Below are 144,179 nucleotides of genomic sequence, written 5' to 3'. Positions count from 1 at the left end.
GGAGTATTAAATATTTTTCTTTTGGGAACGCAGCGTTGACTGGCAACAGTGAACTGCAGATTCCACTTAGTTCTTTCAACTATCTGTCTAAAGGAATTACTTTATTTTGCCAGTGGCAGTAAAAAGAATCACTGGTGCCTCAAGGGGCCACCACTTTAATCTTAGAAGTGGTGCACCATAGCAATTTAAGTTATTCTGCTTACCTTGTTTGGTTTAAGATAATTTAAATCAGCAGTAAGGCAGGAAGAATTCTTTAGCATAACTTTATCTTAAGATGCCCTCAGCCATCAGATACTGCTGTGCAATTTGTTTGGATTGTGGCGTTTGGGCAGTAATGAGTTAAAGCATAACGCTGCATGATAGGCCACTGCACAAGGCATTAGTATTGTGTTGCATGTGTGTGGTTTGTAGTGATTGATGTCCAAAGTGTGTGTAAGTCTGTTGTATTTGGTGCAGGTGTATTGTGATTCTTGTCCACGAGGCCAAAGTAACTAAACCCAGATTTTTTTGATCAGTTTCATTAATGTTTTATTGAGTAAAATCTTCATTAATGAATGGATATACTTTAAAGATAGTAACTTCAATCAGTCTGTCAGGATAGATTTTTTAATTTTTTATCTATATTATTGAGAGCTCGAAGGAAATGAAATTGCTTTCATTATTTGACAATTTTAACTATTCACAGTACTTAGATAGTTTGTCTGTATAATTGTTGGATTAACTACTGTTCATTGTGGTGAAAGTCTCTGGGAACATTGTAAGTGGGCCATTACCTTATACCTGTCTTAGTTGCAGGTTCAGATCAGTGCTTATGACTGTAGAAACCGTTGTGTCTAGTGTGTCCCCCTGAGCTGATGATCCTGTAACCATGAGGTCAGCAGCTCTGCAGTTAGCCAAGAGTACTAGCTTCATCTAAGGAATGTTTTTGTTAAAAAATGACATTCAGCTCAGTCTCATCAGTTAATTACCCCAGCCCTCCACTCCCAACCATAAAAAAATCCTGCACAGTGGCCTGGGTGAAGTAGAGTGCATTTACCAGGCTTCTAAGAATACAAACAACCCTGATTTAATCTTCACAAAATGGTTCTGGTATAGACGGGTACAGTCGTGTATACCGGTTGTGGTTTCAAGGTCTGCATTGATCTGTCTAGGAGTGAGATGTCTGTTCCTTTTCACCACTAGGGCTACATGTCAATCCTTTGGTTGTGTGGTGCTCTGTCTATGACCAAATGCATAATTTCACGTACCATTTCCACATTTTGCCTCTTTTGTAATTGTGAGATTACAGTTTTGGTCACACCAATTACTATGGCTACAGTAGTGATACTGACCAGCTTTAAGCCACCCAACTGCTCATCCACAAATGTAAACATTCTAATGATGTCCTGCAGACATGTTGCTGTATCACATGGAATGTAGCACTAATCAGTTCCATAACAACATTTGTCAAACACTGTATTACATGAGCTATCAAATGCATGAAGAGCATTTGTACACCAGCTTTTCTGCAGTTAACAAGTCATGCCCTCTACATTTCCTTTTCCTATCAGTGATTGACTGTTCTGTAGCAACTGTCAGTTGTTCCATAGCAATTTGCAGTTGCTTCTTAGTAAGTTCAACTGTTTCTTAGCAGCTGTCAAGCAGTGTATTTCATTTAATTTGTTCTACAGAGAGTGCCTCAGTTGTTTGCAGAACATTTTTTTCTTTTAGTTCCTATGGAATATTCCTTTTATTCTGCCTATAATTATTTTATTTTATTAGGTACAGGAAAACTAAATGCCAAATTAAAATTTACTATAATATGCTCTGTGATGATAATGGTATAGCCCTATCCCTGTAATCAGAAGTGAAGATAAGAATAGGCATTAGAAGTACATTGAAGTGACATCATGTTGGACCTCCTTTTGCCTGGTGTAGTGAACCAACTTTAATGTGGCAAGGAGTCAACAAGTCTTTGAACTCCCCTGCAGAAATATTGAGCCATGCTGCCTCTATAGCCATTAATAATTGCGAAAGTGTTGATAGCACAGGATTTTGTGCACAAACTGACCTCTTGATTATGTCCCATAAATGTTCGATGGGATTCATGTTGGATGATCTAGGTGGCCAAATCATTTTCTCCAATTGTCCAGAATGTCCTCCAAACCAATTGCAAACAATTGTGACCTGGTGATATGGTGCATTGTCATCCATAAAAATTTCATTGTAGTACTCGAACATAAGCTTTCCAGTCAATGATCAGTACAGTTGGACCAGAGGACATAGTTCCATCCAAGTAAATACAGCCAATACCATCATGGAACAACCACCAGCTTCCAGTGCCTTGTTGACAATTTGTCCATGGTTTTGTGCCTTGTGCAGCACACTCAAACACTACCATCAGCTCTTACTAGCTGAAATCAGAATTCATGTGACCAGGTTATGGTTTTCCTTGTCTAAGGTCCAAAGGATACGGTCTCAAGCCCAGGAGAGGCATTGCAGATGATGTCACATTGTTAGCAAAGGCACTTGCATTGGTTTTCTACTGCTATAGCTCACTAATGCCAGATTTTGCTGCACTGTTGTAATGGGAACATTCGTCATACATCCCACATTGGTTTCTGCAGTTATTTCATATAGTGTTGCTTGTTTGTGACCACTGATAACTGTATGCAAATGCCTCTGCTCTCAGTCATTAAGTGAAAGTCATTGGCTACTGCTTTGGCCATGGTGGGAGGTAATGCCTGACATTTGGTGTTCTCAGCACACTCTTGAAAATGTGGAGGTCAGAATATTGAATTCTGTAATGATTTTCAAAATGGAATATCTCATGCAACTAGCCCCAACTGCCATTCCATGTCCAAAGCCTGTCAATTCCCTTCGTGCGGCTATAATCACATCAGAAACCTTTTCACGTGAATAACCTGAGTACAAGTGAGAGCTCTGCCAGCGCAATGCCATTTTGTACCTTGTGTATGTGATACTCCACCATCTGTGTAAGTGCATATTGATATCCAATAACTTTTGTCGCCTCAGTGTAACTAGCACCTATGAGAAGTGATGCACAGTTGCAGGATTGTCTTCAGGTAGGATTTTTGATATCACATCAAATGGGAGGTGTCTGAAAGCTGCCCATTGCAGACCTTGCCACAGCTGAGATGCCCTAGTGACACAAGATGGTGCTGTAGGACACAACCAAAGGCTTCTTGAATGCAACTAGCAAGAAGCAGAAAGTTACCTCCAATGGACGTTGGAACCAATATAGCATGGGATCAGTAAACTGTGTGAGTGGGAGAACTTGAAAAATTGATCATGGCATAATATTAGGTCTAAATTTATGATGATGATTTAGATGCTAGTTGTGTGATGATTGATTATGGATTGAATTGAAGAAGCACCACTTTGGTGTAGAGAGTATCTGTGACAGATAAAATGTGGCAGCCATTATTGCTAAGCCTGCACAGCATAATATGCTGCATGTTTCCACTTAAATTATGAGTATTGGTAAAAACACCTCAGGCAATGCAGTAATAGTGAGATGAAACCAATACCAACATGAAGATGTGGGAAAATATGAAGTAACTATGTTGAATTTGTTTAATGTGTGTATTTTAAGAAGATGAAGAGTTATGAGATTTTTTTGTTACATAAGGTAATCTGATGTAATCAAACAATGGAAAGTCCTGGATGAAATATTGACAATATTATAAAAAGGTAGATTGCTATATATGCTAAAGATGACACGCTGAGCTGCAGAAAGGCACAACAAAAAGGCTGTTACCCATTTGAACTTTTGGCCAAAGCCTTCTTGAGGAAAGAAAGCACACACACACATTTACACAAGCAAGCACATCTCACACACACATGACAACTATCATGCTGATGTAAAGGTGCTTGCAAAGTAAGATTTATCCAAGAATAAGATATCATTAACTGATTGTTAATTAAACTGGAACAACACGGAGTAAAACTGATAGAGTCACTACAGTATTAAATATGTTTCTTTCCATGTTCTATTCTGAGGTTCAAGCAGTACTCACATCACACCAGTCTTTTGAGGAACTGAAACTGACCTGTTCTCTCATTACCATGGGAGCAGTGTATAAGTCTTGTATCTAATATAGCATGTAGGTTATTCTATATATAATGTAAAAATTCTTGAAATATTTAATCTTCATGCACAGTGTTGTTATTGGAGAAATGTTGCATACCTACCTCACAATTACAGTTTGTAGGAGATATTTCCTGAATCCAGACTAGTTTGTGGGAGATATTTCCTGCATCCAGACTCAATGATTACCCTTATATCCATAAGCCTGTTCCGACACTGCTGTGTACAGCCACAGCGACTGTGACAGCATGGCAGAAATGCTGACTAGTGCCAACAGGTGATGTAGATCAATGTAACTGGTTCATGTAAATAAGTGTTAAAAGCATGGATAACAGTAGCACATATACAGTCATATACAGTTTAACAACCAACTTAGTCTCTGTTTCCAGCAGCCAGGTAAATAGTCTTCTTTGAACCAGCATGAAGAAAAATTCTAGGACCATTTTTTTTCCAAGAAGAGGGAGGAATGGCAGCATTGCAATAAGCTATCAAGTACTGACTATCAGCATTATGGCAATCATAGCTATTTGCCACCAGCAACAATGCCATCCTGACTGAAAGAAGAACAGCTTCTGATCCCTCCACTGACAGTCATTATAATTCTGACAGCTATGGCATGAAGAGAATGCTCCCTTACTCAGTAATATACCTGATATGGGCTTCAATTTCCTACCTGAAGTGCTCACAGTATTTATGGGATTTTATGTACACCCCTTTGTTGTCATCACAGACATAATTCAAGCATTTTTGCTGTTGGTTCTTCTGCCAAATGACAGGGATATGATGAGATTTTTCTATTATAGCATTATTGACAATGAAAAAATCTGTCACTCCTAGAGAGAGCACCATTGAATGGTTCCAGCAACTTCATTTCTCATGGTAGTTATTTCTGACTTTCTGTGATTCCCAGGGAAAAAGCATACACTTACCACTCACAGTTACGGAAAACTGCTGCTCTTGTGGATTTAAACATATACAGGGATGACTTCACCCCATGACATGAAGACAAGACTACTTTTTTTACTATTTAATATGAGCTCACAGTCCTTCTGAAGTAAATTAGGCTGTCAGTGTTGAAATGGGTTACATATTCTTCACCACTCATGGGACTGTGTAAGGCATAAAGATGATATTTTACAGTAGATATAAATGTTTTGGGAGTTTCGTGGCACATCAGCAGTGATGCATTCTTGCTAGACCATTTTATTATTATTATTATTATTATTATTATTCTGAGTCATCAGTCTTCTGACTCATTTGATGCGGCCTGCCATGAATTCCTCTCCTGTGCCAACCTTTTCATTCCACAGTAGCACTTGCAACCTTTGTCTTCAATTATTTACTGGACGTATTCCAATCTCTGTCTTCCTCTACTGTTTTTACCCTCTACAGCCTCCTCTAGTGCCATGGAAGTTATTCATTGGTGTTGTAGCAGATGTCCTATCATCCTGTCCCATCTGATTGTCAGTGATTTCCACATTTTACTTTCCTCTCCGATTCTGCACAGGGCCTCCTCATTCCTCACCTTATCATCCACCTAATTTTCGACCTTCATCTATAGCTCCACTTCTCAAATGCATCGATTCTCTTCTGTTCTAGTTTCCCCACATTCCATGTTTCACTGCCATACAATGCTGTGTTCCAAGTGTACATTATCAGAAAATTTCTTCCTCAAATTGAGTCCTATGTTTGATACTAGTAGACTTCTCTTGGCTAGGAATGCCCTTTTTGCCAGTGCTAATCTGCTTTTGATGTCCTCCTTGCTCCATCTGTCACTGGTTAATTTGCTACCTAGATAGTAGAATTCTTAACTTCACCTACTTTGTGACCATCCTGACATTAAGTGTCTTGCTGCTCTTATTTCTACTACTTCTCATTACTTTCATCTTTCTTCGATTTACTCTCAATCCATATTCTATATTCTTTAGAGTGTTCATTCCATTCAGCAGATCATGTAATTCTTCTTCTCTTTCACTTGAGATAGCAATGTCATCAGCGAATCATATCATTGATATCCTTTTGCCTTGTATTTTAGCCAGCCGTTATGGCCGAGTGGTTCTAGGCGCTTCGGTCCGGAACCACGCTGCTGCTACGGTCGCAGGTTTGAATCCTGCCTCGGGCATGGATGTGTGTGATGTCCTTAGGTGACTTAGGTTTAAGTAGTTCTGAGTCTAGGGGACTGATGACCTCACATGTTAAGTCCCATGGTGTTGTTGTTGTTGTTGTGGTCTTCAGTCCTGAGACTGGTTTGATGCAGCTCACCATGCTACTCTATCCTGTGCAAGCTTTTTCATCTCCCAGTACCTACTACAGCCTACATCCTTCTGAATCTGCTTAGTGTATTCATCTCTTGGTCTCCCTCTACAATTTTTACCCTCCACACTGCCCTCCAATACTAAATTGGTGATCCCTCGATGTCTCAGAACATGTCCTACCAATCGATCCCTTCTTCTAGTCAAGTTGTGCCACAAGCTCCTCTTCTCCCCAATTCTATTCAATACCTCCTCATTACTTATGTAATCTACCCATCTAATCTTCAACATTCTTCTGTAGCACCACATTTCGAAAGCTTCTATTCTCTTCTTGTCTAAACTTTCATAAACGACTTCCTGACGTTTAAATCTATAATCGATGTTAACAAATTTTTCTTCTTCAGAAACTCATTCCTTGCCATTGCCAGTCTACATTTTATATCCTCTCTACTTCGACCATCATCAGTTATTTTGCTCCCGAAATAGCAAAACTCCTTTACTACTTTAAGTGTCTCATTTCCTAATCTAATTCCCTCAGCATCACCTGACTTAATTCGTCTACGTTCCATTATCCTCATTTTGCTTTTGTTGATGTTCAACTTATATCCTCCTTTAAAGACACTGTCCATTTCGTTCAACTGCTCTTCCAAGTCCTTTGCTGTCTCTGACAGAATTACAATGTCATCGGCAAACCTCACGTTTATATTTCTTCTCAATGCATTTTAATACCTACTCCAAACTTTCCTTTTGTTTCCTTTATTGCTTGCTCAATATACAGATTGAATAACACCGGGGATAGGCTACAACCCTGTCTCACTCCCTCCCCAACCACTGCTTCCCTTTGATACCCCTCGACTCTTATAACTGCCATCTGCTTTCTGTACAAATTGTAAATAGCCTTTCACTCCCTGTATTTTACCCCTGCCACCTTCAGAATTTGAAAGAGAGTATTCCAATCAACATTGCCAAAAGTTTTCTCTAAGTCTCCAAATGCTAGAAATGTAGGTTTGCCTTTCCTTAATCTTTCTTCTAAGATAAGTCGTATGGTCACTATTGCCTCACGTGTTCCAACATTTCTACAGAATCCAAACTGATCTTCCCAGAGGTCAGCTTCTATCAGTTTTTCCGTTCGTCTGTAAAGAATTCGCGTTAGTATTTTGCATCTGTGACTTATTAAACTGACAGTTTGGTAATTTTCACATCTGTCAACACCGGCTTTCTTTGGGATTGGAATTATTATGTTCTTCTTGAAGTCTGAGGGTATTTCGCCTGTCTCATACATCTTGCTCACCAGATGGTAGAGTTTTGTCAGGACTGGCTCTCCCAAGGCTGTCAGTAGTTCTAATGGAATGTTGTCTACTCCGGGGGCCTTGTTTTGACTCAGGTCTTTCAGTGCTCTATCAAACTCTTCACGCAGTATCATATCTCCCATTTCATCTTCATCTACATCTTCTTCCATTTCGATAATATTGTCCTCAAGTACATCGCCCTTGTATAGGCCCTCTATATACTCCTTCCACCTTCCTGATTTCCCTTCTTTGCTTAGAACTGGATTTCCATCAAAGCTCTTGATATCCATGCAAGTGGTTCTCCTTTTTCCAAAGGTCTCTTTATTTTTCCTGTAGGCAGTATCTATCCTACCCCTAGTGAGATAAGCCTCTACATCCTTACATTTGTCCTCTAGCCATCCCTGCTTAGCCATTTTGCACTTCCTTTCGATATCATTTTTGAGACGTTTGTATTCCTTTTTGCCTGCTTCATTTACTGCATTTTTATATTTTCTCCTTTCATCAATTAAATTCAATATTTCTTCTGTTAATACTCATCATAATTCAATATTTCTTCTGTTACCCAAGGATTTCTACTAGCCCTCGTCTTTTTACCTATTTGATCCTCTGCTGCCTTCACTATTTCATCCCTCAAAGCTAGCCATTCTTCTTCTACTGTATTTCTTTCCCCCATTCCTGTCAATTGTTCCCTTATGCTCTCCCTGAAACTCTGTACAACCTCTGGTTCTTTCAGTTTATCCAGGTCCCATCTCCTTAAATTCCCACCTTTTTGCAGTTTCTTCAGTTTTAATCTACAGTTCATAACCAATAGATTGTGGTCAGATTCCACATCTGCCCCTGGAAATGTTTTGCAATTTAAAACCTGGCTCCTAAATCTCTGTCTTACCATTATACACTCCTGGAAATTGAAATAAGAACACCGTGAATTCATTGTCCCAGGAAGGGGAAACTTTATTGACACATTCCTGGGGTCAGATACATCACATGATCACACTGACAGAACCACAGGCACATAGACACAGGCAACAGAGTATGCACAATGTTGGCACTAGTACAGTGTATATCCACCTTTCGCAGCAATGCAGGCTGCTATTCTCCCATGGAGACGATCGTAGAGATGCTGGATGTAGTCCTGTGGAACGGCTTGCCATGCCATTTCCACCTGGCGCCTCAGTTGGACCAGCGTTCGTGCTGGACGTGCAGACCGCGTGAGACGACGCTTCATCCAGTCCCAAACATGCTCAATGGGGGACAGATCCGGAGATCTTGCTGGCCAGGGTAGTTGACTTACACCTTCTAGAGCACATTGGGTGGCACGGGATACATGCGGACGTGCATTGTCCTGTTGGAACAGCAAGTTCCCTTGCCGGTCTAGGAATGGTAGAACGATGGGTTCGATGACGGTTTGGATGTACCGTGCACTATTCAGTGTCCCCTCGACAATCACCAGTGGTGTACGGCCAGTGTAGGAGATCGCTCCCCACACCATGATGCATGATGCCGGGTGTTGGCCCTGTGTGCCTCGGTCGTATGCAGTCCTGATTGTGGCGCTCACCTGCACGGCGCCAAACACGCATACGACCATCATTGGCACCAAGGCAGAAGCGACTCTCATCGCTGAAGACGACACGTCTCTATTCGTCCCTCCATTCACGCCTGTCGCGACACCACTGGAGGCGGGCTGCACGATGTTGGGGCGTGAGCAGAAGACGGCCTAACGGTGTGCGGGACCATAGCCCAGCTTCATGGAGACGGTTGCGAATGGTCCTCGCCGATACCCCAGGAGCAACAGTGTCCCTAATTTGCTGGGAAGTGGCGGTGCGGTCCCCTACGGCACTGCGTAGGATCCTACGGTCTTGGCATGCATCCGTGCGTCGCTGCGGTCCGGTCCCAGGTCGACGGGCACGTGCACCTTCCGCCGACTACTGGCGACAACATCGATGTACTGTGGAGACCTCACGCCCCACGTGTTGAGCAATTCGGCGGTACGTCCACCCGGCCTCCCGCATGCCCACTATACGCCCTCGCTCAAAGTCTGTCAACTGCACATACGGTTCACGTCCACGCTGTCGCGGCATGCTACCAGTGTTAAAGACTGCGATGGAGCTCCGTATGCCACGGCAAACTGGCTGACACTGACGGCGGCGGTGCACAAATGCTGCGCAGCTAGCGCCATTCGACGGCCAACACCGCGATTCCTGGTGTGTCCGCTGTGCCGTGCGTGTGATCATTGCTTGTACAGCCCTCTCGCAGTGTCCGGAGCAAGTATGGTGGGTCTGACACACCGGTGTCAATGTGTTCTTTTTTCCATTTCCAGGAGTGTATAATCTGTCTGATACATTTTAGTATCTCCAGGGTTCTTCCATGTATACAACCTTCTTTCATGATTCCTGAACCAAGTGTTAGCTATGATTAAGTTATGCTCTGCGCAAAATTCTACCAGGCGGCTTCCTCTTTCATTTCTTAGCCCCCATCCATATTCACCTACTATGTTTCCTTCTCTCCCATTTCCTACTCTCGAATTCCAGTCACCCGTGACTTTTAAATTTTCATCTCCCTTCACTACCTGAATAATTTCTTTTACCTCATCATACATTTCATCAATTTCTTCGTCATCTGCAGAGCCAGTTGGCATATAAACTTGTAGTGCTGTAGTAGGCATGGGCCTCATGTCTATCTTGGCCACAATAATGCGTTCACTATGCTGTTTGTAGTAGTTTACCTGCACTCCTAATTTTATTCTTTATTAAACCTACTCGAGCATTACCCCTATTTAATTTTGTATTTATAACCCTGTATTCACCTGACCAAAAGTCTTGTTCCTCCTGCCACCGAACTTCACTAATTCCCACTATATCTAACTTTAACCTATCCATTTCCCTCTTTAAATTTTCTAACCTACCTGCTCGATTAAGGGATCTGACATTCCACGCTCCGATCCGTAGAACGCCAGTTTTCTTTCTCCTGATAACAACGTCCTCTTGAGTAGCCCCTGCCCGGAGATCCGAATGGGGGACTATTTTACCTCCAGAATATTTTACCCAAGAGGACGCCATCATCATTTAACCATACAGTAAAGCTGCATGCCCTCGGGAAAAATTACGGCTGTAGTTTCTCCTTGCTTTCAGCTGTTCGCAGCACCATAACAGCAAGGCCATTTTGGTTAGTGTTACAAGGCCAGATCAGTCAATCATCCAGACTGTTGCCCCTGCAACTACTGAAAAGGCTGCTGCCCCTCTTCAGGAACCACACGTTTGTCTGGCCTCTCAACAGATACCCCTCCGTTGTGGTTGCACACCTACGGTACAGCTATCTGTATCATTGAGGCACGCAAGCCTCCCCAGCAATGGCAAGGTCCATAGTTCATGGGGGGTGGGGGTATTCAGAGCAATTTTTTTAAATTTTAATTCCACACCTGAACCTTTTTTTAATTCCATAATTGCTTCTTTGATGTAAAGATTGAACAGTTGGGGTGAAAGACTACATCCCTGTCCTACACCATTTTTAATCTGAACACTTCACTCTTATTATTCCCTCTTGGCTCTTGTACACATTGTATATTACCTATCCCTTTCTACAGCTTACCCCTATTTTTCTCAGAATTTTGAACATCTTGCACCATTTTATGTTGTCGAACACTTTTTCCAGATCAGCAAATCCTATGACTGCGACTTGATTTTTCTTTAGTCTTGCTTCCATTATCAGCCGCAACATCAGAATTGCCTGTCTGGTGCCTTTAACTTTCCTAAAGCCAAACTGATCATCATCTAACACATCCTCTATTTTCTTTTCCATCATTCTTGTAAGCAGTTTGGATGCACGAGCCATTAAGCTTATTGTGTGATAATTCTTACACTTGTCGGGTTTTGCAGTCTTTGGAATGTTGTGGATGATATTTTTCTGAAAATCAGATGATATTTCATCAGACCCATACATTCAACACACCAACTTGAATAGTCAGTTTGTTCCCACTCCCACCAATGATTTTAGAAATTCTGATGGAATGTTATCTATCCCCTCTGCCTTATTTGGTTTGAAGTCCTCCAAAGCTCTCTTAAATTCTAATTCTAGTACTGGATCCCCTACCTCTTTTATATTGACTCCTGTTTCTTTTTGTATCACATCAGACAAACCTCCCTCACAGAGCCCTTCAATGTATTCTTTTCACCTGCCTGCTCCCTCCTCTGCATTTAACAGTGGAATTCCCATTGCACTCTTAATGTTACCACTCTTGCTTTTAATTTCAGTGAAGGTTATTTTGATTTTCCTGTATGCTGAGTTAGTCCTTCTGATAATCATTTTTTTTTTTCAATTTCTTCACAGTTTTTGTGCAGTCGTTTTGTCTTAGTTCCTTGCACTTACTATTTATTTCAGTCCTCAGCAACTTGTATTCCTGTATTCCTTTATTTCCCCAAACATTTTTGTACTTTCTTTTTTCATCAATCACATGAAATATTTGTTCTGTAACTCATGGCTTCTTCACAGTTACCTTCATTGTACCTATGTTTTTCTTTCCAACTTCTGTGATTTCCCTTTTTAGAGATGTCCATTCCTCTTCAACTGTACTGCCTAATAGGCTGTTCTTAATTTCTGTATCTAAAACCTTAGAGAACTTCAAGTGAATCTCATCATTCCTTAGTACTTCCATATCCCACTTCTTTCCATATTGATTCTTCCAGAATAATCTCTTAAACTTCAGCCTACTCTTCATCACTACCAAATTGTGAACTAAGTTTATATCTACTCTTGGGTATGTCTTACAATCCAGTATTTGATTTCAGAATCTCTGTTTGAGCATGATGTAATCTAACTGAAATCTTCCCGTATCACCCAGCCTTTTCCAAATATACCTCCACCTCTTGTGATTCTGGAACAGAATATTCACTGTTACTAGCTGAAATTTATTACTGAACTCAATTAGTCTTTCTTGTCTCTCATTCCTTGTCCCAAGCCCATAGTCTCCTGTACCCTTTGTTTCTACTCCTTCCCCTACAACTGCATTCCAGTCCCCCACGACTATTAGATTGTCATCTCCCTTTACACACTCTATTACTCTTTCAGTATCCTCATATACTTTCTGTATCTCTTCATCTTCAGCTTGTGATGCTGGCATGTATACCTGAACTCCCATTACTGATAAAATATACCAAGGTAACCATTATAGCAAATCTGCTGTGAACTGTTGCCAGTTTACATAACCCATTGATGCACCTGACTGTGGTAGCTTTCCTATTCACATATTCTGAGACGCTTTTGAATGGACTGCAATGCATGTCAGGTGCAATATGAGTGATCAAATAAATTTTCAATTCATACGTAGCATGAGTAGAATTGCACTTGCAGTGAAAGAGTTCCTTCTGTGGCTTAAACATTTAGCAACACTAATGGGAAAAAAACTCCTCAAATACTATTGAAAGGCAATACCCTTTGATATTACTAACACTATCCTCATGGTTGATTTGAACATGGTGCTTTGAATAATAAGAAATGACCATTACAGCTGGAAAATATTTTTATGCAATCAGGTCACTGAAATTCAAGGCTTCACTGCTCTCCAAAGGAACAAAATAATGGCTGCTGGAACACTATTGTTATAACTCCCCAGCTCAGTGCAACTGATTTGAATAAACTTCTCCTAGAATTATGGCTATGTTGGATACATGGTGCCATGGTCTGCCATGGCTGCCTCAACATCCCTCTCTGTGCCAAAAGGGTCTCATGTGCCAGCAGCACATCTTTCGTTTCCAAAAGTGTAAAGGTTGGGTTCACACACCCTAAATATTGATATCTCAGAGTATTTGACAGATGCCAAAAGATTTAGTTTGTACTAGAGACTGCATGAAGGATATGTTGCATGGAGAGACCCTGCCAGTGCAGTTTAGAAAAATTGATGTTAGTGTAAAAAGATCCAGATTTGGTGAGGGACTGTCCCTCATTGCATATGTGACGGCCACAGCTGGGTGGGCAGTATGAAAGCTGTCACAACTGAGGTATTTTTAATGGTTGGTACATATGAGGCAGCTGCAGCCACTGAAGAGGTGGAGGTCGACACTGAGGAAAGTGGCTTGGACCAAGGAAAAGTAGGTGAAGCAAATGTGAGAGAACATTTTGAGTTTCTTGAGGAATGTGAAAGCCCACTGGCATTAATATCTACATTGCTCATTTTGGCAGTCATGAAAGAATTACCCATGCTTGTTACAAGTACCTTGTGGTCACTGATAGTTTCAATGTGGACATTCTCAAAAAGGGTCAGATCTGTTTGTTGCCATTAGTTCTAATATATTTCCATCATTTTTTCTCATTTCAGTCAGTCTCAACTTAGATTTCAAGAGAGCCTCTTTACAGAAATGCCATTTTTCAATTCACAAATTAGTTTGTACAAAATCTGAACAACAAAATATTGATAACTGATATTTGCTGTGACTTGCCAAAAGTGTGTGATTGGGCAATTTGTAGTATTCTCTTAGAGAACCTCAAACAGAATGGCATCGTAGACATGCTGGTAGCTGGGTTCCAGCCAGTCTAACAAAAAAAGGTACAGTGTCACACATCAAGATGTCCAGGGAATGTACACTACAAAACAGCATCTTCAGAGATGATAGCAATCCAGTAGCCTACAATGTACCACTGTGAGCAATACTGTGTCTTCCTTTGTTCTTCTTATATATAAATGACCTTTCATCATTTCTGCAAGAAGCTGAAATAGCTTTTTTTACTAGTATTGCACATACTAAAATCAATCCTAAGGAAGCTGAAACAGTGATTCAAAATGTAAATGGAAATTTCTTGAGAAATGTCAATGGACTCTCAAGGAAATAGGCAGCCACTGAAGATAAATAAATGTAATCCCTGTAATTCTTTACAGCCAGAAACCTGGCAACGTCAACTGAAACTCTATAAACAAAATAAAATATTTTAATAATTGTGTGTTTATACTGATAAAAACTAGAACTGAATGTCAGATGTTATAGATCTTAAGCTCTGCGGTATTTGCATAATAACACACTTTGGAAAATAAAACCTCAAAAAATTGTGTTAATTTTCCTGTCACTTACTAATGTGTCATATCATCGTATGCTGGGGCAACTCATCATTGAGAAAGGAAGTGCTCATACACGGAATCATGTAAGAAGGAAGATATATGGTGTACATTTCTAACCCTCTTGTAGACTACTCTTTGATCAGTTCGACATACTAATACAACCCCCCAGTACATTCACTCCCTTATGAATTTTGTTGTTGTCAGTTAATCAATAATCAGAAGCAAGACAATTGTGAAAACAGTCAGCATGTTGCCACATTCTTCACTGAGAAAACATATTACAATTGTAAACTAAACTGGCTTTTCATGTCTTAGCTAGAGATTGCAGTTACAAATTATAGAACATGCAAATTACTAACTAAACTATCTAGAACAATTCAACCTGCTCCATGGCAAATAGCATTTTGTTAATATTGATCATATGATGCTAAACTTTCACTTTCCACATGTGATATCTTAAGAACTACGGATTAACGTTAACTAGTAGGTTTCGTGTATCTGGACGTCTGGAAACTATTTCAAATCAGCACACACATATGTCTACTAATGAACGTGTCTAGGCAAGTATGCAATAAGGTTGAAAACTTTTTGACAAGGACAACATAGCACTGCATAGTGGATGGAGATCTATTTTAACACAAAAATAATTGCAGGGGTGCCCCAGCAAATAATAATAGGGCCATTTCTTGTTCATATTGTATATTAATGACTTAATGATAGTATTAGTTGCAATCTCAGATTTTTCACAGATACCTCAGTTATTTATGACAGAATGTTATTCAATGAAAAAACCTGGAGTGATTTTTAACCTTTAATCAATACTAGACAAATTCGTCATGGGGAGAATCCATGATTGTCAGTTGTATAAAAGTGTCCAGATTCAGTCTCCAGATCCCTTTCCTTTCATCACAACCTGTTCTGGGCCAGCTGCCCATCTTAAAATCTATAAAATTAAATTACAATTGTATATATGCTGTGTCTGCTGCTTCACACATGTCCAAAAGAACAGATACAGTTTTTGATCCAGCACTATGAATTAAGGCACAAAGGAATTACAGACATTGGCTGCTTTTGGGCATTGAGTTAAATCAATGGGGAAAGTTGAATATTTGTGCCAGACTTTAATTCTAACCTGGCCCCCTCGTACTAGGCAGATGCTGTGACCACTAAGCCATCCAGACGCTGTGGTGATTGCAACTGCACCATGTACACTTTTGAAAGTTTTTTAAAAATGTTTTAATGCTATTACATTCCACTTCAGTGTTTCATATGCTGCACTTTATGAGTTGCTTGAGTCTACTTTCTACAGAAAGAGAGCACTGTTCATGCTGTAGGAGTTGCAGCAGTCAGGTTTCTTGAAAGAAATTCATAAAGCCACAACAAGTATGTGTACAAAAGTATGTGTATGACAGTGAACATTCAGTTTGATACTCAGTGGGTTGCTATGTAACTATTACAAATGGTATATTGCACAACTATTGAACTGTAACTAATTTCTTAAGAAATTTGAACCAATGTGTACATAAATCTTAAACCACTTGTAGTTTGAACCAATTGTAATTTAATTTTTTGAAATAGGTTTGAAGACAAAGGTACAGAAAGCTGGCTGAAGCCAGAGATAAATTCTGCCGAAATTTTTACAAAGGTACAGACAGTGTTTAGAAAAGATAGATTGCATGCAACCGGTGGTGGAGTGTTCATCGCTGTTAGTAGTAGTTTATCCTGTAGTGAAGTGGAAGTGGATAGTTCCTGTGAATTATTATGGGTGGAGGTTACACTCAACAACCGAGCTAGGTTAATAATTGGCTCCTTTTACCGACCCCCCAACTCAGCAGCATTAGTGGCAGAACAACTGAGAGAAAATTTGGAATACATTTCACATAAATTTTCTCAGCATGTTATAGTCTTAGGTGGAGATTTCAATTTACCAGATATAGGCTGGGACACTCAGATGTTTAGGACGGGTGGTAGGGACAGAGTATCGAGTGACATTATACTGAGTGCACTATCCGAAAATTACCTCGAGCAATTAAACAGAGAACCGACTCATGGAGATAACATCTTGGACCTACTGATAACAAACAGACCCGAACTTTTCGACTCTGTAAGTGCAGAACAGGGAATCAGTGATCATAAGGCCGTTGCAGCATCCCTGAATATGGAAGTTAATAGGAATATAAAAAAAGGGAGGAAGGTTTATCTGTTTAGCAAGAGTAATAGAAGGCAGATTTCAGACCACCTAACAGATCAAAACGAAAATTTCTGTTCCGACACTGACAATGTTGAGTGTTTATGGAAAAAGTTCAAGGCAATCGTAAAATGCGTTTTAGACAGGTACGTGCCGAGTAAAACTGTGAGGGACGGGAAAAACCCACCGTGGTACAACAACAAAGTTAGGAAACTACTGTGAAAGCAAAGAGAGCTTCACTCCAAGTTTAAACACAGCCAAAACCTCTCAGACAAACAGAAGCTAAACGATGTCAAAGTTAGCGTATGGAGGGCTATGCGTGAAGCGTTCAGTGAATTCGAAAGTAAAATTCTATGTACCGACTTGACAGAAAACCCTAGGAAGTTCTGGTCTTACGTTAAATCAGTAAGTGGATCGAAACAGCATATCCAGACACTCTGGGACGATGATGGCACTGAAACAGAGGATGACACGCATAAAGCTGAAATACTAAACACCTTTTTCCAAAGCTGTTTCACAGAGGAAGACCGCACTGCAGTTCCTTCTCTAAATCCTCGCACAAATGAAAAAATGGCTGACATCGAAATAAGTGTCCAAGGAATAGAAAAGCAACTGGAATCACTCAACAGAGGAAAGTCCACTGGACCTGACGGGATACCAATTCGATTCTACACAGAGTACGCGAAAGAACTTGCCCCCCTTCTAACAGCCGTGTACCGCAAGTCTCTAGAGGAACGGAAGGTTCCAAATGATTGGAAAAGAGCACAGGTAGTTCCAGTCTTCAAGAAGGGTCATCGAGCAGATGCGCAAAACTATAGACCTATATCTCTGACGTCGATCTGTTGTAGAATTTTAGAATATGTTTTTTGCTCGAGTATCATGTCATTTTTGGAAACTCAGAATCTACTATGTAGGAATCAACATGGATTCCAGAAACAGCGATTGTGTGAGAGCCAACTCGCTTTATTTGTTCATGAGACCCAGAAAATATTAGATACAGGCTCCCAGGTAGATGCTATTATTCTTGACTTCCGGAAGGCGTTCGATACAGTTCCACACTGTCGCCTGATAAACAAAGTAAGAGCCTACGGAATATCGGACCAGCTGTGTGGCTGAATTGAAGAGTTTTTAGCAAACAGAACACAGCATGTTGTTATCAACGGAGAGACGTCTACAGACGTTAAAGTAACCTCTGGCGTGCCACAGGGGAGTGTTATGGGACCATTGCTTTTCACAATATATATAATATAAATGACCTAGTAGATAGTGTCGGAAGTTCCATGCGGCTTTTCGCGGATGATGCTGTAGTATACAGAGAAGTTGCAGCATTAGAAAATTGTAGCGAAATGCAGGAAGATCTGCAGCGGATAGGCACTTGGTGCAGGGAGTGGCAACTGACCCTTAACATAGACAAATGTAATGTATTGCAAATACATAGAAAGAAGGATCCTTTATTGTATGATTATATGATAGCGGAACAAACACTGGTAGCAGTTACTTCTGTAAAATATCTGAGAGTATGTGTGCGGAACGATTTGAAGTGGAATGATCATATAAAATTAATTGTTGGTAAGGCGGGTACCAGGTTGAGATTCATTGGGAGAGTCCTTAGAAAATGTAGTCCATCAACAAAGGAGGCGGCTTACAAAACACTCGTTCGACCTATACTTGAGTATTGCTCATCAGTGTGGGATCCATACCAGATTGGGTTGACAGAGGAGATAGAGAAGATCCAAAGGAGAGTGGCGCGTTTCGTCGGTTTTGGTAACCGTGATAGCGTTACGGAGATGTTTAACAAACTCAAGTGGCAGACTCTGCAAGAGAGGCACTCTGCATCGTGGTGTAGCTTGCTCGCCAGGTTTCGAGAGGGTGTGTTTCTGGATGAGGTATCGAATATATTGCTTCCCCCTACTTATACCTCCCGAGGAGATCACGAATGTAAAATTAGAGAGATTAGAGCACGCACGGAGGCTTTCAGACAGTCGTTCTTCCCAGGAACCATACGCGACTGGAACAGGAAAGGGAGGTAATGACAGTGGCACATAAAGTGCCCTCCACCACACACCGTTGGGTGGCTTGCGGAGTATAAATGTAGATGTAGATGTAGAACTGGCTGGTCTGAAGTTGGTCATGTGGAAATGAAGGAAAGTTATCTGCAGACTGTATCTGGACAGTTTTATAATCTAAATACTTCATGAAAAATGTTGAACCACTTGGGTAAATGATGAGTGGGTCACAGCTGAAGTTATTTCAGTAAAACGATGGAGGTAATGATTCATCTCTGAAGATAAAGTGTAACAATAACATAGGATCAGTTACAGGTGAAGCAAATGATGGATTCAGTTTGTTGTTAGGATAGTGGGAAACTACAGTAAAAAGTATCCTCTACTACACATCATTTTTAGAGAGTAACTATTGTTGTCATCATACAGCTTGCTCCAGGGAAACAAAATAGAACCACACAATCTTTAAAATTTTACATATTGGCAAAGCTTGTGTTGTCAATAGTATTATGTAAGCTATATGACCCATATTCTGGTGCCAAAAAGCTAGCATGACTGAAAGCTTAATCACTGCTTGTTAATTTTGAGTATGTTGCTCCTGAAATACCCTACCTGGAATGTAATCAGCACTGCCAGTCCAACAAGGCTGTAGCCTTCGAGAGTACTTCAGTGGCCACTGCCAGCATGCTAGATATATGGATGGATCAATAGATAACACTTGTTAAGAAGCAGTAGCTATTTCAAATTTCCAGATCTAGTTATACTCAGTTTCTCAGGCATATAGAGGTGATACTGTATTTTACAGACTATAAGATGCCCTTTTTTCTTCAAAAAATTGCCACCTAAATTCAGGTGTGCCTTATACTCAAAATTAATATAAAAATGTCCAGTATTTGATTTAAAATCCCTGCCAGTCTTAAAAATGGCCATATAATTGATGCTGTGGGAAACCCTATCTGACAACATTGGAATTCAATTGGCAGCAGCAGTGCACCAATGTGACAAACATGAGTTACAGTGTAGGGATTCACAAGCTTGCTAAAACTATCTCCATCTTGCCCCACCATCACCTACCCAGAGCAATGTCTAATCTATGATGTGTCACTGCAGTCTACGGTGAACTTGAATTGTAAGTGATTTGTGTTATCAGTAACAGTACAATATTTTTGGTAGTAGCTAGTTTTGTAAAGGAAAAATGAAAGGTATTCATATGATGCAGGCTATAGATTGCAAGTAATAGCATATGCAAAAGAACATGGAAACAGAGCAGCTGAGTTGCATTTCAGCCCCTCACCAACAGAACAAACCATTTGCAATTGGCGGAGTAGTAAAAAACAAGTGAAAAAAATGAAAAAGACTAAATTTGCAAATAGAGGACTGAACGCAAAATGGCAAAAACTGGCAGATGACATATTGAAATGTATTCAAGGACACCATCAAAATGGCATTGGAATTAACACAAAAATTATTCAAATACATGCTGATAAGCTAGTGCTACGGTGGAACTTAATAAGCTTTAAGGGTGAAGTTGTTTGATACTACTGGTTTATAAAGACTCATGGACTTAGCATGTGAACCAAAACCAAAATACCTTAGAAAATGCCACAAGAACATAAAGAGGAAATATTATCTTTCCAACACTTTATTCTTCAACATAGAAAGAAAATCAATGTGGAACTAAGCCAAATAGCAAGTATGAATGAAACTCCTCTGACATTTGCTGTGCCAAGTAATAGAACTGTTGCCACTGAAGGTGCTATAACTATAATAACAAGTATACGTGAAAAATTGCACTGCACTGTTGTCCTTTCATGTTGTGCTCACAGTATTAAACTTAATCCAGCGATGATTTTCAAGCAGAAAACCATGCCAAAATCTTCTGAAATACCGGTAGGTGTTGTTCACATACATGACAAGGGTTGGATGAATGTGGCTGGTATGAAATTATTGATTAACAGAGTGTGGTGAGATCTCAGTGGACACACCAGGATACAACAACTTAACAGGCAGGAGGAAGGTTCAGGCTGAGTTTACAATAAGCCATTTGTTGCTTCACAATAGTTTGTGATACTTTATTTAATAAGATATACTTAAAACCCCCCCCATGAACCATGGACCTTGCCGTTGGTGGGGAGGCTTGCGTGCCTCAGCGATACAGATGGCCGTACCGTAGGTGCAACCACAATGGAGGGGTATCTGTTGAGAGGCCAGACAAACATGTGGTTCCTGAAGAGGGGCAGCAGCCTTTTCAGTAGTTGCAGGGGCAACAGTCTGGATGATTGTCTGATCTGGCCTTGTAACATTAACCAAAACGGCCTTGCTGTGCTGGTACTGCGAACGGCTGAAAGCAAGGGGAAACTACAGCCGTAATTTTTCCCGAGGACATGCAGCTCTACTGTATGATTAAATGATGATGGCGTCCTCTTGGGTAAAATATTCCGGAGGTAAAATAGTCCCCCATTCGGATCTCCGGGCGGGGACTACTCAAGAGGACGTCGTTATCAGGAGAAAGAAAACTGGCGTTCTACGGATCGGAGCGTGGAATGTCAGATCACTTAATCGGGCAAATAGGTTAGAAAATTTAAAAAGGGAGATGGATAGGTTAAAGTTAGATATAGTGGGAATTAGTGAAGTTCGGTGGCAGGAGGAACAAGACTTTTGGTCAGGTGATTACAGGGTTATAAATACAAAATCAAATAGGGGTAATGCAGGAGTAGGTTTAATAATGAATAAAAAAATAGGAGTGCGGGTTAGCTACTACAAACAGCATAGTGAACGCATTATTGTGGCCAAGATAGACACAAAGCCCATGCCTACTACAGTAGTACAAGTTTATATGCCAACTAGCTCTGCAGATGATGAAGAAATAGATGAAATGTATGACGAGATAAAAGAAATTATTCAGGTAGTGAAGGGAGACGAAAATTTAATAGTCATGGGTGACTGGAATTCGTCAGTAGGAAAAGGGAGAGAAGGAAACATAGTAGGTGAATATGGATTGGGGGGAAGGAATGAAAGAGGAAGCCGCCTTGTAGAATTTTGCACAGAGCATAACTTAATCATAGCTAACACTTGGTTCAAGAATCATGAAAGGAGGCTGTATACATGGAAGAAGCCTGGAGATACTGATAGGTTTCAGATAGATTATATAATGGTAAGACAGAGATTTAGGAACCAGGTATTAAATTGTAAGACATTTCCTGGGGCAGATGTAGATTCTGACCACAATCTATTGGTTATGAACTGCAGATTGAAACTGAAGAAACTGCAAAAAGGTGGGAATTTAAGGAGATGGGACCTGGATAAACTGAAAGAACCAGAGGTTGTACAGAGTTTCAGGGAGAGCATTAGGGAACAATTGACAGGAATGGGGGAAAGAAATACAGTAGAAGAAGAATGGGTAGCTCTGAGGGATGTAGTGGTGAAGGCAGCAGACGATCAAGTAGGTAAAAAGACGCGGGCTAATAGAAATCCTTGGGTAACAGAAGAAATATTGAATTTAATTGATGAAAGGAGAAAATATAAAAATGCAGTAAATGAAGCAGGCAAAAAGGAATATAAACGTCTCAAAAATGAAATCGACAGGAAGTGCAAAATGGCTAAGCAAGGATGGCTAGAGGACAAATGTAAGGATGTAGAGGCTTGTCTCACTAGGGGTAAGATAGATACTGCCTACAGGAAAATTAAAGAGACCTTTGGAGAGAAGAGAACCACTTGTATGAATATCAAGAGCTCAGATGGCAACCCAGTTCTAAGCAAAGAAGGGAAAGCAGAAAGGTGGAAGGAGTATATAGAGGGTTTATACAAGGGCGATGTACTTGAGGACAATATTATGGAAATGGAAGAGGATGTAGATGAAGATGAAATGGGAGATAAGATACTGCGTGAAGAGTTTGACAGAGCACTGAAAGACCTGAGTCAAAACAAGGCCCCGGGAGTAGACAACATTCCATTAGAACTACTGATGGCCTCAGGAGAGCCAGTCATGACAAAACTATACCATCTGGTGAGCAAGATGTATGAGACAGGCGAAATACCCTCAGACTTTAAGAAGAATATAATAATTCCAATCCCAAAGAAAGCAGGTGTTGACAGATGTGAAAGTTACCGAACTATCAGTTTAATAAGTCACAGCTGCAAAATACTAACGCGAATTCTTTACAGACGAATGGAAAAACTGGTAGAAGCCGACCTCGGGGAGGATCAGTTTGGATTCCGTAGAAATGTTGGAACACGTGAGGCAATACTGACCTTACGACTTATCTTGGAAGAAAGATTAAGAAAAGGCAAACCTACGTTTCTAGCATTTGTAGACTTAGAGAAAGCTTTTGACAATGTTGACTGGAATACTCTCTTTCAAATTCTGAAGGTGTCAGGGGTAAAATACAGGGAGCGAAAGGCTATTTACAATTTGTACAGAAACCAGATGGCAGTTATAAGAGTCGAGGGGCATGAAAGGGAAGCAGTGGTTGGGAAAGGAGTGAGACAGGGTTGTAGCCTCTCCCCGATGTTATTCAATCTGTATATTGAGCAAGCAGTAAAGGAAACAAAAGAAAAATTCGGAGTAGGTATTAAAATTCATGGAGAAGAAGTAAAAACTTTGAGGTTCGCCGATGACATTGTAATTCTGTCAGAGACAGCAAAGGACTTGGAAGAGCAGTTGAACGGAATGGACAGTGTCTTGAAAGGAGGATATAAGATGAACATCAACAAAAGCAAAACGAGGATAATGGAATGTAGTCAAATTAAGTCGGGTGATGCTGAGGGAATTAGATTAGGAAATGAGACACTTAAAGTAGTAAAGGAGTTTTGCTATTTAGGGAGTAAAATAACCGATGATGGTCGAAGTAGAGAGGATATAAAATGTAGACTGGCAATGGCAAGGAAAGCGTTTCTCAAGAAGAGAAATTTGTTAACATCGAATATAGATTTAGGTGTCAGGAAGTCGTTTCTGAAAGTATTTGTATGGAGTGTAGCCATGTATGGAAGTGAGACATGGACGATAACTAGTTTGGACAAGAAGAGAATAGAAGCTTTCGAAATGTGGTGCTACAGAAGAATGCTGAAGATAAGGTGGGTAGATCACGTAACTAATGAGGAGGTATTGAATAGGATTGGGGAGAAGAGAAACTTGTGGCACAACTTGACTAGAAGAAGGGATCGGTTGGTAGGACATGTTCTGAGGCATCGAGGGATCACAAATTTAGCATTGGAGGGCAGCGTGGAGGGTAAAAATCGTAGAGGGAGACCAAGAGATCAATACACTAAGCAGGTTCAGAAGGATGTAGGTTGCAGTAGGTACTGGGAGATGAAGAAGCTTGCACAGGATAGAGTGGCATGGAGAGCTGCATCAAACCAGTCTCAGGACTGAAGACCACAACAACAACATACTTAAAACATCAATAACATGTAAATAAATAATAACTGCTCGAGATATATTTCAGGAAGACAAGCCAGAAACACCAAACTTATAATAAATGTGTTTTTTCTTCTTCAGGGCAAAAAATGCCTCTTTAAAATAACAAGTCCAACATTCAAAATAATGCAATTCGAGGGTCCTTTAGGCAGTCGTAAAATTTCAACCAGGCAAATGTGACAATTAAGAATTGAAAGATCTTCAAATCAAACAAATATTAAGGCAGCAATAACAAGACAGGACCAAGCTGACAGAGGTTAAGTCTTTGCTAGGATGGCTTAGGTGGACACTTTGATCTAAACTTAAGTCCGAATACCATAAGGATTAAGAACTTAACTTACAGAGAGATGCCGTAGCAAGCAAGGGGGCCACACTACCTTAGTGGCTTCTACAATAAAGGAGGTGGAACTCCATGCTGTACACACCTTCTGATGTTGACTAGCCATTCCTGGTGAATTGGTGGGTAGTGGATAACCAGGGCCAACAACTCCAATGTTATGAGCAACTCGAGAAGCTGATGGAAAATGAACAGATGTATAATTGATGCAACACTGAGCATCAAAATAAGTAAATTCTCAAGGCCCAACAGAAGAATACAAAATGCAAAGCTCACCCAGACACTGACCAGAATCTAAGTGTTACGATGGTTGCATAATTAAAACAAAGGTGATTAACTGGTTAATCATTTAACAGTAATGACCAAACATAACAATTAATTTGATTAAATAGCCAAGTAAACTTAAAAGTAGTAAGAAATGCTTGAAGCACAGATACCTAAGTACGAGGTCACAGTAGTAAAAGAATATACAACAGTAAATAATAAATTCCTTCTTTTAAGAGAAGTGCTGGATCTTGCCAAGAGTATTTTTTTGTTCTTCATAATTACAGCTTTTTGTATAAAAAGCTAAAATAGGCCTTACGAATCACATTTCCTGGCATAGTTATAAGTTATGTATTAATTATTTATTTCTGGTACTTATTATTTTTTTAAATAGAAAGAAAACTACAACTACTTCTAGTACTAAAAAAACTACATTAAAACCTTTCACCAATTACCCAGCTACTAATCTACTACAAACACTAGAAATGGTTCTTTGTTTCTTCATTTATTTGGTGCATTTAACTTGTACATGGTTGTTTCTGCTACTGGATTGCCCCATGGTATCCTGCTGAACAGCCATAGTCTGCTGGATTCCTTGGACATTGGGCAGCATGTCAGCAGTTTTTCCACTATAACGAGTAATTCCACCCATCATTGTTACTTCATAAAACCCACACTTTCATGATCACTTGCACCAAAGCAGTATATATTCTTGGGACAGTATTTCACTTGGTGGTTGCCAACCCCAGTCATCTTCTCTCCATCTGCAGAGTGTGTTTCCTAGACTGGAAGGAAGAATGATGACTTATGGTAGAATGTGTCATGAAGTCTTCCTTGGCCCTCCTGGATACTGCAGCTGCAATATCGTCCAAGATGCACCAGGTCGACTCACTCCTTAGTGCTGCTTTGGGATCCAACATCCTTAATACCTGATGTCCATTTCCCAGTGAATCTTCATAGGGAGTGCAGTCCCATAATGTGTATTCTGGTGGGCTCACAGTGCTGCAGGTGCAGCTATCATTCATCTGTCTTCTAAATTTGTATACATATGTAGCATAAGAGCCATGGCCAGTCAGGTAATGTATTAATTCACTTTGTGGGTTAAGAAATCACATTTTTAATCTCTCCCTGATGTTAGGGAGTAATTTGTATGTTTTCCTGCCATTGCCTGAAGTGTCCCATTCATTTTGCCATAATTGTAATATGCAATCTCTTATTACCTTTTTCAAACTGGCCTCAGTTCCAAGCACCCTTCATACTTTCACTTGATTGCCTTTCTTTAATCAGTAAAAGGCTCCATTTTTTCATAATTTCCAAGACCAGTGGGCATATTCCTAGAATTACTAACAAAGCATTATTTGAGGTAGTGCTGTAGACCCCCATTAATCTTAGTAGCCTGTCTCGTTGAACTCTTCTCACTATTGGGGCTGGCTTCACTAGCTGTAGTCTATGGGCCCACATGTTCACACCGTATCCTATGACTGATGCTAATATAGATTGGTGGTATACTCTAATTGTCTTCAAGGCAAGCCGAAATTGCCTACTTGCAATGGTTATAATTTTATTCATTACATTGGTACCTTTCTTACCTGCTTCCTCCACGTGATGTGCAAAGTTACAACATTCATTGAGAAGTACCTCTAGATATCTCATATTTTAGGGCTTCTTTTTAGGTTCCATTTCAGAAGGAGGTGCATTGTTTTGTGAGGTGCTAGTGACAATTTAACACTTTGACACCAGCCCTCAAGTTCTTGGAGGGCAGCGTTACATTTGTCTTCCATAATTCTTCTGGAGTCACCACTTACAATGAACAGCATGTCATCTGCAATTGCCACCAGACTGCTTATGTTACCGCTGTCATGTAACTTCTGTAATATGGACTCCAGAACTACATCCCAAAACTCTGGACCCCACACTACTGATACCTGCAGACAGCTTTTTGTTATTATCTTTGTTATTTTCTTTCCTGGGCATGTTGAAGAAGAATGCTGCCCACAGCAATAACCTCTCGGGCAATTATACAGCACTTCTAGACACTCCAAATCCCTAAGGGGACCAAAGAAAGATGGCCGCCATAGGTTATCAAAAGTGCCAGCAAGATTAATCATCATCGCTAGAGCGTACGTAGAATGAGTATCTGTGACTAGCAAAATAGCCTTGTTAATTGCATCTTCAGTTGACTTTCCTCTTCTAAACCTGTACTTGTGATGGCTAATCCCTTGTAGCAGTCTGTGATCTTGTAATCTTTTGGAGAGAAGTTTTTCAAATATCTTACCAAGAACATTCAAAAGACATATTGGTGTGTAGGATTTGGGTATCACTGGATCTTTATCTTGTCCTTTACTAACTATTACCACTTCATCGTTTTTCCTTGCAAGAGACACTCATTGTACAGATGTCACAAGTAACTATCTAATTGGTCACATAAGGCTTGTATTACTTCAACAGGGGTCTCATCTGGTCCTGGAGATTTTTTTCTTTTCAGTCCTAAAATTATGTGACTAGTTTCTTCTTGTCGAAGGGTACACAAGTTTATTGTTCCTATATTCTTCTCATAACATGTCCCATAACCTACACTTATCATCTATCTTGCAGTCTCAGGCAGCTGACTGTTCCCAACTTTCTGTTATTGTCCCATCATTGGATAAGACTTATCAATGGATAAGACTGTTGGCAATCATATTTTCTCACAGATTATTTTATATGATGCACCTCAGGGATCAGTTCCTGCCTCTTATTGTTTCACAAACCTAAATTTCTGCAGTGCCTCAGTGCAGATGCAAGGTATTTCTTTAGAATGACCTCTGCTGATAGGTATCGATGCCTCCATTGCTCTGTGTATAGCCACTGTCAGTTCTTTCACTTTAACATCTACATTATCACCCAGCAATGGATTTCCTGGATACTGAAATACTCTTCTTAGTTCTTCCCAGTTAGCATCCTTGATCTTATGTTTGGGCCTTATGCACACATTTCCTGTGTCATCTTGGATTTCCCTTCCAGTGATGGTATAGTGTATGATGTTGTGGTCACTCAATGTCATTCCACTCACAACATTCCAGTCTTTCACTTGACTCGCCACTGCCATATTTGCTAAAGTGACTTCAATATTTGACATTGCTCCGGTCCTCCCTTCGTAAGTCGGTGGATTGTGAGGTGCATTCAACACCTGTAGGTTGAGTTCCATAATGGTTTCTTTTAGATGTCTTCCACGGTCATCAGTCAGGCGGCTATGTCACAATATTGGCTTTACATTTGCATCAGCAGAGAACACAAGAGGTTTAGTTCATCCTAGGTGACTAATATCAGATACTCATTGATCTCATCACTAAAATGAAAATACATGACAACCAGGATGCAACTGTCCCTTCTGGTTAACTTTTCCACACAGATTACATGCTCTGAACAGTATTGTGATATTTTTGTCGCTGTTATGGCCTTGTTAAGTACTATTATTGCTGCCATAGGATAGTCACCCTTGTGTGACTATCTGGGCAGTTATTGGCATACTTGGGATCTTTCCTGCCTTTATATACAGTTGTAGGAGGCACAATACATCTAACTGCAACTCCTCTGTCACTCTTCTAGCCTCATGCAATACGCTGCCACTACTCATGGTATCAAGTTGTGCTATCCTTTTCTCCATTAGGGGTGACAGGTATATATTCGACAGTCTTGGCCTACTCACCTGTAATTGAAAGCTATATGACCATGCGTCATCACAAAGTGCTTGTAAAAAGTAGCTAAACAGAATGATTCATTTCTTCTGGCAGAAACCTGCTTCAATAACTTTTCCAGTTTTTCCACTTCTGTTGGCAGATTGTTCATTCTGAGGTGGATTCTATCAATTAAATCAGGTACAGGAAAAGTAATATACTCCCCTTCTGGATGCTTATACCTTACTAGATGTCTTAGCACTGTAGTAAGTATCATCGGCTCTTCCAGTCTAGTGAGTTGCATAATGTTCTTTATGCTTTTGTAAATCTGTCGCAGATCAGTTCCAGTCTGTGTTTTACTCTTTGCCTCTTTCCTGCACAAGCTGGCTCTGACTCTTGCACTGTTTTTGTTGTAGAATCACTTCCTGCATTGGCAAATCTTCTTTTACTTTTTTAGGTAATGCAGTGTATTCCTCTGGATGTGTGCTGTCACATTCTACATACAACTGCCCAGTTTGTGTCACCAAATCCTCTTTGCTTATATCATATGTCACTCCCAAATCCGTCTCTGATCTTGCTTCTCTGTTATACCGCATAGTTCTAGTTCTGAATTTTCGCCAAAAACTTCTTTCCTGCTTTTTCATAGGTACATGATGCTCTGTTCTATGTCACTTACTACTCACTTTTTGCCAAAAATTCCTCACTCTTTCAGCATCACTCCTCATCCTTGATGGTGATTTATGTTTCTTACATAGACAGCACTTGATGGTGTCATTACAGTCCTCATTGCTTTCTACTGTTATGAGATGCCTACCCATAATCCAATCTTAAATTCTGCCTGGTTAGGAGCATTTTATACATGTGACATTCGTTTCTATTCCCTGTGCCTTTTTTACCCCTATATTTACATGGCACACACACTGCCACTTGTTTGATTTGTGAGTACAGAAAAACAAGCCAACTTTCATTTGGCTGCTGGCATTTGTTTATCATGACCATGCCCAATATTACAATTCATGCACAAGTTGGGTAAGCAAGAACTTGCCACCTTAAAGGTCACGCTCGATATTCGACTCCAGTGGTCACTAATATATGTGATGCCTTAGGATATACAACAACCAAATTAATTTCGCACCCAATCAATAATGACAAAGCTCACTGAAATTCTGAAAAAATTGCAGTGAGAAGGAAAAAGTTTAAATACACCTAATATATCATCCATAAGGGGAGTTCAAACAGAGAGGAGGTAAATTTAGTAGCTTGAGTATGGAGTGATGGAGAACAGCAGGCAAACCAGCCTAATGAGAGCACATCCAACACCAGAGCACATGTGCCAAAATCCATAAACTGAAGTACCTTCCCCAAAAATAATGTAGGATTGTGCCAGTAAGCAAAGATATAACAGCTTGGAAAATGAACCAATACAGCTCAACCTCCCCCACCAAAGGAAACATGCCTCTCTGTGGTGGGCAGAGGGGTGGGGGGCTCATGTGGGGCATGTTAATTAAGGCTCTTAACCTGGCAAATGTGTACCCTTAAGGTCTTTCTGGTCCACGGGTTATGCACCGGAAGATTTATTGGTCTCAGATGCCTCAAAACTGTGCAAGGACCTACAAATCATGGTGTGAGTTTATTAGAGCCAGATCCTGCCAAATCGCTGACAGGATTAAGGTTTTGCACAAAGTTCCTGTCTTCAGCCTTAAGTTGAAAGGGCCTCCTGCCCTGATTATAATGTTTCCTCAGCTGATTGTGGGCTAATTCAATGTTTCTCCAAGCCTGTCCCCAATTCTGCCAATGACATCTGAGTCAATGATCTCAGGTAAAATGTCATTAATATTCCAAAGGTTGGACAAGTGTGATTTAAGAGGGTAGATAAGCATTAGGGTAGCTGGGGCTGCTACAGAGGCTTTCTGCTGTGTGAAATTAAAAGGGAGATTGATCAAAAGAATGGAACTATAATCCTTGGTTTGAGACTTTGCATGGTAGATTATAAGGATGGCCTTAAGATTCCTATTTACCCTTCCCACAAAACAGGGCATTGGATAATAGAGGGTGGTGATGATATGCTTGATGTCATTGGCAAAAAAGAAATGCTTAAAATCCCTGGTGCGTCATCACTCGCCAGTGCCCTAGGAGACCCACACAGAGAAAATATCTTGATAAGGTGATGAATAGTTACAGATGTCATCACAGCCCAAGTAGGCACAAGCCAAAGGAAACAGCAGAAGGTGTTCATGACAACCAGGATGTAATTGTTGCTGACCTTAGTGTGAGGTAGGGGTTCCACGTAATCATAAACAACTTATCCTTTGGATGTTGCTCAAATTCAGAACAAAGAAGGCCCTTGTGTGAATTGGGGTTAGGCTTAGCTATTTTACAGAGCTCACACTTCCCCACTACGGACTGAACATCCTCGGAAGGGTTCAGCCAGGTTACACAGCGCTGAATCTCCACAATTGTTTTGTGGATGCCTAAGTGGCCTCCCACCAATGAACTATGAAAATAATGGAAAATCGATAGAATGAGCTCAGTCACCAAACAAATTCTAAGTTGTAGAGGCCCACCTACTTTTAGGCAAAGAATGCCTTTCTGCAAGGTGTAGCCTAGGGCCAAAACTCCCATCAAAAGCTGTTTATGAATAGGTACTAGGTCAGGGTCTTGATCCTATTTACCCTTTAAATAGCTAAACAGCTGGCGAACTTTGGTAAGAATACTGCCCACAAGAATGTCTGTCTGAGGAGAACACTGAGGAACTGGCTCACTATCCTCTCCAAACACCATGAGATTAGTTATAGTGGTTTTAATTGCATCAAAGGTGGCCTGCTGGCTGTCTCCCCACATGAAATCTTGCCCCTTCCTGCACAGATTGTTAAGGGGAGCAGCAATTTGTGCAAAATTAGGCATGAACTTACGAGAGTAATTTGCCATGCCAATAAACCTAGCAGTTCCCTTCTTATTTACTGCAGGGGGAAAGTTCCTTAGGCCAACCGCTTGTTCATGATCGACTGTAATTCTGTCACCAGACACAAAATGCCACAAAAAGGAAACATGACACCTGGCCAAAGTGACCTTCAATGACTAAACAGTCAGACCAGCCTTCTGCCATCCAACCAAAACCTGACAAAGATGTTCAAATTGTTTGCTGAATGACCGACTATAAATGACCACACCATTAAAGTAGTTATAGATGCAACAAAACTTTGATTCCCTAATGCACAATCGAGCAACTGGGACAAGACAAGCCAAACGAAACACTTTTGAATTTGTACAGGTTCCAATCGCTACAGAAGGTGGTGGCTGGCTTGAAATCTTCAGTAAGCAATATTTGATAATACACCTGATTTAAATTGAGCACCATGAAATAAGAGGCACTCAAAAACCACGTAAAGGCATTACAGAGATCGGGAAGTAGGACTGACTCTAAAATCAGTTTCTTATTAAGTGCATGATAATCAATAACTGGTGTGTAATCACTGTCTTGACCCTTAGGAACCAAAAAGATCAAGGAGGTGTAAGGCGAAGTGGATGGTCTAATGACACACTGGCAAAATCTATGATTTATCTTGTCCCAAAGGACAGCCATCCTGGGTGGGGAGGGGTGGTAAAGCACTTATCACACAGGGGCTTTGTCAGTAAGCAGAAAGTAACCTTGCACTGGATGAGATTAGTAGCCTTGAGTCCATCAGTTAAGACATCAGAAAATTCATGCAAAACGCTTAAAATCTCTAATCCTCATTGACTCCCAAATGACGGACATCAAATTCTGGGTCTTGCAGCTGGACAGAATTAATGTAATTATCAGAATGGCATGAACACAGTGCTTTCTCTTCTGAGGCCAGTCCGCAGTATAAAGTCACATCCAAGGATTAGTGTGACAGACAAACTCCTCACAGGAAAAAAGATAATCAGCCAAGAAACCCCACAAATAGTCAATTTCCCCTATATTTCTCCAACCAGAGCTAAACTCTTGCCCATTGGCAGTACAACACCTCTGAGAAAAAGAGCATATGGGAAGGAATTTACAAATGTTCCTGAACTCTAACTACCAACTGTAATTAAACAGGGAAACAGCAGTATTTGAATCTAACAAGGCACAAGCAGGTTCCTAATTCAGACAAGCACAAACAAAGGGGAGCGGAGAACCCTTAACAGCAATGTTATGGCCACAACCAGCCAGGTGCTTTCATGAACAGTGTCCCCCTTTTTCTGGTGGTGTCAGCTACTAGGTCTTGACAGATACTCAACAGGACATTCCCAAACCAAATGATCAGTGGATTCACTATGAAAGTATCGCCTCTGCAGGTGCTCCCCATATAGATAAGAATGAGTGTCATGAAGCTCTCCCCAGTCCAGACCAAGCTGTTCATCAGCGTACCTTAGGGCTTCAATTGAAGTGACTAACTGGTTTAATTCCAAACATTATGTGTATCTGGTCCTTTGGCCTCATCCCTTCTAAAATAGTAGAAATGACCTCCTGTTCCTCAATGGTCATCCGTAGTGTGTGTATGTGGTGACAGCATCTCTTTGATAATACGCCATCTCAAATCAGTTAGACTGTGCCAACTTTGGAGGACATTGGCCAGAAAATTACTTAAGATGCTGCAAGTTAACATGTACAATAAACTATGGATAATGATGTAAGATACCTGAAGAGCATTGGCGTGATGTTCAAAATGGACAATTAACCACAATACACATTCTGCCTGAACTAGTTGATTTATTGACAGCTCTGATATATTCTTCAGCAGATACATAATCAGGTTGAGCAATTTGGCAAAGGTGGAGGCAACATGAGCTTTCATATCCAATGGATGACCAGGTCAAGTTTCCTGATCTAAATTGGTCAGAGCAGAAACTGTCACCTGATTATCAAGGACTTCCTCTTTCAACCATAGGTACTAGGAAACCCCCCAAATCAGCCAAACAATTATTCCAGTCACATAGTTGAGCCTGTATTCTTAATAATTGTTTGTGGCTGTGTTTACTGTCTCTAAAGAAACTAAGATTTTAAGCTGGGTTCCTACAAATTAGAAGAATAGGTAGAAATTGTGACATGTACCTCACCAATGGTGCCCATGGTAATGTCGACCAGACTGGACCAGACGGTGCGTAACTGAACCACAAGTTCAGGGATCCTCCCCCCCCCCCCCCCCCTCCCCTCTCCTCTTGATGCCTAAGCAAGAGCTCATACTGAAGCTGCTCCCACTGGAGGTAAGCAAACCATCACAAGACTTGTTCTCCATCACGCCAACCCAGATATGAAACGATTATAACATAATACGAGGCCAAATATATGAGACAAACAGTGGCAAATGGATTCTAGGAGAATTTAGATCTCAGTGGACACCCCAGGATGCAACAGCAACTTAACAAGCAGGAGGAAGGTGCAGGCTGAATTTATGGAAAGCCATTTGTTGCTTCACAATAGTTGGTAAACTTTTATTTAACAAGCTATATTTAAAACAACAATAACATATAAATCAATACTAACAGTCTGAAATTTATTTCAGGCAGACAAACCAGAAAGACAAAGCTTACAATAAACATGTGTTTTTTTCTTTTTCAGGACAAATAATGGCTCTTCAAAATAGCAAGATCAACATTCATAAAAATGCAACTCAAGGGCACTTTAGGCACCCATAAAATTTCAACCAGGCAAATGACAACTTCTTTACATTTACAGGAAGATCATTACCATTACAATTTGAGAACCACTCAATAGATAGTATACTTAAAACAAGGAAGGTGGCCCTTGTTTGGAAAAACTTTAGAATTTCAGGATTATGATTAAAATAACTTGAGGGTGTTTTGGGCACAAGCAATTTAGAAACCAAAGGATAACCCCTTTATATTTAAAAACAAATACAGGTTCTGCATTTCACAAAACTGTAGGAGCTCTTTAACATTAGCATCTTTTAAACAGGAAGGTAACAATATTCAAAATTTCAGAAGTTCAGAATTTGACAACATTGTAAAATTTACAGGTCCAGGATCATGATAAAAGGTTTGCAGCACCCTTTGAGCACTAACAACTTTGGAACAGAAAGGTTACAATGATTTTAAAATTTACAGGAATCCACAATTAATTATTGAAAGATCTTCAAATCAAGCAAACATTAATACAGCAATTACAAGACAAGGCCAAGCTGGCAGAGGTAGGTATTGACTAGGATTGTTTAGGCAGACTCTTTGATTTAAACTTAAGTCTGTATTCCATAAGGGCTAAGAATTTAACTTACAGAGAGATGCCATAGCAAGCAAGGAGGCTGCACTGCCTCAGTGGCTGTCTCAAGACAGGAGGCGGAACTCCATGCTGCACACAGCTACAGAGCTGATGTGGACTAGCCATACCTGGTGAATCAGCAGGTAGTGGATAACACACCAGGGCCAACAGTTCCAGTGCTATGTACAATTCAGGAAACTGAGGGCAAATGAACAGACATATAATTCATGCAACATGGAGAGTCAAAATAAGTAAATTCTCAAGGGCAAACACAAGAATACAAAATGTAAACCCCACCCCAGACACTGACTGCAGCCTAAGTGTTGGAATGACTTAATGATTTAACACTAATGACCATACATAACAATTAATTTGATTAAACAGGCAACTGTTAACAAGACTCACCCAAAAAAATTCACTTAAGTAAACTTAAAAGTAGTAAGAAATGCTTGAGCACTAATACCTAAGCATGAGATCACAGTAGTAATATAATATATACCAGTAAACAATAAATTCCTTCTTTTAAGAGAAGTGCTAGATGTTGCCAAGACCTTCCCTTGTGAGTACAGAAAACAAGCCAACATTCATTGGGTTGTTGGAGCTTGCTTAACACGACCCTGCCCAATTTTACAATTCATGTACAAGTTGGGCAAGCAAGAACTTGCCACCTTAAAGGTCACTAATATACATGAAGCCTTAGGGCATGTAACAACCCAATTAATTTCACACCCAAGCAATAATGACATAGATCGTCGAAATGCTGAACAAATTGCAATAAAAAGGAAAACACAGTTTAAATACACTTAAATATACAGGGTGTTTCAAAAATGACCGGTGTATATGAAACGACAATAAAAACTAAACGAGCAGCGATAGAAATACATCGTTTGTTGCAATATGCTTGGGACAACAGTACATTTTCAGGCAGACAAACTTTCGAAATTACAGTAGTTACAATTTTCAACAACAGATGGCGCTGCGGTCTGGGAAACTCTATAGTACGATATTTTCCACATATCCACCATGCGTAGCAATAATATGGCGTAGTCTCTGAATGAAATTACCCGAAACCTTTGACAACGTGTATGGCGGAATGGCTTCACATGCAGATGAGATGTACTGCTTCAGCTGTTCAATTGTTTCTGGATTCTGGCGATACACCTGGTCTTTCAAGTGTCCCCACAGAAAGAAGTCACAGGGGTTCATGTCTGGCAAATAGGGAGGCCAATCCACGCCGCCTCCTGTATGTTTCGGATAACCCAAAGCAATCACACGATCATCGAAATATTCATTCAGGAAATTAAAGACGTCGGCCGTGTGATGTGGCCGGGCACCATCTTGCATAAACCACGAGGTGTTCGCAGTGTCGTCTAAGGCAGTTTGTACCGCCACAAATTCACGAAGAATGTCCAGATAGTGTGATGCAGTAATCGTTTTGGATCTGAAAAATGGACCAATGATTCGTTTGGAAGAAATGGCGGCGCAGACCAGTACTTTTTGAGGATGCAGGGATGATGGGACTGCAACATGGGGCTTTTCAGTTCCCCATATGCGCCAGTTCTGTTTATTGACGAAGCCGTCCAGGTAAAAATAAGCTTCATCAGTAAACCAAATGCTGCCCACATGCATATCGCCATCATCAATCCTGTGCACTATATCGTTAGCGAATGTCTCTCGTGCAGCAATGGTAGCGGCGCTGAGGGGATGCCGCGTTTGAATTTTGTATGGATAGAGGTGTAAACTCTGGCGCATGAGACGATACGTGGACGTTGGCGTCATTTGGACCGCAGCTGCAACACGGCGAACGGAAACCCGAGGCCGCTGTTGGATCACCTGCTGCACTAGCTGCGCATTGCCCTCTGTGGTTGCCGTACGCGGTCGCCCTACCTTTCCAGCAAGTTCATCCGTCATGTTCCCAGTCCGTTGAAATTTTTCAAACAGATCCTTTATTGTATCGCTTTTCGGTCCTTTGGTTACATTAAACCTCCGTTGAAAACTTCGTCTTGTTGCAACAACACTGTGTTCTAGGTGGTGGAATTCCAACACCAGAAAAATCCTCTGTTCTAAGGAATAAACCATGTTGTCTACAGCACACTTGCACGTTGTGAACAGCACACGCTTACAGCAGAAAGACGACGTACAGAATGGCGCACCCACAGACTGCGTTGTCTTCTATATCTTTCACATCACTTGCAGCGCCATCTGTTGTTGAAAATTGTAACTACTGTAATTTCGAAAGTTTGTCCGCCTGAAAATGTACTGTTGTCCTAAGCATATTGCAACAAACGGTGTATTTCTATCGCTGCTCGTTTAGTTTTTATTGCCGTTTCAAATATACCAGTCATTTTTGAAACACCATGTATCATCCATAAGGGGAGCTCACACAGAGAAAGGGCAAATTTAGTAGTTTGAGTATGGAGTGTGAATAGCGGGCAAACCAGCCTAATAAGAGCAAGTCCAGCACCGGAGCACATGTGCCAAAATCCATAAACAGAAGTACCTTGCCCAAAAATAAGGTAGGATGGGCAGTTACCAGAGAAAATCAACATCATGATGATGCCCACATGAGCAGACAGCCACTCCTGAATCCAGATAGTCAATCAGGCATAATAGCGTATAGCCCAACACTCCACACCAACATTGCCCCGTACAAGTAGCTGCCCAGTTGGATGAGTGACTGTCCCATAATGTCACCTTACCATTCATCAGTAGTTCCCATCTCCCACTGCCCCATCATCTGTCAACAACCTGCCTCCAACGCTCTCTAACGAAAGAGCTAACAAAAGAAGACTGAAGTGCCACTCAGTGGCGTGATAGGAAAACGTATTGCAATGGTAAGCAAAGATATAACAGCTCATGAAACAATCTGACACAGCTCATGTGGGAGAGAGGAAAACATGCTTTATTGAGGAAGAGTTCTCTTGTTGTTCTAGATCAGTTCAGTAGTTATTAGAAAAATTCTGCGAAAGAGAAATTGAGACAGGGAAATACAGAGCTTGCTGTTATTCCAGGAGGACTTACTACACAGTTACAACCTCTTGACATTTCAGTAAATAAATCATTTAAAGTGTGTATGAGAGATAAATGGAACAAATTAATGAGGGATTACACAACATGAATTCACCCTGAATGGAGCTTTAAAAAGGCCTATGGTCAAACAAGTGTGTCAGTGGATAAAACCGTCATGGTCTAGAGTGAGAGAACATTATTGTTGTTCTTTCAAGAAGTGCAGCATAAGTAATGCTGGAAATGCTCTTGATGGCAGTGAAGACCATCTTTTATGTGAAAAGGACAATGATGATTATGAAGAGGAAGAAGAAGAAACTTCAGATGACAGTTTTAAGGGATATTAAAGGTCAGTTCAGTTTTGTACACTAAGGACTTTTTGTATGGCTTTGCAATCTAATAATAAGAATAATAATGTATGAGACAGGCGAAATACCCTCAGACTTCAAGAAGAATATAATAATTCCAATCCCAAAGAAAGCAGGCGTTGACAGATGTGAAAATTACCGAACTGTCAGTTTAATAAGTCATGGCTGCAAGATACTAACGTGAATTCTGTACAGACGAATGGGAAAACTGGTAGAAGCCGACCTCGGGGAAGATCAGTTTGGATTCTGTAGAAATATGGGAACACGTGAGGCAATACTGACCCTACGACTTATCTTAGAAGCTAGATTAAGAAAAGGCAAACGTACGATTCTAGCGTTTGTAGACTTGGAGAAAGCTTTTGACAATGTTGACTGGAATAATCTCTTTCAAATTATGAAGGTGGCAGGGGTAAAATACAGGGAGCAAAAGGCTATTTACAATTTGTACAGAAAGCAGATGGCAGTTATAAGAGTCAAGGGACATGAAAAGGAAGCAGTGGTTGGGAAGGGAGTGAGACAGGGTTGTAGTCTCTCCCCGATGTTATTCAATCTGTATATTGAGCAAGCAGTAAAGGAAACAAAAGAAAAATTCAGAGTAGGTATTAAAATCCATGGAGAAGAAATAAAAACTTTAAGGTTCGCCGAAGACATTGTAATTCTGTCAGAGACAGCAAAGGACTTGGAAGAGCAGTTGAACGGAATGGACAGTGTCTTGAAGGGAGGATAGAAGACGAACATCAACAAAAGCAAAACGAGAATAATGGAATGTAGTCGAATTAAGTCGGGCGATGCTGAGGGAATTAGATTAGGTAATGAGACACTTAAAGTAGTAAATGAGTTTTGCTATTTGGGGAGCAAAGTAACTGATGATGGCCGAAGTAGAGAGGATATAAAATGTAGACTGGCAATGGCAAGGAAAGCGTTTCTGATGAAGAGAAATTTGTTAACATCGAGTATAGATTTAAATGTCAGGAAGTCGTTTCTGAAAGTATTTGTATGGAGTGTAGCCATGTATGGAAGTGAAACATGGACAATAAATAGTTTAGACAAGAAGAGAATAGAAGCCTTTGAAATGTGGTGCTACAGAAGAATGCTGAAGATTAGATGGGTAGACCACGTACCTAATGAGGAAGTATTGAATAGGATTGGGGAGAAGAGGAGTTTGTGGCACAACTTGACAAGAAGAAGGGATCGGTTGGTAGGACATGTTCTGAGGCATCAAGGGATCACCAATTTAGTATTGGAGGGCAGCGTGGAGGGTAAAAAGCGTAGAGGGAGACCAAGAGATGAATACACTAAACAGATTCAGAAGGATGTAGGCTGCAGTACGTATTGGGAGATGAAGAAGCTTGCACAGGATAGAGTAGCATGGAGAGCTGCATCAAACCAGTCTCAGGACTGAAGACCACAACAACAACAACAATAAGAATGGTAAAAATAATATATATATATTTAAATTGCTTAAAAATTAATGTGCATTTTATAGTCTGTAGTGTCTTATAGTTGGTAAAATATGGTAGCTCTTTAGAGCCCATGTTTACCAGAAATGTTTTCTTGTTTTGGTCCATACTAACACCTCACAAAATATGAAAAGCAAAGAGCTTGCAGTAGAAGAGATTTGTTTCACAGTACCAAAGGTAAAGAAGTGCTGACAGCACTTAAGATATGCATCTTAGAGCCCATGTTTATTACGGCTTTTTTTTTCTTTGAATGATCATTCCTATAATATCCTTGATATTGACCATCCTTTTGTGACACCCTGTGTAGACAACAGCCAAAGCAACAGGATGATGAAAAAGCAACTTATATAAAATTCAAATACTTGAATGTCTCATGAACTTCTCCATCTGAATGTAAGAGAATTATGTATTTTCTCAAAAATAAAAGCTCATATCATCTGCATTTGATTATGTTTTCAACAGAGTACTAAAGACTATAAGAGTCAACAAGCATATATTACTTCCTCCTATATATATATATCTCATGAAAAGACAATAGAGATGAAATTAGTGAGCTTAAAGCCCATGCAGAAGCTTACAAGCACCAGCAATTGGTCTTCCTGCAAACCATCTGAAACAGCAGAAATGGGTGTGAGATTGGTACACAAAGTACCCTCCATCACACACTGTAAGGTTGAATGTTCCCATTAATAAGCACTGTCTTTCCTGGAATATGTAAGCCATCACTAACTTGGGGTATTTTCTAGAGAGATTAAAATATGCCATTGTTAAGTACCTCTATAAGAAAGGTGATATGACACTACTGACATTGCTTTCCAAAATTTCTGAGAAGGTGACACATTTTACTATAGTATCCCACGGGTATAATATCCTCAGTAAATCAAAGTTTGAATGTTCAGAGGATTACTCAACTGAGAGTTACATTTTTGGTGATATTTGTTTTATGGTTTTTAGGCTGTGGTCCAAAACATATTTCTCTGTCTAACATTTTGCCTTCCAATGCCGAAGACATCATCAGAAGCTAGAAAAGCTAAGAAAGCAGTTACAATCTCAGAGAAACTCAGCAAGCCCAACTTGGAAGAGACAAATCAGTAATCAATAATATCATATGGAATCAAACAATGGAAGCTCCAAGTAGGAAATTCAACAGTGTAGGAAATCTAGCCACAGTCCTCATCAGTAAACACACACACACACACACACACACACACACACACACACACACAAAGCACACCTCATGGAATGGGGAAGGGGAAGGGTGGGGTGAGAGACGAAATCTGTCTGGTGGAGTATGCAAGGACTAGTCTCCAACAGGCACAGTGTCAGGAGGTTGTGGTGCAGGGAGATGGGGAAAGAAGGAACAAAAAATGAGAGGAGCAGGGAAAAATGGGTGAATGCCTTGGCAGAGGGCTGCAAATAAACAGAATGGGAGATGAGAATTGGGAGCAGATGATGGGACATAGGGAGCAGAAACTGTTGGGTAGAGGGTGTGGGGACAGTATGTTATCATAGGTTGAGGGCAGGATAATTATGGGAATAGAGAATGTGTTGTAAGGATAACTCTTATCTGCACAGTTCAGAAAAGCTGGTGCTGAAGGGAAGGATCCAAATGGTTCGTGTAGTGAAGCAGACATTGAAATCAAGTGTGTTATGTTCAGCTGCATGTTGTGCCACAGGATGGTCTGTTTTGTTCTTGGTCACTGTTTGGTGGTGGCCGTTTATGCTGGTGGTCAGTTGGTTGGTAGTCATACCAATATAAAAAGCTGTGCAATGATTGCAGTAGAGCTGGTTAATGACACGGCTACTTTCACATGTGGACCGGCCCCTGGTGGGCATAGGATAAACCAGTGACACATCTGGAATAGGAAGTACTGGCTGGGTGAATTGGACAGGTTTTGCACCTGGGACTTCCACAGGAATATGATCCTTGTGGCAAGGGGTTGGGATTGGGAGTGGCATAGGGATGGACCAGGATGTTTTGGAGGTTGAGTGGGTGATGGAACACCACTTTAGGAGGGGTGGGAAGCATCTTTGATAGGACGCCCCTTATTTGAGGGCATGATGATAGGTAATCAAAGCCCTGGAAAAGGATGTGGTTCAGTTGCTCCAGTCCACTGTGGTACTGGGTGATGAAGGGGACAGTCCTTTGTGGCTGGTTTTTGGGGTGGTTGGAGGATTGGAATTGTGAGGGGAAATGGCACAGGAGATCTGTCTGCGGAATAGTGCCTGTCTGTGAAGTTCTTGGTGAGACCCTCAGCACACTGGGCAAGGAAGTTTTTGTCATGCAGACATACCAACATGTCATCTCTAGGTAGCCAGGGTATATGGGAGGGATTTTCTGGTATGAAAGGGATGGCAGCTGTCAACCTGAAGGTCTGTTGGTGGTTTGTGAGTTTAATGTGGACAGAGTTGTGGATCGTGCCACCAGAGAGGAGGAAGTAAACATCTAGAAAGGTGGCACACTGGCTTGAGGAGGACCACATGAAGTGGATGGGAGAGTTGTTGAAGTTGTGAAGGAACAAAGATTGGGTGTCTTGGCCCAGGGTCTAGATCATGAAGATATCATCAATGAACTTGAACCAGACAAGGGTTTGGTGTTTTGGGAGGCTAGGAATGTCTCCTGTAGATGGCCCATAAAAAGGTTGGCATAGAAGAGTGCCATGTGGGTTGCCATGGCTGTGCCACAGATTTGCTTTCCTTTGTTACTCTTCTATATAACATTACTCTTCTCAGTGTTCCTTCCTTCTTCTTTCCTGTGTTTATTCACCGCCTTCCAAATGTCATCTACTTCTGAGCCATACTGCATCAATGACCATCTGCGCACAACTCAGACTTCATGACCACGCGCATTGTTGATGCAGCATCTAATGCCCCAGATTCTCTCCTCCAATAGTTCATTACATTTTTCCCATTTCGTTCCTCATCCTGACATACTTTATAGTTTTGTTTTCCACTACTGCATGTGCCACATGACCTTTTGATCCTCAACCTAACCAATCCCCTATCCCTCTCTCTTCACTTATCATAACACACACACACTCCCATACCTTATCATTCCTCTTCACCCATGTTCTGCACATTTTTAACATATTTGTGCACAGTTTTACATGGTTGCCTGCAGTTTCACATATATTTGCATATTTTTGCCTATCTGCGCGTATTTTTGCGTACCGTATCTGTGAGTGTTTCTGCGTGTCTTTATGTATTCTTTACGTATCTTTTTCCTCTCACAACCATCAACACCTATTGTGTCCATTTCTGTGTCATTTCCTTTTCCTTTGCACCATTCCTGCCACAATGAAGCCTTGCTCCATCTTTCTGCATCAGTTTAGGAAGTATCCCTTTCCCTGGCTGAAACCCAGTTCCACATCCAGTTAAATCATGGAATCCCCCCGAATGGCCAAAGTTTCCTTTCTCTGGATCCCACCCCATCAATTCACAATGACCTACACCTTTTTAAATTCCGCCAATCCCTGGCCCTCACAAACCTTGTACTGCAAAAACATATGCCTATGGCACTGGCAACCTAGAACTGCCTCTGCTCCCTCCACAAGACACTGCTACTCTGCAAACCCTACTCCATACATAACATCTCTGAAACTGAATCCCTTTCTCTCCAGAGCCTGGAGGAGCATTTCAGACACCACCTCAATAAATTATCCAACCTGTTGACATCCTACTACCGCCTTGGGGCACCATTATCAACCCCTATTGTACCCAGTGTTCCTCCTCGTCCATCCGTCATAGCATCTAAACCCTGCCTACCTGACCTTTTTAACTTGCCACATACCACAAAATTCCCTGCCAACCCTCCACCAAATTCAGAGCCAAAACACTCCCATAACACTTAATGTTTCCACAAAAACCCTCAGTTCCACAGTCATTTCAGTCCTATCCAAAGGCCTCATCTTCAGCCCTGCACCCAAATTAACCATGCTGGAGATGTAAAAGACCTACTATCCTTCTACCAATCCTTGCAATGGAAGCACTTCTTTGCCCCCAATCCCTCCAACCAAAACCACCCTAATTCCAACATTGAACCCTGCCTTTTCCAGTCTGTACCACCATGCAACCATGATCCCCCCCCCCCCCCCCCCCCTACGAACCACCTGCTGGTCACCTTCCAGGAATTCCTTACCTCTAACTTAGCCTCACCATCCTTCCCTAGGTTCCTTCCTCAGAATACCAGCCTTTCAGTAGAAGAAAGAACAGCCATGCACAACCTCAAAACAAATCATGACCTAATCATCCTACCTTCAGACAAAGGTTCCACCTTTGTTGTGATGAATCACAGTGACTATCTGGCAGAAGGCCTCCACCAATTGTCTGACTCCCTGACTTCACCTATAAACTTTGCCAGAAAGACCCCATCCCAGTAGTCCAACAAAAACTCCAATCCCTGCTTAAGACCTTAGGCCCTTCCCAGGACATCTCCCCTGAATCCATTTCCCTTGTCACCTGTACGACACCCCACACACACGCCTTCTACATTCTCCTCAAAATCCACAAACCATACAGTGCCGGACACCTGATTGTGGCTGGTTATTAGGCCCCACTGAAAGAATTTTGGTACTCATTGACCAGTGCTTTGAACAAACTGGCTGTAATCTAGCCTATCATGTCAAAGACACCAACCACTTTCCACACGAACTCCCCACCATCCCCACCCCTTTACCTCCTGGATCCCTACTTGTCACTATTGATGCCACCTCCTTATACACCAACATCCCTCATTCCCACAGTATTACCACTATTGAACACTACCTTTCCAATGTCCTTCAGACTCCAAATCCACTACCTCACTACTTCTCGTTTGAAGGGAAGGTATATAATCAAAGCCACATCACAGCCATGGGCACCAACATAGCACCCTCCTAAGCCAACTTTTTTATGGGCCATTTACAGGAGACATTCCTAGCCTCCCAAAACACCAAACCCTTGTCTGGTTCAAGTTCATTGATGATATCTTCATGCTCTAGACCCAGGGCCAAGACACCCAATCTTTGTTCCTTCACAACTTCAACAACTCTCCCATCCACTTCATGTGGTCCTCCTCAAGCCAGTGTGCCACCTTTCTAGATGTTTACTTCCTCCTCTCTGGTGGCGCCATCCACACCTCTGTCCACATTAAACCCACAAACCACCAACAGACCTTCAGGTTGACAGCTGTCATCCCTTTCACACCAGAAAATCCCTCCCATATACCCTGGTTACCTAGAGATGGTATGTTGGTATGTCTACATGACAAAAACTTCCTTGCCCAGTGTGCTGAAAGTCTCACCAAGACCTTCACAGACAGGCACTATTCCGCAGACAGATCTCCTGTGCCATTTCCCCTCACAATTCCAATCCTCCAACCACCCCAAAAACCAGCCACAAAGGACTGTCCCCTTCATCACCCAGTACCACAGTGGACTGGAGCAACTGAACCACATCCTTTTCCAGGGCTTTGATTACCTATCATCATGCCCTCAAATAAGGGGCATCCTACCAAAGATGCTTCCCACCCCTCCTAAAGTGGTGTTCCATCACCCACTCAACCTCCAAAACATCCTGGTCCATCCCTATGCCACTCCCAATCCCAACCCCTTGCCACAAGGATCATATTCCTGTGGAAGTTCCAGGTGCAAAACCTGTCCAATTCACCCAGCCAGTACTTCCTATTCCAGACGTGTCACTGGTTTATCCTAACCCATCAGGGGCCGGTCCACATGTGAAAGTAGCCGTGTCATTAACCAGCTCTACTGCAACCATTGCCCAGCTTTTTATATTGGTATGACTACCAACCAACTGACCACCAGCATAAACGGCCACCACCAAACAGTGACCAAGAACAAAATAGACCATCCTGTGGCACAACATGCAGCTGAACATAACACACTTGATTTCAATGTCTGCTTCACTACATGAGCCATCTGGATCCTTCCCTTCAGCACCAGCTTTTCTGAACTGTGCAAATGGGAGTTATCCTTACAACACGTTCTCCATTCCCATAATTATCCTGCCCTCAGTCTATGATAACATACTGTCCCCACACCCTCTACCCAACAGTTTCTGCTCCCTATGTCCTATCACCTACTCCCAATTCTCATCTCCCACTCTGTTTATTTGCAGCCCTCTGCCAAGGCATTCACCCATTTTTCCCTGCTCCTCTCATTTTTTGTTCCTTCTTTCCCCATCTCCCTGCACCACAACCTCCTGACACCGTGCCTGTTGGAGACTAGTCCTTGCATACTCCACCAGACAGATTTCATCTCTCTCCCCACCTGTTCACTACTATCCTTTCCCCTTCCCCTTCCCCTTTCCCTTCCCCTTCCCTTTTCCCTTCCCCTGCCCCTTCCCCACTCCCTCCAGACTGCTGCTTGCATCCCATGTGATGTTGCATTCTGGCCCAAGATGCTGGAGTTGGCAGTTATCTGTGCACAAATGTGCTTTCCTTTGTGTGTGTGTGTGTGTGTGTGTGTGTGTGTGTGTGTGTGTGTGTGTGTGGGCGGGTGGTAGAGAGAGAGAGAGTGTTTGCTTATCAAGTCTGTGGCCAAAAGCTATGTGAGTGTCTTTTAATCATACCTGTCTACAACTTGATGTTTCTTCTTTGTGGTAAGTACCAATCTATCTTCTCCTACATTGATGTCACCTGGATTAACATTCTGTTGTATCTTGTCTTTAAGGAAGAAAATTTCCGTTGCTCGGAAATGGCTATGAGAATAAGATGTGGCACTCACCTTTTATCATGTTGTAAACATCTGTTGAAGGACTTAGGCATTTTGACTACTGTTTTGCAGTATATTTATTCACTCACGAAGTTCATCATAAATAATCCACTGCATTTAAAAAGAAGCAATGATCTACATAATTGCTCTAGCAGAAGGAAAAAGGACATTCATTACTCCTCATTAAGGTTGTATGTAGCACAAAAAGGGGTGCACAATACTGTAACCAAAATTTCCTCCATTTACCCAGTAGTACAAAATATCAGACAGACAGAAAAGTGAAATTTGAAAACAAAACTGAACAAATTTCATCTTAATAGCTCCTTCTGTTCTGCAGAAGAATTTCTATTCCTGTAATACGTAATACGTATGACTAACTCATACTTGTATTTAACAATAGCAGAGAAGGAAAGTTACTACTCACCAAACAGTGGAGACGCTGAGTCGCGATAGGCACAACAAAAAGATTCACACAATTATAGCTTTCAGCCATTAAGGCCTTTGTCAGCAGTAGACACACATACACACACGCACACACACGCACTCACACAAACGCAACTTGCACACACGTCTGCAGTCTCAGAGAGCTGAAACCACACTGCGAGCAGCAACACCAATGCATGATGGGAGTGGCAACTGGGTGGGGGTAAGGAGGAGGCTGGGGCAGAGGGGGGGAGGGATAGTATGGTGGGAGTGGCGGACAGTGAAGTGTTGCAGTTTAGACAGAGGGCAGAAGAGAAGGTGTGGAGGGGGGAGGGGATAAGTAGCAGAAAGGAGAGAAATAAAAAGAAATTAAAAGACTGGGTGTGGCGGTGAAATGACAGCTGTGTAGTGCTGGAATGGGAACCGGGATGGGGCTGGATAGGTGAGGACAGTGACTAACGAAGGTTGAGGCCAGGAGGGTTATGGGAACGTAGGATGTATTGCAGGAAAAGTTCCCACCTGCGCAATTCAGAAAAGATGGTGTTGGTGGGAAGGATCCATATGGCACAAGCTGTGAAGCAGTCATTGAGATGAGGACTATCATGTTTGGCAGCATGTTCAGCAACAAGGTGGTCCACTTTGATTTTGGCCACAGTTTGTCGGTGACTGTTAATACTGACAGACAGCTTGTTGGTTGTCGTACCTACATAGAATGCAGCACAGTGGTTGCAGCTTGTGAATCAAATGACTGGTTTCACAGGTAGCCCTGCCTTTGATGGGATAGGTGATGTTAGTGACTGGACTGGAGTAGGTGATGGTAGGAGGATATATAGGGCAGGTCTTGCAACCGAGTCAGGTGGCACAGTGGTTAGCACACTGGACTCGCATTCGGGAGGGCGACAGTTCAATCCCACTTCTGACCATCTTGATTTAGGTTTTCTGTGATTTCCCTAAATCGCTCCAGGCAAATGCCGGGATGGTTCCTTTGAAAGGGCACGGCCGACTTCCTTCCCCATCCTTCCCTAATCCGATGAGACTGATGACCTCGCTGTTTGGTCTCTTCCCCCAAACAGCCCAACCTCAGGTCTTGCATCTAGGTCATACTTGTATTTATGTTTACAAATTAATGTGTATTGTGAATGTGAAATGACAGCTTCCAAGTCATTATAATTAATTGGACCAATTATCCATGGTTCATTAAACTAACTAACTAGCAAGTTATACCACAGAACAAGTCCAAGTTCAGGGGGAGGAAGGAGTAATATATTTCTTGACTAGTAGGAATGTGGGTTCTTGTGGGCGCAATTCTAGTTGGGAATGCCCTCAGGCACTCAGCATTCATTTGCTGGATATAGGCTTGGCAACCCTGGGGTTCCTTAGCTGTGGACTGGTAAACACCTTCAGTCCTCTGTCACCGTAACCCCTAGGCATGCTTCAATGACCACCATGTGGTGTGGTGGTAGACAGTTGAGTGTTGCAGGGACCGTGTATCTTGGCTTAAGTGTCTGGGTCAGGAGGATGGTACAAACCTCTCTAAAAACCCCTTAGTACTACCTGCCAATGAGAAGCATGGCTATTGAAGTAGAACAGTCTTAGCAGGCGATCTCTAGCAATCTGCCTCACCTCAGTTGTATAAGGTTGAATTAGGCAATGGGGGCTCTGTCTAAGTGGACTCTTTCCTTAGATGCTTGTGGGACTAAGTTGGAACGTTCAAAATTAAATTTTACAACTCCCAGCAAGACACTTGTATCATTTGGTATTACTGACACCCACATATCCACAGGAATGAGGGAGGCTAGTCCACCTGGTAGTCAAACTGTACTCATTAACAGCACTCAAGGAGTTGTAAATCATAATGTGTTTGTAGTGATCAAGAGGCAGGTAGGCACTTTTGAAAAAGTATGTCCCTTCTATACTCGTAAAAGCTTAGAAGGGCTTGCTGGTACCTTACAGTCTATTAAGCAGTTATGAAATGCTTCGTTATTGGTGGAAACTAAAAGGGCAAAGCAGGTGGAATTTTTTGGGTGACTGTGACATAATTATTGAGTTATGTAACTCTGTTAATTCAATCAAAGGTGTGTTCACTTGTGGTGATATTATGGACACAGACATCTCAGTACTCAAACAAGAATTGGCATCACAATGGATGTGGAATAAAAGACATGAAGTAATAAAGGAGAAATTCAGAAGTGCCACCTTCATTGTGACCTGCAGTTCTCCAGTACTGCCTGAATCACATTATGGCAGCATTCCTCTGACTTTGAGTTAGGCCTTACACAGCTAACCCTATACAATACTAGGAATGCCTATGATATGGCTGTACAACAGAGTTGCAGAGGTGAGGTGACCTATGGGGAATATGGGAAGGCAGCCCACAAATCTGGTACTGACTACCCATCTCCAGCCATGTATTTTAACTGCTCTTTCAGCCACCCAGTCTGGAACTGAGACTGTCCTGTTTTTGCTGAGGAGAGCAAAATTCAGGAAATAAAAGTGACCAAGCAGATCTCCTATGCAGAAGCCAAGAAAGAGTATAAGATGACAAAATCGCCTGTGTTTGCCACTTTGTAAGCTTCCTTGGTGGAGAAACCAGTTCATAAGGTGGGTGCTTTGATGCAGATGACATTCGGCACACCATTACCCTCAATCAGCATCTGTACTTCCATCTGTAATTGATGAAGAAAAGTGAGTAAAGACATAGCGACCCAGACAGTTGCAGTAGAAGAGACCAACAACATGTTTGCAGTGAGCATCGAGAAGGCACCCCAAAAACAGACTGCCTCTCAGCACAGACTTTCCCTGCAATCCTTGAAGGAAAAGGGAGCAGGGAAAGCGTCGTCACATTTAGTCAAAAGCTGTGCCAGATGCCATCAGAGGTCATTCTGGCACATACAACTGATGAGGAGGACATCATCGATTTCGATACCTTGTCACCAGAACCAGTGCAGGGATAGGGGTAAATCAAAACCATATAGCTGAAATGGCTCCCACACTCCAATGGAATATGAATGGATACAGGACTCATCTGGAGGAACTGGCACTCTTCATCTAGGGCAGACCTTTTTACATCTGTCTCAAAGAGACTCATTTGAAACTGCATAATGCACCTTCATTTGTATGCTACCACCACTACAGAAAAGACGACCTTACTACTGACAGGGCAAAAGGACTTGTCACTGTGTGAAAAGTGGGATAGCAGTGTTCACCAAGAACACATTCCACTCTTCATCTGTGCCCTTAACCACGACACTACAAATGGTCACTGTTTAGGTAATAGCCCATGTTCCTGTCATGATGTGCTCTGTGTACCTACTACCCCAAGAGTGCATTGACACCAAGGTCCTCGCACATCTTCTTGATGAACTACTCCAGCTTTTTCTACTATTGGGGGACTTTAATGCATGCAGTGTATTGTGGGGCTCTGAAACCACTTGCCACAGGTGTTGGATGTTTGAGCATCAGATGCAAGCTACAGATGTCATGTTGATGAACATGGGTCAATCTATGCATTTTGGCACTGCTACTGGTTCATCTACAATCACAGTTCTCTCCTTCTGCTTGCCTGCCCTTACACACACTTCTCATTTGGGAGTGGAGCTAGATAGCAACCATAATCCTATCTGGATCCATCTGCCCAATGGAGCAGATCCTGAGGGGAAGTCACTGAGATGGCTTTTCAGAAAGGCTAACTGAATGTTTTACAGGCAGTTAGCTGTTTTTCAGCAGTGTGGCAGTGTCTAGGACTGAGTGAATCACATTACAACCATGACCCACCTCACCATTGATGCATCTATCCAAAAGTCAATGTGAACACCTAGGAGGCGCCTGTCCCTTGGTTGATTGGTGAGTGTCATTCTTCCATTAGGGACAGGAGAGCAGCTATGTGAAGAGTCAGTCAATGCCCTACAGATGCGAATCTTACAACCTTTCAAATAGCACGGGTGAAGGTGAGGAGAATAATTTGGGAGAGTAAGCAGAGGTCTTCGCTAGGGTTCCTCAGCTCAATCAGTAAGTCCACATCCACTATTAAAGTATGGGAAGCCATCAGGAGGATCTCAAGTTGGCACTCACAAGCAGAATAGCAGCTGTATGAGTGCAAGGGTGTTCCTATCATCACCGAGAGACATAGCTCAGACAACGGCCCAATTGTATAAGACCATTACTGCTGATTGTAGCCAGGATCCAGCTCTCTTTTCTTGTTGGGAGACACAGGAGATGGTTAGTTTTGATTTCTGTTCCACCAACAAGCCTTTCTCTCTGTGGAGTCAGATTATGTACTGTCAGTAACTCATGATACTGCACCTGGTCATGACCTGATAACAGACAGCATGCTGAAATGGTTGAACCTGCGATCAAAAGCTGTTCTCCTTCAGCTCTTTAATGAAATTTAGACAACAGGAGAGTTTCCCAACTCATGGAAGGAGTCTATTTTAATCTCAATTTTTAAAACAGAGAAGGATTGGACTAATCCCAATAGTTATCATAGCATTAGTCTCACAAGCTGCAATGGGTACTTGGCAATTGTATTTAATAGTCAAGCAGTTGGAGGAATGGTCTAAGATCACAGGTTTTAAATTCTCTTTCGAGAAAACTGTTTGTGTTGGTTTTAATCATTCCCGTTCTCTTTTTAATTTACTCATTTTAAAACTTGGGGGATACCGTTCTCACTTGTAAGGAAAATGTGAAGTATCTCAGTTTCACCTTTGCTGAGAAGCTAATGAGGCTGCTACATGTTAAGGAATTAAAACTGAGATGTCTCAAGGCTTTTAAACATCCTAAAATGCATCTGACATAGGTCTGTTCCAACGTTATAAGGTCTTTATGTGACCCCAGCTTGAAAACAGATGTCAAGTTTTTGGATCAGCAGGCCCTTCATACCTCAAAATGCTGGATGCAGTCCACCACTAGGGTATTGGCCTGTCAACAGAGGCTTATCGCATGCCTCTGTTCAGATGCTGGTGAGCCTCTGCTGTCTATGTGACATCTTCTCCTACTGGCACACCAAGCATACAAGGCTTTGCCCATTGCAAAATTGCTAGTATCCATCTCCATTGCACAGCCACCACTGGAGCGGCTGTTCCATCATCGGCTACAGGCAATGAGGTTGTTTGGGCCCCATGTGAGAGTGAGCCCTAGGTGGGGTGCATTAAGATCCAGAGCCAGGGGCAGAGCATGGGACCTCCCAGGTACTAAAGGGGCCTAGCTTACTTCTCAAATTGATTGTACCCCAGACCATATTTTTAAAATTAAATGTAACGAGTTTTTACATCACCATCCAGATTTTATTAAATTTTACACAGATGAGTCCAAGCAGAGGAATTTTTATCAGCTGTTCTGTAATGTTCCCTGACATTGTCCTCAGGGCAGGGCTCCCAGAGCAATTTTCAGTATATTACATGGAATTATTTGCTGTCTTGAGGGCACTGGAGTAGATGAGATGGCGTCATGGCAAGAAATTTCTCTGCTCAGATTCTCAAAGTGGTGTTGGCCAAATGCACCCTGCAGATTGGATGGTGGAAGAAGTGCAGGATGCTCTCCTTCTCTCGTGAAGGCAGGACAATAATGTTTCTGTTGATTTCCAAGGCACTTACTCACTGATAGGGCTGCCAAGGAGGCTTTCTCACTTCCAACTCCTGCTCACTGTTTGGTCCCCCTGCAGGCTGTTACCTCATTTGTGACCAAGAAGACCATGTGTTAGTAGGAGACTTAGTGGCTGAAAGTGATGAATAATAAGCTACATTCCATAAAACCTTCAGAGAAACCATGGCTTACCTCCTTCCAACCACAACGAGCTGAAGAAGTAGCCCTTACATGGCTTAGAGTGGGACATTGCCCACTGACGCATGGTTTTCTCTTACATCACAAGGAACCACTAGTTTGTCACAGATGTGGGACACAGCTGTCAGCACAACAAATTTTAACTAAGTGTTTTTATGATAACCTGAGGGCTGATCTGAATCTTCCACAAACCTATTCTCTATGTTTACTGGTAATTAGGTGAGTGCAGTTCATGTTTTAAGATTTTGTCTAATGTACAGAATTCTTCCCAAAGTGTTGGGTGTGAGATTTTCATGCTTCACAGACTGGCTTGGTCACCCTTTATTTCTAAGTAGCCATCCAGCCACAGTCAACTGTCCTCTTTTTAACCATGTCTGTGCTGGTATTTTATCCTTGATGTTATTCAGTTATTCTGCTGTGTTTCGTCTGACTTTTATTGAGAGATTTTCTGATGCTCACCTTATTGAGGTTGTCTTTTCATTTCTTCTCTGTGAATGCAACTTGGTTTTTTGATTTATTATTATTTTTTAATAGAATTTCACCATGTTAATTTGTGTATCATTCGTGTAAGAGTGCTGATGATGTTGTTTAGCATGCTCAGCTACAAATCTCATTATCTTTTGGGAATGTGCTGTAGAAGAAATTTAAAGAAAATCTTAGTGGTCCTACATGTTTAGAAAAGTTGCAGAGTTGTATGGTCACACATGGTGCCCTTAATGGGGCACGATTTGGAAGGTGGGTATGAAACAATACATCACATGTATGTGATGTGCAGTGATACATGGGAGAATATTCTCTGAGTTTTTTTGTAATTTAAACTGACTAGGAATCCACATTAAACTGTAGACTCCCTTACAACTGTCTGGATAAGTCTGTCCAAAGGTCAGAGGAAGGCAGCAGCATATCATCTCTAAATAGACTTAGTAGAGCACTATGGTGTTCAAACCAACCTTTGGGTTAATGACAGCTCTACCTATTTACATACAATAACATGTGAAATAGTAGTATTTATTTGAATAAAATTTCTCAGTTTCACAATTAATTTAAATACCAGTACATTATCATCCTTACCTCCTATGTTCCTAGGCTCTTGTATCTGACTGATTTGGTGGTCTGATTTAGAATACATTGTGCGGTTTTGTTACTGTTTGAATAGATAATCAGATATTTACATGCCTGATCAATTTGTTATATCACTGACCATATTCTCATTCACCTGTGTACCTGCTGCAATAATTCCATGTTCCCTTAAAATAAAAATCCTGCTATATCTTGTAACACATTGACATATAGCAGCTATCACTCTGAGTAGTTTTCAGCCTGATATTAATCGACTCAATCAACTTACAAATATAATCTCTTCTTTTGATACTATGAAAAATTTTCAAATTATCCCTTTCAGAACTGTGATGCTTGTAAAAGAATATAGTTCTTTTGAAATACTAAAGAATGCTGAGTGTGGATTGCTACTCACTAAGTGGAAGTAGTACTGAACACTGTTTTCCACTGCTCATCACGTCTTGTAATTGATGATTACTAGTGAACAGGTTTTGTGAAAAAAAGTTTCAGTACAAGAAAAGTTGATCTTGTAATCACTATATTCTAAAATTAAGACTGGTAGTGCCAGCCTCAAAATATTAGTGAGAACTGTGAAATATAGCCAATAAATCATTCATACTATTACTTACTATAGACGGAAGGAAGTTGGTGTAACAGATCATCCCCCTGGTGTTGCAAGTTTGAGTTAATACATTTCTTTACTTGTTTCTCTCTCTCTCTCTCTCTCTCTCTCTCTCTCTCTCTCTCTCTCTCTCTTTTTTTTTTTTTTTTTTTTTTTTTTTTTTTTTTTTTTTTTTTTTTACAACCACATCACTGTTAAAAGTACCAAATGTCCTCATTTCAATGCCCAAAACATACACTGACTAACAGATAAGTATACTTATGACAAGAAAATAATTCTGCTGTAGCATTAGCTATTTGATTCCTTACAGAATGGTATAACACAACTTCTTGTGAAGTGGCAGATTCCTGTCAATTTAATCACTGTTCTCTTTTTATTGTTGATGTTAGGTTTTGTTAGGTAGGGGCAAGTTAAGAGGACATTTGCATGATGTGTTCTGTGCAAGGAGGCAAATGATACCTCTGAATGTTATCAGTGTGCTCTATCTCTGCCTCATGATACAGTCTCCAACTGTTCTCACCTGCTGCAACTGGCAACACATGAGGACACATTTTCTGTTTCTGACTCATTGCTGAAAAATGAGTACGCCCAGAAAACTACAGATACAACTTGTTAATGTAATTCTCGTGTTTGCTTTGTGTCACCCATTATGAACAACACTGGCAATGTAGCCTCAAAGTACCAGCACTAAATTGAAAAACAGTGCTAAATCTTGGACAACTCATTAAAGATCACTCTACAGGGTCTGTTCTGAGCCAATGACACCTTCTTCTGGCACGAGAGATGGAATGGAAGGAAGAGGGGTGAAGCAAAAGGACTGGAGAGGTTTAGGAAAAGGGGGTAGATGTTTACAGAATGAGATTTTCACTCTGCAGCGGAGTGTGCGCTGATATGAAACTTCCTGGCAGATTAAAACTGTGTGCCGAACTGAGACTCATGTTTAACAAGGTGGGGAGGCGGTGGCATAAAATAGACATGTCAGAAAATGAAATATGTAGAAAACTAGAACAGGAGTCAAGAAAGAGGAAGTTACTGAGAAGAAATGCTAAGACAGAAGAAATTAACATAAACTAAGGCCAGGTGGGTGGCGAGAACCAAGGATACGTCGTAGCACTAGTTCCCACCTGTGGAGTTCTGAGAAAGTGGTGTATGAGGGAAGAATCCACATGACGCATGTGGTGAAACAGGCACCGAGGTCATGACTGACATGTTGTAGAGCATGTTCTGCAATAGGATATTGTGTACACCCTCTGCCTATGCCCATTCATTGGTGATAGTCATGTTGATGTAAAATGGCAAACAGTGTTTACACAACAGCTGGTAAATGACATATGTTGTTTCACAAGTGGCTCTCCCTTTGGTAGTACATATTTTGCCAGTTATAGGGCCGGTATAGGTGGTGGTAGCAGGGTGCATAGGGCAAGTCTTGTAGTGGGGACAGTCATAGGGGTAGGAGCCATAGGGTAGGGAGATGGGTCCAGAAGGTACAAAGGGTTTGACAAGAATATCGTGTGGGGATTGGGAGAGTGACAAAAAGCTATTCTAGGAGTGGTAAGCAAAGTGTCAGGCAGAGTTGATCTCACTTCAGGGCATGATTTTAGCAAGTCTGGACCTTGTCGAAGCAGCTGATCAAGACCAGGATAATAGTGGTGTGCTCTGAAGTTGTTTTTGGAGGGATCAGCAGTACCAGGATCGGATGTGATAGCTCAGGAAATCTATCTTTGATCTAGGCTGGTGGGGTAATTCCATTCAGTGAAGACTGAAGAGAGAGTGGTTGCCTTGAATACCAAGACTGTGTGGGAGGGAACATTTGACGTGGAGAGGATGGCAGCTGTCAAATGTAAGTACTGTTGTTTGTTAGTAGATTTAATGTGGACAGAAGTGTGTAGCTGGCACTTGATGAGGATGAGATCAACATCAAGGAAAGTGTCATGGGATTCGGAATAGTACCATGTGAAATTTAATTGGGGGAAGGTATTAGAGATTTCAGGAATTTTAACAGGTCAGCCTCACCATAAGTCCATATGGCAAAGATGTCATCAATGTAACTAAAACAAACCAGGGTCTGAAGGCCTATGGATACCAGGAAAGCCCCCTCCAAGTGACCAGTGAAAAGACTGGCATAGGAAGGCTCCATTCTGGTTCCCATGGTCACACCCCTGATCTGTTTGTATGACTGCCCCTCAAAGGTGAAGTAGTTGCTGTCAGACCCTAAGTTCCTTCTGCACCCATCTCCCTACTATATGGCTCCTATCCCTGTGACCTCCCTTGTTGCAAGATTTGCCCTATGCACCCTCCTACCACTGCCTATACCAGCCTTGTAACTGGCAAAACATGTACTATCAAAGGGAGAGCCACCTGTGAAACAACACAGCATATATCAGCTGTTTTGTAAACACTGTTTGGCCTTTTACATTGGCAAGACTAGCACCAAATAATCAGTTATGATGAATGGGCTTAAGCAGAGGGTGTATACTGCCAACGTGCAATCTCCTATTGCAGAGCATGTTCTACAACATGACAACCATGACTTCGGTGCTTGTTTCACCACACATGCCATCTGGATTCTTACCCCATACACACGTTTTTCGGAACTCCACAGGTGGGAACTAGTGCTAGAACATGTTCTTGGTCTCGACACCCATCTTTCCTTTATTTACATTAATTTCTTCAGCATCTCTTCATAGTAACTACTCTTTTCTTCACTCCATTTCAGTTTTCTTCATCTTTCATTATCTTACCTGCCTATTATTTGCTATCCCCTCCCACCTTTGTTACATACAAACACTTACCTTTTATTTTTATTAATTCATGTGTGATGTTTTAGCAGTAATTTCTGTCCTGCATATTAGCCAATTTTCCACCTTTAAGCTCTCAGGTTTTCAAATCTCATACTGTGCAGTCCCCAACAACACATCTTCCTTCTTATCCTATCCAAGTCTCCCCTCACCCAATGATCTGGGTGATTTTTCTGAACTCTACCCATTTTCCTAAAACTCTCCAGTCCTTTTCATTCACCCCTTTTCCTTCCCCTTCCATTCTTTTGCCAGAAGAAGGAGCCACTGGGTCTGAAAGCTTGCATAAGTAAAACTTTTTTTGCATTTGTTCTCCTGTAGATTTTTTTATCTATCCAATTACACTTGATTGCGACATATTGATTATTTTTGTTGTTATAGAGCAGTGCTATTGGTTGTTATGTTATGTGATAAAGTACTCGTGTTAATGCTCGACCCACTTTCTAAAGTCAACATTATTTGAACTACAGTATGTCATTAGGCAAAAAAATAAAGCATCTTCTTCTCTTAAAGCCCAAGATGTATCATTCAGTTCTCATGTTAAGTAATGCAAGGACATATCACATTCAACATAAATTTACTTTGGACAATACTGTGTTGTTCAAACCAGCTGTGAAATTGAGTATTGAGTTACTTTACTCTTGATGGAACTCTTTCTCTATGATTGAAGTGTGTACGTTTTGTTACAAAAGTTCTCCTTGTATACAATGACATCTTGTCTGAGAAATACGCAATTGTCAGATCTATTGTGATGTGGGCAACATCACAACATGTGGAAAACACAGATATTTATATACAAAAGCTGTGGCCATTAACAAATTGGAATCACGAGTTATGATCTCATAGTGATGTTTTACTGTTTCTCATATGGAATCAATAAAAATTTGCACTGTGAAAAAGCATTTTGTAGAAGTTGTACATGTTTGTAAATGTGTTTGGTTGCTTGCAGTATATTTTTTGATAAATGTATCTAATATTTTGACTAATTCAGAGATCAAGGAGCTTGAAGAATCTGATTTCAGAGTAATGGTTTGAAAGAATACAGTATGATGATTTCACACATTTTACAGCAAAATGTTACTATGTTTTTAATCAGATTTTTTGTGCAGCCACTCCATTCTCTGTCCTGTCAGATTAAGTTACAGGATAGCATTCGTTTTTGTATTATAAAAAAACCAGCTTTACATCCTTTCACACAGAACTATAAGTTGTTGTTGTTGTGGTCTTCAGTCCTGAGACTGGTTTGATGCAGCTCTCCATGCTACTCTATCCTGTGCAAGCGTCTTCATCTCCCAGTACTTACTGCAACCTACATCCTTCTCAATCTGCTTAGTGTATTCATCTCTTGGTCTCCCTCTACTATTTTTACCCTCCACACTGCCCTCCAATGCTAAATTTGTGATCCTTTGATGCCTCAGAACATATCCTACCAACCGGTCCCTTCTTCTTGTCAAGTTGTGCCACAAACTCCTCTTCTCCCCAATTCTGTTCCATACCTCCTCATTAGTTATGTGATCTACCCATCTAATCTTCAGCATTCTTCTGTAGCACCACATTTCGAAAGCTTCTATTCTCTTCTTGTCCAAACTATTTATCGTCCACGTTTCACTTCATACATGGCTACACTCCATACAAATACTTTCAGAAACAACTTCCTGACACTTAAATCTATACTCGATGTTAACAAATTTCACTTCTTCAGAAACACTTTCCTTGCCATTGCCAATCTACATTTTATATCCTCTCTACTTTGACCATTATCAGTTATTTTGCTCCCCAAATAGGAAAACTCCCTTACTACTTTAAGTGTCTCATTTCCTAATCAAATTCCCTCAGCATCACCCGACTTAATTCGACTACATTCCATTATCCTCGTTTTGCTTTTGTTGATGTTCATCTTATACCCTCCTTTCAAGACACTGTCCATTCCGTTCAACTGCTCCTCCAGGTCCTTTGCTGTCTCTGACAGAATTACAATGTCTTCGGCGAACCTTAAAGTTTTTATTTCTTCTCCATGGATTTTAATACCTACTCTGAATTTTTCTTTTGTTTCCTTTACTGCTTGCTCAATATACAGATTGAATAACATCAGGGAGAGGCTACAACCCTGTCTCACTCCCTTCCCAACCACTGCTTCTCTTTCATGCCCCTCCACTCTCATTAACTGCCAACTGGTTTCTGTACAAATTGTAAATAGCCTTTTGCTCCCTGTATTTTACCCCAGCCACCCTTAGAATTTGAAAGAGAGTATTCCAGTCAACATTGTCAGAAGCTTTCTCTAAGTCTACAAATGCTAGAAATGTAGGTTTGCCTTTCCTTAATCTTTCTTCTAAGATAAGTCATAAGGTCAGTATTGCCTCACGTGTTTCAATATTTCTACGGGATCCAAACTGGTCCTCCCCGAGGTTGGCTTCTACCAATTTTTCCATTTGTCTGTAAAGAATTTGCGTTAGTATTTTGCAGCTGTGACTTATTAAACTGATAGTTCAGTATTTTTCACATCTGTCAACACCTGCTTTCTTTGGGATTGGAATTATTATATTCTTCTTGAACTATAAGTATGCTTCTGAAATTTATTGAGAATGCAGAACAAATGTATCATGTAACTTACACAGTTACTGATGTCTTTCATTTACTAGCTCTTAGCCTATTAATCTACAATCACTGGAAAATGTTTAGTCTCATTGCATTATATCATATACCATTGGTTTGTGTGACTGATATACTGATTTCAGAAAATTTTCAGCTTCATAAATAAATTGTGAGCACAGTTATTGGTAACGGGCTGAAGTTGTGTATTATCCTTGATATAGGGGAATAAATCTATAAGTTAATAAATCTGTTTAAGTAAATATATATTAAATAATAGGAATTATTTTTATGGCTAGTGAAGATGAATTTCTTGGATGGAGAACGACCAATGATGAATGTTGGCTGTAATTATAGCATCTATAGTACTGTATGTCAGCAAATCCACAAAGATTACTAAAGAAGTGAATATTTGAGAACATGTTCAGAATAACTAGATTGACAATATAACTAATGACCAACTTTGTTTCAGATGTAGAAAATTTTTGTTGTGAAATAGTGTAGCTGTTTAACTAATTATGTCTTATATTGTCAACAGAAATATGGTAGTGTTTAATGGTGGATATACTTGGAGAGTTTTGCAGGCATGACAAAAAGGACATACTTCACAATCAGTCCTACTCAATCAGTTTCACTATGGGTGATAAATGACTGATATGATGTGTGTCTCTTATTTGTTTAATGCATTATTCTACACATCTGAAAAAGTATTGGGGAATAGCAAAAACGCATCAGTTATTTTAGAAATAGTTTTTTATTGGTCTTGTTTAAATATATGTATATATATATATTTATATTACAAAGTATTAACAAATTTTAAATGACATAACTCACTATAAAATTGCAGAAATTCAAAGAAAGACATGAAACAGAACATTTGAGGTATGTTTGTATTTTACAGTAGTGCTGTTCTGTAAAGTGTACATTCTGAGGTTTTGGAGGCTGATTCTGTATTCCTGTTATATCTGTAAAGAAATATCTTTTAAACATATTCTGTCTTGCTAAGTTGCTGTCTACAAACACTCACACATGTTAATAATTACAAAGTCACACATTTTAACAAACAGTATTTTATATACATTGTATAACAATTATTCATATATAGGTTTAATTTATTTGTCTATCACATGTCATTCATCCCCGTATTGTACTGAATGACACTGCATAATTTGCTGCTGAATGTGTTAAAAGGAAAACAAGTTGTACTTCAGAAAGGATAATTACGTTAATGTGCTATGGAATTTCTATATGTGTAATCCACTTTCTAGCATGTGCATCTGCCTGAAGCACATTTCAATACTGATATAAAATAACTGTGCTGTGAAATAAAGCCTGTAAGGAGAGCAAAATAAAATTATAAAATTGTATACAAATCGTTGTCTCTCGTCAGAGACTATTGATATGCGTAATAATGTCTTCTTAGTTGATGACAGCCAGATAAAATCATATACAAATAATTTGTGCTCTCTACTCTCTTTGTGTCCTAAAGTGAAAATTCTGTTGCAATTACATGTTTGCAGTGCTGAGATATATACATAAATTTACCAGTATTACCTACAGCCATAATATTAATACAGCATTCCGGGAATCACATAAACAAAAAGTAAATATGTAATGACTAAATTGGCTATGATTACGGAAATCTGTGCCCAAATACTTTTAAGTACCAAAATCAAATGTTTGCTATGTGTACTTTACAAGTTATATTACTGAAATTCATTTGGAAGACATTAAATTCACAATTACTTACAGCAGTTTCAAGTAAAATAGACAGTCTTTTTTCACTGACTTGTATTTAACTTAAATCATTGTTTTATCACATTTGATTATCTAACATTTAAAACATACATTACACCACATTAAATAGTGTCCAGCATAACTATATATATATATATAAAGTAAAATATCTAACAATTTTATGTTACTTTTAAACAAAACACAATATCTTTTTTGGATTACAGAAATCAATTCATTTCTCTGTACTATAAGAATAACATTTTATTTATGGTGATTCTATTTTTCTGGTCCATCGAGGTCTTCGGCTTGAAGAACCTTGCTAAAGTATACAAAACTCACGAACTATAAAAACAATACCACTAATTAAATTGTCATGTATTGATGAACAGCACCATTTTTAACCGCATAAATCTATTTTCCACACATTTACAGTATCCCATTATTTTCAAAACTGTACAATACATTTCATGGACTGAATTAAAACAGGATAAAATATAAACATCACTAATTACAATATTCCACTTTCTTTTTCTAGGAACAACAGACTGTTTTTATTATAATATTTATGCAGTAGAATAGTTACAAATAAACAATGTCACACACACATTCTTACATAATTCATCAGTACATCAGTTTATATATACAAATCAACCATCACTGACTAAGCGTTCTACCAATATACAAATTAACCTTTGTTATTTAAAGAAGCGTATATAACTGCCTTCCCCTCATTTTTTGGGCTCATCTTTGTTGAAATATTGGTTAATTCAAAAAGATTTCTGAGCTTGAGTTTAAAATTGACAGAAATTTACTGTTCTAAAATCATAATCTGCACTTTATTAAAGGAACTGAATTGACTTGTGACTTCCCTCATTATGTCTATAAGATGCTACAGCACCTTACCAACAATTAGGATTATCTTTTATTTATGTTTGCCTCATAGTACTCTATTCCATTTTTGTAACAGTATTTTACACTGCTTCTGTTCTATGTGTTTAATTGTGACAGAAAAACAGGAAATTTCAGCTGCTAGAGTTCAATATGTAATGAAACACGGGCTGACACCCACTTCCCCATTCATGCTGGTAGTACCATGAATACTCCTATATTTACACAGAACACATAATTTGAAGTTTGAAATAAGCAATTTCATTTTGTCTATGAAGCACTTATTATTTCCATCAGCATTATCAAGTTCAAAAGACTGCTGTCAGAAAGACGGACATACAGGTTCACTACAATTTAAAGCTGTCAAAATCACTTTCTTGCATTACTGTTTCCTTGAAGAATAATTGTACATATTTGGCAATGAAGGCCATTGTACATATTTGGAAATGAAGACTGTTGTACATATATGGAAATGAAGACTGTTTTATATATGGCAATGAAGGCTATAATTTAGCACTAGCTGGGAATACGAGGCTAATCTTTACAATACCTCATGCCAGTGTCTTATTAAATGATGCAAGAGTAAGAAGCACAAAATTACCTGTGCTTCTAATTTCAGCACAATTAAATAAATAGAAACTACGTTTTCTGTGAGAGCTCTCTTTAAAAACACCTTACATGTCCAGTGAAATTGCTTATTTCAGGAAGAAAAGACTGAATGCCAATCACAAATTTTCAAATAGCCCCCAAGTCATCTTTCTTCCAGAGGTAATGTATTCCAGTGCTGGTGGTTCTTTGTTTTCAATTCATATTGAAATAAATCACAGGCAATGTAACATATCACATGGTATTATAACGTTCTGTGTTTCCATGCAGCCGTGTTGTCACTTCATGCACTACAAAGAAAAATAAAATGGCTGTTACTACTAATAAAACTGATGTTCTTCAGATAACACACAAATTCATGTGAAATTTTGATCTGTTCCTTTACATTTCTGCCCATGAACTAATGACATGCTAACCACATACATCATGGCCAAATACAAAATAATGCTGCTGTTTCTTTCTTTTCTTTTAACGTACAAGTAACACTTATTTATTCAGTGTCCGTAGAGTCTTCTGAAGCTTGAAGGGAATGTTGACCTGACTGCACCTGACCATGTTGCATTGTGTTAGCTTTTAATCAGAAATGGATGTCCCATACATCTGTAGGTGTCCCGGCCTTGCCAGCTTCGTGCATCTTGTCGGCCGACGGTGACGATGAAGATGCTGCGGCATGGTCAGCACTAGGCCTGTTGGAAGTGGCAGGGTTTGAGCCACTCGTAGTCACACCGCAGGCCCCGGCAGCGTCACTTACGGGAGCGACTGCGCTGAGCATCCCTTCTATTTGGTCCAAGCATACTTGCAAGTAATCCTGGGAATGGAAAATACAACTGTCAGGGATTCAGTTTATTTTACAGACTACTTTGCGATACAGAGGTCGTTTATATATAACACGTGATCTCCAGTTACTTATTATTACTCGTACGAGTCACGTTACAATCGTAGAAAAATTTCTGGTGAAGGAACACCTACCCTTTCAGTTGAGGTGATAGCCTGAAGACTGTCCAGAAGTTGACTTAGTGAGAATCCACTTTTTGTAGTCCATCCTAAACCATTCAGTGCTGCTGCTATACTTGAGGCAGCTATCATACTTGGCAAGTAACGGCAAAACTTGTAATCTGCAACAGATAAAAGGAATTGCAAAATAAGTCAAACTGTAACAGAGGATTTTGAACAAAGATCAAGCAGTTATAGGTGACAATCCTGTCAAGTTGTTGTGTTGAAAATAATTCAACAATAATAGCACAAATTGTGCAGTCACTCAAAAAGATAATGACAGACTTACAAATGTGCAGCATTGGTCTATGACAATAAATAAAATTTTAAATCGTGCTCGTGCAGCATTATTCTGCAATATTATGTCAAGAAATATCTTGTTGGAAGGGTTGATAAAATGACTGTACAATAAAAGAAATATTTACTTCAGATGTGTAAGATTTGTCATGTAACTTATTTTGATTTCTATCATTTAGGCCGATTAGTCTTATCAAACCTTAATGATATTAAAAAATTGGGTAATTGTTAGGTTCTTTTCGAAGAGTGAGATTCAATAAATTGGGCATTTACAAGCAGTAAAGTGCTTCCATAATCTTACGTGTGGTATTCATATTGCTCAGCCTATAGAAACAGAATGTCTAAAAGTATTTAATTGTAGCAATCTTCACTTCATAGCTACTTTCGTAAGAAATGCGATATATGTCATCGATTCCAAATTTGGTTTCTACTCTTATTTAGTCTGCTGTTTCAAACAGACAATGATCTTTCTCGCTCTGCAGTGGGCAAACACGTAACAAGCCGCGACATTACGGGCTGCAGTGTACGTGCGCGATGTCACCCGCCAACCCAAACCAGGCCTCCCGCGCCTTAGACTCGAAATCATAACATTACCAGCAGCGTTTGTCCTTGGGCTGAAGTGTCTGGGTACCCTTTGTCGGCAAACACTTCATTGGTTGCAGCGCGGTTGTCTCTCTGTAGGAACCCTCCTCCACTGACACTTGTGTGTTTTTCAAGCCGTTCGACATTTTGGAGGAACAAGAAAAATCCCGCAAATCTGGACAATTTTGATATTCACGGACCGCAAGTTTGTTCAAACAGATATATTATTTTCTAAACGCTGTTGTACAAAAATACGAGTCAGAAAACTCATTCAAAAGGACTCTCTCGGTCAAATGCAGGCGTCGATGCTAGTTACATCAAGTAAGTCTTTAATGCAACGGATTTTGAAAATATTGCGGTCGTACATGAACCGGAGAACGACTGCATTTGCATATTATTGTTTCTCAAAGTGTTACTGCTCAAATAAAATCATTTGTATAACATGCCACTGCGTCGCTTTATTCATATCAATTCGTATACAAACGCTAAAGCTTGAAGCAGTATACCCGTATAACTGTTAAGTTAATTGTCAAATTGTGTCCTTGTGACACTTCTGCAACTACTGAGTTATGAAGGGGTGACTTATACGGGGGAACCGTTCTGTTCCGAATTACCTTTAGGAACTACGCACAGAGACAAAAGACTCAAGTCTACTTTTCGGCCCGTACTTTACTCAAAATTTTATATTTCTCAATTTTCAGCTACGTGGAACCCCACACATAAATCTGAGTAGGATTGCAATGTCACGGTAAACAAAATAGTAACAAACATATTGCCGAAATATTCGCCGCTTTGCATACTATTGTTTGAATTGTGTTTTGATGCTTTTAACTCTTTTTGATCTTTTATAACAGCTAAGGTGGCTCATATGCTTATGGCAAAGGAGAAGGAATAACTAGTAATAGTTGACTGTAAAGCATTTGGAGTGTCATTAGTACCGTATGCAAAAGCGCTATTTCACACTAGGTCAATCACCTGGTTAGTATAGTAAAACGTACAGTAAAATGAAAAACTGACAGATCGAGTAGCGCCCACCGGTCCAACCCCGCTAACGGCGAGGAAGTGAACAGTGTCTGTCTCCAGTTCGGGTTCAACCGCTATTATACTGTTCCTTGTGACTCGGCAACTTGGCTCGCTAAAAAGGTCAGTAAAATTTGTTCTTGCTTTCGTTGAGCAGTAGTGCTAGTAGAATATGAAGTATCCCCTATACAGTGCCGTAGATTATGACCATTCAGCTAAAGTACTGCAAGGCAGACGGAATGACCAGCTGGAAAAACAGATGAGGAGGAGGTCAAACAGTATTTTGAATAACAGGTGTCTTGCCTAGTCTAAATAGACCCGCCAGGGTCAGAATCTGACTGTATGGAGGTATAGTACTGGCTCCAGTTTTATTTTTGTAGGAATGATTTCCCATAGACGAGTAGACTTAGATTTTCACACCACCGGCACTCAATCTGTAACAGACAATTGAATTAACTTTCAGGAAATGTCCATGTGGAAAAGTTTTCAGTCTTTAGTTCTCCAGGAAAAACATCGTAGCTACCTTTCGAATCTCTTTGATAATTCTGGGTAACCTTTTTTATCTTTGATCTCTTTTCCCACCTCTTTCAAGATAAGCGTTGCTGCAAGATTTGTTGTTTCACTGTCTTTCGCTTTACGTACAATACTGCAGGGCACTTTACAAAAGAAAATTGTTAACCACCGGCTGAATCGTGTCCGAATACGAATGCGTAATAACCTAGTTGCTACTCTCTCGTTTACCAAACATCATTCGCCGCTGAACTAAGCTAGTGGCTCGGTGTGAAAAATCCCTCCACTCATTTTGATACACAGAAAGTATCGTACTTTTCGAAGGAAGAATATCCTCTTATTCTTCCAATTTGAAGTAAAGAACCAATCTCGATAAAGATTTACTGGCATGATTTTCACAAGTTTCGACATACGGAACAGAATGGCGTGAGCAGACTGGCAGATACGAGTTGAAAGCGTGCGAGCTGGTCACACAGATACGCCAGCTACACGACGCCTGCGTATCGTTGGTTTCGTGACAGAAGGCGGCGCGAACGCAGCGAACACGGTCCCTCGCTTCGAGCGACAACGCAGGATGGGCTGGCGACCCGTGTTTATACGAGTCACCCCGTGGCCCGCTACTTAATAGGAACGCCGGCCGCGGCGCGGCGCTGGTGGCGGACGGGGGCAGGGGAGGGGAGGCCAGCCGGATGCAGGTGGGCGGAGCGGGCGGCGGGCGTGGCGACTGAGCCGGCGGCGGCGGCGGCGTCACAGTCGAGCGGCGCCGCGACACGACGAGGGTTCCCACGGCCCCGCGAGCGGCCCAAGGCCGCGCCGAGCACCGCGGCCCGTCCTCACCTTGCCGCGCGCCCGCCATATCTGTCTGCCGCGTGCGCCGCAGGCAAATCCCCGCTACCCGCAAATCACAGTACTCTGTGTGCAATTAGTACCACCTTTCCCACTGCCATCACGGATTTCACGCAAGTAAAAACAAGTTTCTGAGGGAGAGGCAGATTTGGAAAAGGATGGGGAGAGCCATCGGATGTGGCTCTATTAAAAGTAACTGTCCCAACATGTCGTTTCCGGTCAAAACGGCATTTTTCCCTTCAAATTTAGTATCTTACGCTCTCTTCAAACAGTAGGGAGTAGGATGGGCACCGTGGCCATTTCCGCAGCCTTGGCGCCACATCTTGTCTGTCGCGGCCCATCTGGCATCATTGGTTTTAAGTCAAGGCAAGGAAGGCGAGCTGGGTCCCACAGCAGTATGAGGTAAGGGAAGGTACCTGGAGTGGGTGCTAAAAGTACTTTCGTCTACAATAAATGTTCACTGTCACTAGAAAACGGCCGCTAATGAGATTTTTGGCCACTAAATGCACTGTGACACGTTACTTTCTATTTGACACATTGAATAAGTTAAACGGAGTAACTTGTCAAAATTCAGCCAGGGGTGGCCGACTGAGGCATGAGAAGTACAGTTCAAAAGGAATTCGACAACCGACGTATTAAGAATACCGATTGTATGGGAAGGAGTAAACAAAGAGGAAGACGAAATTTGACGTCCCGTCTTCTCATGAGGTTTAAGGTGTGTTGGAGGGCCGTTCTGGAACCTCTAAATCCCCCCCCCCCCCCCCGCCCTCCCCTGTTACAGTCGCGAATAACGCTTGAGAAGAATAATTGTCCGTAAACCTCCACATGAGATCTACTTTTTCTGATTTTCTCGTGATCATTTCGCGGGACGTGTGTGGGAAGAACTAGTATGTTGTCTGACGCTTCCTGGAAACAGTAAACGTCACCTTGACTCAGAACGCCTCCCTTGTAGCGTCTGCCACTCGAGTCTGTTGATCACCTCCCTAATGTTTTAGCACCGTCTGAATGATCTCGTGACGAAGCACGCCGCTCTTCGTTGAATATTCTCCCTCTCTCTTTTCTATGAGTTCGATCTGACAAGGGACCCAGACTGTTGAATTTCAGAATCGGTCGGACCAGTATTTTGTACCTGTGGTGTATTCAAGGATAGAACACGGTGGATTTAGAGAAACAACGAAAAATCGGAATTAGGACGGCATGAGAAAGAGTTGAACCTCATTCATCCAGAATACACAGAATGTCACAGTTCCGTTAGGATATCTAGCGTGAAATTCCCAACTGCGGTGCTATCTTGTGTCGAGCTGCGGTATTACGAGCCTTGAAGTTTCAACAACAGCTGTGTAGGTCAACGCATTAGTTATCATCGAGGCAGCAGGCGCCCTGGCTTCGAACGTGTCTGACACTCGTCGGAAAATGGAGGTGGAGCAATGAGGCAACATCAAGTTTCGTACTACAGCCAATGAATTCGTCGAATTCGACCCGAATACAGAGAGGCAGGGTCCAGATCATTCCTCCACGACAACGCTCTAGCCAACCAACAAAGTAAAGAACGTGCGCGAATGTCTGGACAACAAACGGATGGCAGACTTGGATCACCTGCCGCATTCGAAGGATGTGGCCCCAGCCGACGTCTGGCTGTTCCCCAAATTGAAATTAGCAATGAAAGGACTCCGTTAAGGTGCATTCAAGGACATTCAGGAAACCTGTTCTGCAGCACTAAAGTGACTGTTCCAAAAATTTTTTTAAAACTATTTCAGCTGTGTATTGATTCGAGGGGAGACTATTCTGAATAAAGACAGTGACATTGTGCACATAATTCACGAATTTTATTTTTCATACACACGGAACTGGGACACGCTATGTAAGACGAAAGAAAGGTTATCGTGCTAGACACTTTCTGTTTAGGAGACACAACAAGCTTGATCGTTATCGCGCTTTTATGTCCAACAATTCTTTTATAAAATAGAAAAGTTACGATACAAAGCGAAAGTCGAATTGGCATCGAAGTGATTACAGATCGAGCACTGGGCTTTTGGGGAAAAAGAGTGTCAAGAGAGTCAGTCGAGCTCTTTGTTGAAGGCACCGGGCCGCGAACATTTCGAACCCAGCCCCTACAGCGCTCTGGAGGTAAGTACGTGTAATGGAAGCGACGACAGTGAAGTCGCACATCGCCAGCACGGCCAGTAGCGCTGTTCGTGGCGCGCAATTTTGGCGAATCTGCCAAGGCCAGCGGGTGACGCAGCGCCCGAGGTCGGCGAACTGAATGGAGCCCTCGCCTCTCTTTCGCCCATTCCTCCTCTATACACATATATATACACAGATACACACACAGACACACACACACATTTATCTCCCTCCTCGCCAAAGTGCCTGTATCACCTACCGAGGGAATGCAATGACCTTTGCCGAGACCTTGAAGAGCCTGGCCGTCTGCTTTTTTAAAGATCCGGTTTGCTGTGCATGGTAGGCAGACAACTCACATACAGAAGCAGATAAACCGGCTAGTAGCAAAATTCTGTCCAGATCTGCGCTTGGGAGCACTATTCCTATGTAACGCTGCATCTCAGCTCAGCATGCTACCAGGGCGAAGTGAAAATTCCTCGTCCTAGCATTCGAGACTCTCAGTTATGGGTGAAAAGTTGTTCCCTTTGCCTTTTTGTAAATGGAGTTCAACATCCCAAAGATGACGATGTCACTAAGGACGCAGCACAAGACAGGAATAGGCGAAGGAAACTGATCGCATTTTTTCAAAGGAACAATCTCAGCATTTGTCTTAGAAATTTAGAGAAATAGCAAAGAACAAATCTGCATGGAAGGGCAGATATCTGAACCGACGTCCTCTGGAATACGAGTCCACTGTTTACCACTGCACCACCCCGCTCTCGAAGTCCACTCCTGAAAGGTCTGCCAAATTCCTGTAATACGACTACCATAACTCGCCCACTGGATTCCGAATTTTTTCCACCAACAAATATAATTTCGTTCGCATATGCGTGAAGAGTCAACTCTTATGAATAGAGTGAATGTTCCAGTGATTCACATTTCAAATCTCTCACTTACAGGATGTTTTTCCTACATAGGTCACAATATATTTTACCTAAAACGGTCAACACAAAAACTCTCGCGTGTAAATAATTTCTAAAAACTCCTCCGTATAACTGCTGGAAACAAACACCGACCTCTCTACGGACTGTGTCTAACCCCTTTACTCTTCGCAGTGGCTGATGGACAGTAGCATATTTACTGACAAATTATAGACCTGTTACCTGATGTTTTAAAACAGGTCGTACATCTTACAATTTTCGTCTTTCATCTTTTTACAGTTTCTTTTCTTTTGTTTTATCTACACCATTTACAAAGAATGATTTTTCAAAATAACAATAATTTAAGGTTAAAATATAAATTGTTGTTTTTTACGGAGAATATAAAAAGGTGATGGGATAGGAGTGATTTGCTAGTACCTTCACCGAATGTGACTGACGGTGAATACCTCGGAATGTTTTCTTCGAGCCGTTGACTGGCAGTCACACACACACACACACACACACACACACACACACAACCGGTTATTTGTAGAGAAATAGTATTGCTTAACCTATTTATTACTAATCCTATGTATTAACTTTAGGTGCCCATCAGTGCACAGCATTTGGTGATTTCTTGACTAGATCGCCAGCGCCTTATGCTTATTTCCTGCCATATCTCGGCTTCCTCCTGCTATTCCTCCTCATTGTCACTTTTCGCTGTCACTGTGGGTATCGCTGTCCACCCTCTGGAGATTGTTGTTACTTAGCAGATAGGCATGTCTGTTATGTCGTGTCCGCATATATATGGGCAGTAGCTGAATCGACACAAATCGAAATTATTCGACAACTGTCTCTCTCTGCCAACCGTGACACGCGAAACAAAACCCAGCACATCGAACTTCGAAGACAAAATAGAATGGCGACAACAATGCCGTTTAGACTGCGTTGTATGCTGGGCTAAGGTTGGTAGCGATCTGAAACAAGTGACGGTCGGGACGAAGTCAGAAATTTCGTTGATGTTGATTCTCCCATCAGCCACCACGCCAAATGTGCTTCAGGAGTGCGCGATTAATATTTGTTTGTGGATTGTATGCAAGACGTGTGTATCGGGTGGTGAGATGGGTTTACTACTGTGTTTAACGCAGCATCGTATCTCCAACGAAAAAAGGTAGGACGGAGTTAATTTCGTTCTCAGTATATCTCTAGAAAAATTTCATTATTTCTGTGTTTAGAAATTATAAATCATTTCCGTTTTTTTCCAATAGCGAAGAAATATCGTTTCGTTATTTCAAAGTAATACGTTAATTTCTATGTTTAAAAAAATCAGTTTTTTGTAAATGTTGATAGTTATTATAACTGTCACTACGTTTACATGGAGCTCCCAAAATCGGGTTTCGTCAGTCGTATTCCCAATACCGCTTCTGCCTGGTCATGTAGACACTCTAGTATCGATTCTGAAAATGCGGTGCTCGTGGAAATGCAGTTCTAGTTGCCGCATTTTCTCTTCTAAACGTACAGCCGTCTTTGAAACTTGCTTGGGTTGTGAGGTTAAATGGTTCACATGGCTCTGAGCACTATGGGACTTAACATCTGTGGTCATCAGTCCCCTAGAACTTAGAACTACTTAAACCTAACTAACCTAAGGACATCACACACATCCATGCCCGAGGCAGGATTCGAACCTGCGACCGTAGCGGTCACGCGGTTCCAGACTGAAGCGCCTAGAACCGCACGGTCACACCGGCCGGCATTGTGAGGTTAGGTCTTGTTTCTAAAAAATTTCGGTTAATCTCGATTAAGTAAGGAGTGCTATTAACACGGCAGGGACAGATTGTTGAATGGCGCTTTCGTTTTTCTGCCCCCTTAATTCGCGATCTTTGTGTCCAAGTATTTTCATTGGCTGTGTATACACATTCACGTCACGAAAAATTGAGTACTAGCAGAATTTGAGAAAGTCAGCAATTCCCGTTGAATTGGACTGTCGACAGCTATGCGGGTCGCCCAGAAAGTGATGCACCACATTTTTCTTCAGCAATTATTTACTGAAGACAATGAAAAGTACACACAACAAAGAATTATGTTTCTGCTACACTTCTAATTTTTCCTCGTTCCTCAAGCGAGGCACAGGGCGTGAGATGATGATGTTTGGTTTGTGGGGCGCTCAACTACGCGGCGCGGTCATCAGCGCCCATACAAAGTCCCAATTTTTGACACAGTCCAGTTTTTACACAATCCAATTTAGCCAAGTCATAAATGATGAGGACAACACAAACACTCAGTCCTTGGGCAGAGAAAATCCCCAACCCGACCGGGAATCGAACCCGGGACTCCGCGATCCGGAGGCAGCAACGCTAGCCACTAGACCACGAGCTGCGGACGACACAGGACGTGTATGCCCTATCGATATTAGTATCACTCCTTGTTCTGGTCACAAAGCCATTTCTTCACCGTGCGAATTACCTCTCTGTTATTCTCAGAATGTCTTCCACGAATGACCCCCTTTAATGACCCAAACAAGAGGAAATATGAGGGAGCTAGGTCAGGGTTGTAGGATGATGTGTTCCGAAACCCTCAAACTTGTGTGAGGCAGACCTATATTGTTATGGCGCCGAAGTCGCTGGAAGCTCTTCTTGAGTTTGGTTAATGTGTTCACATATGCTTCAGAATTAAAAGATGCTGCCTCTTAGCATCACGAATGAGCACATGAGCAAGCTGCATCTTATCAGGTGTGACAGCCGTGGATGGCCTCCACAACGCGGAAACCTTGGAGCTCTGTCGAACCGCCTTCTCGTAATGGCCTCTCCCTCTTTTCCCAGCTGCTAACCGCATTTCTGTCAACTGAAGGTGCTCCATAAAGTGCACACATAGTGAATGTTCCCAACAGTTTCTTTTTCCGCAATGAGTAATTCAATGACGACTAGCTGCTTGTATCATACATCAATTACAGACGCCATTTTGAAAGACTGCTGCAGCTACGCTATCTGTCGGAGGAAATGGAAAATTTGCGCGCGTTCCGGAAAGATCAAATAATGTATACCCGAAATTTCACAGTCGTATCATTGTTGTTGCCTGTGAAAAAAATATATATGGTGCATTACTTTCTGGGCGACTCTCATATTTGGATAAATCGCAGGATATGTGAATCTGGACGGACAGGTGGGCATCTTCCCTTCCGAATGCTACAACCTCTGCGCCGCCCTGCACCCTGCCCCACTTTAGTCTATCCCGTAGGCCCCGACACGCCGCGATCCCAGCGGCCTGCGCCAGGGCCCCATGTGGAGTGTGCTCGACCTAGGTCCGGCCACGCCCGCACCCCGCGCCGGCAGCGCTTATCGCGGCCGATACCGGCTATCAAATCCAGACTTCCGTCCGTCCCCTCTATAGCTGCTCGCTGGCTATAAATATCCCGGCACGGCCACCTCATTCATAAGCCAGCTGCGCCAACGCTTCGTCCCGCTGTCGGCCCGTCTCTCCCCACGACGGGACACACTGGTTCCCATTCAGCGTTCCCGATGATGGTGGCGGTCGGGGCTCTGGCCACGTCGTCGCCGTTGCTACGATTTCGACCACGGGTAGGGCAGACGTGACAGCGTTTACTGTCCTTCCCTTTCTTTGAGTACACATAGTGAAATCGACCCTTTCAGGGCAACTATTGGGAATTAAATTTTTCCGAATGTGTGACAGCAATAGAGTGTTGTCGGCCCAACTGGTCACCGTCAGGGCATTTTCAAACATTAGTTATAGGGGGAGAAGTGGACAAGAAAATACGACAAGTAGCGATCTCTTAATGTGTCCACCTCTGTAGCTGTGAGGTTAGCGGGTCAGACTACCGGCTGGAGGACTAGGTTTCAATTCCCGGTACTGCCTCGATCAGAGGACTGGGATGGGGTGCTCTCTGCCAGGCAAAAAAGAACTTTTACATCACTAGGAGAATGGGTAGGCTGGTTGCGAGCTCGCTGACTCTTTGTTCCTTTATATTTTGTTCTGAATTTGACTATATTTAGCCGGCCGAAGTGGCCGTGCGATTAAAGGCGCTGCAGTCTGGAACCGCAAGACCGCTACGGTCGCAGGTTCGAATCCTGCCTCGGGCATGGATGTTTGTGATGTCCTTAGGTTAGTTAGGTTTAACTAGTTCTAAGTTCTAGGGGACTAATGACCTCAGCAGTTGAGTCCCATAGTGCTCAGAGCCATTTGAACCATTTTTTGACTATATTTATTTGGGAATCGCTTGACTGATTTGGGTGGACTCATTTTTCTACTTTGGAATTTAACAGAGGGGATTATATGGAACAAATATGGTATTCCCCTTGCTCCCAGGAGAAACCTCGTGAAAACTGCCAGAACTGCTGCTATTATCAACGTACTTACTGAGGTAAGGACAACTGTCGTCCGCCCACCCTACTCATCTGACCTGTTTACCTGCGATTTCTTCCTGTTCCAGAAACTGAAGTCGAAAGGGCGATGTTAGAAGAGATTCGGTCGGAATAGCAAATTATTTTGAATACCATTCAGCCGACAGACTTCCAGCAATGGGAAAATCGCTGTGAGCGTTGCCTATAAGCGCAAGGAGACTATTTTGAAGATTACGGTGGAAATTAAGATGCAACTTGAAGTTTCTGAGTTTTATGGTGGTATTATAGAAAATTTTGGTAGCACCTCGTTTCAGCCTGTCTGGTGATTCCCAGTCTCCGTCTGGTGATTCCCAGTCTCCGTACCTTCTGATGAATATTGGTGGATGTTATATGTAGTAAATATGACACCATGGTTTTTTCGGTGTTGCAGTACACCATCTTCAGGCCTCTCTATGCCTCTGGGTGATCAGATTTACACCGGTAATCATATATACTTTGTGTAGATGGCTCAAAACATCACCGGCCTGCGCTAAGCCTTCTTATCGCCTATATGAGTGTGAATACACGGGAGTTGATGTACTGCTGTACACAAAAAGGCGATAAGAAGCTTCAGTTTAGCTAACGTCTACAGTACGTCCTCGGTATCAGCGTGATCACCCAGAGGGACCTGAAACGGTGTACCGCAACACCGAAACCAATGGCACATGAAAATTACCAGCGGATGGCTCTAACCTTACTACTGTGGGCACGAGCAGAGGCGTGGCGTACTCACCGCGGGCGCAGAGCGCGATGTAGGTGTGGGCGTGTCGGCGCACGGCGTGCACGTCGCAGGCGACGAGCGGCAGCCTCTCGAGCAGGTGCGGCAGGAAGTCGTGCGCCGTCACCGCAGACAGCTCCCACTTCAGCTTCGTCAGCACCAGCCACTCGAAGTCCTGCGCACACACAACCACACGCACCTGTACACCGCGCGCTCACAGCTCCGGCCAAATGCTATATAGCCTAGGCAGAAAACAACAAGCCTGAGGAGCGCTGTCAGCTGAACTCTACACCAGTCTCTGCAATGCAGCTGCCCCGGTTCGTTGATGCGAAGAGTAATCGTGAAGTATCAGCCCGAGAAAATGAAGTTATACGATCACTGGTTTGTTTGTACGTTCGCGGCTGCAGTCCTGGTACGCAGTAAAACCCCTGGGTCACTGTACCAATGCGACATAACGCCTCTATACTAAAAAAAAAAATGATTGACAGTCGACCAGGGAAAGGGGGCGACCTTGCCGGTTCACGCTCGTCTGCTTGCACAATATGGCTACTGCAGATGGCGTTTCTGTTCTGATGACATTCCGAAAATTTCGTCGTCGTTTTTGAGAGAGAAGAAGGTACACAGGTGACACAAACAAATGTCATACGAATCTACATCCTTAGCTGGTTCACGAACGGACGGTGCCTCAGCGGAGGACGCAGAGCTCCGAAGAAGAGAATGTAGCAGCAGACTGACGTGCCCGAGGTTACTCGGGTACACATCACGATGGCAGACGCACGTGTACTGACAAGGTGGTCGCCAATGAAAGTTCGAACTGCTATCCGACGTGAATGGATCCGTCGTCTAGTAAAACCTACAGGCAGTGTATGGTGAAGAGATCATGTTTCGTCAAATGGTGGCTAGCTGGTGTTGCAAGTTCAGTGAAGGAAGGCAGAGTATGGGGGCTGAAGGTCGAAGTGGGCATCCCTCCAATCTACGAATGAAAAAAACATTGCAGCAGGTTGTGCGACAGTTTCTTGCGTTATTGTAGGGCACTGGGTTTTACCAAAGTGGTTCCTTCAAACTGATTGAACGCTACGACAAATGCTTCAATGTTCGTGGCAGCTATGTAGAAAAATAGTGCAGAGTGTGTCGTTCATAATGTCTTGGTGTATTTCTTTTTGGCAAGAAAGTTTCCGTGTCGAAAAACAATGACGACACTTACGGAACGACCCTCGTATATACATACACTTGCTGCTCTTTAGCGTGCAGTTTTGGGCTTGCTTAGGAGGCCATACTAGACCTATCACGTACGTCTTTTCTGTGCACATTCACAGTTGGTCTAGGACTTCCGTCGCGTAAAATAAATATGTCACATATCAATGCAAACAAATCACGACTCTTACGCTATCCGCCGCAAGCTCAATCTTCTACTTGGTCTTTACTATGGTATCTCTCCTGTAAACAACTAGCTGTCAATCACTTTGTCATTCTGATCCAAAGCAACATGGCGCAGTCCATCTCTTTTCAGCGGACTGTGACACGTTGTTATGACTTCTGCACCACTGTCACGCGAGGATGACCACAAGTGCAGAAATGTACCTACAAACTGACAAGAAAATAATTCCAATAACTATTTTTTCCAGATGATACTTTATGATTACACCTAAATGAAGGTAGACGAATGTTTATGTCTTTATTCCAGTTAAGGACCACAATCTTATGACACCTGGTAATTAATTTCGATCTGCGATGACTATTCCAAGAACTGACTAAAGACACTCATTCGACCACATCCAGCCAACATTTCCTAAGCTTGCTGCAGTCAACAAATAGTAAGCCATATATAGGCTAGATGTGATACAAAAAGCGTGTCTCCTTATGTCTTGAAGATGGCCATCGAACATAAAGTAATTACCTGTTAAGCTGGGCTTGGTGGTCTGCTGCTAAAGGGCATGCATGGAAACCGAAAGATTGCGGTGTCGAATCTCGGTCCGACCACGGGCATTTTCAGTCTGCCTTTTAACCCTCACAATAACATGGGGAGGGGGGGGAGGGTAGTTTATGTCCACCTTTTGAAAACATTGTAATTTAGACAGTTATTTTATATTTTAAAATTTTGAAAAAAATGTGTATTTTTTTTACTGAACACTTATGTCAGATTCTATATACGCTTTAAATTTTCAGTTAAACTTAGCCCAAAATTTTAAGTCTCAGTACTGATGCCACTTTCCATAATTAATTCTATATTCAGTATTTTCAGATTCAGGACCTTACTTGCACATCAGTGTATCTTTAAGAAATGTGTTGTAAGTAGAAGACAACAACAATTACCCAATTTTCATTTATAAATTTTTATTGTGGTGGCCATAAAGCACTCCCAGCTTAGTAGTACAAGTTACTGAAAATGCGTAGATATTGCTAAGGGTCTTCTAAATTATATTATCGTGTTCTGAACCCTACTTACACATAAGTACCTCTTTAAAAAGTATGTTGTAAGTCGACAACAGTTAACGAATTTTGTTTTTAACTTTTTCTAGGGTGAGCATAAAGTACCCCCCCCCCCCCTCCTTGGTTATGGGCTTTATGGAAAATGACTCGGTATTGCTATGGTTAATGTAGCCTTCACTTCCCCAAGATGTAAGGAGTGGGCAGGAACGATACGTGGTTCGGGTTACACGTACAGTTGCATGCCCTATCTGCTCAGATAACTGGAGTAGTTTTGGGACTCCCAAGTGGCAGAAGTTGCGTCCAACTGAAAAATTTACATCCAGCCATCGAGCCGCACGAAATTACTATTATTATTATTATCTGTTGTATAGGACCGTTGTATAGTGCGTAATGGGAATAAAGACATAAATCCTTTTCAGGATCACTGTCACTGTCAAGTTTGCTGCGAATAGGCCTATATCGCAACTCGCTAGACGAATGTAATGGGCGTTCTGTACCTTTTTTTTCACGCCGACCTAAATGACTCGATAATATTGATATATCTGGTGGTACGGTCAACGAAAATGATGTCATAGTATCTCACTTTCTCGGTCTGCTACCACGAAGTACAGATGGCGTTATAGCTCAAACGACCGGCTTTCTATTATATCGGTTTTTTTCAGCGCTAGCTTAACCTGGGCGTTAAAGACCCTTCGAAACAGCCAGTTTCTGAAATAACCGATTTTCGGTTTTTTATTCCTATTATTTCTTTGAATAAACGTACAAATCGATAAAGATTGAAAAATTTTGACTCCTTCAGTTTCAAGACACATAGAATTAGAATGCTAAATTAAATGGAAAAATAAAAAGGAAACTTAGTCCGTCGACCGTTCGCTACCTCCCACTGATTCTAAATTTTTGAAAATCTGCAATCGATAATCGTACCACTATTTGGATATTAGGAATACTCAGTGCTAAAGGGTGAAAACTGAGGTTGCAGAACTATATTGTTCGCATCAATTTTTCCGTTTTGAAGGGGTACAAGCAGGCATATTACGTAGACACAAGCAACAGATCGATTAATTTCAGTTTTTATTGTAAATTATGAATGACTCGTTGAATTATAAGTTTCCTCCTTAGTCGAAAGTTTGTTGAGGCTCCTCTTGTTCTTAACCTTTTAAAGGAAATGAAGCAAGTAATCAGTGATGCTGCACTTCGTAAAATACTTCCAGACTAGGGATGGTGTCATTTTGTAATACAGTTGATGTCCGACGATGACGCCGTGAAACTATCATATGAGGCAAGTCTCGTACACTGCATGTACGCGGTAGTAGGTACATTATTGTCTCAGCAATGCTGTGCCATGTGTTTGTTGCTCATTTCCGTCAGCATTGTTATTAAAACAGCACTGATCACGTTCCCCTTTTTCTGTAGTAACACAGTAGTACAAAGCAGTGGAAATTATACGAATAAAAATTAATCGTTTTTTAAGAAATAATATTTTTTTTAAATCCAAAACTTTAGCACTGCTGTCGTGGCTAATTGATATTTCGGTTTTGTTACTCGGTTGTTAGTAAAAAATAAAAATCACTTATTTTAACAGAGACCAAACAAAAGCTGAAAAATACCGGTTATTCGGAACTAAAATACCGGTATCTGCTTTAAGCGGTCAGTTTTTCCCATCCCTACCGCGAAGTTTCGAACCGAGAACGAAGGGCAGGCGCACTCTTGCATCTGCCGTGGCTGGCGAAATTCCACGGCGGCGGCGAAGATAACCTTGCGTGGGAGGCAGATAACTCGGCGGTGGGTAGCGGCAAACAGCGGCCAGCGGCGGCGGCAACGACGACGCCCCATTGACGCCGCCAGGACGTTCACCCTACGTGCAATTGTTCTCTGACGTCACGGTCGGCGCCGGCGCCGGGTAACAGCTGACGGGCGGCATCTGCCGCGCGCGAACACGGCCAGTGTGACGCGCTCGCGTTTCGTCAGCCACACCGTCGGGACAGTCTTGCCGGATCCAGATACTGCATCTGCATAGCATTCAGCTATGGCGATCCGACACACACTTCTTACAGACCACGTATATATAATCGGGGGGAGAGGGGGGGGTGTCGTGTGATCCTATTGGTGCCTAAGATGTTCGATTCTTGGACTAGATGGTAGGGGTATGTTTTGGCTACGGACTGTGTTACTCTTTGATGGAGCATAAGGAGCTAATTGTCTCATATGTCCACGAGCTTTAGGAAATGAAATGAATACATGAACAGGATGAGTAGCCAAAAATTACCTCCCGAAACCGTAAGATACAAACTTAAAGGGAGATGTCAAGGAAGATCGAATGAAAGATGAGTATGACAACAGGCAGAATGCCTAACGCCTGAAGTGTAGAGGAAGAAGAAGTTGACGACGATGACGACGACGATAAGCAGTGCACACGCTCACAGCTTTAACTGAGTAAAATTCTTTTGGTGCATAAATAACTTAGAAATTTTTTCGTCAGTTTTTTGCCTTCGGATTCCCTCAACTGGTAATGTACCAAATGACAAATACGTTTTGTAAGGCAAAGCACAGAAAAATAACATAGCTTTAGCTAATACGAAAAAAATAAAGATGGATCGTGTCATCAACGTGTAGCCTACGCAGTGACTGGACAAGCAAGTGATTTTTTCAAGTCATTTGGGTATAGTCAAGGTGAAAGCGGCGACAGAAAGGAAAAAGGTAGTGTGGAAGAGCGTCGATGCAATAGGAAAACCCGTCTGTGCGCGAGTGACGACAGCGCATGCGCGGAACTGCTAGACGTGAGAGCGGCCGCCGGCCGCTAGATGTCTCGCGCGGCCACCCACGCGGACGGCCGCTCGCCTGCCTACCTGCCGCTCAGCTGATTGAATACACCCAAGGACACGAGGTCAATAACTGCCGCGGAATGCCTGCTCCGCATAGCCACCGCTGACGCCCGGGACAATTTTTTTTTTTTTTTTTTTTTTTTTTACGGGTCCTCCGGTAATCACAGCAAAGTGCCCTTGTAAATACGCTGCGCCCGCTCGACTAATATCCAGCAAGTGGGCGCCTCCACATTGCCTCTGTCGTCGCTGTTAATCAGTCCTCACCCCACCCCCAGTGAAAGTAAAATGCTGTGGACGGGTCTTCTCGAATGTATTATGCAGGCAAGCAGCCTGGTCAGGCGCTGAGCTTTGATGTTTTATGACCTTTGCGCAGTGAAAGAGTATCCGACAAACAAATATTTTAGAACAACCGAAAAAGGAGTATCTAGCTTTTGTACAGCTGTCAATCTTTAGTCCAACCTAATGTCGAGCTAAAAAAAAAGAAACATATCTTATCTTTCACTTACGGCCCTCGCGCGAAAAAGTACAAGGCAAATAGCACAATCTGTTCACGTGCTATCTGGCTTTCGGGATCTAGTGAGTATGTTTTATCGCCTGGAACGTGGCCTGTCTTTGGCACAGATTATACTGACCTAATGAGATGATGCCTTCTGCAACGTCCCAAAATTATTTTACTGCTAGTGTTCGTCTTCCGGGATTGAATTATCTCCACAGCCACAGTAGCTGCTAAAGACTCAGAATCGCATTTCTGGATGCAGGTTCATTTTCAGTAGTTCATAGTTAACATTTTGACATTTTACACATGCGCTCAGTGGCGTGCGTCTAATGTAATTTTTCCTTTGAGAAACAGTTAAGCTCAATCACATAGATTAAGTCACGACGATAATCCAAGGAAGAGAATCAGACAAAACAGGGCCAGAACTACTAAAACCTTACTCTTGTCTGACATCCTTAAGCGGTTCTAGCCGCTACAGCCTGGAATCGCGCAACCGCTACGGTCGCAGGTTCGAATCTTGCCTCGGGCTTGGATGTGTGTGATGTACTTAGGTTAGTTAGGTTTAAGTAGTTGTAAGTTCTAGGGGACTGATGACCTCAGAAGTTAAGTCCCATAGTGCTCAGAGCCACATCCTTAAGATGCCTTGTAAATTTCATTTATAAGATGTGCAACAGAAATTGACAAACTTTCTTTTAATTTTCTACAGACGCCACACTTCATTGAAACAGTCAACTCGCTTTCAGACCTCGGTCTGGTCAAGCGCAAATTGGGTTTCCGTGGTTTTTCTATATCTATGTCGTATGCAGTGTTGAGTCCTTTGATAAGGAGACGATTTGTTTCTTTCTTCATCCTTGTCCCATTCGAGATTCGAGTGCATATCTATCGATCTTCTTATAGATAGGATTTTTCATCCCTTATTTCCTTTCTTCCCTTGAACTGCCTCAAACATATCGATCACAAAACAAATTCTTTTCAAAAACACGTTAAGCTTTGATTCAGAATAAAAACATGTGCAAAAACGTTTGTTTACTGCTAACTCCAGATGGGAAAGTCGTGGCGAGTGGCAGATACAAACCATACGACTGACCCGCGATAGAACCTGAGACCCTTTGATGCGTTGTTCGACATTTTACCATTGAGCCGCCAAGCCATCAGAACAGATGAATTTCCCGAAGTGAAGTATACTCCATAGTATTTTATACACACAATTGATAAAAAATGTCTTATAGTATACTGATACGACATTCCCCCAAGTGGCCGGTTCGGGAAGAACACTCGAGTCTTCCACCTTACGGTCGTTGCCTTGCGCTCGTATAACTCTGATTCTAGCGATACCTTCCAAACGCAAAAAAGCTGTCTCCGCCGTTCTGGCAACAGACGGGCCAATCGGGACCGACCGACCATCGTGTCATCCTGTCAATGGCGTCACTTGGATGCTGTTCGGAGGGACAGGAGGACCGCTCTCCTGTGCGTTGCCGGCCTTGCAGACATTGGAATTCGTCGTTTTTCGGTCAGCATCTCTGTGCAGCTGTCGCGTGGCGTGACATCTCTCAGATTCCATCGATGAAAACTTCTCGCATTCTTTTTTTTACTTTTTTATTTTTTAATTACACAGGGTGACCAGTCTCCTGACGAAACACGCTGAGCCACCGTGCCGCTGCCACTTAGCCACGCAGGCGGACAAGGGCACCTTCGCAATTGGGACTTTCTACTCGAGCGTGACGCAGTCTGAACACCAGAACAATTCTGTGCTAACATGCGGATTGCTCCTGTTGCGGCTACCCGTGTGACGGAACAGCCCGAATCAATCCGCTTCGGAGGGTCCGCAGAAATTTGGCCGAGCGGGCTCCGTCGACGTTGCAGGTACACACGGGGCGGCGGTGGCAGCCGAATACTTTCCCAGGTGGCAGCCGCGGAGGTCGCGGGCGCCGAACCCGGGCCCGGGGCGCCCGGGGAATGCCGTCGGGACAGGTTCGTGGTAGGAGGGAGCGGCAAGGTGAGTGGGGGGAGGAGGGGGGGCACGTTTCGGAATGCGACCGGCGTGTCGGGCGCTCGGCGCTCTGTAATCTACAGTTTCTCAGGCAGCCGCCGCCTGCTGGGGGCGGGCAGGGGGGGGGGGGCTGCTTAACTTTGTCGGTCCATTCCTGACCGGGCTCTCCCCGCCGCCAACCGCAGCTGATAGCGGCCACAGGGTGGGTGGCAAGCGGCGCGACCCACCTGCAACACCTCTGCTCCACCCTATCTCCGCTTGCCCGGAGGGCACCCCTATGGTGCGGCCGACTGGGTTCCTAGTTCCTAGGCGACGTATGCATATACCCCCCTCCCCCACTCACACACATCTGAGTTATTAATCTGTACATTTGACAAGATTAGGGCTTTCGGGACCTATCTTATACCTAATGAAACATCTTTGGTCAATCAACATTACAATCTGTACAGTTATCAGCAATATATACGGTACAGTCACATTAATGCAACCACCGCCTATAATCGACGACAACGTCCAATAACCATCAAAGATGGCCGGTGACAGCACTAGCAATGGAGGGTATATAAAGCGTGTCGGTGGGGGGGGGGGGGGGGGGGAGGGAATTTTGCCGTAGTCGTCGTAATGCGTAACCGGAGCGAGTTCTCTGAAGTTCGAAGAGCATTGACCAAAGATGGAAGTATTTCCGAAACGGCTCAGACTGGAAACTGTTCGTGTGCCGCTGTGGTTAATGTATACCGTGTACAACAAAATGGCGCTATCCAAAACCGAATCCGAGCCAACTGTAGTGCACCACGGTCCATAGATGGAGGTGAACGACGGCTGCGAAGATGTGTAAGGACGAATAGACGTGCAACTGACTACCCAGATGAACCAAGGGTCTACCATCATTGTCTCCTCGACGACCACTCAGCGAACATTACTGCGTATGGGTCTCCGCAGCAGAGGCGTGGTTCATATACCCATGCTGACTGCTGCTCGTCGGCAACGAAAGCTGGAATTTGTACGCCGATATCGCAACTGGACGTCCATTGTGTGGCGACAGGTGGCCTTTTCATATGTTTATGTTCGGTCGGACGGAAAGCGAACACCCTGCAACAATCATCCAGGCCGGAAAAGAGGGCGTTATGACCTGGGGAAAGTTTCCGTGGTGCATTTTTTCCTGGATAAGTTCCCCGAAAGCGTCGCTGTACACTATTGATTGAAACACAGCATACCCAACGACGCACTGTGCCTTCTGTTGCACCGTCAACACCGTACTGGTACGCAAGTCAAAATGGCGGCACGCCAGTGAGCAGCTCTTTTGCTCGTGTCAAGGTCAACGCGTGGCCCCAGTTTTCAGTTAAACTAAACAGATCGTGGGGTACATTAAAAACATGAAGTGGATCATCGAATTCAGGAAAGACCTGGAGGATACTGATGTCACAGTAAGATACATCAGGACAAACTTTCAAGCACAAAGTACAAGTGTAAAGTGAGCCAAAAGGTCAAGAAATACGAGACAGCATCAACTTGGTCGGATGAAAGGAAGAAAACGGATTGTGAGGAGCTGAATGAACTGCAGCGCCTGAGAAAATCTCACTTCAAGTAGACTTTCGTGTGTTCTCTAGTGGCCTACACCTGTAAAATAATAATAACAGATTAACATAATACACACACATAACAGACGGGTTGCTGGAGAAATAATAAATGCAATACAAACTACAGATGATTGGAAAATCAGATCTACCAAAATATAAAGAAAATATCAGAAGTGATGGCAAAGCGACTGTTACTCTTCGTTGGACACCTCTACTAAATGAATGAGAACAGCTAACGAAACAAGTCAACGATAGTATGGAGTACTGAATTTAGAAGGCTTTGAAGGCAGAAGAAATAAGAAACTGGTAACGACGTCGACAGAAGAAAGGAAAAGACAACATGGAGAAGATGGAGTACTGGAAAAATATGAAACAACTAAGAAAGAAGAGAAGTTGGAGTTTTATGTGATCCTAACTGGTCTGTATGAATATATATATATAATTTAAGAAACATGGCCTTATTATTGTGTTGAAGGAATTTCTCCATTACGTTCTCGTCGAATGTGAGTAATGACAGCCGGCCGAAGTGGCCGAGCGGTTCTAGGCGCTTCAGTCTGGAACCGCGCGACCGCTACGGTCGCAGGTTCGAATCCTGCCTCGGGCATGGATGTGTGTGATGTCCTTAGGTTAGTTAGGTTTAAGTAGTTCTAGGTTCTAGGGGACTGATGACCTCAGATGTTAAGTCCCATAGTGCTCAGAGCCATTTGAACCTTTTTTTTTTTTTTTTTTTTTGAGTAATGACATCTAAAAGAAATGTGTGGCAGCAGTATAGATGAAATCGATATGGAGAAAAGGATGACTGCTCAGAGGAAGAGCGAGCAACGATATGGTAAGGATAGCAGATGAGATGGAAGGAAACAAATGGAAACGAGTAGGAGAGCACGGATACTTGACAGTGTATCAGAGATACTGGTTCCCAGATGGATAGAAAGGCTGTCTGGCATGTGCCGACAGGGGAGCTACGCCGATGGCAATAAATAGACCTTTAATCTCACAGTGGTTTTGGATGAGATCCAAGTTTGTTCCACAATCGTATGGCCCAAACGCAGAAGAAGATGGAGAAGGATTTGGTGTTACGCTATGGTACTAGCTAGACGTATCCGATTTGGTACTGCAGTTATGGGATGATGATAGATATCTGACAAGCGTAGAAAGGCACTGAAGATACTGGCGACGAAGAAATCGATGAAGAAAACAGAGCGTATGAAAATCTGGCACCTGTCTGGTCGCGTCTAGCCTGAGTATAGCAAGGAATGACGTGATCAAACAGCCGAATGTTACACACATACACGATAGAAGATCAGAATTCGTCAACCCCGGAGCGTCCAGTCATCCCCGGGCAGCACTCGAGGCGATGCCGGACGGTTGCTGGATAGCGATGTACCGATTCTTAAGCAACAGGCGTCAGCTCTTCACATGCAGTTACCCAGCGCCTTCACATTTTCGCGTCGGTGAAAGGGCAACACAGGGCCAGGGATTTACCAGGTACTGCGTGCGGTAAGATCACCGGTTTGGACGGGCGGGAACTCTTCGATTCCTAAAAGGTGGAGGAAGGTTCCACTAATCCTCCTACCCGAACTCCGCAACTTGCCGTTGAGGATAGGGTGCGTACTACATTTGTGCAAATGAGTCATCTTCTCGTTTGGAAAACGACAAACGCGTGCCGCAGTTTTCTCCTCACTTTAACAGTTTTCTGAATCGATTCACTTTTACATCTTTATTTCCGTCATTGCTTCTTCGATGTACAGACTGAACAGTAGGGGCGAAAGACTACATTCCTGTCTTACACCCTTTTTAATCCTAGCTCTTCGTTCTTGGTCTTCCAGTCAACGTGTAGTTAACTGATTTTATATTATTGTTCCTGTTGATATATACAAGTTTTACGATTTCATCACCTCGCGAACTCAGGCAAATTGCCGGCTATCATAGGGCGACACGAAGTCACTCGCGGAGATGTTGGAGGCTTCTGGCTGAGTCGGCAATTGCAGCTCGAGTGGGCCGGTGGGCGTAACGTAATCGGCTGGAGCACAACTTGTCAGGCACGGTGTGCGCGGCGGACAGGTATATAAGTAACACCGCCGGGAATGGGACGGCTGCGGCGGCGGCGGTGGGGGCCGAGGGAGGGGGCAGCGCGATAAATCACGGCCACAATGGAATGTGTTGGATTAGTATGTTAATTGGCCATTCTGTGCGGGCGGCACCGCCAGTGATTCGGTCCCGTCTGCGATGCAAACACTGCACCGCCGGGGGCCGAGCCGCACGAATTAGAGTAGGCCTTAACTGTGTAAGCGCCATACCATTGCTCCTATTGTGGACTGAGAAGTTATCTGGGTTAGCTAAGTTTTGCGTGGTAAACTGTGCTGTCCGGTCAAACTGAACTTGCCATAAAATTTATGCAACAGACAAAATCTAGATGACAGCCGAATTCATCCCACCCGAAGGAAGTACCAGATGGTTATAATTAAAGTGCAGCTACCCACGAAGGTCCAATGTAGGCTGTAATTATCGTATGCGGTGATACTGCGTTAAAGCGGAACCTATTTAAACTGGAAAAAATAGTTCAAATTTTGGCCACCAGGTGCAAATCTATCAAATTTTATAGAAGTAACTGCTTCCGGTGATAGTCCTGCAATCGTGTAATAATACAATAATGGATTTTTCTGTCGATGTATACGCAATACGTTATATTTATGTTGAGGATCAATTGCTTCTCCCTAGAGATCTTCATCCATTTCGCTACAATTTTCTTGCGCTGCGACTTCTGGATATACATCATCCACTGAAAGCCTCATGGAACTTCCGATATTGTCTACTATGTCATTTACATATATTGTGAAATGTAACAGACCTGTTATCCCTTGGGATACGCCCAAAGTCACTTTTACGTCCAAAGACTTCTCTCCACTGAGAATGTCGTGCTGCGTTCTGTTTATTAGAAACTCTTCAGCCGAGTCACTCAGTTGGTTTGATACACCGTATTCTCGTATGTAGTAGACTTACTCACCGCTAGTAGTCCATATTTACATGTACATGATTATGATCTCGTCTCAACGAAGAACGCCTTTGTTTTAAAGATTGTGACATCAGCTCGCGTGTCATGTCCGTGACACTCCTCTCCAAATTTGAGGTAATACAAAACGAGCTGCTCGCCTTGGAACTTTTTGGATGTCCTCCATCAATCCTGCGTGGTATGGATTATGTGCTGAACAGCAATACTCAAGCAGAGGAAAGACAACCGTAGTTGTAGGCAGTCTCTTTAGTATATTGCAGACTGAAGCTAGGAATGAAAATTTGTACCGACATCGAGATTCGAACCCAAGTCTCCTGCTCACTAGGCAGATGCGCAACCACTACGCCACCCTGGCACAATGGATTTGTATAACTGCGCGGACTACCCAAGCACGCTTCCCTCCTCAATCCAGGTTCCCATTCGTGCCTCAACCCTCTTGCTATTCCACCTAAATGGCCTTGCAGAGGCTCTCCGACTATATTGGAATAGCACGTCAACATCGAACGAAACGGGGGATCCTGCCTGCAACTCAGCCATAGGTGTTTAATCAAATGATACTAAATGGTCTGTATACTAGACGTGCTGCATCTTTTAAGTGTTCTGGCAATGAAAGGCTATTTAGTTGAAATGACAGCCCTTAGAATTGCGTGATTTGTCGTGTAACCGGAATTTAACGAATCCTTTTTAGTATTCATAGCTGAGTGGTCAGCGTGACGGACTGCCGTTCTAGGGGCCCGGGTTCGATTCCCGGCTGGGTCGAGGATTTTCTCCGCTCAGGGACTGGGTGTTGTGTTGTCTTATCATCATTTCATCCCCATCCGGCGCGCAGGTCGCCCAATGTGGCGTCGAATGTAACGAGACCTGCACCAAGGCGGCCGGACCTGCCACGCAAGGGGCCTCCCGGCCAATTACGCCAAACGCTCATTTCATTTAATTTGATGTGGATGACCTCACACTTTTCATTCTTTAGGGTCAGTTGCCACTTTTCGCATCATGTAGATATCTTGATGATGATGTTTGGTTTGTGGGGCGCTCAACTGTGCGGTCATCATCGCCCGTACAAAGTCCCCATTTCTACACAGTCCAATCTAGCCACTGTCACGAATGATGAATACAACACCAACACCCAGTCCCCGGGCAGACAAAATCCCCAACCAGGCTGGGAATCGAACACTGGACGCGTGATCCGGAGGCAGCAACGCTAAATCATTCTGCGAGGCGAAATTTGCTCTTATAAAAGGGGCTGTTGCTGGAAGCTGACGAGTTGAGGTTGACTGGGCGACGCGGATTAGCCGCGAGCACAGAGCTCCTTGGGGCGACCGGAAGCCGGAGCGAGGAAGCACCAGCATGAGGGGCAGCGCGTGCTTCCGGTGTGCGGGCGGCTGCGGAAAGCAGCGGTGCGCGTTCTGTTCTGGTGGCCGAGCAGCGACCCGCGGCACCATGCGGGCCATGCGGGTCTGGCCGTCCCCACAGCTGCCTGCCCGGCCAGCCCAACTGACCGGAAAGGCGACGAAGCCGGGGGCCCGAGGGGAGCAGCGCCCGATGGCGGCCAGCTGTCGTCAACAGCAGTAGCGGAACCCACACACCGCACTGCCGCTCCAGACATATGCGGCCCGTGGCCGGGGATCGTCTTCCCCTTTATTATAACTGCACCGCCAGTCCGCACTGCACGCTTCACACGTGGCTGCCACTCAGTCTCGCTCCCAGGCGAATCCTTACAAGCAAACAATAAACTGTTTTGGTCCTACGTCAAATCAATCATTGGCTAAAAGCCGATGTAAAGAGTGTTACAAAACGTCTTCGCATCAACCGTATGGGGAATTAGGGTTACCAGATCACCTTATGCGAAACAACTTTCGTTAGAAGGAGAAGTCCGCTGAGGCTTCCCTGCGATACTAGGCGTCATTTTGTACTGGTTATGCCCCTCAGAGGCGGCACGGTGTAGGCGTTCAAATGCTTCAAATGGCTCTGAGCACTATGGGACTTAACTGATGAGGTCATCAGTCCCCTAGAACTTAGAACTACTTAAACCTAACTAACCTAAGGACATCACACACATCCATGCCCAAGGCGGGATTCGAACCCGCGACGGTAGCGGTCGCGCGGTTCCAGACTGAACCTAGAACCGCTCGGCCACTCTGGCCGGCGGTGTAGGCGTCTAAGGCTCGGTGGACACCAGCGATTTATTATCGCGAGCTCTCAGCGTCAGTTTCTCGCGCGTTTCAAGCAGTGCATGTCGAACAATGGAGCCGTGCATATTACAGATGTGACCCTGCGAACTCGCCCTGAGAGAATTGTGCTCGCCAGCCGTTAGGTTCGTTCGAGTAAAGCTATCACAAACGAGTGCAACCGTTATCAAACTGTATCTACTGCGCAAGCGAGCGCAGCTTCGTGATAGTTTCGACCGTCAGAACCCTTTGGGTTTACTCAAATGCTTATTAGCCGGCCGGTGTGGCCGAGCGGTTCCTGGCACTTCAGTTCGGAACCGCGCTGCTGCTACGGTCACAGGTTCGATCCTGCCTCGGTCATGGATGTGTGTGATGTCCTTAGGTTAGTTAGGTTTAAGTAGTTCTAAGTTCTAGGAGACTGATGACCTCAAATGTTAAGTCCCATAGTGCTCAGAGCCATTTGAACCATTCAGAGGCTTATTTCCCGTGTTTCGTTGACTGACCGCCCGTAGCGCTAGTTGATACTTGTACTCTCTTTGCGTTGCTCAAATGATTCTGACTTAAATAATGAAACAATGCTCCTGGTACGCATTTTTTCATGCGTAGCACTAAGCGTTTCAAAAATTTATTCCCACTGTCAGGTGAAAATATTCATGTAAGTATTTTACGTGCTGTTTATAGCCGGCCAGTGTGGCCGTGAAGTTCTAGGCGCTTCAGTTCGGAACCGCGCTGCTGCTACGGTCGCAGGTTCGAATCCTGCCTCGGGCATTGATGTGTGTGACGTCCTTAGGTTAGTTAGGTTTAAGTAGTTCTAAGTTCTAGGGGACTGATGACCACAGATGTTAAGTCCCATAATGCTCAGAACCATTTTTTTGCTGTTTATATGTATTTTGTGCCTCTCATCCACTGTAACATGTAGTCGTTTTGAGGTTAAAGTACTGCATTCATTCAAACGTTCCTGCTTCCCACTTGTGGTCGCCACTTCTTGGGGAACTAGTGATACAAAATGTTAACTGAAGACGTTCTTAATTATTCCTGACACCACGTTCCATCCTGTTTTCTTTTACATATCTTGTATTATACAAATACGATGAAAAATTGATCAATTTCTCTAATTGATTTTGGTAGCACAAATTGCAGATAATTAGTACCAATGCTGATAAACAAGATAATAAATGACCAAATATTGCAAATGCCGGAAATTATCTAATTTGAAGGAAAATTATCGTTAGTTTAGTTGGTAGGGAGTAGCGTCAATGAGTCCACTGATTAAAAATCTGATATGAAGCTTAAGATCGCTAATATAGCATAGCGTGCTCATTTCTATGCCACGTCCCCTCTAAATTAAGCCAACTTAATGTGCGTGTGTTATTTACAGCAATAAGTGCCTTTATCCCCCCCCCCCCACATCCCTATTATCGGCTCTTGTAATCGGATCCTTGTATGGAAGAGAAAAATTTATTCATTTCGAAAGTGACGTTAAGGACAGCAAGATCCTTTTTGCTTTTGATACTCCAGGCTTTATATAAACACCACATTTCTACGGAAAAAAATCATCAAGAGAATGAAATTACACTAGGATGTATTCAATTTTCAAAAGTTTGAAATGTACAATTTCCTTAAAAAGACTAGCAGGAACCTAGAACTTATTATCTTCAACGAGAATGCTACGAAACTGAACACAAGAAGCTCTACACATGCGCTCGCTGATTTCTTTTGAGCAGGCTTGTTAAAAGGCTTTGGAGCCAGTCGGGAGAATTTCCTTTGATCAGTCGATACGGCTTGCAACCGTTCATTGGCCGCAACTCGAACAGCTTTCACCCAGTCACAAACCACGCGAACTGGGAGAATGACTACGTCGAACACATTCGCGGGGTTGCAATGGTTGAAACTTTATCTCGAACGAACCTATTGTTGTAGCGCAGCGATCTCGCCTATAGCCGCGAAGCAGCGGTCGTTGTTGGTGAATGGGATAGTGCACACGGGTTCGCAACCACAGCAACAGCTAACGTCAGCCTGCCATTCATGCAGCCGATTTCGTATATTTGTTAATTGAAGGAGTGAAAAACATACCCTGAAATATGGGACACATGCCGCAAAGATTATCGTTATAGGATTAAGATCCGCGTGGTTTCAAGTGTGTGTAAAGTTTTGTGGGAGTTTTGCTGCGAAACCGAATCAGGAGAGTGATGATACAGGTAAACATTACTGTTAAACTATTTTGTGTTTAGGTTCTACCCGGTGGCGTTTTTGATTGAATGTGACTATTTAAAATTTGAAACCGACTTTACGTTCATTCGAAAATACAGAAATTACTTTAAACCCATAAACAATATCACAAGCGCCACATTCAGAGGTAGGAACTAACCATTGGTTGAGCCCAAAACCTCCTAGTCCGTTTGTTAATGTAGTCATTAACGAAATAAGCAAGTACTACCTGCTTCCTTCTGCCTACGTGTATACCGATTTGATTCGAATCGGGTAATGCTACGCGATTATCACTGTGATACCGCCGTGTGTGCACTGAAACGATTTCTGACGTCATGATCCCACTGCGAGGACGCGCGGATGTTAACCCACTCGTGTGCGTTGAGCCTAAGGTGTGTGTATGCAATGTTTGTTGCCAGTCATCTGATGATTCGCTTTCTCCTCTTAAAGGCACTCACTCGTAAGGTTGGATTTTTGTTGTTGACAATCACTCTTAACAAATTGCTACAGAACTCCAGATGTGTCTCTCTTATGTCGCTGTGTGTAGAGCATTAAGGAACATATTTTGAGCGCGTATGATGACAAAGGTTGAGCTCGACTCAAGCGAACCAGAAGTGAGACAAAGGAGTTTCCAATTGGGAATATTTGGGAAGGAATAACTGCTTTCTGTATTTGTCTTGCAACAAACGGAAGCCTCCCGAAAATCGTGATCGGAAACAAGGGTATTCGTCCTTTTTTTCATTTTCTTTCTAAATAAATACCTCCCAAACAAAAATATGAAGATATGCCCTGCGTATGTTGGTTTGGTTATCTGTCTAACACTGTAAGGTCGATGAATCGGTGCCATGTTCCTCGCCATCATTTTCTACAACGGTTATTTAAGCAGTCACGGAAGCTATTAACTCTATCTACTTCCAATATCGGTAATAATAATCTAATGAGTGAGATTTCATTGGGTAACCAACACATCGTAACTGAATCGGAACCGATTCCGAAAAATGTCTTGTCATGTAGACTAGCGTGCACTGCACATTTGCCTCAAAACGGACGGGGTGCTTAATATTCTAATATGCCAAAGATTAGCATATTCTAATATGTTAAAGACTAATCCTCGAAATCTAACTTCTGCACTGTGTTTTGGTCGAGGAATTTGCATACTCTTGCATAATGACAGCTGACACTGCCTTCATCGCCTCAGAGTACTGTTGTAATAGTTCATCTATATAGGCGGTACTGAATATCTTTGGTGACGCACGACGCTGCCAAGTATAAATTTTGGATGACTTTTGTGATCATCACACACGGCAGGCCTTTGTGCTTCTATTATGCGATCAGGTCAGAGTGTCAGATGATGAAACTACTGTTTAATGTATGTTCCATAATTCATACCATTTATCTGTCGAAACGTCAAACGTAACAACACGCAGAGGGACACAGGTGTTCACAAAAACGGCACGTGTCACAGAAATGCCAGGAATTGGAAAGAACTTCCTGAAAGCGAAAATATGCAGATTGCCTTTCTAAAACAATCTTTGGCGATTAACATTTTTCACGGTACTGCCAACTCTTCAAGCAGCGAACAGGGAGCATTGTATGGATATGACACGTGAGTTTTCCCGCATGCCAGAAGTATCGGAAACGGTGAACTAGTGGCTTTTATACGCTGCGTTTATATTGCCGTGCAAGAATAGTTTCCTCAGTAAACAAGCTGGAAGAGCCTACATTCTGGATTGGGATGGGAATGTGATTTTCCTCGAATAACGTGGCATCGTCGACAATGAGTAACTCGGGCAATAACTCGATGAACATTCACCGATCCATCGGGTAGGATAGTTGTGGCATTCGATGACGCACTGCGCTAACGGGATGACGTACGGAATGTTATTTGAGAACTCTTGGCAACTGAGCACATACTTTCACCAGTAGGACATTAGCCTGACGTGAATACCTGGTCATAGCGTAAATGGACACAACGGATCACAGCGTGCGTCCCGTAAAGAGCGGGCACGGGACCACGTGCACTGTCCGTTCTTCGTATGAATCTCGATACGCTAAGAAGTCCGACGAGACAATATTGAAATTAATCCCCTTTAGGTAAATGCATTTTTGTTCAATTTCTATCCAGTAAGTAGATTCTGTTCTTGACGGTTTTGGAAGGCCTGCAGTATAACCATCTCCTGCGGTCGCAACCTCTTCATTAGACTCAAAACAATCACCGGACATTTTTCTACCGAATAGGATGCGTTTTCTATCAACTCGTACTGCAAATTCCTTAGTTCACCCCTACCAAACTCTCTTTGTACTCGGAGACATTGCGGTGATGAAAGTTGATTTTTTTTCTTTCGCTGCGTACACTTCTTCAATATTTTTTTCATTTAGTTGATCTGAATGATTTGCATTGCATTTACTTCCTATTGATTTATCTTCTGTGAGCTAATCAAAAGGATAAATGTGTTACATCCAAGAAAACACGGCGCATAACCCTTCCGGCTGATGAATGCGGCTGCAGGGCCATCAGCTTTAAGTGTACGGTGTTTGCATTTGGTCAGCGCTCCATTTCTCGTGTTAGTTCTTCACAATATGTATTGCACTCCCACTTACGATATGGCTAGGAAAATCGGCCGTTTCATATAATTTTAATCACTAAACGCCAGATATTATACTGCGTACTTCCTCGACGTTTCGTCCGAGGTTGATGTTTTGAGATGTCTTTCACGTGTGTCAGTACCAAGAGAAGCACGAACAAGTTTCACAAGAGTCTCCCCGTTTCGTGAACAGTTGAAAAAGTAAGCCTGCTTGCATACATACATCTGATCTGGATGAATTTCCGTTGGTGATAAGTGGTGCAGAGCAAAGGAACTTATTATATCCATACCTGGATGGAAGCGAAGTCGCGGTTGTAATTTCTATAATGTTAAGAGGATATTTTGACTGAGCTACATTTAAACTGTTAACCACTTTAACCTGCTCACATTAAAACTGATGCGTATCGAAAGAGCAAGCTTATATCTTCGGACATATATCGTTACAAGAATACGAATGTACCGATTTACTGTGATTCTTGTGATTACATGCGTCTGAAGATGAAACCCTGCTATTCCGAAAAGTTTCATTTTTAATGTGAACATATTTTCAAATTAGGAATGAAAGAAACCTTCTCCATAGAAGAGATGCTTCTGCCCAACACCAAGGTCTACGAAAACACAGGCCAAATAGTCTGAGAAAACACAACTCTATTTGGAACGACTTCTGCTCAACCGACGCCATGACAGAAGAGTGGAAACAGGCAAACTCCGACAAGTTGTAATACGATATGCAACACATGGATTCCACCATAAGTTCTGCTGAAACAAGAGACTCTATCAGTCGAATGAAGACTGGAGTGTGCACTGTGTAATGAACACGGTGAAAGATATGCAAAAAAAAAAACTGCAGAAAATGAATAGTGTCAATAATAAAACTTGGACTAGACCCGCCAGATTAGCCGAGAGCGCTAATGCGCTGCTTCCTGGACTCGGGTAGGCGCGCTGGACTCGAATCGAATCCGCCCGGCGGACCGACGAGGGCCGGTTTGCCGACCAGTGCGGATGTGGTTTTTAGGCGGTTTTCCACATCCCACTAGGTGAATACCGACCAGGTACCTAGGTCCCGCTTCAGTTACACGACTCGCAGACATTTGAAAACATTCGCACTCTTTCATGGCTTACACCAGACGCAAACATCTGGTTCAAATCGCTCTGAGCACTATGGGACTCAACATCTGAGGTCATCAGTCCCCTATAACTTAGAACTACTTAAACCTCACTAACCTAAGGACATCACACACATCCATGCCCCAGGCAGGATTCGAACCTGCGACAGTAGCGGGTGCGCGGTTCCAGACTGAAGCGCCTAGAACCGCTCGGCCACTCCGGCCGGCAAACAGCTGGGGTACACCAATTCCGTCCCCGGGTGGATACGGGATGGCGACAGGAAGGGCGTCCGACCAACCTCCGACACTAACATCGCCAAATCCATAGTAACAAGGCCGACCCCGCGTTGAAGTGGGGCAAAGGCCCACAAAAATGATGAAGCAAATTTGGACTAGAGTAATGTAGCTCGACTTTATATTCGTATTGGTACCTGTATTTGCACATTGTGCGCATTTTCATCAATAATAATTTTAATGTGGCTGAACCATAAATTTTCTTAAAGAAGCTATGCCTGCATGATGTAACAGCTTATCGATGTGAACTTCAGAAAGTCCTACTAACGAAGCCATTCATCAGAGCAGTTTAGCATTCGATTAACGAGATCGCGCAACATGTCCCAACACAAAAATAACAAAATATGAATGTCAGAGTCGTCTCCGCCACAGGACGAGCAATTTTCACGTCGCCCTCGTAGGTAACGCGGGAGCGACGCAATCCCTCCAGCTGCCCCTATTCAGAGTCGGCTGATACGAGCGTCATTAACGAGTCGGTGGGAAAGGGAGCCCATTGTGGCTCGAGGGGCAGCGGGGCAGCTGGCGCTGTGAGAGAGCCACAGGGCGCTGGGGATCTGCACGCGGGGATGCCGTCGCTGTCGCTGGCCCGAGGGACAGCCGGCCGCAGTGGGACACGGCGGTCGCGGCTGCCTGGGACTCTACTCCTTCATTAACTGGCGCATGCCGTAATGAGACTCAACGAGCAGGGGTGTTCGCCAGCGCAGCGTCTTCCCGATAATGCACTATCTCGCTCTGCCTCAAAGCGGAAATGCCTAGCTCTCCCATCTGCTCCTCTTATCTTCCAGGCCAACTGGATCCACTCCAGCGATCTTGAAAACACGAGGCGTTTACGACACAGAGGGGCTGCTTCTTCGCGCCTTCTCTCGCCTGCCACGCAAGTCCCGTCGCTGTTCCACCAGACGACTTTTGCCACTCCCTACTGGGCTCTCCGACGAAGTCCCCACCGTTCGAAGCAGTCGAAAGTAGGCAGTACAGCGCATAAATTTATTTCGTCATTCTGTGTAAGCAAAGTCGATCTGATGGAAGTGAGGGAAACGCATGTTCCTCTGCCGATCAACTCGCCGTGTGCTTTACGAACTGGGATTATGATGCGGGCAAGAGAACACTCTTTTCGCTAAATACTACTGAGAAAATATGAACAACAGCCATTTGCAGCTGACTGCAGGACAGTTGTATTGTCACGAACGTATATTACGCGTAAGGACCGCCAAGACAAGCTAACAGAAACTGGCGTTCGTAAGGAAGCATATAGATGGTCGTTTTTCCCTCGCACCGTCTGCGAGTGGAATAGAACGGAAATGGTTAATAATGGTACACGTATCCTCCGCCATATACAATACGGTGGCTTGCGGAGTGTGTACGTGGAGGTAGATGTATTAAGTCAAAAGGTACAGAGAGATGTTATCAACCCGATAGTGACGTTCCTCTGCTCTCCCCCGAACTGGATTACCCAACCAGTTACCGAACTGGATTACCCAACCAGTTAAGAGGGAGGCCCCGAGTATAACACAGACTGCGAATCACGGTCCAGCCAGACGTTTCCCACATTAACTAAGCCTTGCAAGTCCGCAGCTCGTGGTCGTGCGGTTGCGTTCTCGCTTCCCGCGCCCGGGTTCGATTCCCGGCGGGGTCAGAGATTTTCTCTGCCTCGTGATGACTGTGTGTTGTGTGCTGTCCTTAGCTTAGTTAGGTTTAAGTAGTTCTAAGTTCTAGGGGACTGATGACCATAGATGTTAAATCCCATAGTGCTCAGAGCCATTTGAACCATAAGCCTTGCAAGAAGTGAAGTAAGTGATAAGCGACGGAAAAAAATTCTTGGCCCGAGCGCCGAGGGAAGTACGGACCAATGGATTTGTAAATTTGTAAAATTATTACTGAGCCACTTGCTCAACGGAGCGGCTTGAGGCTTTCGATCGTGTACTCTTAAGCGTTTCTATAAATCTACGCATGCGAGAACGAGCCTGCGTTTGTTTTCGTAGCTACATGTAATTCACTATTTCCTCCAGAATTTTATTCGATTATATGTAAGCCGAGCATATCCGTGCCGTATTTTGTGTCTGTTGCTTAGTTTGTTACGCTTTTCATCGTTGGGTCATGGACCAATAAAAAATGGATCACATTAGTGTTGCAAGAAATCGAACGTGAACTGGATGTTGTTGCATATATATATATATATATATATATATATATATATATATATATATATATATATATATATACAACATCCAGTTCACGTTCGATATATATATATATATATATATATATATATATATATCGCAAGGGCTACTGACGCTGAAAGAGATCTAATTTGCCCCCCCCCCCCCCACAACCCACGCCCTGCCAATAACGTCCCAATTTTTGTTTAATTATTGGCAGGGCGTGGGTTGTGGGGGGCCCTAATTAGATCTCTTTCAGCGTCGAAAGCCCTTGCGATATTTTGCTCGATACGAAGATCCATTGGACAGGTAGAAATATTCTTCGGGAGACTGGTTCTGGAAACATATTTCCATCATGAGCACTGTATGGTTCATACCACATATGACGGGCACCGCTCTATATTACGCCGCGCGGGGTAGCAGCGCGATCTAGGGCGCCTAGCTACGGTTCGCACGGCTCCCCCTGTCGGAGGTTCGAGTCCACCCTCGGGCATGAGTGTGTGTTGTCCTTAGCATAAGTTAGTTTAAGATCAAGTAGTGTGTAAGCCTAGGGACCGATGACCTCAGCAGTTTGGTTCCACAGGAACTTACCACAAATTTCCAAATGTCATCGTCGTGATCCAATCACTGTGATGCACTGTCTCTTATAAGTGGTATGGAGTCTTCTACCGCATCATACAGCATTGATAATGGTAATACGAAGTTTCCAAAAAACGGCCTGCGGATAAAGTTCAAGGTAAAAATGTACCAGCTCGCCCTGATTGTCCCAGAAAACGGGTTATACACTTGCGCACCCTATCCAAGCACCCACCACGCGGAAATGCATTCAAACATCGATATGCTTGAACTGTGCGCGGGCGAAGGCGACTAGTGCACGCGTGTGCAAAATGTTAACACGCTTACTTGTCAGTATGGATGTGTGTGGCCTCCTCGAACAAAGCACCCACTACTTTCATCCCTCCAGATAGCGAACAGCGGCTCGACGCGTGCAGTCGTGGGGACGCGACGCGGCGAGACGCACTGGACTCGGCTCACCACGCCACTGACTCACCGCCGCCTATTAATAGACAGGGACGCCAGTTCGCTCACAACGCGACCGCCGCAACCGTCTACGATGACGGTGACGAAATTCCGGCCGAGCTCGGCGCGGCCGCGTCTGCGCTTCCCGCGGACCACTCAAGTTCGGAGGCGGGAGGTCAACTGCTTTTATGGAGGAAGTAAGAATTAACGCCGCGCCCCCGACGCTTAGACACAAAGAAGACAGCCACTGGCGAGGCCGCCGGCCGGCCACTGCGTGAAAGACAATCCGCCGGTGTTATCGAGTGACCCTCGCGACGAGGGCGGCCATGTAAGTAAGTAAGTAAATAAATAAATAGGTAAAAAAGCGAGCAGGGCAGCAGCGCCACAATGCTAGGCCGTCACCGCGGACGGAGGCGAGGCTGCGCCGGTGGACACCGGCTGACCTCCGAGATTATGCATCGCCCTCATTGTATGCATATGGAACGTCGGAAGGAGCACCCCGCGCTCCAAGATATACGGCCGTGTAATGACGCCGCATATGGGAGTCATGGAATAACTTTGTATCGATAAACAGCGTGTCCGCTGGGAAGCAATTTCGCCCTATGCTGAAAATCCGGTTGTCTTTTCTACCTATTCCGAGCGGCACCAATAAAGCTATTATTACTGCCTCAAAAAAAGACGCAATTAGTTTTATTGTCTGCTCGCAGGCAAGTGTCTGCATTTCCCAATACGTGGGCTACTTTACCGTCGCACGTCGCTAGAGCAACCAAAATAAAATCGCGCGGCCGGTTATTCTTCGATCACGCGTTTGACGGTTCAGCGTGGCGAGTGACAACGCCCAGCAATCAGGCAATTTCGGTTCTTTCTCGATCACCAGCTCATCGCTCTGTTGGCTTTTTGGTTAAGTACAAGCTGAATCTTGTCAAGTGTACGTCGACATCATCTCCCCCGTTATTGCAGTCACAAAACTATTTTTTTCTAGTTATAATGAATTGGAGATGAGTGCCTGGGCAATCAACAAAATAAAGTTTCATTGAGTTGTTTCCAGAGATGACGTGATAAGTTTGAAGCAGTGTCCCGCGCGGGAAAGTTTTTAAGGAGAGATTTTTCACATTTTTAGGGGTAATATAGAGAAGTGAATTTCAGATTTTTAAGTGAGTTTTTGTAAGAGAGAGAGACTTTAAAGCTATTTTCTACGGAGAGCAGAGCAAAGTGACGGCAGCCCAACAACAGTAATGTCGCAACTTTCGACCATACACATCACATTCCAATCAGATCGGTACTAATTTAATACTAACTAATTTAGGTAGAATATAAACATGTAAACGTTTTTTAACTAAAATTGTTTTCCAAAGTGAGAAAGTGAGACCTATGAAACGAAAAGGAGATTAGTGTTTAACGTCCTGTTCATTACAGACGGAGCGCAAGGTCGGATTAGGGAAGGAAAGAGGTCGTGCCCTTTCAAAGGAACCACCCCGGAATTTGCCTGAAGCGATAAAAAAAAAAAATCACGGAAGCGGGTTTGAACGTCATCCGTCCAAATGCGAGTACTGTCTGCTAACAACGGCGCTACCCAGCTTGAAAGAGGAAAATAGTTCTGGGTGCCACTTAGCGCTTGCACTTAGGGAGACAACGAGACAGAAAAGCGCTATGTGCTGCCGCCTCTCTCTCTCTCTCTCTCTCTCTCTCTGATACTCAGGCAGGGAGCTCAATTTCTTTGCCAATAACATTAACTACGAATTTTTCTTCCGTCTATATAAAATCTATTATCACTGCTAGTTCCTTAATTCTGTTGCCATATTTCGAGTTTGTGTATGAAGGGAAGATCCTCCTAACATCATTTTCGCCGTCCAGGTGCCAAACTGTACAGACAGCACTTACAACGCGCGCATTTCTTGCCGGTCGCCGATTCGGGGCTCAGTTCTGGAAGAGGAATCACAGTTTCCACGCAGCCCCCTCCCTCAAATATAATTACCCCCACATTTAACGTGTCACAGACGCCTAGAATTTTAATAATAATAGCACAAAATAGAATTTGAAGTAAGACGCTGCTCAACCGAGCTGTAATTTAAAAAACTTTATTTCACACTACTAGTTTCGGGCATAGCCCATTCTCTCAAGTGCATCTCTGGCAACAAATGTGGGTATATTGTACTCGTCTCGTTAAAATATAGTTTTCTACACACAGTTATGCATGGTACGCGATTTGTAGACGAGACGAGCTCGATGTGTCCTCCTCTATAGGACTTGAGAATGGGGCATGCCTGGAACTAGCAGTGCGAATAAAGTATTGTGTGAGAGCGTGCTGAAAAATGATGCTTCCGAACTTTTTTGCGAAAAATCTTAAAGCTTTTTAAATAAAATAAATGGTACTGACATTATATATCTTTTTATTTCTCAACATAATCTCCCTGACGACAAACACATTTCTTCCAACGAGATACCAGTTTCTGACACCTTCACTATAGAATGTTTGATTTTGTTGGCGGTGGCACAATCGCACCTCTGCTAGCGCCAGTTTTGCAAAAGATGAACCTCGGGTGAAGCCAAGTCGGGACTGTAAGGAGATTATTTCATGACAGTGAACCAAAGGCGTCGGATTGTTGCTGATATCGTCGCAACGCTTGTGTGTGGTGTGGCACTGTCATAGCGTTGAAGAGGTTGCTCCATGAGAGGACGAATTCTTCGAATTCGAAACTCGATTACAGCACGCTGTTTCCCCACGCACGCAGAAAGTTACGCTACACGCCGCAATTCGGAACCCTCGAACGGCAGGTGTCTACAAATATGCAGACGCGAAGAATAAAGATGTAGAATGTTAAGAACGTTTTATTTTATTTAAAAAGCTTTACGAGTTTGCACACAAAAATTTCGGAGGTGTTACTTTTCAGCACGTCCTCGTAAAATACAGCCAGGTGGCTTTCCTAAACTTATCGAGGCTGTGTGCCCACCCAGAAGAAAATGAAAAAAAAAAAATTTTTTTTTCAATATAATATAATAGTTCGTTTACATCAGTGGTTAAATACATTGCGTTGCTTTGGGGGGGGGGGGGGGGGCTCAAATTAATAGACGCTCGATATGGTGCAATTAGAGGCGCCATTGGACACTCATCTTCAAATACAGAAAGATCTAAAATTCTGGGAATACGTAGTGTTACTGAAACATCCTGACTGATCAAAACTGTATCAAACCAGGGAACTTTGCCTTTCGCGGGCAATTGCTGAACCTAGCGACCTATCCAAGCAAGACGGAGACCACAACTGCTTTGACACCCCCATCCCATCGATCTGCGCCTGATTCCGACGCCGACATGTAAACAGAAACAGCCACTCGTGACAAGCGAGCTCAGTGCAGGAACAACACGCCAGGGGCGCTGCAATAGACTCTATTGCCACTTTATAAAAAAAAAAAAAACGGTTCAAATGGCTCTGAGCACTATGGGACTTAACTTCTGAGGTCATCAATCCCCTAGAACTTAGAACTACTTACACCTAACTAACCTAAGGACATCACACATCCATGCCCGAGGCAGGATTCGAACCTGCGACCGTAGCGGTCGTGCGGTTCCAGACTGTAGCGGCTAGAACCGCTCGGCCACGCAGGCCGGCATCACTTTATCGATTCAAAAAATTGTCCGTGTGAGAGGGTCTTTACACAAGCGCCGAAGCCTCCTTCGACCACAAGCACTCGAACTAGTTATTTCCTGGTCGACAGCCACCGCAATTCGCGTGGACTACATTTACAGCAAGGAGGAGTGTAATGAAACTGGACGGCGAGAGAGCGAAGGTAGACGGGGAGAGTGCGCAGGTAAACAGAGGGGCGGCGGTGCGCAGTGCGTAGCTACGCAGCCGGCGTGTGAAAGCGCGGCGGGCGACGCGAAGGCTCGCGGCGGGCAGCGGAAGCACGCATTATGCGCAGAACGCAGCCGGGTGTCAGCTGCTCCTTTGTTCGCCGCCATTGTCCCCGTGTAGCAGCAGCGGCGCTGCTTCCGGCCTGGCCGCTACACTCGGCCGGCTTCCGGAAGGAGCAGTCTTCCACTGGCCGCTGACCCTCACTTACGTCTTCCGCTGGCCTTCTAAATAGCCTCCTGCACCGTCTCGGGAGGAAACTTCTCAATGGAAAAATTGCCGCCGGTTTCTTAGCTCGTGGAATGCGGTGCGATTCAAGGTGGGGGGCACGCACGGCGGCGGCGACGGTGCCCGAGAACGGCTGGAGGAAGGAAGCGGCTATCTGTCCCGGCGCCACGGGGCTCTATCGCAGCCATTCATTCGCTGCAATCGCAGCCCGGTCGGCTGGGTCGCCGGTCGTAGATAGGCGTCACTGCCCGCCGAGGAAGGCTCCCCACAAGTAACTCAGCTCGGAAGAAGGTGTCTCGAACAGAGACGAAGTCCTTTCGCATCGATTCCGAAAACATCGATGGTGCTAAACTCAGCTTGTTTCTTTTCCTTATGACATCCCGAAACCTAGGACCGAGGCAGCCAGGTGGATTCAGTATTTCTTGACTCCCGGAAACCATTTGACATCACCACACCAATGTTTATCTACAAAATTGCGACCGAGCGAGGTGGCGCAGTGGTTAGCACACTGGACTCGCATTCGAGAGGACGACGCTCCAAACCCGCTTCTGGCCATCCTGATTTAGGTTTTCCGTGATTTCCATAAATCGCTTCAGGCAAATGCCAGGATGATTCCTGTGAAAGGGCGTGGCCGACTTCCTTCCCCATCCTTCCATAATGCTTTAGGACCGATGACCCATGCGATTATCACGCCTTCGGTCCCTTAAAAAAAGTGTCGACGACTCCTGTCGAACTAGGACATGCAGCAGGCAGTTATGGGCATCTTCACACACCAGGGCACGGTGCTTTACCAAACGGTTATCTTCGACTTGGTGTGTCAGTGGAATGATGCTCACGGCGATTATGCCCCACTCTACACTGTATAACCGAACATAAACTTTTTCTTCGCCCCTTACAGAATGAAGAACAGTGTGAAAGCAGCTGCTCAAATATTCAGTCGGTTCTTTAAGAGCTTTCAAAGTGGTATAAAGTAAGGTAATTTGCTTTAAATGTTCAAGACAAAGACAGAAAAACATAGAGTCAGAACTGGGATCAATCAACTCATACAAATACCAGGGCCTAGAACAATCTGTAGGGATGACTTCATAGGCCTAGTCACGGATAAGGCAGATAGCAAACATAGGCTGATTGGCAGCATACTAGAAGACAGCAGTCAGTCTACAAAAGAGGTCACAAATCACTTGTGCTTCCCATCTTAAAATATTGCCCCAGTGTGTGGAGTTCGTTTCAAGTAGGTCTAGAAGGGGATACTGAACGTATAGAAATAAGAGCGGCACGAATGTCTCCAGATTTGTTTGACACGCGAGAGAACGCCACGGAAACGGCCGCTTTGGCACGTATTACTTTTTGAAGGATATCTCAACGACGTATAATCCGCAGTATGTGACCTAACCACAGAGGTTTGGCAGAGATGGTGGAATATTTAGACAGCTTTCCCTTTCTCGCTGAAACAAAATTATTTTTAAAATCAAAGAGAAGAACATTTGTAAAGGCCATTTGAGGAAGACTAAGAATAATACTTTTTTCATCTCTTGATCTCGCGACAGCTCCACGCCGAACAGCCAGTTGGGGACAGCAAAAAATACTGAAGAAGATTCCAACAAAGGGGTCGAAATGTCGAGCATTATAGAAGTTTGAAGAAGAATAGGACGCAGCCTAATAACTAAGAAGATTTCACATCAGGTGACGGTACTGCTCTATGGCGAGGAGCCGACATTCGGCACTCGTGCGACATCTGTCTACAGGGGATAACTACGTAAGTAAGTTGGAGTTCTGGAATTAGTGTAGGGTTCAGCTGGAGAGTGTTTATGAAGCGGGACTGGGGACTGGCTGGCACATGACCGATCACTGGATTGCGCTGGAGCCCACGCCTTACTTCTCCCCCCCCCCCCCCAAATTCTGAAACGGCGTGCGTGCGTCGAGAGGCCAATCCATCGGCTTTTCTGTTCCAAAGTGGTCTCGGTCGCACAAGTGCTGGAGAGAGCCCTATTCAGAAGTGTCCCCGCGAACAACAATAGACCCGAGAGAGTGGCGCGCGCAGACAGGGAGGCAGTACTCACCAGCAGCTGGTCGTGCGTGATGCTGTTGTCGGTGTACTGGACGAGCATGTCTGCGCTGAGCAGCGTGTTCTGCGACTGGCGCAGCTTGGAGGCGAGCAGCAGGCAGGCGGTGCCGAGCAGCTGCAGGCACGTCTTGGGCACGCTGCACACGCTGAGGAAGCGGTCCAGGTAGTTGGTCGCCAGCAGGAACACCTCCTCCTGCTGCGTCTGCTCCACGCACACCTGCAACGCGACGGACACGTCTCTGTAGCGCACCTAACTCTCTATACGACACAGAACGATCTCTCAATACGAAACATTACCTTCTTAGCACATACTGTACTTAGGGCCAGACTGCGCAGGTGCTACATGTTAAAATAGAACCGCTTAAGGTATTTCGCGTCTGATAAATAGTTACCGGAGGCAGCTTTGCGAACTTACCACACGAGATGTGCAGGATAGGAGAGGGGGGAAGACGCATATAGATGCCGGTAAGTAAGCCTGACGTCTCATCGACACTAAGAGACGGTTAAAATGGGAGGGCACGCTAATATAGAAAGGAAGAGGAGGAAGAAAAGTGCCACGACCTTTTCAAAGGGATCATTCCGGAATTTGACTTAATCGATTTAGGGAAACCACAGTTACAAAACTGGATGCCCGGCCGAAAATTTGAACCGTTGCCCTCCTGAATGCGAGTCCTTCGGTAACTTTGATATGTAGTATCGCTACGAGTATATACTACAGGCCGCGCAAGGTAGCCGAGCGGTCTAGGGCGCCTTGCAACGGTTCGCGCGACTCCCCCCCCTAGGAGGTTCGAGTCCTCCCTCGGGCATGAGTGTGTGTGTTGTCCTTAGTGTAAGTTAGTTTAAGTTACATTAAGTAGTGTGTAAGCTTAGGGACCGATGACCTCAGCAGTTTGGTCCCTAAGACCTTACCACAATGTGCTACAGGGTAGGTCGTATATGCACAATTATATGCTTAACTCTTGAAGAATAATTTAGCAATGTCGAAGTGCAACAGATAAGGATGTAAGAAAAACGTAATATATATAGTGTCTCTTCTGAGAGTCGTATGTTCTCTGGTGTTTCATCAGGTATTTGAAATTACGTTTTTGCATTGTGTCGTCTTTCATGCGACCTACTGTCGACCGACAGCGTCGGTTTGTTTCCCGTTACTAACAAAATTGTTTTTAAAGTGGTATTCTGTGTGCCCATTCGATAGGGCGGTCTCAGCCTGGTCTAGTCCGACATTCGTTTTACCGATTTGTATTACTAGGGACAGTCAAACACGATGAATAACCCGTCCTCCAACAGCAACAGAATTGCCCCGCGGTGAAGGCTGCCGCCAACCATCCAGCGCTTCGGTCGCTTTTGGATTGCGGTTTATTCTGAGTGCTTTACTGTCTTGTTAATACATATCGGTAAAACGAATACCGGAATAGATTAATCTGGAAGGGCTCTATCGAATGCACACGCAAAATTCCGATTATAAAATAATTTTGTTCGTAATGGGGTAACAAACCTGCGCTTTCTGTTGTCACTGGGCGTCGCATGAAAGACGTGAAGAGCAGTAACTGTCAACCCGCAGTCGGGCCAATAGCTTGGTCAGGGCCTACGTCACAGGCTTAGCAGGTAGATGCAGCTTTTCTTCGCCGCGGCACTAGGTGGGTGATGGGCACATCGCCGCGGCTGCATTTTACGCCCGGGAAAGACCCCTGTACTCATCTGATAACAAGTCAAGCGAACCTGGGGCCGTCCACTATTAGTACATTTGAAATATCGTACTCCGGAAGAAAGTTAAAGATCATACAATTTGATGGAGTTAGGGACGGAGACGTGCAAATAAATAAATAAAAAAAATCCTAATGAATCCAAGAGACAGAATGGATGAGTATATATGTGAGATGTTGCTGAAAACTGTAGTTGAAGACAATGGTGCAACGAAAGAATCACAGGGACACGCCTAGATAAGTCAGGCAGATCGTTGATGTAGGAAATGCAGTTATGCCGAAATGAAGAAGGTTGCTGGCAAACGACGTTGATGGGCCAATGGTGACAGCGAATACAAGAATAATATCTGTACACTTACAATCAATGTCGTCAACGTATCATACTATCTATACTATATCTTGTTTTTACGTAAACAAAGAGCTGAGCACCGGCTGCTCAGCAGTAACGATACGATACTGGTTTGAAGACTTCTTAACAAACGGGAAGTCGGTATACTGTCTTCAGTGGCGAATTGTAAGTAGTGAAACTGGCACCCGTCATTCCTGAACGAAATATCTCTATGTACAGTATAAAAGTGACGTAAAAATTGGTCGGTGGCTTTCTGAGGCATTAAGGTGAAAACGGTAGTTACATCATGAACAAAATTAGCAACATGTGGCGCGACCGAAAGACATACTGCTCTTGGTGAAACACCTGGCAGTTATCCTTTAACGTAGCTAAATGGAACATAATGTTCACGAATGGGCGAAAATGTGTCATTACGTCATCAATGGAACGGGTCACAACCGCCAAATATTTACCAGTATCCTGTTCGATCAACGACAACATAAACCACGAACGATACCTACACTTAAATTCAAACAGTAAATATTTCCTCGGGTAACGATCATGATGGACAAGTGAGAGAAATTCGAAATGTCAGAGTGTTTCCTACGCACCATCTGTGAAGGAATTGCTGTAGTCCTAAAATCACCGCCGTTTGTTGACCTTTGGCTTTAGTTAGACGTTAGAAGTGCACGTCACTACGTATAATATTCCATCCACACGATTTGTAAGTGTAATGAGAACTTTCATTTTTGTTAACATAATTTCTGCGCTGGCTGCAGAACGGCAATGGCGTAACATTCACAGAATGATCTATGTTCTCATATTTTGGACATGATGGTGCAGCACATCAAATGTCGCGAAGAAGCAAGCAAAGTAAGATCGCCTAGTAAAAAGAGATGTGACGGGAATTGCACTTTTTCCCTAAATGTAGTCAGACGAGACTCCATGTCCACTATATTGAGACACCAACGCAAACATAAGACGCGTCGCTAACGAGCAAATGCCTAAAGGCCATAAACAGGTGCCTCTCACCTGCTACAGTGTCCACGACGTAGAACAACTGAGAACGCCATACCTCTTAGCTAAAAGTATGTAAAACTGGCCATCTTCGTTATCTCGGATGCTACTAGGGGGTTTTTAAATGTTACTGTACTGAGTAAGAGTTATTGGTCATTAGTCCCACAAATGCAACAGGAACTGGCATCAGCATTATTTCACCAAATTACACAATCTGCCTCAAGACGCAAAAAGTGCAGGCTTTCTTGCTGATGCGTCAGATTAATGTATTAATACAAATGAAAGAGGAAACCATACGCCAATTGTTGGTTTGACGTACCAGTCTAGACATAATTTTTGTCATCAACAGTGCGCTGATTTTTCGTGACTAGCACACTGATGGACAAAACGATTTCGGAGATCTGTCTTAAATTCTTCTTAGCAACACTGTGCAACGTGGTCCAGAATCTGCCAACGACAGACGTCGAAGTTCAGCTTCCTAGATTAGAGTGTGGAACAATGTTGACACGTTAATGCGTTAGTCTACCTCGTCATCTCATGCTGGGAATTCCGAGCAAAGGTGCAATAGCTACTTACATTAAAGGAATCAAATGAGGACTATAATTAGAACAATAACGTGCCACGCTTGTATGAACTAAATATGAAGTATGGACAGCTGTAAGCAGCGCAAACTGAAAAAAAAGGAACTATGGCCCGAGTATGGTGAGACTGTGATACCCATATTGATAGTGCCGTGTCTAGTAAAGCAAAGCGTTGGCAGTTTATCGGTCAGAAGCTTCTTTCACAAAACTGATATCCTAACACGTGTTAGTGCAGCGGGGTGAAAGACTCCATAAGCATGTTGCTACTGGGGTGGCAAATATCGTTCATTACAATACAGTTTAGAAAGAGAGCATTCATAAAGCTGCCTGTGCTTTACCTACGCTATATTAATGTAAAATATTTGGAAGAAAGTGCGGTTTTATGTCTTCTTGTCACTGCGACGTGTTGTGACCTAGTGGCCGCGCGGTTCTGGCGCTGCAGTCTGGAACCGCGAGACCGCTACGGTCGCAGGTTCGAATCCTGCCTCGGGCATGGATGTGTGTGATGTCCTTAGGTTAGTTAGGTTTAACTAGTTCTAAGTTCTAGGGGACTAATGACCTCAGCAGTTGAGTCCCATAGTGCTCAGAGCCATTTGAACCATTTGTTGTGACCTATGTTCACTCATAATTTTTAAACAAGATTCCAAACGTACAACGATGCCAAATTTGCAGTCCACAGCTATCATTTATTGCGCCAACAACGGCAGTAAGAAGCTTTCGCTCGAGAACGTTTTGTCAGCATGAGGGACACAAAATGACGGCGCCAGCAACAAAGAACGTAAAAAATTCGGTTTATGTATTTAGGAACCATAGGCGTTTCTAGTCTCAGCTTATTATTTGGCAACTATTCAGTGTCCGTTCATATATGACAGCAGTATGCTTACAGATTTCCTTTCGTAGCGTCATCGTGTGAAGCGCTGCACGGGTTGCTGAGCTTTCATTCCCGGCACGTGTTGAGTATTTATTTCCTATTGGATGAAATTACATAGGTCTGCAATATATACTGCGTAGTACTCGAAAAGCGCAGTGACTTATTAAACACAACGCGTAATTTTTGCGCGTGTTGTGCTCTTGAACGTCTGTGCAATAATTTAATTCCATTTATATACTCTGTGTTGGAAATGGGTAGATCGAGCAACTAATAAGAAGGTACTGACCCGAATCGGGGAAGAAAAGAAATTTATATCCAAGATTTTATTAAAAGAAGGGATCAATTGACACGAAACATCCTGAGGCAATAAGGGTCGTCGATTTGGTAATGAAGTGTGGGGAAGGGAGACGGTAAAAATGAAGAGGGAGACCAAGCTTTTGAATACAACAAATGGTTGTAGGCTGCAGCTGTTATTCAGAGATGCAGAGGCTTGGACGGGATAGATCAGTGTGGGGAGCTGCATCAAAGCAGTATTCAGACTGAAGATCACAACGACAGGAACAACAGTCTGACAAAAAAGCAGACATTAGTTAAAAGATAGACAAGTCTTTTTCCTGTGATGGAATGTTCTGCCAGAACGCCGCCAAAGAGCGTTTCGGCGCTGTTCGACGTAGTGAGAGGAACAATAGTCGCCTCTGCTTTAAATACGAATTCGGGTTGAATTTTATATACATTCCGACCGGTCTAGACAAAGCGTGAAAGTCAGTGGTCCCAGAAGGAAAAATAAATAATAACTTCGTTCCTCGTAGAGCCTGAAAGGCCAGTTAAACGGCTTTACGACGTGAATATGGAAATACGCTCGTTGTTTGTGCTCCAGAGATTGTTTTTTATACCCTGCCGGCGGAGTTTGTCCTTTCAAATAACCCAATACCCGGGAGAGCGCATGTATATGAAGCAGTCCAGACGGTACGTCACTATAGGCGCCCGCCCGGAGCTGCACATAAAGGTCGGGTTACCCGCCGAGCTCGTTACGCCCGACTCATCAGCGGCAAACTGGGATTCGTGGCGCGGGACGGCGGAAGTGACAGACGAGAGAGACCGCAGTGACGTACTGCACTGTCGCCAACCAGATCCAGGCGAAGCGACGGCCACATCTGATAGGCAAAACACGACAGCCGAGGGCTGCGTGTTTCCTCGCATCGCGGAATGTTTCTTTCAGGCCGTATTCAAGTGGCCTGCTTATTGAAATGTATTCCGGCATAAATTACGTGCAGGTGACACGCCGCAGAATCAGCTGTTGCTATGTAAGCCGCCGATGCCTATGCAGCGCCGCCTAGCGTGGCTGCAGCCACCGTGGCACGGCAGATGGTAGGGGTGGCCTATAGGCGGCATTGCCAGGCACTGCATGCAATCGGCCGCGAACGCAGCAGTGGTGAAACATCTTCCGTGTACATTACGGAACGGGGATAAGTGTTCGAATCGAACAGATGTAACCACCAGTATGTCATATTACACCTCTCACCTGTGCTACGAAAACTGATCTGTTTACTTTTGCGATTTTAAATACCTTTTATACTTTTTCGTCTTAACGTATTTTGCTATCGATTAGGAGCTCACTTGACAGTTTATATAGTTGCTGCCACTTCAGTTTCATTTGTTAACAAACGAAGACGTAGAAGATGTGAAGGCGATGTAAAAAAAATTGAATCACTCTGATTAGAGTTCCGACTGGAAGGAAGTACGAAGCCATTGTAAACAATTAAGAGATCCTGCTGTATATAGCATTACCAGTAAGTGCGAAGAACCAACTAAAAGGATGAGTTACGTACGTCGACGAAACTGGAAAAGTCATAAGAAAGGTAAATCATTTTCATTAGTAAGCGCCACGGTTACCAAAAGACACGACAAATATTACAAACAATGACCGAAAATAAGGAGAGCTACTAATGACTTCTCAACGAAGAATTTGGGTAAGAAAAGGGCGTGGTTAAGAGAGGAAAAAAGGAGAATAGCATAGTCCCTTGCTGAATGTCAAAAGTGCGAAAGTTGCAGAGTTGGGAGCAATATGCTCTGCCAGACGCAAGGTCACCCAAGACGGCCGGGCCAAACCGAATTACTAAAGGCAGGCCGGTGCACTAAAATAAAGCTGATTACAATATGGTCGTGTGCTTGAAATAGTACTTCGTAAACACGGATTCTGCCTGAGCTATTGATGTATCCCATAAAACAAAGGAATACGCCTTTGTTCAAACATTAGTTTTTGCTTCTTAAGGTGTCCAAAATGGGAAAGAATGAAAGGTTTCTCGCCGGCCGGAGTGGCCGAGCGGTTCTAGGCGCTACAGTTTGGAACCGCGCGACCGCTACGGTCGCAGGTTCGAATCCTGCCTCGGGCATGGATGTGTGTGATGTCTTTAGGTTAGTTAGGTTTAAGTAATTCTAAGTTCTAGGGGACTGATGACCACAGCAGTTGAGTCCCATAGTGCTCAGAGCCATTTGAACCATTTTTTAGAAGGTTTCTCCTGATGCCTTGATATGATGCGCAGGGCAAAGAAAGTGAACAGTGAAATGGAAGGAAAGATGTAATCAATGTTTCTCTCAATCTGTCTCGTGTGTGGTTGTGCGTGCGTGTGTTGTTTACTATGCTAATAGAATAAGTTCGATTTTCTCTACGAATGTTTAGTACAATTAAGGGTTTAACGCCCACTCTGAGCATGATCAAATTACAATCAGCAATAAAAATGCCAGCAGAATAATCTAGTCGCGCCTTTCTTTTAAGGGATCATTTGAGATAATGACGTTCAGGACCCGCGGAAGAGCTGCGTCGGAGATCTTGAAGGAAGTTTATGGTTTGACGTCCCGTCGACATCATTAAAGACAAGATCGGAAGCTCGAGGTGGCTAAGAATGCATCTCGAAAGCAGATGATCCTTATGTGAAGGAATCATCCCGATTTTTGTCAGGCATTATTTGGTAAACCACACAAAACTTGAACCAGAATCAAGCTCGCCCCTCCTAAATACCATCCCAGAGTATTTATTATACACTGCGCCACCTCAGTCGACAAGACAACTAACCACCGGCTTCTGATGATATCACAGCTTTAGTGAAACTGAGAACTCTTAAGATCATGAAACATATATCAATAGGCTAACGAAGAAAATAGTGCATCCCGGCGTGGGAAGTGAAATCAGCTCAGTCTTTTTATTAATTTTTCTTTAAATTAAACTGATAAGATTAGGACCTCTAGGATATTGTGTGGCAAGAGATCGAATTTTTGGCTAATTCAACACCTAATGAAGGATGGAGTGCAGCTGCACCCGTCTATGCACGACGCGACGGGACCTACGTCATCTCTTGACAAAGTAGATGCCTGAGAAATACGTCCATACATTGTGAAGAAGCACGACATTCGAAATTCAGCTCATTGCGGAACCAGTATTCAGAGCGAAATGCAGTGGCGAAAAAGGAAGAAAAGAGGACAGTTGTTCGCAACTCTTCCCCCGCCAGTTCCCGTGGTGCGTGGCTCCTCTGCAGACACGCTGTCGCCTCGTGATCAACACTCGTATTTCCCCCATCGCCGGACACATTGTTGGCGCCAGGCACGTGTCAACAGAGAAGGCGCGGGTCAAGTTTATCTGTTTTAATATGATGAGATGATCTGCTGCACCATTGTTTGTCGTCGGGCAACTTACGAAAACACCCTTCTTACTAAAGAAATGGTTCACATTCTGCTGTTTTCAAAGATCGGGATAAAATTTGAGCTTTCGAATTGCTTGTAATATAGTTATTAAACAAACTACTCTCCTCCAGAAAGATCTTATTTGACATGGTGACTAGAACAGGATTATAATGCTATTAAATGAGTACTTTTGTGCATATCTAAGGTAGAGGACACCAGTATCCAAATACATTACTAGCATTTTCAAATATCTTTTACAAAATCTTTTGATGGTACACTGCGGTACTGTTATACCTTTTATGGAAGTCGAAGTATGCCCAAGATTTTTGATAACGACCTTAGCTAGCAAGATCAAATCAGTCCGATCCAGAAGGCATAGAAGATTAACTCTTGACACTACAATGCTGAAAATCCCTGTTATGTTAGGCGAGTTACATCATGCTGGTTTGTAGAAAGATTCAGACGAACAAAAGCGTTTTACGGGCATTAATAATGAGGCCTTTTTACTCTAAGAGTAATTTGCGGTAATTATAGTACAGTCAAAATGTTTGCTCATTTCGTATAGCAACGAGGTGACTTTCCTTTCATAACCCACGCTGCGATACCTAAGCGCCTATGAGATAAATACATCTTTTACGAAATTTTTTAAAGTGACCTATAGTTGAAGAGTGTAATAGAAGTTGTAATAGAAAGAACCGGTGAATGATTTTCTTTCCAGTAGTTAAAAGTAAAGTAATCTCTCCCTTAATATATGAGCCCTCCTCCAGTATCGGAACTGTAAGAATAGTGACATAACCAAGGCTATATCTATGCATTTAGTTGCAACTGATAGAAATACTGACGACTACATATGGACCACGAAGAAATCTAGCAGCAAAGGGTTGTTAACTAATCGCTGAAATATAAAGCACTTAAACGTATGTCTCCTGAAAACTACACAATAAAAATGGTGACGAATAATCGTGTGCAGCCGCAACCAAGCAGTGAAGAACGAGCGGGAGAAGCTGGTACTGTGCGGATCAGCGAGTATGCAGGACAAAGGACGGCTGGCGTTTATTAGCGATAACATTCCATCCTAAGCACAAAACGGCCTTTTCGAATCCGAAATTCCTGTAATACTTTGATTAGCTTGATAATTATTTTTTAGAATTCCGTCGTTTGCTGGGAGATCAATTTTTCGAAGCCAAAAAGCCTACTCTGACCGTTCTCAATTAGGTAGAATATTGTAATAATGAACTGTGATTATTCACCTCAACGTTCTTGCGCGAATGTAAAGGGAAACCAGATATCTGTCAAAAAACGAAATACGCAACATTTCGCCTCCATTAGTCATCGTGCATATTGATATGTTTCTTACAGTAGGCCTATATCAAACGGACATTAATTTTTTTTTATTCTTTCGTCTGAATATTTCTTGGTGTACTGTTATAGAAATGACTTAAGCTACAACAGATACCAATTTCTGCAACAGACACCACAATTATAACCTCTCATAGCTCGGCTTGTAGTACACATAGCACAATAAGAATTTCATGTCTTCATAATATTATAATCAGATAACACAGGTATAGTAAAAACAAAGAACTTCACCAATGTTATTTTCATAGTAATTAAGTCTCAACAAATTGATAGCATTACCACATGAACAAAATCTGGCGCCTGTTTTTGTTTAATACGAAAAAAATATTCGTAAAATAAATATAAAACCGAAGTCTTAATTAATAGTCCAGTTTCACGCAGCAGTAGATGTGTATCAAAATAATTCGTTAAGTCGAGTGGATTCCTGTTATTGGCAAACAGGAATTGGCTGAAATCAGAATTGGAATGACAATAATGCAATGGGGGCATCGTAGAAGTAACGTATGCCAAGCATTTTTAGACTAGTATTACACTTCACCGCTCATCTGTGTTCGATTCAGTTTCGTATGAGATGATTTTGTGCAAGATCAAACCTGCATACTGCAGCAACAGAAAACGACAATGACAAAATGAAGCAACTGTTCTTATGCGCATTTCTACAGCGAGCTTCGGAACCAACATTAATTATACGAAGAGAACTTAAACCATACGGATGAGAAATAGAACATCAGCGACAAATCTGGAAATAAATATTGTACAGTTATTTTTCTGTGTAGTAAAGGCTCTACCAAACGTACGTCAGATACTCGTACAAGGCGCCAGCAGAAATTTATCCGGGGTCGGACGGGTTGGGAGAGACAAGATTCTAACGTTGCTAATTTTGGTATAAATGAGGTGATCATTTTCGACCTGTGCCACGGCACAAGAACTAAAATTTATAGGGCGACATAAAATTATTATATTCCAAATAATAATACGGTTATCCAGTCTCTTTTAGGAGTGTATGAGAAATTTGCAATGGATAAAAACTGTGTACTCTAGTTTCCAGATTGACTGGGAGATTCACTTTTTTCTCCTGCGGACGACTAGGCCTATGGTCAGATATCTTCTGGCATTCACTACGCGAGTGGTGTTTGCAGATGTCTGCATACAGTCACAAGACTCCTATAACCGTATTCCTAACGTCTCGGAGAGACACTTTGTTCCCTAAGCCTGTCCTGCACTTGTCATATGACACCCAGCACAGCTGAGGTTTCCACAAAAATCTTCAGGGCGTACATAATGGCAGTCGCTTTATTCTCTGTTTCAATAGTACTGGAAATGGAGTCGCATTAGTTGAGCGAAATGAAAACTGATGCCGAGAATTTTTTATCGTTCGTCGGTACGAGCTCAGCAACAGAAGACACCTACGGACCTGCTTGTTTCCTAGAGAGATTCACTCGGGAGTCAAGGGCGGAGAGGTGCCAGACGGCGGCAACTCCCCGCTCCCCACGGCCCTCGTCGGCGGCAGCCCAGACCTTTTCCCGGTGCCCACAATCCGTTCTTTCATTCGGTATCACCTGTAAACACGACTGGGAATCGAACCGACCGAAGATTTGGTGTGTCGCGAGATAAAACTTCCGGCCGACATACAACAGCGTCTCCCATTCATGGCGCGGGGACAGATGTGCGTGCGTGGGGGCTAATCCGGAGCCGCCCGGCTCTCACATACGCACACACACACGCACACGCATACTCGGCCTCTCAGACGGACGTGCGTCCAGCAGCCCAGTCATAGCCCGCCGCCGGCCGGTGCAGCTGCACTCGGCACCTCGCCCCCAACAGAGAAAAACAGGTGTAACCGTGATCCTTGTCGCGAGGCACCAGTCGTGTCTGCAGTAAATTAAGGCCCCGTGCTTACTTATACCACCAAGACACCCATAGACATCGCGGTACAGATTCGAATACCGTTTAGGCACCGAAGATTATTCACTGTCTGCGAGAGAGCATACAACGCCTTTGAACAGTGACGAAGCGAATCCTTAGCGTTTACATATTTATCCCAGTGTTTTGCAGCAATATCGGTACACCACATATACCTCAAACGCCACCAAAATCGTTGACCATTGGCCAAGAAACTCCTCAACTTCACTGTTAACCCGTAACAGGCCTCTTTCTCCGGAGCATTTTTCAAGAATCGGTCCCACGGCGCAGCGAAGTTCTAAACAAAGAATCGAAAAAAATAGCCGTGTTGCTCGTCAACAGAAGTCGCTATTTGTACGCCTGACTGTTACCCTAATGATGAGAAAAGTCACCAGAAATACATTATTTATTGCACAACTTGCACGTCCGGAGGATGTATACAGGAACACACGAAAGCTTGTGTGAGAATCTTACGTCTACGCATTTTCAACACTTAACACGTCGTTCCATACTTCATACACGAAGGCGTTCGATTAACGCTACGCTTAATTCAGACCACAAACTTCCAAGTCGCCTTCGTAGGCAACACAACATTCCACCTGTCGTCTATATTGAAATGAACCAACTTCTAATACAAAGACATCAATTATTAACAACCGACACTCATTTGACAACAGTCACATATGTGGCTAAGCAAGTAATGTGTTTAATTTAAGAAAACGACTGTAAGGTGTCAACAGAACGAAGGCGGTTTCCTGCGTGTTCTTACGTAAAATTCTCGTTAACGATATACTACTTACGAAAGGGCTCTTCAAAATTAAGTGCGAATTTGTAATATCAATGCACCACCGAGAAATCGCGAAGTCGCCCTACCGCTTATCACTTAGAAGGAAGACTACGTGCACTTAACGCTCAGGTTGAAAGCACCCGAAAATCGTAAAAGTCTCATTTACATACCGAAAGTATACTTGGGTGGTATTACTACATATGTAACCACGGAACAGCTGGCAACCATAAATACCAAATCACCGCCATCGTACCTTATTGCGACAATGACAAGTTTATATGGAATAATTTCTATTACTGCAGTCAACTTTTACTAATATTTTATTAGTGACTGCAGCAGTATAAACTATTGCACGTAATCTTATAATACAGTCGCAGACCTCAAACGACATCCATATAACATGGATAAATTTAAATGTCAAGTGTAGCAATCATACGTACACGTCACTAGTGAGGCGTGAAAATCTTGGTTTCTCACTCATACAGTAGTCTGTCACAATTGGACGCGAGAGATTAGTTTCGTGATGTGGAAATGATTCCAAGAAAATAAGACTGCTTCGTTATGGACAATTTTTTAAGAATAACGACACTCGCCGTCCAGCAAAGAACATGACTATCAATTCCATATGCAATCTGGAAATATGCCAAAAGTGGCTTCCCTCTTGGCTTCGAAATCATATGACCGATTCGGACGGAATCTACCACAGAGACGTACTCTTGGACGTAGTTTCAGCTAGCGAAGGCAAGATTATCAAGAAGGTACAAGTATTTATGAGCATGGGATTAACCGCAGTTTATTACACATTTCAGTCCTCAACACGAACTAATCTCATCTACGAATGTTCTCACACTTACGTCATCATGTACATCGGCAACTATGTAAGTTTCGCCTGCGCCATCCCGCCACTAGTATGAACGATAATGATATCAGCAGTTTGTATGAACGATAATGATATTACATTGTTATGATAAAACTAGCCCATGCACTACTGTTCACTTTAGCACGGATGTAGTGCAGATTAGTAAATGATAAAACTGTTGCCTACAGTGAGAACATACAAGACGACAGTACGTTAGACAAGTACCTTGGATGACTAGCTCACTCACCTCGAGCATCCAGTCGGCGACGATGTCTCGCATTTCCGGCGTAATTTCCTTCTGCACAGTTCTGAAATAAGAAGTAGACGGCGTATATCGCTCTTCCGTCCGTAATAGCCCTTCGAGTACGCGATCGTCCTTAAGAATCACTTGGTCGGCGTAGGCTCTACACTCACGTTCATTTTCCGAACACAATAAATCCATAATGGACTGCTATCACACGCACTTTTCCAAATTCCCAGTGCACTTCAACGAACGAGGAATAAAGGGAGCAATATCCAAGGGGTTTCGCCGGTTTGGGATCTATAAAATTAAGGAGACAAATGCGTCCCGTAGACGCAGATTAGACAGTTTTCGAGAGCGGGTCAGCTGCCAAGGAGCGCCCCACAACTGTGCGCTCGAGTCGGCTTACTGCGAACAGCTGACCGTGATCTCGGGAAGTCGTGGTACAGCTCACTGACACTTCCGAACCTGGCGAGCGACCAGGCCAGAATAACCAGCGGGATTCCTCCGCTGACGGCCAGCGCGCGGGAGGGGGTTTCCTGCCGTCCCCACCACTCCCCACCCTTCCCGGGCGGCCGCACGCCGCTACTACTCGTTCCGCAAACACTTATTTCGAAAATTTTCGAAATTTAGCCTTCATTCACGCACACATTAACCCAATATCCTCATTTTAAACCCACTAATATCCATCTGCCAATAAACCGTTCTTTCAGTAAGATCTGACGAGAAATTTGGTGCTTGGAATTTGTCCCCCACCACTTCCCCCTCCGTGATCCGGACGTCTCTCCCTCCGATGGGGCAACTCGGCTCTCGTGCAGGCTCCTCAGAAGAGTTCCAGCTGCCTCGAGAGCAGCGCGTTTGGGAATGCCCTCAAATTTGCGTCTCTTGGACGAGTACTGATATATCGCCGAGATACCGAAATCAAAAGAAAACCACTTTCTGTGTTTGCTCACTACCCTTTTTATGTCAGAAAATCTAATTTTTATGCTCCTTTGCCTCCCACCTCCTAGAACAAGGTCTCCGCGATGTTCCATCGCGGTAGGTGTGCAACAAAGTAAGTAATATTGAAACTGTGCGAGTCCTCGACTCAATTGCGCTAGTCCGAGATATAGGCGAGTCGTGGCCTATAAAATACGGTCTTGCGCCTACGTAATACGTCTGCGCTTACATCTTTAATTTCGCTACCTTTGCGCTGTGATACACATAATGCACCGTTACAAAATATTAACGTTACTTGGAAATGAGTAGTCGTGTGTTATTTTATGTATCAATGTGTCTTGGTGTTAATAATATAACGGGATGAATTGCGCGCAGTCTGTTTCTAGAGGATCTATTTATAGTTTCTGCTCTTTGAAAACTCGACAAGGCAATTCTGCGCGAAGTTCGAGTTGAAATGAGGTGAGTGCTACCTTTTTTTTTTTTTTGTCATGGACAAACAAGTCAGATAATCGTTGAGTCGTTTGTTCTCGGAAACATATGATTCATTGTGGCATGAATAGTTGAGGGGTAGCGAGATATTCAACTGAGGACGTTACAGTGCTCTCATTCAAATGTTCGCAGCTAAGTTACACGTTTTTAAACTTTGCACGTACGCTACCCTGGGATTATACAATACCTGCCTCTTGTAGTCCCTAAAACCGCTGTAGTATCTGATTTATTTTCTGAAACTGAATATATCTGCAGAATTCGTTTAACGTGTACGATAGTGAGCCATCACATTTCTATAGTCCGTTTCCCGTCATGGGAAGTTTCGACGTGTCATTATTCAATGTAGCTAGAAACAGAAGGGGCTGTGTAGCACATGTGAACAAGTGGAGCAGCAGTGGTCACGAGATGGGACAAAAAAAGACGCGGGCTACTCAACACCGAGAACAAGATAATGGCGTAAGTCACACTGCTAAAATATTAATTTACTACATACGTTCCCACCGATCCTTTCAATGTTGGAACAAGATAAGGCGCAAGACACACAGCTAAAATGTTAATCTATTACATGCGTTTTTCATTTATTTGATTAATTGATCCTTTCTGTGTTGAACTGCTCTTCAGGAACTTTCGTGTTCTCTATGGCCTAAGTATCCCGTGATAGTGACGCAATTTCACTGACTGATTTTTTTTGTCGTTGCGTGAACGTTCTTTGATAACGTTACTTGGAACGAATATCCCAGTATGCTGTAGGTAAGATGCTGCGATTTTATCGTACGCAGTTCGAGGAGTAATATCCAGGTGTATTCACATAAGGTTCATACCGAGAAAAGTACGAGAAATAGTAAATACATCAATGGTTTATGTCGCTGGATTCGACTGCAGTTGGTAACGTCGGCATATTGGCACTGCATTCGAAGAAGTCCTTATCGATCTACTATAGCCCCATCCATTAAGCGACTTTATTGACGACGTCGTTTGTTATAATGATATTGCACAAAAGCTGCCTAGGAAGCTGATTTATGACCCCCAGGAACTGGGTAAATACAGTGTGACTGATAGTAGTTCTCGATTGCCCAATAACAGAATCGACAAACCGTCTAGCCATACGGAAACGCAGCCTCTTAAATGAAACTGGGGTTACGTTACTGCCAAAATCCTTGGTTCTGTCTGTCTTGCATTCCTGAATGGATTTAAATGAAAACCGTCTTATTGCTCTGTTCATTCTGTAATCAGACTTCTCGTCTCGCAAAGTTTGCAGTATGAAAGACGCGGCAGGGACAGAAGTGTCGGAGCGGAGCTTGTCGGGAATAAATTTCGTCACTAGTTGTCGGTGGCAGGAATATCCACACTTTTCCAATTTGCGATGACAGCATATGACATGTATAACACTATAGTATTGATTAACGTAATCTGTTACAAACCTAGAAGTGTATTTCCAAACACTTCCAGTTCCCTTCTCCTGTCAGACGTGGTAAGGACCTTTCTCACTCTTAAAAGACGTAAAACACAAGCTACAGGACGCTCCGCAAGTTGTCTCTAGGTGAACGGCAATCTGCCATGTGTTTTCAACCCTAGTAGCGTACTCAGCCTGATTCGTACTTCTGCAGTGTCAGAACTTTTGCCAGATACTGATGTTGAATGTTCGATGATTAAAAGACAGAGATTTAAGGATTAGATTCCATTTATTACTGGCTTGGTAAGCCTGAGGCTACATATTATCGGCATATTCCGAAGCAGCATTATTTGATGATTGTTCCATTAAACAGATTCAGCTTTAAGATTACAAGACGTATCCAGATTGTGTTGTAACTTTTTCTTAACTCAATCGTGCCTCAATGCTTTGCTAGACATTGCCATCGGTTACAATGACTTCAACTTCTACGAAGAGTGGCATTGTCGTACATAAACGAATGCAGTACATCCACCGGAACAATCATCAACAAGTTTTACGTAGTTTCAGTGTTGCAGTTTTTGTTATTGTTGTGTTATTGCAGAAGATAACGATATAGCTAGATATGTGGAATGCTGCTTAGGCTTCCTGCTGCAGACCTGGCAACATGGCAGCGTGCCGTGGGACGTATGTGATGTGTCTACCCGTCCACTAGCCGACTATTTCGTCATCAGCCAAGATGGTGACGATATGCATCGCGCATAATTCTTCGCTTAAAGGATTTTGTTTTTAAGTAATGAGGTATCCAGTATTTCCAATCACGTTGTCAGAGAAAAAGCAAATCCCTTACAAATTACAAGTGTAGAACACAAAGGCATCTGCGAGCGGACACACAAAAGAATGCACATGTCTGGTTTTTGCCGTGTTATATGCAACAGAAGGCAGTATGCTTTCACAGCATCGTCTATAAAAATAACAAAACACTCTGTCTTGTACACATTTGTATTCAAAAAAGTAATGGGACAACGTTTGATTTCATCAAAATATTAAGGACAAAAAGTCATTCACTGTTTTCGAAAATATTATGTTTATAAATATGTCCCTCGCAAACAGGTGGGCAAGCCGCCAGTGTAGTAATATGAAAGAAGTTAAAGACACTAATTTTTTTTTTATAATTCCCTGATTGTGTTTGATGAGACAGGCCTTTCGTGAGATCTGTGTGCACAAAATTTCAAGAATAGTTTGCAACAAAAGGGACTGTCATCTTTTCGGTGTGTATTCTACGAGTCCATTGAGAATCTGTCTAAAATCCTCAGGCTAATCAAAGAAATCATTCGCGAAATGCACAGTTCATTTTTTTATAGCTTATGTGTTTCTGCGTAGGTATCAGTCTTACGTTATCGAGAATCAACGATGAAGGGTGTAAGCATAAATTTGTAAGTATACTTATTTGTGGACAGTCACTTGTCATAGAATCGCAGTCTCCATTTCCATTCCCAAGTATTTCCTTCAATTTTTCGTCGAAAATCGCATTTCTCCAATCCGGTGTTTTAAGATATTTGAGGCAAAAGAGAGATCGATTCGTTTGTCGATGCCATAGCAATGCAGGACTTTAGTTTAACGATATGGATTATGTTACTTATGAATGTAGAGAGGAACAGTTACCAGATATTACTCGAAGATCTAGTTCTTTCTACGCTCGTAACTTCATCTATGTCGGTACTCTGCAAACGACTATGAATGGCATGGGAAAGAGCACGTTCCACTGTACCACTTATGGTTTTTTCATTTCATTCACCTATGGATCGCGGGAAGAATGATCGTTTAAATGGCTCTGTGCGTGCTATAATTAATATAATCTTGTCTCACGATCCCTCCGGAAACGATACGTAGGGAGTTGTAGGATATTCCTAGAGTCATCACTTAAATTCGGTTCTTGAAACTTTGTAAGTAACAATCCCGTGATTGTTTACGTCTGCCTTCGAGAGTCTGACAGTTCAGTTTCTTCAGCATCTCTGCGACACTCACCCACAGATCGAACATACCTCTGAACACTTGCGCTGCTTTCAATACCCGCTGTTGATCTTATCTGGTAGAGGTCCTATAAACTTGAGCAGCATTCTAGGATAGGTTGCACGAGTGATTTGTAACAATTTCCTTTGTAGACTGGTTATATTTCCTCGGCATATTACTAGTTATGCGAAGCCTACCATCTGCTTCAACCACAACTGAGGCTATGCGATCATTCCAATTCATATCTCTACAAAGTGTTACGGTCAGGTGTTTGTATTCCCTCCTCATTGGAAAAGTTTTTCTGCAAGTTATATTAAAAGACACCTAAGCAAATGAACTATGAAAAGCAGAGTTATTGGAGAAAAAGTGCAAACAAGAAAACACTTACTTACGAATACATTGTGCAGGTAAATATGGAGTTACACAAAAGTGGTTCACTTCTGTGGGGAATCGGGGTGATAGCGATAAAGTCTGAGCAAGGTGAGGAATGGAGTATCATATGCGAGAGGCTGAGATTCCGAATAACAATTATACGAATATGAAAAGATTAATTCAACATGGAAACACTAGCGGAATAGATTCAGTCAGGCTGTAAGAAATGCTAAACTCAGGCATGCCCATTCGTTAACCGATAACGGAAATAAACCAAGTGTCCTATGGAAAAACCTGCACGGTATCGATATAGGCAAAGCAAAAGCCGCAGCTGATCCTATTGTCCCAGACGAAGAACTGCACCGGTACTTCACATTACATACAACCATAACTGAACTGCAAAGGAAACAGACTTATTGATTACTTCATGGTGGTAAACCACTACAGGCAAGAAAGCATCTGAAGCATCTTACTTTGTAAGTAGGTTTTCCCGGAATTGTTTACGTCTACCTTCAAGAGTCTGCCAGTTCAGTTTCTTCAGCATCTCTATAATACACACCAACAGATTGAACAAACACTGAACACTCCCACTGCCCTTTCCTGTATACTTTCAATATCCCCTGTTGTCTTATTTGTTACGGATCCCGTACACTTAAGCAACGTCAGGGAAAACACTTTGGTTAAGGTGTAGTTGAAGATATGTGTCATAAAGGTCAGTAGTGGGTCAATAACAGGCTTCATCATTTGGACTGTGATGCCATCGTGTCCAGTAGATGCTGATCAGATACGCTTGATGATCAGTCTACAAAGGAGATTGTTGTTTGTGCAACCTATCCTCAAATAAGTGTCTACATCTACATCATGGTCCGCAAGCCACCTAATGGTGTGTGGCGGAGGGTACTTTCGGTACCACTATCTGATCCCTCCGACCCCGTTCCACTCGCGAATAGTGCGTGGGAAGAATGATTGTCGGTAAGCCTCTGTATTGGCTCTAATTTCTCGAATTTTCTTCTTGTGGTCAATACGCGAGATGTATGTGGGAGGGGGAGAGTAATGTGTTGTCCGACTCCTCCTGAAAAGTGCTGTCCCTAGATTTCAATAGTAAATCTCTCCGTGATGCACAACGCCTCTGTTGTAACGTTTGCCAGTGCATCTCCGTAACGCTCTCTCGCCAGCTAAACGATCCCGTGACGAAACGCGCCGCTCTTCGTTGGATCTTCTCTATCTCTTCTATCAGTCCTACCTGATAGGGACCCCAGACAGATGAACAATACTCAAGAATCGGGCGAACAAGCGCCTTATAAGCCACTGTTTTCGTAGATGAGTTACATTTCCTTAAGATTCTTCTGATGAATTTGAGTCTGGTTTCTGCTTTTCCCACTATCTGCTATATATAGTCATTCCACTTAAGGTCGCTCTGGACAGTTACGCCTAGATATTTTACGGCAGACGCTGTCTCCAGCTGTTTGTCATCAATAGTGTAGCTGTACAGTAGTGGATTTCTGTTCCTATGTATGCGCAATATGTTACATTTATTTACGTTCAGGGTCAACTGCCAGAGCCTGCACCATTCGTCAACTATCTGCAGATCGTTTTGGAAATTCTTACTATTTCTGGCATTGCTACTTTGGTATAGACAACTGCATCGTCTGCGAATAGCCTTAAAGAGCATCCGACGCTTTCTACTACATCATTTATATATATTGTAAATAGCAACGGTCGTATCACACTTCCCTGTTGTACTCCAAATATTATCTTTACATCTGTCGATTTAGTTCCGTTAAGAGCGACGTGTTGAGTTCCATCTGCAAGAAAGTCATGAATCCAATCGCAGGTCTGTTCCGATACTCCATAAGCTCGTATTTTTTTCATTAAACGGCAATGCGGGACGGTGTCAAATGCCTTACTGAAATGAAGGAACACGGCATCAACCTGAGCGCCGTTGTCCACTGCGCTGTGGATCTCACGAAGGAACAGAGCGAGCTGAGTTTAGCAGGTCTCTGTTTGCGGAATCCATGTTGATTTTTATAGAGGAGATGTTCATTTTCCAAAAAGTCATAATTCTTGAGCATAAAACATGTTCCATAATTCTACAACAGATTGACGTCAACAGTATTGGTCTATAATTGTGTGGATCTATCTTACGACCTTCCTTAAAAGCAGGAATGACCTGCGCTTTTTTCCAGTCGTTTGGAACCTTTAGTTGCACAAGCGATCTACGATAAACTACTGCTAGACGGGGAGCAAGTTCTTTCGCATAATCTTTATAGAAACCTATAGGTATCTCATCTGGTCGAGACGTCTTTCCGCTACTAAGCGACTGTAGCTGCTTTTCAGTTTAGCGGTCGGTTATCTCAGTACCTGCCATTTCGATGTTCCAATGGTTCCAATGGCTCTAAGCACTATGGGACAACATCTGAGGTCATCAGTCCCCTAGACTTAGAACTACTTAAACCTAACTAATCTAAGGACATCACATACATCCATGCCCGAGGCAGGATTCGAACCTGCGACCGTAGCAGCAGCGCGGTTCCGGACTGAAGCGCCTAGAACCGCTCGGCCACAGAGGCCGGCTTTCGATGTTCGTACGACGATTGAAAGGAGGGACAGGGTTACGATCTTCTGCGGTGAAACAACTTCGAAAGACCGAATTCAGGAATTCAATATTTCGGCGTTCTCTCTGTTATCTTCCGTTTCGGTGCCGGTTTGGTGGCTGAGAGAATGAATAGATTATTTTGACCCACTTACTGATATTACGTACGACCAAAATCTCTTGGGGTTTTTACTCAGGTCGGTTGACAACGTGTTACTTTCAGAATCACTGAACGCTTCTCTCATTGCTGTCCTTACGCTCAGTTTCGCTTCGTTCAGCTTTTGTTTGTCAGCTAGGTTTTTACTTCTCTTGAATCTGAGATGAAGTGTTCTTTGTTTACGCAGCGCTTTTCTAACACGGCTATTAAACGATGGTGGATCTTTCACATCCCTTAAAATCTTATTCGGAACATACTTGTATAGGGAATATTGAACGATACCTTTGAATTTTTTCCATTTGTTCTCCACATCTTCGTCCTTATCACCGAGTATTTGAATCTGACTACTGAGATATTCTGAAATTTGTATCCTGTCACCCTTGCTGAGGAAATATATTTTCCTACCTATCTTAACATTCCTTGTAGGACCCGTCGTCAAAGAGGCTGTCACAGCCTTATGATCACAGATACCTTTCTCTACGTTAATTGATTCGATAAGTTCAGGTCTCTTTGTTTTCAGGAAGCCTAAGACGTTACCCTCACGAGTCGGTTCTCTAACTACCTCCTCAAGATACTGGCACCAGTTTTGATGACATAACACTCCCAATCTATACCTGGCAAAGCCTTTGACACTGTCGACTTCAGCATTTTACTTGCGTAACTTAGCAGCCTAAATTTCTCGCCAAGTGCTGTGCATTGGTTTCGCTCATACCTGAAGCCTTGCCAGCAATGCACTATGTCTGGCACCATGGAGACAGGTACTACCAGACTTCCTGCGTTGTTCTGTGCTCTTTTTATTGTGTCTCAGTGATGTGTCATCAGTTTTTCCCTACTGCAAGTACCACATATACGCTGATGACCTCTAGTTGCATCTAAGTGCAAAACCAATAAACCTGAAGACAGCTGTCGAGAATCTTAATACAGAACAGTGTGGACTACAAAATGGGCACAGGATGTAGGGTTAAAGCTCAACAAATCCAAAACTCAAGCTGTACTGGTTGGTCATTCTAGGCTAATTAAACCGAAATATCGGGAATCCCTATCATCTTTAATCCTAAATGAGACAAATATCAACTCAGAAAAGAGTCTGGGAGACTGGACTGAACACGTAACTGCAATGTGCAAGAAGGCATCAGCATCTCTCCATCCTCTAGAAAAACATAAAAGGCTCTTCCCTGTTGACCTGAAAAAGAAACTTGTACAAACTCTTATACTTCCAATTGTTGCTTACATCGATTTCATTCTGCAAGGTCTTTATCAGGAAAGCCCACGGCGCCTGAAACGTGTTCGACTCTTTGATCATATTTCAGTATCATATTCACAGCTATCCTGGCTGTGTGCAGACAAGCGTAGAGATTTGCATATCCTCTGTCTTCTTTACTGTATTATGAACATACACTGTCCCTCATATCTCTCCTGACCTTAATGCTTTCGTCAGAACAACATCCCATCAGAGCAAAATCCTTTCCGTCCCACACCATCGTTCAGCCACTTTCTCGAAAAGTCCCTTTCAGTAGTAGGAACCCGACTCTGGTATAACCTCCCACGTAACATTAGAGAACTGAATAACATCTCCAGCTTCAGAAGACAGTTTATGATATGTCTACTGAAGCAATAATAATGACTACCATTACCAGTCATGGACGTAGCCGGGGGGAGGCTGACGGGGCTTGGGAGTTTACCCCCCCCCCCCCCCCTGTAATGTTGACCAAGCCAAAAAAAAGGTGAGAAGTGATTTGAAAACCGACCGCAATGAAATCTTTGCTGTAAAATTAATAAATATCCAAACGGCGGCTATTGCCAGCACGGCGTAGTATACGAAGGGAAGGTCGCAACGGTGAGTCAGCGTTGGCGACAATATCGGCACCAATGTGTGGACTGAGCCTCAAAGGAATGTGGCTTGACTGGCATCCTGGGAAGTCCAGTTAGCGCCGCCCCTTAGAGATGGCTTCCCTAATTGCCACAGCTGCCAACTCTGGGCGCAGGGAGAAGACATTCATTTACAACGTAGCAACTTACAACTATCGTCGGTGTCGCATTACCTGGAAAAGGCCGAAATTGTTGTTATTACTGTGGTAATTTTTTAATGTTTATTTTAAGCAATACTATGCAGAAGAGAGGAATGAGTAGTGCGCACAGTGTGATAATCTGAGTTTTTTTTTCATTTACTTTTCCACAATTACATTGTATATTTGTACTCTGCAAGCTATAACACGGTAGGCGAGGCAGTGTACTTTAGTATCGGTATCACCTGCTCCCTGTCAGTTCTATTCGCAGACAATACGCGGAAAAAAGACTTAGTATTTGTCGTGATTTTCCTAATATAATGATAGTTACTCGAAGTACAGGGTGGTCAGAAGCGGTCTGAAAAGCTAGTAAGAATGGTTCAAATGGCTCTGAGCACTATGGGACTTACCATCTGATGTCATCAGTCCCCTAGGACTTAGAACTACTTAAACCTAACTAACCTAAGGACATCACATACATCCATGCCCGAGGCAGGATTCGAACCTGCGACCGCAGCAGTCGCGCGGTTCCGGACTGAAGCGCCTAGAACCGCTCGGCCACACCGGCCGGCTAGTAACAATGTTGCAGGAAAGGTTGTGCTCAGAAATAACTGTTAAGAAAAATATTCAGTACCTTGCGCCGTTCCCGAGTTAATTAGCACTGAAACTAACCAATCAGGCCGTTGCACGCGAAAATTTAACAGGCCAACCAGAGACGGCGTCGCCAAACGTGTGCTTCGTTTGGTTCCTAAAACCGAGAAGGAGAGTGATACAAAAAAAATGGACATGGAACTGTAGTAAGAATCGAACTCGATCAGTCTAGTGCGCTATTATCTACGCCAATGGTTCCCAACAGGTGGTACGCGGACCCCCAGAGGTCCGCGAGCTAATCCAGAGGGGTCCGCAAGATGCTATTAGAATGAAAAATGTATTAAATATATTTCTTATGATAACAGATTTCTTGTTTTGGCCGCTCAATATTTTTTCAATAATGAGTATTTCAATGTTTTTTCTAAGTACCAAAAATAGAAAACGTATAAAAAGACTCTTAATTTGGCTTTTTTAGGTACTTGATACTGTGATATGACAAGGTACCAATCATACTCGATGAGGGGTCCTCGAGAAAATTTTGTTGGGAGCCCCTGATCTACGCTATGACGCTATCATCTACGCTGTGAGAACAATTGACACTAACTGTATATGGTGGGCCACTTGAATTTGCGCGCGCAACGTCCTGATCGGCTACCTTCAACACTAATCAACTTGGAAATGGAGCAATGTATTGAATTTTTTTCATAACAATCATTCCTCAGCACAACGTTCCCTACAACATCCTTACAAGCTTTTTAGACTGTTTATGATCATCTTGTATATGTTGGGTCATCATACAGCCTTCTGTTTGGATTCCGAACTCCTTTGTTCATATAAAGCGCGCTCATTGTTGAGCTGTTCATTTCGAACGCTCAAAATAATGTTACTCAAAATAAAATTCTCCTTCACAACAAAAGGTACGACTAATGTATCTTCTGGCATGATGTTCACTGCATCATGAAACGCAACTCTTTTTTCTTTATGTTTCAAATAAGTTTCAGAAACCAGTAATCTAGCCACTTCCATTTTTCACTTTCAGTTTCCTTGTAAACTGGTCCACTTATTGTTAGATACCGTAGATTGGCAGTAGTTGTAAGCAGCAGAAAACCTCCGACTTCTATTGGCAACTTGTGGTCAGAATTAGGGGTTAGAGAGTTAAAGAGAAATGAGACATACCGTAGCAGCGGCAGCCTATTTCGACGATAACCGACAATAAGAGTTGAACTATGCTGAAGATATGCCCTGGAATTTCTGCGACGGTATCGAATTGGTATAAAAACTTATACAGGATGAAAATTATTTAAACCGACAGACTCTGGGAGATTGCACGGTACACCTAAATAAATATTTTTCTCTAATGTCCTATTTACCAGTGAGGATTTTTTAAAGCCGTTAGAGGGAGTTTTCTCTGGATGAAAATTAATTAATCTAACAAACTCTGGGAGGTTGCATGGACCAATGAAAACACATTTTGTAATGTGAGAACAAAAAGTAACACAACACAATTACTTCAATGGTTCAAGAATGCCTGCATTGACTTGAAAACACAAATTGCACCAGTGTGTCGTGGTTTGTCAACGCGGTCAAAGACTGTGGGAGTGTCCTTAATTCCTACTGCTGCTACTACTATCTGGACAGCCAGATCATCTTCTGATTGAACAGGGGTTTTAAAACAGTATTGCACATCACTCATCATGCAAAGAAGGCCAGAGCAGTCAAAAAATGTTCAAATGTGTGTGAAATCTTATGGGACTTAACTGCTAAGGTCGTCAGTCTCTAAGCTTACACACTACTTAACCTAAATTATCCTAAGGACAAACACACACACCCATGCCCGAGGGAGGACTCGAACCTCCGCCGGGACCAGCCGCACAGTCCATGACTGCAGCGCCTTAGGCCGCCAGAGCAGTCAAAATAGGGAATCGAGTAGGCCACTGTACAGGCTCACCACTGCCAATCCACTTTTCTGGGAACTGTCGGTTCAAGAATCGACGCATACGACAATTGAAATGGGCCGGCGCCCCGTTATGCTGGAACCACATGCGCTGTCTTGTAGCGAGCGGCACGTCATCCAGCAACTCTGGCAGGGAAATAGTAAAGCGCCCCTCATTTAATAGCCCAGTTAGCCGATATGGCCCAGTAAAAGGGTCGCCAACGACATCTGCCCACTCATTCACTTAGAACCGCAATTGACGAGCGCGAGTAACCTCACCCAAAACATGCCAATTGTGGATGTCGAAGACGCCCGAACGTTGCTTCATCTGTAAAAAGCACAGAAGACAGAAGTGCAGAATACATTTTGATACTGTTGGAGGTACCACTGTGAAAACTGTGCCCTAAATGAACAATCATCTGGTTCTAGGCTGTGCATACGCTGTAAGTGAAATGGATTTACAACTGCTCATGAAGGATGTTTCTTACATTCATCTGATTCGTCCCAATGCTATGTGCTATTGCACGAGTGCTGAGAGCGATTACGCTCTTTACCGGATTAAAAAAATGCTCGTAGGTAATAATGACATTACAAAAAAAGTTTGTTTTGGTTCCCGTGCAACCTGCCAGAGTTTATAGGTTCAAATAAATTTCACCCTATATATTGACTCGAATCTGCTTGTCACAGTGTTCATTAAGTGCAACGGTTGACTTAATTGGTCATTTCGTAGTTCACACATGTACATCTATATCTCTGCTCTGTGAATCAGTGCAAGATGCATGGCAGCGGGTACTTTTTATTGTGCCGTGTACTGTTCCATTCGCGAATGGATCTTGGGAAGAACAATTGCTTAGCGCCTCCGTGAGAGCTCTTATTTCCGTAATTTTATCTTCGTGATCTTGACGGGATCGTTGCGTAGGTGGCTGAAATTATGTCTTTTTGCCATTGGAATCTGACGTCTGGAACTTTTAAAGAAGGTTTTCGAGAGAAATGTGGCGTCTTTCTACAAGTGTTGCCAGTTCAGGTTTTTCAGCTTATCCGTGGCGCCCTCTCCCCAGTCAGACTAATCCGTGACCATTTGCGCTGCCCTTCTGTGTACACGCTCTACGTCCCCCGTTAGGTCGGCGTGGTATGGGCCCCACACATTTGAGTAGTATGGAAGTATGGGCCGCACACGGTTCTTATCAGAAATTCCTTTCGCAAACAAGCTGCAGTTCCCAAGTACCGTACCAACGAACAGAAGCCTGATGTTTGTCTTACCCTCAACTGCTCCCAGGCGATCGTTCCACTTCATATCTCTGCACATAGTTATTCCCAAGTATTTGTGTGACAATACTGATTTCAGCTGTGAACTATCTAGCATGCAGTCAGAGGCTACTATACTTTTACATTCCGTGAAGTGCACGACTTAAAATTTGTCTTCTTTTAGAGTTAGTTGCCAGTCCCTGCAACAAGCAGATATTTTGTCAAAGTCTAACTGAATACAACTACAATTGTTTTCGGGTAGAATTTCCTCGCAGATAGTCGCGTCGTCTGAGAAAATTCTGGGATTGGTACCAGTCTTATCTATGTAGTCACTACTCTACAACATGAACAGTGACGTTGTTATTATACTCCCGTGAGGCAATTCGGATATTACTTCTGCATCTGAGGAAGGCGTTCCATCCAGCATAACGCGCTGCGTTCTGTGTGTTAAGAAATCCTCGATCCAATCACAAATCTGGCTAGATATCCCGTACGAACATACATTCTGTCACAGGCGTTTATTTGCCGCCGAATCAAACGCCGTTCGGGTTTAGAAACACTGAATCCATGGAGTTGCCTCTGTCGCTGTGAACGGCACAAGTTGGGCTTCGCATGATCGATGCTTCCGGAATACATGTTGTATTTCATGGAGAAGTTTATTCTGTTCCAGGGTTGTCATTATGTTTGAACTCATTCATTAACTCATGCTCCACGGGGAGTGAGTTTTGAGGATCCATTTTACTTTCTTTTTTATAGATAGGTCTGCCTTGTGCTTTTTTCCAATCACTAGGAACAATTCCTTGCTCAAAGGGTCTACGGTAAATTATGCTTAAGACGGGCTAATTCAGTAGCAGACTCTGGGTAGAAACTGACAAGGACCCGCTCGGGTCGAGGAGCTTAACTATGCTCTACAGATTTGGGCTGTATTTCAACACCGCTAGTACTGATTACATACACCGTGACTCATTTTTATATCAGTACGGCTGCTGAATGACAGCACTATGTCTTGATCTTCCATTATAAAGAACGTTTCAAGACGGAATTTAACAAAAAAAAGGTTCAAATGGCTCTAAGCACTATGGGACTTAACGTCTGAGTTCATCAGTCCCCTAGACTTAGAACTACCTAAACCTAACTAACCTAAGGACATCACACAAATCCACACCCAAGGCAGGATTCGAACCTGCGACCGTAGCAGCAGCTCGGTTCCAGACTGAGCGCCTTGAACCGCTCGGCCAGAAATTTAACATTTCGGCTCTAGTTTTGCTATTTTCTACATCAGTTCCTGTTTCGTCAACAAGTGTCTGCACATCCTCCACGTACGACTAAAATTTCTTGGGGTTTCGGTAGAGCTGCAGTGATACTGTTTTGCTTCCGAAGTTATTGAACACTTCACACATCGCCTTTCTGATTGCCACCCGCGTTTCGATCAGCATTTGCCGATCTTCGGTTTACGCTTTGCCTTGTATCTATTGCAGAGAATACGGTGTTTCATAACAAGTTTTCTAATGTTGTTTGGGTCTCTATCGCCTAGTTCCTGAAACATTCGGAGTATATTCTTTCAAGGCTAAAACGTCTGTCCTTGTATCGAGTACCAATTTGCTTTGAAGCATGTTATCTTACGTGAAAAAATGGAAATGTAACCAGAATTTATTGTTTAAATAAATTGTTTTATTTATTTTCATTAAAGGACTGCCACAGCGATTTACACACGAACTCATAGTGAAACGCAATTAAATATTTTCTCTCAGAGTAAATCTAGAACACAAGATGTAACGATAAGCCCATGTAAACTAGCTATACATGATTCGGCGCAGGATTTAATGCTCTACATGTTTGTTAACCTCGACTTTTCGTTTTAAACGCTTAGTTTCGGAAGAATCTGAAAGAAACCTGAAAAAGTCCGAAATTTCGTCTGATTTCTTTTCATCACGACTGAAGTTCCACTCGGAAATCGAAGAAAACTCAGATTATTCATTTCATAGAGCGACTTGAGTGATTATAATACTTTCCAGAATTCCACTAATTTTTGAATGGAAGACTTGTAATTTTCTTCTCCTACTAGCCGTTGCACACTATTTCGTATAAAATTAGTATTGTCGGTAACCTTCGTGCAGTAACCGGCCATTGCTAACCTTTGCGATCTAACATTGTTACAATACGCTTAATTTCATATTCATTACCCTTAATAAGTATCACATTTGATCACAAACGTACCTATTCTGCGAGTTCAGGAAATCTTATAATTTTCGTCACTCCTACCGCAGCACTGAGTGGGTTGAGTAGTACCTAACACACTAGACCGCACTCAGAAGAGCCTTGTTCAACCACAGAGCCGGCCACCCAGATTCGTGTTTTTTGTGGTTTCCCAATTCATGCTAGGCGAGTGTCGGGATGGTTCCTTGAAAAGGCCTTGGCTGCTTCCTTATACATCTGTTATCTACATATATACTCTGCAAGCCACCGTACAGTGCGTGGCGGAGGGTGATGATGGATGGAAGAACGATTATCTATATGCCTCCGTATGAGACCTAATTTGTCTTACATTCGTGGCCCTAACGCGAAATGTCGGTTGGCTGCAGTAGAATCGTTCTGCAGTCAGCTTCAAATACCAGTTCTCCAAATTTTCTCAATAGTGTTCGTCGAGAAGAACGCTGCCTTCCCCCCAGAGATTCCCCTACGATAGTAAAAAGTCAGAGCAAATTTCCTTTATTAATGACCTTAGCTATCATCGAGACATAAAACACTAAACTTATTTCCTTACTTCTACCATAGCAGACTATCGATGGGCCTACAAAATGGAAACCGTGCATGTGTTGTCAGCACTGAGAAAGACGGAATTTCTTTTCCATGTACTTCTCCTCTCTTCACGACGTCATTGTGGTGTTTCCCTACTCACTAATTGGTTACTGTTGAAACAACATTGCTTGTTGGAAAAACGCGAATGTTCACTGACACCACGAAACAACGTTTATTGCCATACAAAAGAACATCTTTATGGACATATCATCGACAAGAGAATTTTACCGACTTATTCTGCCTAATGAGGAACGTGTTAATTTATTAGCTGAATTTTATTTACATAAGTACACACGAGGGTCACTTGTTGAAACCCTGCCACTTCCCCCAGAAATCAAATTCTGGCTGCGCCTATGCTGTGAGTGCTAACTTAATTAGTTCATAGTATTATTTACCCAATTCGTCTTTATAGACATTCAAAACATTTTAATACTGTATGTTACATTAAAATTGTCATTTCTAACATAATTATGATGTAACAAAGGTACTGTATGTGTGAAACCCTGGTTGGATGTAAGAGAGTTGTTGATAGCCCTAATCATATCAGATTAAGTAAATAAAAAAATGGCTCTGAGCACTATGGGACTCAACATCTTAGGTCATAAGTCCCCTAGAACTTAGAACTACTTAAACCTAACTAACCTAAGGACATCACACACACCCATGCCCGAGGCAGGATTCGAACCTGTGACCGTAGCAGTCCCGCGGTTCCGGACTGCAGCGCCAGAACCGCTAGACCACCGCGGCCGGCAAGTAAATAAATAAATGTAAATAACTGACTGGTACGATCAAACTTGTAGCGAGTGAGAACCGATTTATTCGTAAGCAAACAATTATATCTTTTATTTCTTTCTAGACCTATATGGATGCCTGATTCAATTAGATGAAACATGACTGGGTAAAATCTTTAATAGAAATCAGTTGCAAAACACGAGTAATAGTCATTCTTATGTATAAGATAAACAGGATTGAATAATATTTACACACGTTATTTTGCTGGCGGGCAAATTACGTTCAAATACATGAAAATACTCTCCGTATTCACATTCTTATTAGTGGTTGGCACTGACAGATAACACGGGAAAAACACGTCGGGAATTGAATGTACAACTGGGACACTGGGCAACATTGTCCGAGAAATAAATGAAAATTGTTACAATGCACCATGTCCGCCTACGGTCTCCAGTAAGTTTTTCTTGGTTATCAGGCGAATGCTGGAACTTAAAATTCTCTCTCAAATATTCCCAACTGGAATTCCGTTAGGCACTTTTCCAGAGTTCCTTTTGCCTCATTCCCAGCCTACTGGGATACTTGGCTGGAAAGAAAGAAATTCTACAATGGCCCACCATGCTGGTATGAAAAGGGAATGAAAAACTTTAAAAAAGCGTGACGTTACTGGAAGATTCAGAAGCGAGCGCATATGACATTTCATTTGCAAAGAGAACAGTGACAGAATAATCTTGAGATTTCACGACAGATGACTCTGCACACACGTGCAACTAATTTATTTGTATCAAACGTTCTGCATTTCCCTTAAACTGACATTGGATTGAAGCATCTGTCTAAGGGAAAAGAAGGGATGGGTAAGGCAGCTACCCCTCTCTGGCCATACACTTTAGGTTATTAAAATCAGTGCCGGCTCTTGCAAAATTTTGCCAGTGTGCTACAGTATTACAAAAAATAAGCAGTTTGTGTTTCAGTATGTCGTTACGATAGGCACGACTTAATACTGTTGCGATATTAGCCTCACCTAATGCACTAATATCAAGTGTGTTGCTTATATATATTGGCCACGCCATCTTGGTAGATGATTGTTGCAGTGTCTGTGTGTTTATGGGTTGCATTTTTTCGTATGACTTGTCAAGCCAATGGCAGCACGGCATCTCTTGCCGCAATTGTCACAAGTGTATCTGGCTGCTGAGGCAGGAGCAGTGGTAGCATTGCGAAGCTTTTTCTGCCTTAATCTGTCTAACAAGCCTTCATCATGCTTCGACTTTCCAGATGATATATCATCACGCCACTCTGGTCTCATGCTAGCCCGTGTCTCCCATCTGATTGTGTCGATTCCAAAGCTCTCCATATCTCGTTTACAGGAGTCCTTGAACCTCAATACAGGACGTCCTACAGGTCTTTTAGCTATAGAGATCTCTCCAAGCATCACCACACGCACGTGGTAATCTGTCAGGATCCATACGGTAGACGTGTCCCAACCAGCGGAGTCGCATCTGCTTCAAGATAGCTGAAATACTGTTGCAGTTAGTTTTAGATAGCACTGCTTCGTTGGTCACTCGGTCCTTCCACGTTACTCCGAGGATGGATCTCAGGCACCGCATGTGGAAAGCATTCAGGCGACGTTCTTGTTTGGCATAGGTAGTCCATGTTTCCGACGCGTACAAAAGGATGCTGAGGACGCAAGTTTGATATACAAGAATTTTGGTGGTCAAAGAGAGTTTGTAGTTTTTCCAAACACGTGTAGAGAGTTTGCCAAAAGTTGTCGCAGCTCTTCCAATGCGAGCATCAATTACCTTGTCAACAGACATGTTTGATTCTACAGTAGATCCAAGATAGCAGAAGTTATCTACGACTTGCAGAGTAGTGCCATCTAGTGTGATATTCGGCTTTGTGTTAGTTCCCTGAACCATAATTACGGTCTTACTGCTGTTTACACTCATCGAGAATAGGTGGCATGCGTGACTAAATCTTGATACTAGCTCTTGCAGCTCTTCTGCGGAGTTCGCAACAATTGCAGCATCAAATGGTTCAAATGGCTCTGAGCACTATGGGACTTAACTTCTGAGGTCATCAGTCCCCTAGAACTTAGAACTACTTAAACCTAACTAACCTAAGGACATCACACACATCCATGCCCGAGGCAGGATTCGAACCTGCGACCGTAGCGGTGGCGCGGTTCCAGACTGTAGCGCCTAGAACCTGCTCGGCCACCCTGGCCGGCAATTGCAGCATCATCAGCATACAGGAGTTCACGAGCGACTATCTCGTAGTGCTTTGTCTTACTCTTCAGAAGACTGTCATTGAAAAGCCTTCCATCTTTCCTAGTATGCAGATGTACTCCAACATTGCAATTCTCGAAAGCCACTTGGAGGAGACCCGAGAGGAAAATTCCAAAAAGTGTAGGTGCCAACACACAGCCTTGTCTTACGCTACAGTTCATACTGAATGGTTTAGATGTACTGCCATCGAAGATTACAGCGCCACGCATATTGTCATGAAAAGATCTTATTAAAGACAGCAAAGTTGGGGGACATCCAATTTTTTCCAGTATGCTGTAGAGTCCCTCCCTACTGACGGTGTCAAAGGCTTTGTTGAGGTCAACAAAAGCCACATATAATGGCACTCTGTGTTCGCCGCACTTCTCTTGTAGTTGGCGCAAGGTGAATACCATGTCACTTGTGGATCTGCCAGTTCGAAATCCACACTGTGACTCAGGGTAGATCCGAGCAGCCAAGGTTTCCAGTCTCTTCAGGATTATCTTTGCATACGCCTTTCCAGCAATGCTCAAGAGAGATATTCCTCTATAGTTGTTACAATTACCTCTGTCGCCTTTTCCCTTATAGATTGTTACTATATTTGCATTTCGCATGTCTTGAGGTACTGTGCCTTCTTCCCAGCACAGCAGTAGGATTTGATACAATATCGGCAAAACCCAGTCACATTTGATGATTTCTGCTGGTAAGTTATCACGGCCTGTACTCTTGCCTAGCTTTAGACTTTTAAGTGCGAGTTTCAATTCGTCAACAGTGGGAGGATCATCAAGCTGGGTAAGCTGGGTAAGCTGGGTAAGTTGGTAAAGTACCCAGAGCTTCTGAAGAAATGTTGACCTCTTCTGAGTATAGTTTAGCATAGTGCTGCATCCATCTATCTAACTGCTGGTTTTTATTGTTGATTGGGTCTCCATTTAGATCTTTTATTGCAGCCTTGGTACATGCCACTATAATCTCCTTTGTCTCGGCAGATCTGAATAGTTTTACAAAGGTTGGTCCAATATCTATTTGCGCAATGGCGAGAAACTCGTTGTAGATCTGCTTTGCAGGCCTTGTATTCAGCTATTGCTCGTTGGTCTTTAGGATTATTCATAACCCGTATATGAGCATTACGTTTCTTGTCTACATATGGACGCAACTTACTTTCACATTCAGTAAACCAGTCGCTTTGTGTCCTACCCTGCATCCCAATTGTTCCGATAGCTGTCTGCATAAGATTTTCTTTATCTTGATGCCACATATTTTCGGCGCTCTGTGCAGTTATAAATTACTCAGGATTCAGTTTCATCTCAATTTCTTCACTGAACTTTTTGTATAGCGCATCATCTTGAATGGCTTTGGTGTTGATCTTCACTCTTCGACAAACGCTCTCAGCTGAGTGAATCTTCTTTGGTGTGAACCGTGGTTTTGTCATAACTAAAGAGTGATCAGTATCACAGTCAGCACTGTGATATGTGCGGGAATTAAGGACATGACGTAGGTCGCTTCTTCTGGTTATGATGAAGTCGAGCTGATGCCAATGGCCTGAACGTGGGTGTTTCCATGTTACTTTGTGCACGTCTCTGTTCTGGAAGTAAGTGTTAGTGATGCAGAGAGAAAGAGAGGTGCAAAGTTCCAGCAGTCGCTGACCATTCTGATTATTTCCAATGCCGTATGAGCCAATGCAGTCGGTACAGTTGTTTCGTTTATTCCCAACCCTGGCATTGAAGTCTCCCAGTAATATGAGTTTATCTGATCCACGAACATTCTCCAGGCATTTCCGCAGGTCTTCATAGAACATGTCTTTGACTTCAGGTGGCGCTTTCATTGTGGGAGCATATGCAGAGATTAATGTGACGGGGCCTGATGTCGTCTTTAATCTCAAAGTTGTTAGTCGTTCAGACATAGATTTTGGTTTTTCGCGGCAGCTGAGAAGACTGTTTCGCACTGCAAAGCCAACTCCGTGTTCACGTCTTTCTCCATTTTCTCTCCCTTTCCAGAAAAAGGTGTAATTATCTTCACGCAGGCTGCCTTCCCCAGAGAGACGAGTTTTCTGTAATGCAGCCACATCAACGAGAAGACGCAGGAGTTGCTTATATGTTTATGATTTACGCTATCTTTTTTAATTAATGCGTTCATATGTTCTAGATATTTCACTCTCCTGTGCCCCAACCATCTTTGTTGCTGACTAACAAACACGAAAAGCAAAAAAGGGCATTGTGAAAATCACATCCGCAGAGCCAACTCCTTTCGTTCACTTTTTAGAACACTCAATGAACTGTACAAAGACACTTGCCCACATAAAACATAGGCCTAGCAATCTTCAAATATTCAAAAACATCTGTTTATCTGTTTTCTCAGTCTCCTCCCCCAACCCCTTTCCACCTCTCTCTCTCTCTCTCTCTCTCTCTCCCTCCCTCTCTCTCTCTCTCTCTCTCTCTCTCTATCTCTCATTGTACGGACACACACACACACATATATCACACCACCACATTTAAGTTTTGCCCCAGCAGAGGCACCTCTGTAGTTCTCACCAAACATTAAATATTAGCGCCACACTAAAAATGAGCCAAACGGTGAACAAGTGAGCAGCGACAGTAACGTAGCACCTCTTAATGAGTGTGTAGAAGGTGTCTGCTGAAATAACGTTCGTGGAAAAAACGTGTGAAGTAAAAGTGAGAAGATCAGTAGAAAGAGATATCCACCAGAGATACACAACAGGGCGGAAAATGTAAGTACAGTAACGTACACAACCACTACCCACGAAAAAGTATTTAAAAATGCGCACATTTTCTTCATGACTCCTGTACAGATGACATGTTGTCAAAACGAAGAAAAAGAACAGAAAAAATCGATCTGTAAAAATGCATTTTCACTGACAACGTAATTTTCGGATGCTCAATCGAAACAAAGCAAATAAAATGCACATGTTATAATTTTTAGGCCTACAATAGATAAACGATCATCAGCTTTGTATTACACTTGACAGAAATAAATAGGACCCTCAGGAGATGACACATAGGTGTCCCAGGATCACGTGTGGTGGTCGAAGCTCTTAGTCGTGATGGCGGTGCCCTTCTTCCATCACCCTTGCCTTCCTCCAAACTTCCAGTTAATTTACTTAGTAAATTACAGCGACAGCTACAGTTTAACACAGACGTCATTTTTCACATTACCAATCCATTATAAGAAGTGAAAGGAGCAATATGTTGCAGAAGATCCGAGTATTAAACCCTGGAACATCGGATTTTTGTTGTCTGATATTTACGCACTGTTTTCCTTCTTCTTCTTCTGTTTCTTTTCTCAGGGATCGACATTCTGCCTTTCTGTACGTACGATCTTAGGCCAACAATTTCTCGCTTAATTTCGCCTTGGAATCTTTTCCTGATTTGGTACGTCGTGTTCCACGGAAAGTGCAGCAAGTCCTCTCGACAAAAATAAGATTCCTCAAGCAGAAGTGTAGCAAATAAGAAAATCTTGATGCAACACTTACCTGTCTTCAGCGGCGTGGCATTGAGTTCCGTTTGCAAAATTGTTTTCTTTAAAGAAAACTATAAAGTGCAGGCACTAGTAGCTGTCATGGTCAGAGATCCACCCTCAGGCGGACTGGAGTCGCGCTGACGGCCGGTGGTAGGCCGACATTGCTTCTTCTGACATGTCACATCTTCGCATTCTGAAGAGCAACGGGTGCTCTGTCTATTGCGTCAGATGTGTCACGAAACCTAACAGTCGCAGAAATGATACGTCGGAAAAAAATATGGGGTGCGCCCTATCTCCCCTGGATCTCCATAGTGACGGACAGAATTTGCCGTATATTGTGCAAACGCGGTGTAAAGACTATTTGAAAACCGACCAAGAAGATCAAAGTGTCTCACAAGGAAACCTTTTGGGTGCGAGGTCGCAAAAGGCCGATAATGTATACAGTATTCGACGCCCCACACTCACTGATCAGCCAGAACGTTATGACCACCGTGCTCCTATCGGTGTTAACCCGTCCAGGCGATAGCAGCATCGCCGACCGCTGTGGCCGAGCGGTTCTAGGCGCTACAGTCTGGAACCGCGCGACCGCTACGGTCGCAGGTTCGAATCCTGCCTCAGGTATGGATGTGTGTGATGTCCTTAGGTTAGTTAGGTTTTATTAGTACTAAGTCTTGGGGACTGATGACCTCAGATGTTAAGTGCTATAGTGCTCAGAGTCATTTGAACCAATTTGATAGCAGCATCACCTGGCGAGTAATGACTGCTGGTCAGACACACGCGCGGTATTTGTAGCATCACTCAGCGTGCTGTCCATATATAGAATTAAAGCTCTGTATAAAGGAAAGTATGGCCATCCTTTTCCCCTGCGTTTGCCGCCGTCCGCAGTTCAGGATTGGCTGTAACCGCATCACGTGACATTAGCAGTCATCGTGGGCTCAAGCGTGAACTGTTGTGTATCTTCGAAGTTTTAAATAGAATAATGCCTCAGTGCTGTGCTTTTGGCTGTTCGTTTAGAGGGTCGAAAAGGGAGGAAAACTGAACAAAATTCCTTCCGAAGGGAGAGCTCCGACAAGGAGGAGAATATTGATCGCATTGAGAAAGGTCGCAGAAACTCGACTTAACGATGAGTAAATTTTATTCATTTCTGGCCTTTTGTGTTTGTCTTCTTTTTACATTTCTGTTGCGTAGTTTCCAATCCATTCGAACAGAAAAAAAACAGAAGAGTTAATAGGATGGTTTAATGGTAATTTAACTACAAAATAGAAATCTTAGGGATAAAACTGCCACTGTTAGCTCATAAAAGAAAAATAGTGAGTGGTACCGTACAAAGTTATCACGTCGTAATACGTTCGATCTGATTGACTGTACAGTATGGTTTAATCTTATATGTACGACGCTCACAGTAACAAATTGTACTTTGTTCCACGCAATATAAATGTACAAAAACCGTTCCGAACCTGAGACCTTTCACACATCCATGCCCGAGGCAGGATTCGAACCTGCGACCGTAGCAGCAGCGCGGTTCCAGACTGAAGCGCCTAGAACCACTCGGTCACAGCTGCCGGCTCCGAGTAGCAGGAACAAGAAGTAAGTCGATATAGAGCTTTAAATTAGCGATGGATTTTTCCTTGCACTTGTAAACTAATATTGGTTCCCATTTGTGCTGCTGACAATTGGATAGGATAAGTTTAATGCTAATTATGAAAAAGGATGTTCAAACTCGATACCGCAACAAGAACTGCGATGCGATATCTGCTTTCGCTATTAATAAAAGATAGAATGGAAAAGGCTGTGTTTCATGTTCGCCACAACAAATGATTTTCGACTAATTTATCTTAAACTTGTTGAGATTGTGTTGTTGCTAAATATCCGACATGCTCCGTGTGAAGCCACTGATCAGTTTTAGCAGTGCATTAGACGGTTGAGTGCACTTCTTTAATATGCACTGCTAAATAAGTCAATGGATCACGAGCAGCGCAGTGGGCCCAAAATGGCGGCCATTGGCAAGTTGGGGGTATTTTCCCGCTGCAGAGCTTTAATATAGATTAGGGGAGACCCGTCATCTATCTGAGTTTGACTTAGGGCAGATCGTGTCGGTTCGGAAGATCGACATGAGCATTTCCGAAACTGCACAACTTGTCAGGTGTTTGAGGAATGCTGTGGTGCGTGTCTTCAACACGTGGCGAAACCAAGGTGAAACCATGTCCAGACGTCGTGGGGTTGGGCGGCCACCCTACAAATGTCGGACACCGTACACTGGGCAGACTGGTAAAACAGGACAGGCGGCGAACTGTGGCGGAACTAACGTAGACTTTAATGCTGGGCAGAGTACAAGGGTTTCTGAACGCACAGTGCACCGAACACTCCAAACGATGGGCCTCCGCAGCTGGCGACCTGCGCATGTGCCAATGGTAACACCTCGGCGTCGTCAACTACGACTGAAATGGGCACGTGACCATTGGCACTGTACGTTGGCGCAGTGGCAGAGCGTTGTGTGCTGTGGTTAACCCCGATACCTTCACCATCATGCCGATGGGAGGGCGCGAAACCATCATCTTCCACAGGAACAGCTCCTAGATGGCTGCAGTGCTGGACGGAGGCAGGCTGGGGCGGTGGCTCCCTTATGCTCTGGGGAACATTCACGTGGGCATTCATGGGTCCTGTGGTGCTCGTGTGAG

At 43.0% G+C, this 144,179-nt stretch overlaps 1 protein-coding gene across 1 annotated transcript; it reads right to left on the bottom strand.

The window, feature by feature from the left end:
• Window positions 1-60,305: 60,305 nt before the first annotated feature.
• On the bottom strand, window positions 60,306-118,988 carry LOC126175370 (G1/S-specific cyclin-D2-like). Its single transcript, XM_049922137.1, has 5 exons — window positions 118,520-118,988; window positions 105,183-105,404; window positions 75,200-75,359; window positions 63,771-63,916; window positions 60,306-63,609 (listed from the first exon to the last, which is right to left on the bottom strand). The coding sequence occupies exons 1-5, from the start codon at window positions 118,712-118,714 to the stop codon at window positions 63,379-63,381; spliced, it is 954 nt and encodes a 317-aa protein (XP_049778094.1). The 5' UTR covers window positions 118,715-118,988; the 3' UTR covers window positions 60,306-63,378.
• Window positions 118,989-144,179: the final 25,191 nt, after the last annotated feature.

This window comes from Schistocerca cancellata, chromosome 3 (assembly GCF_023864275.1).
Source record: "Schistocerca cancellata isolate TAMUIC-IGC-003103 chromosome 3, iqSchCanc2.1, whole genome shotgun sequence".
Taxonomy (NCBI): domain Eukaryota; kingdom Metazoa; phylum Arthropoda; class Insecta; order Orthoptera; family Acrididae; genus Schistocerca; species Schistocerca cancellata.
This window is presented reverse-complemented; position numbering and strand designations above follow the sequence as displayed.

What these genes read in the sequence shown, in the direction of transcription:
- LOC126175370 (XM_049922137.1), bottom strand. Translation starts at nt 118,714, where the DNA reads ATGGATTTATTGTGTTCGGAAAATGAACGTGAGTGTAGAGCCTACGCC. An exon ending in TCACGCACGACCAGCTGCTG is followed by an intron (nt 75,360 to 105,182) that starts GTGAGTACTGCC and finishes GTGTGTGCGCAG; the next exon opens with GACTTCGAGTGGCTGGTGCT. An exon ending in CATCGCGCTCTGCGCCCGCG is followed by an intron (nt 63,917 to 75,199) that starts GTGAGTACGCCA and finishes TATCTGTTGCAG; the next exon opens with ATTACAAGTTTTGCCGTTAC.